The sequence below is a fragment of the Dysidea avara genome, chromosome 11, assembly GCF_963678975.1.
Source record: "Dysidea avara chromosome 11, odDysAvar1.4, whole genome shotgun sequence".
In the NCBI taxonomy this organism is placed as follows: Eukaryota; Metazoa; Porifera; class Demospongiae; order Dictyoceratida; family Dysideidae; genus Dysidea; species Dysidea avara.
The window spans coordinates 22,214,035-22,330,117 of record NC_089282.1 but is presented as its reverse complement, the minus strand read 5'-3'; the positions used below and the strand labels follow the sequence as shown (position 1 = coordinate 22,330,117).

The 116,083-nt window shown below is 37.2% G+C and overlaps 4 protein-coding genes across 11 annotated transcripts in view; 2 read left to right on the top strand and 2 right to left on the bottom strand.

Moving 5' to 3' along the window:
• LOC136238261 (uncharacterized) overlaps positions 1 to 50,429 on the bottom strand; it is a 96,299-nt gene extending 45,870 nt beyond the window's left edge. The window contains exons 1-12 of one of the 4 annotated variants that reach the window (XM_066028620.1): positions 50,248 to 50,429; positions 50,090 to 50,192; positions 39,830 to 40,078; positions 32,577 to 32,888; positions 28,698 to 28,820; positions 25,243 to 25,347; positions 24,793 to 25,012; positions 23,884 to 23,957; positions 22,752 to 22,971; positions 20,311 to 20,384; positions 6,258 to 6,296; positions 5,745 to 6,131 (exon numbers count right to left, since the gene is read on the bottom strand). In XM_066028620.1, coding sequence (XP_065884692.1) covers positions 5,830 to 6,131; positions 6,258 to 6,296; positions 20,311 to 20,384; positions 22,752 to 22,971; positions 23,884 to 23,957; positions 24,793 to 25,012; positions 25,243 to 25,347; positions 28,698 to 28,820; positions 32,577 to 32,888; positions 39,830 to 40,078; positions 50,090 to 50,138 — 1,767 coding nt within the window. In that variant the 5' untranslated portion in view covers positions 50,139 to 50,192; positions 50,248 to 50,429 and the 3' untranslated portion in view covers positions 5,745 to 5,829. Of the gene's footprint in view, positions 1 to 5,744; positions 6,132 to 6,257; positions 6,297 to 20,310; positions 20,385 to 22,751; positions 22,972 to 23,883; positions 23,958 to 24,792; positions 25,013 to 25,242; positions 25,348 to 28,697; positions 28,821 to 32,576; positions 32,889 to 39,829; positions 40,079 to 50,089; positions 50,193 to 50,247 lie in introns of those variants that run through there. The other 3 variants (XM_066028617.1, XM_066028621.1, XM_066028619.1) reach the window with 3 other exon arrangements.
• Positions 50,430 to 53,088: 2,659 nt separating this feature from the next.
• On the bottom strand, positions 53,089 to 78,871 carry LOC136237758 (tyrosine-protein phosphatase non-receptor type 11-like). 3 transcript variants are annotated; one of them, XM_066027971.1, is made up of 10 exons: positions 78,772 to 78,871; positions 65,783 to 65,905; positions 65,543 to 65,734; positions 65,376 to 65,498; positions 60,824 to 60,980; positions 58,922 to 58,955; positions 58,756 to 58,817; positions 53,767 to 53,920; positions 53,593 to 53,714; positions 53,089 to 53,529 (listed from the first exon to the last, which is right to left on the bottom strand). In XM_066027971.1, exons 1-10 carry the CDS (start codon positions 78,792 to 78,794, stop codon positions 53,248 to 53,250), a joined length of 1,272 nt encoding a protein of 423 aa, XP_065884043.1. In that variant the 5' UTR covers positions 78,795 to 78,871; the 3' UTR covers positions 53,089 to 53,247. The 3 variants fall into 3 exon arrangements, with proteins under 3 accessions (XP_065884043.1, XP_065884045.1, XP_065884046.1); XM_066027973.1 differs by lacking the exon at positions 78,772 to 78,871 and adding an exon at positions 78,580 to 78,653; XM_066027974.1 differs by lacking the exon at positions 53,593 to 53,714 and having other exon boundaries at positions 53,391 to 53,529.
• LOC136239405 (uncharacterized) lies at positions 66,668 to 76,005 on the top strand. The gene is made up of 9 exons (XM_066030137.1): positions 66,668 to 66,702; positions 66,771 to 66,863; positions 66,920 to 66,991; positions 67,047 to 67,126; positions 69,797 to 69,875; positions 69,930 to 70,025; positions 71,846 to 74,192; positions 74,602 to 75,282; positions 75,925 to 76,005. Exons 3-8 carry the CDS (start codon positions 66,944 to 66,946, stop codon positions 75,201 to 75,203), a joined length of 3,252 nt encoding a protein of 1,083 aa, XP_065886209.1. The 5' UTR covers positions 66,668 to 66,702; positions 66,771 to 66,863; positions 66,920 to 66,943; the 3' UTR covers positions 75,204 to 75,282; positions 75,925 to 76,005.
• A 116-nt stretch (positions 78,872 to 78,987) lies between the features above and the next one.
• Positions 78,988 to 113,639, top strand: LOC136237757 (uncharacterized). 3 transcript variants are annotated; one of them, XM_066027968.1, is made up of 12 exons: positions 78,988 to 79,140; positions 81,013 to 81,273; positions 81,330 to 81,641; positions 81,698 to 82,063; positions 86,596 to 86,946; positions 87,000 to 87,125; positions 87,172 to 87,219; positions 87,273 to 87,473; positions 87,527 to 87,549; positions 87,609 to 87,798; positions 103,266 to 103,550; positions 113,225 to 113,639. In XM_066027968.1, exons 1-12 carry the CDS (start codon positions 79,092 to 79,094, stop codon positions 113,530 to 113,532), a joined length of 2,520 nt encoding a protein of 839 aa, XP_065884040.1. In that variant the 5' UTR covers positions 78,988 to 79,091; the 3' UTR covers positions 113,533 to 113,639. The 3 variants fall into 3 exon arrangements, with proteins under 3 accessions (XP_065884040.1, XP_065884041.1, XP_065884042.1); XM_066027969.1 differs by lacking the exon at positions 103,266 to 103,550; XM_066027970.1 differs by lacking the exons at positions 103,266 to 103,550; positions 113,225 to 113,639 and adding an exon at positions 103,101 to 103,162.
• The last annotated feature ends 2,444 nt before the right edge of the window (positions 113,640 to 116,083 follow it).

The following is a 116,083-nucleotide window of genomic DNA, read 5'->3' as shown; positions in this document are numbered from 1 at the left end:
ATCATGATCATGTGCAGGACCAATGTAATGGGAGCCAATGCAAGCATTAAAATTCATGTAGCTATGTGTATATGGATGTCACTTTTGCCATACTGCAAGTACACTGAAATCATGTGATCATACAGGTAATTTTAAACAGCAGAGCTGTGTGTAGCTACATAAGCCAAGACAACTGTAATATTGTACTATTGTGCATAACTATATATAAGTCTACCAAACAGGTGCAAACTATATTATTAATAGTATTAAGTGGTGTTAGTATAGTACCTATTATGTAGGCCATACATGCAATAGTACATTTTATAGTTGTAACATGGGCACAAGTGATTTGCCTGATATGTATGTCCAAAGCCTGAGGGTTGTGGGCATACATATCAGGTAAATTATGAGTGTCCGTGTTACAGCTATTATGTAACACTTCCATTTCAGGCTGATAGCCTTGATGTCAATACATGCAAGTGTAACCATTGGATTAGTTTTATATGCATGCCTAAAAGATTCGATTATGGTTAGGCAGCAATTAATGTTGTAGTTACGATTGTTATAATAAATGGACAAGTCCTACAGATATCACAGTAAAGTTGAGTAGGGCAAATTTCAGGGAATTCACAAATGTTTTAATGCTTTTGTGTTGTTTAAAGACTAATCACAACATATACTAAAGACCTAAAGGGGTAAGTTTCGTTATAGAGTGGATAGCTTGTGTCAGCCGTAATGTGGGCATGTCCACATTCAAAAACAGGCTGAAACACTTGTGAATGCACTGTAAGACTAGTTCTCACCTTTAAGTAACATTTCCCAACTTGTAGAATGGCAAGGATACTGAAACACCTTCATTTGAGTGCTTCTTGTGGCAACACTTTGATTTTTGGTAATCATTACGTGGGCGTTAATTTATTCCCACAATCGACTTCAGTCTGAGCTTGTATAAAACAAACACAGGGCGGTACCACTACCTCATCTACATCAAGGCCATGCTTGCTTTGTTGAAAGTGGTTTGCTCCTTTAGAAGTGCAACCACTTTCCCTGGATATACATTTCAATTTACATCGGTGTACATTTAGATCAATGTTGAAACCGGGTCACTACTACTGACCCGGATGACCCACTGACCCGGATGTGACCCGGATGTGACCCGGATGTGACCCGGATTAATTAAAGCCGAGACGTGTTTCGGCTAGTCTCGGGCGAGCGAACGAGTCTACATTTTGAGCGTTCGATTCGTGTTGAGTAAATATTGCAACTTCAGCCTAGCTGTAGGTTGAAGACCAAAAAAAAAAAAAAAAAAAAGGTCTTTATCTACTGACAATAGCTACCCCTCACCATAGATACCCTCAGTTTCGTGCTACATACTGCACTTACTAACAAATAGGCGTGGCTGAGCATATGTTGGTAATGCGATAAGTGGGTGTGGCTCACGAAAGAGCTACGCGATAGCGTTTATAAGTTCCACGTCGTCAAACGAACAATTTCGTTTCTCACGTGATCCAATCCGGGTCAGACCCGGATAAATTGTAAACCGGGTCAGACCTGGATGACCCGGAGAAAATGTGACCCGGATGACCCGACCCGGTTTCAACGCTGATTTAGATGTCTCCCTGTGAGGCCATCATTATTACATTGCTTGTTTCCCGTCACCCAATGGAACAAAAAATGATGCGGGTGGGAGATGATTATTGATTATTAATTATACACTTATTTCAGTCTCTGACTGCTCTATTAGAGTACGAAGGCTGCCAGGACTATACACTCATGCATGATAGAAGGAGGCACAGTGTGACCAAGTTGTAAGATAAATTTATTAGCTGTGCATATAAACATAGCAGAAGGGTGGAAATTTGGTGAAATAGTGCATTCACATGATCTATAATGAAATAATTAAAATATGGTGCGGCCACCTAAAAATTGATGCGGGCAGTGACGGGAAACAAGGAATTTAATAATGATGGCCTAAAGAGGTATACATGGCAAATGTGTTCTCTGGGATTCCTTTGATCTGAGGTGTGAAAGCGTTACATATCAGATTCTACATGACATTACTGACAACAAAAAGAAAATTTGTACTACGTAATGTAGGATGTAGCACCATGTAGTACCCAGTGTTGGGAGTAACGCGCTACTTATGTAACGCGTTACGTAATATTATTACTTTTGTGGTAACAAAGTAATATAACGAAATACGCTATGAAAACAGGTAATATAACGCAAGATACTTTACTTACAAACGTAACGCGTTACCTAAGTAATATAATTACTGTAACGAGTCTAATATGACGTAATATTATTATTAAAAGTAACGAAGTTACTAATCTCGTTAGTAATCCTCTGAGTAACGCCTAACCACAACGAAGTAACGAGGCCTACTGAATGAAGCTTATTCACTAGCTTCTTACTTATAACCAAGATTTGCACATTGTCCAACAACGCAATCATGTCACGTGATAAGGTGGTAGTTTCACACATGACAGCTTAAGGCTGTGAACACAAAGTAATATAATATGTAATATTATTACAGTTACTTTATTTTATGGGTAATATGTAACTGTAACTAAATAGTTCAGTTGCAAGTAATATGTAATATGTAACTAGTTACTTTTACAAAGTAACTTGCCCAACACTGGTAGTACCTGCCTACAGTGCAGGCTGAGTTTTGTATGTTACCAATGCTACACTCTCTCCTGTTCCCTACAACCTATACCTATTGTCATCACCCCCATACTGTAACAGTAGAGTAAGCTTCTATATATCACCTTCGTACAGTAAAGTTAGCTACTACAGCTATTATCAAGAGTTAAGAATGTGGTAGAACAGAAGCACTTAAATAAGAAAAAAACCAAGTACCAAGTGAGAGAATAAAGGTATGGCATGAAAAAAATTATACAGGTAGTGAGAAAAAAATAGCATGAAAAGAATACATAACAAAAAAAGCTATTACCAAAAAGGCTGCCAAAATAAAAAAAAAGTTGTAACAAAAAGGTTGTTGAAGGGAAAGAAAGTTGTAACTAAAAGGTTTGGCTAAAATGAAAACAAAAACAGCTTTAATCCTGCACCCCAACAGTTTCAAGTTTCATGCTGTACCACACGGACTAAATGTATCTTGTGGTTAGACTGTCTTTAAAAGTTGCTTATAAAGGCATGCTTAAGTTGGTGTTTACTTGCAGTATGCATGCCTGGCTACTGAAGGCTGCACCCTTTATTCACAGCTTGGAAGTTTTGTCTGGATTTATTTTCGTTTTACACTGTATAGGGCCCCAAAGTTGACATTTATTTTTACCTACATTTCTTCTTACCTACAGACACAATGAAGACAGAAGTTTTGTTTACAAAACTTTTTGGTAATATAATGGAGCACACATCTGAGGAATTCTATCAGAACACATGTAGAATGTTCTAGTACAGTCATTGGTAGATCTATAAACTTTTACTATTAAGTAGATTTTAGCTAGAATTTTCATTTATAAAGAAATTGATTAAAGTGATCAGGCGTGATAGCAGTGGCTCAATGGTTAAGGATTTGAGTTTGAATTTGGTCCCCGGTTCAAACTCTAGTAAGGTTTTTTCTGACATTCTGTTTATCCCTCAGTGACTGTTCTATTAGAGTACCTCAATCCTGCAATTTACAGTTGTTTACTTTTTGCTTTGTAACTTTTTAGCTGTTACTTCTTCTTTTTTCTAATGAACAAAAGGCACTGCTATGATAGTTAGCCTATATACACACCAAATTTTAAGTTATTCCCATAAGCGGTTTACCCTGCAGTCATGACAGAAGTTCAATCTTTTTCATATCCTCATCTATTCTTAAATCCACTGGCATGCAAAATCACAGCACAAGCTATGAGGCTAAGTGCTATCTGCACATATATTACTGGCACCATGTAGATAGTTTGCTCCTGTGTAATTGCATCTCACATCATTTATCATACAGTACTGTATATAATGGATCATAAAAAAAACTGGGCTGTTCTGCCAAATGCCATCACCCCAAAAATCAGCCTCAATTTCTGTTCACAAACAGCTTGGCAGCATTGGCTAGACACAGCCAAGCCCAAAATTCTCTTCAAACCAACCCCAAACCCTTCCAAAAAGTTTCTATAGAATTTTAAAAAAAATATTTAACAGAATTTTACACTGACTGACAAACTGATGCCTCCAGCCAAGCATAACTCAACAATGGATAAGGCTACTGGCTTGATTTTTCGTTATTCGACATTGCTTCATCCCAAGATGTGCCTTTTCATCAACCAAAGTACATACAATACATGCATCATGGATTTGCCTTTATCCTCCATGTTCCTGTTATTTTTGCTGACAATGCAAGGTGTCGATTCATGATAGTGCAATAAGACTTCCCTGTGGCTGTGTTAGCTATTATGCTTACCACTTGTATATTCTGGATTGATTGCAGAGATGCTTCTCATACTTTTCTTCGTTTGTAATGCTTATTAATGGGTGGAGCATGGCTGAAAACATAGCGTAATGGCCACTGCCATATAATTGATTGTTGGGGTGCACATTCTGATACAAACTTACTTTTATGGCATTCCTGGTGCCATTCTTTCTTTTAAAGTGGTATACGCATGTCATAATCATGTTATTAAAAAAGTAAACAACAAGTAGAAGGAAAAATTAGAAATTTTAAGGGATCAAAGAAAAAACTAGTGAAACAAGGCAATAGCTATAAAGTGGTAAAACAAGGAAAGTTATCTATACCTGCAGATATTTGTACTAGTGGACATTAAATCCCTAAACTTCAGTCATGGGTAGACTGAAGTTTAGGGATTTAATGTCCACTAGTATATCTGTAGGTATAGGCAACTTTCCTAGTTTCACCACTTTTTAGCTATTCCCTTGTTTCACTATTGTTTCTTTCTTTGATCCCTAATCCAACTTGAATTTCTGATTTTTCGTTCTACTTGTATACTTAGTATAAGTTGGTTGCTACATCACCAAATAGTATTGGACATGTAAATGGTTTTAATTTTTTGCTTTTCAATGTTGTATAGGAATTGTGTATATTCAATTTTAAACTTAGGGTCAAGTGTATTACACAATATGCAAATCCAGCATCATAGGGCAGGTACCAGTGCTACAGTATGTACAAATCATTTCTTTTTGTTGTCAGTCATGTTACACATATAGACTACATAATAGGACAGTACTACTGGCATATGCAGATGTGAGTGATGTGTGTAATTGTTTCACCATGCATATTAACTGTTTCAGTAACCAATGGCAGATCCAGGATGGGGCATTTGGGGCAAATGCCCCCACCCCCCTCCTTCACCTTGTAGATAGAGCCAGCTGAGTAAAATACTAAACTTTGTCAGGGAAAGATCAGTTCATAGAACTCATAGAAATTTGCACCATTTATTATAAATTCACTTGAAACCAGAGTGAACCAAACCCAAAACTAATTGCAAAATTGTCATCCAGCACCTTCTTTGTACTAAGTGCCTCTAAAAATAATTATCGTGCTGTTGTTCAAGACATTCAGAGTTTTTTAAACAGCTTTCAAGACTTCACAACCATCTGCAAAGACCAAAATGGCAAATAAACAGTGAGACACTGCTATAAGAGGTGATTATTTGCTGCTTCAAAAATGCAGCAGCTAACAAGAAAATTTGGCTCCCCAACAACTTAGCCTGTTTGTGCCCCTCCCCTTGCCAGCTCCTGGATCTGCCCCTGGTAACCCTCCTATCACTTTACTTAAAAGATGGTATGAGGTTGGGTTACATTACCTTGGCAGGAACTCTCCCAGTGATAATCATTCAGAAACTTTTTTATACAGTCATTTACATGTATATCACATCTGGTGGATGAGATACAATGCTAGTATGAAAACTGACCATTTTGATGCTTTATTCTCAAGGTCTGGCTAAGTTGTGGGTTAAGTCGTGTTCGCTCTACAGCTGCTATCAATTCCTTCCAAGTTGGGTTTAGTGATTGGTCTTTCCACAACTCGAATACCTTTTTCATATTCTCTTCAGGATCATCCTTATAATCTGCTGATATTTCATTCAGTTCATATGACTTCAAGTCAAGTTGCAGTCCAATCTTTTTCCATTCGTGAACAGCACCGTGACTCAAATCACTATACACTGAATCAAAATCTTTTATTTGAACCAGTGGTCCTATGGATGAATCAGCTGTTAATTCTATAGCTAATGTCAGTTAATATATTTACATATAATTATTATGCAGTACGTGGACATGTACATGTACACAGGCATATAACTAGCTGTACAAAATTTCCATACTTTGTCTAGCTTTTTCGCCAATGCTGATATTTTGTAGCTCTAGTATAAAAATAAAAAAGGATGGAACACACAATACAAATGTAAGGGAAACCTAGGAAATTTACAAGCTAGTATAAAAACCCTGGTTTAAGTACTTTTTTATCATACAGTATGATAGTACTGTACATTAGGATCATGAAGGTTTGGACTTTCTGGTACCCCTAAAACTAGCTTCACAGTACCTACATGGTGTCTTGGCAGTAATAGTTAGGTATAATCCAGCCCGAAAGTGCCTTCGTAGGACCTGCTAAATTTTTAAAATAATATTTAGTGGAATTTTTTATTACATCAAGCAGTCACAGTCTAATACACACAGTCAGTCATCTTGACTGATTGCCTTCAGACAAGTGTCACTCAATAATGGCTAAGGCTACAGACTTGGTTTTTTTTACTCACTTCTGGCCTTTTTGCATATCGCAGTGTGTACAATGCATGCTTCGTGGACTTTTCTGTGTCCTCCTTTGTGTCCCATTTATCCCCATTGCTGACAGTGCATGGTGTCAGTTTGTTGTAGTATTGCATAATGACTTCCCTACATTTGATGGAAATTGTCTAAGTTTTCCATTGATTGCAGATTTAGGTCATGTTTCTTCATTTTTAACACTATGTAATTGGCTGAACATATCTGAAAGCGAAGCGTAATGGCCACTTCACTGTTTTAGTATTGATAATTGTGGTACGCATTCAGACAAAAACAATAAGCCTGCCACCATTCTTTCTATTCTAATGCAGTAGCGTGGGTTCATCAGTCATAATAATGTTACAAAAAAGTAATCAAACAAGTATAAGGAAAATCAAGAATTTTAAGTTTGATTAGGATCATAGAAATAAAAAGTACTGAAATAAGGGAGGTCGCCTACACTTGAAGATATACTGGTGGATATTTAATCCCTAATTCAGTTATGAGTATACTGAATTAGGGATTCAATGTCTACTAGTGTATGTAGGCAACCTCCATTGTTTTGATACTTTTTATTTCTATGATCCCAGCCTAATCAATTTTTTAAATACTTGTTATAATGATCCCTAGTAGGTTGTAAATTTTGTTACACATAATTCATCAGTAGTGAACTTCTATAACACCACAGCAAAGGAAAGAATGGTACCAGATGGGTGAGGATATAATTTTATGACAAAAATAAGCAATGAAGTTGTTTCACTTTTAATTTTCAGTTAGTTTCTGCCAGTTACTTAGCACTACCTACATACATTGAGAACCTAGCCTAGGATCAGTCCTTTTGCTTTAACAGTTGGAAACATATGCATGGTATAATTTTATTGTAGTGTGCTGTGTGTGTGTGTTTGTTTACTCTGTGTGTGTGCATGCTGCGACATAAACTGTAACAGTAATCCCCCACCCACCCAAAACACATTTGCTGTAAAAAAATGTGCGTCCAAGAAACTACAAGTATCTGTAACCCCATGTAAAAACAGATAAGCTGTAGAAAAAAACTACATGAAATTAATGGGTAACTGAAAGAACTGATATCTAGAGTGGCCAAGAATCAATAATGTTACTACAACTGACTATGATTACCAAAGAATATCTTGGCTGTAAAACAGGCAAATAAAAGTAACTGGCAACCAAAACAGCTGATATCTGAAGCGGCCAAGAATAAAAGTTAAGTTGATATAACTTGCTACAATTATTAACTTACAACATTGAATCGTAATCATTCAACTGTGTCCTATACATTCACCCTTGCTACTGTACATCCTAAATTAATTCTTTGTAACTCTAATTGGCTGGTAATTTGGCCACCTTTTTCAATAGTCAGAATAAAGAAAAAAAAGGCAGCCAAATTACCAGCCAATTAGAGTTACAAAGAATTAATTTAGGATGTAGCAAGGGTGAATGTATAGGACACAGTTGAATGATTAGGATTCAATGTTGCAAGTTTATAATTGTAGCAAGTTGTATCAACTTAACTTTTATTCTTGGCCGCTTCAGATATCAGCTGTTTTGGTTGCCAGTTAGTTTTATTTGCTTGTTTTACAGCCAAGATATTCTTTGGTAATCATAGTCAGTTGTAGTAACATTATTGATTCTTGGCCGCTCTAGATATCAGCTCTTTCAGTTACCCATTAATTTCATGGAGTATTTTTCTATAGCTTATCTGTTTTTACATGGGGTTACAGATACTTGTAGTTTCTTGGACACGCCTATTTTACAGCAAAGGTGTTTTTTTTTGGGGGGGGATATCACTAATTTTTGTCAGTTACACAATTTACAGACGCAATGTTCAAGCTATGGGGGGTGTATGATGAATTCTTCCTTGTATAGGTGTTGCGACCAAACACAAATCTGCTAATAGGTGGTGAACATAGTAGTGGTTAATTTTTATTAGTAGAAGGACCAGTGGAAATTACTGCAATTTACTGGTCAGGCCAGTAATGGCTACAGTCAGGCAAAGATGTGTGCAAAGTACTTATTTGCAAAGCATGCTTTTCTAGGTGATCTTGGGGAATGCCACCATCTTGAAATAGCAACTCAGAGATTGTATCTGGGATCTGGGAGTGTTTTCAGACAGAGATGTAAATATTCAGCTATATTATTCAATGACTGTTCTATTAGAGTATTTTATTGTATTTTATTTGGATTATCTCCTGTTTTTTTCTTCAATTTAGGATTATTCTTTTCGCAAACTTAAAAAAAAACAATTATAAAATGTAAATACGTACCTTGATTTTCATGAGCTTTGGTACACTTTAAGAGCATAATATTATTGCGGCGCAATCACATACTAATTTTTATACAAATCTGTTTAATAGCCATAGAATTAGTGATGATTAGCTGCAATAAAAAGGTCAACTTTTTGTCACACCTACAAGATAAACTGCTTATGAAAATAACTTAAAAATTGGTATTTGTATAGATTAACCATCATATGTGACCAGATTTTACAAAACTGTTCTAAATCACACATCAGGAAAAATCAAACTAACACTACCAGTGGATAGCTACACTATCATACTACTAGTTTTGACCCTCGGTACTATTCAAACTACTTGAGGCTGGTGTAACAGACACCTTTTCTGGGTAGTGTGGAGAACTTGAATGGTACTTTTAGGCCTTGTGAAGGGCCTGGCTTGACAAGAATCAGTGGTTTACTGGTGGATGGCCTGATAATGTTGTCTGTTGATTTTGTTTCATATCAGCCACTAAGAAACTAGCACAGCCCTGTAATCTCTTGTCTGGACTTCAATTGTCCATTTTGAAGTCTATCTCTTATCCACACTGCCTCAACCCCCTTTGTGAGCACTCATGATACTACTTTGCTCATCCAACTGCTCAGATTTTCCATCTTATTAGGTAGGAAATTCTAAAAGCAGCTACAAGTATTGGAAGTCATCTGAAAGGTAGTAGATTGATACTCATTTTGTGTATTTTCATATGCATGCTTGCCATCCTTCGCGAGTCATGCTGACTTGAATTCTTTAAAACTGTTTATCTCAAAACTTCAAACGTGTAATTTCGAAGTTTCGAAAATTCAGTCACATACGTATCTCAAACCTTTTGTGGTTTAAATGAATTGCATCAACAGCTATAGGCAAACACTAAATAACTGTAAATCACGGGGTCGAAACTCTCTGATAGAAAAGTCACTGCGGAGTAAAAAGGTGCATAAAAAATGAAAAAAGTACTTATCAGTGTTTGAGCCAGGGACCTTCATACTGAACACCCAACCCTTAACTACTGCTATCACGGCTGTTCGTCTCACTTAATTTCATGAACATTCTAACTAACATCTATACTACAGTAAAAGTTCATAATTTCATAGATTTACAATGGAAAAACTAGATTGTTCTAGTACATTCTATGTGTGTTCTATTAGAAATCCTTGGAAAATGTGCATTTCATTAGAGTATTACAAAAGTAATCAAATAAACTCTGCAATACAATACTGCCGTAACTCTTCTTTAGTATTCCATCGAATCAAAGCCAATATGTGACCCACTGAGCTAAAACTAGCTATTTTTGCAAAATTCTATTTAGCAATAAAAACGTATTGAAATAAACTGGGTAAAATACATGTGCTACAGAAAATTTATCCATGTTTTAATCACTTTGGTTAGTTCAGTGTGTACTGAAAAAGCTAAAATCAACTACACCTGTTCATAGGGAGTAAGAAATTTTTTTTGTTTCGTTTTCATACAGCAATCAGTACATGAGTTATGGGCATTTATATATGATGCAGTAGAAATAAGTTTACCGTTGTCATTTCATTGTTGAAATGGCCTTCTTCTTTGTCCACACAGTGACATACAGGGATAAAACAATATCTTAATCAATGTGCTAGTTCATGGTGAACAGATTGACCCATTTTTGTAGCTTGTTTCAGTCATGAGTTATGATCAATTAAACAAGTGACTATTATTTTTGTGCCATAATAGTGTTGCTGTACAATTTCCTGGCCTAACAGTCTAGCACTATAACTCGAAGATTCGAGGAATTTGCAAAAATGGCCAGTTTTTACTCAGTGGGTCACATATTATAGATATATTTAACGAAGTGGTGTGTTCATAAAAATGTGTCACATACAAATCACAAGCCATTTTTGTAGGGTAAAAGAAATTTGATGTCAGCTGCAACTAACCTATCAAACCACGATGAAAATGAATAGTTTGAGGACTAAAACCACTAATAAACTCAGGCATGGAATGATCAGTTGGCTATTTTCAGATGCTAAAAGTAAGTTTTGGCAAAGTGATTTAAATTTCGCATTCATAAACATTTTACTGGTCCCTAGTGGGATAGCATTTAATACACTACCTGTACAGAAGTCACCCTATGATGATAAGGCCATAATTTGACAATTACATGTACAATATAATTACAAGGGGTCAGGAGTCTAGTCTTGGGGTTATCAAGTTACTTTAAAAGTAATAATAACTGGAGCCCTAGCAAGACAAGTTGAAGAAGCTAAGCTATATAATTATATCAACAGTTCAACAGATCGACTACATCCCATGATACTGATACTCGTGAGGTAAATATCCTAGGAGATGGCAATACGAGCTGCCTGTTGAAGTATGCAATGTTTTGAACTCTTTGGTGGATGGCATACTTTGCTAAATTTTGTAATGGTCACTGGCATGAAATGGCCTAGACAGCCAACTTCAACTGTCACAAGATCAGCCAAAAATCCAGCATGTTGATGGTCCAGCAGTAATGAACCATAGCGATCTTCATTACAGTTCCTTGCAGCGTTCTAATAATATGTTGGAATCTCTGGAAACTAGCACGAGATCAGGTTTACTTAGATATGAAGTGGAATAGTACTTGGGGCTTGGTAGCCAGGAAGATCAGCATAAAGATCATTATAAAAGGTGGTAAATCCTTTTTGAAGTTGTGAACAAAAACTTGCAAAACAGAGTCATGATGCCAAATATATCTCCTTGATCAAGTGCAATGGAACAACCAGGTAAAACATGTTGGTTGTAGGTTGTGTAGAGTGACAAAGGGCACATACTGGACTAATGATTATATTCCAGTGAGCCAGATTCAAAAGTGTTGGTAAGGTGTCATAACCGGTTCACAATGATACCTTAGCAGCAGAAAGTACATCAAAAACAACATCCGGTCATCCTGAAAGTCAGTGGACAAAAGAGACTGGCGCAATTCAACCATCATTCAGTCAACAAAGCATTCAATAGCCAAGATATTAGACAACTTAACAGACTCCTTTAATGAGACAAAAAAGGAAGATCTGAAACATAAGGATGAAAAACAATTCCTGGAGTGAAGTTACGAGGCAAATTTAACCGCTGTTTTACAAGTTTCAGCACAGATAATTGGGTAGATTGAATGGATGTCACTGTAAACCTCACCACAGCAATATGAAAGTGAGGTCACAAAGTTTTTTAAGGATCCACACTTTGCATTCCCTTCTAATAGAACAGCTATCAATACATTGGAGATACGTGCAATATTAGCTGTTAGGATATTGTCAGAGGCCAGCTTTCAAGTAGCAGTGGGAGAAATACCAATAGCCTCGCCTAGAAATTTCATACAGTTAATACTACAGATGTTGATATTATTACCATTAACTGTGTAGTGGGCACAACTCAATGACCATCAAAATGAAGGGATACACATTTAGGAGGCTGAAATGTCACCAGTCTTCAGCATGAAGGAAGTAAGAGCTTGTTGATGTGAACCAACTTCACTAGAAATGACATGGCAAAACCTTTTGCCTTGTAGACTTTAGAGGAACAAGCCTTTGGTTCAGCAGAAGCCGCACTAACAGAGGCTGAAGGTTGGGTGTTACTAGGTTTATCAACTCAAAAGTTGTTCTGGTAATGATCAGCAAAACATCATTCAACAGTATGTAAATCCACTGAAAGCTCTATATCACCATTGTCATAATGTAAACTACAGGAACCATCCCAAAGATAGAAGATAACATTAGCTCTGTACCAAGCAGCAGGAGAGTCTGTAGAAGAATCAGATCAAAAACATAAATAGGAACACTGGATGGAGGTAAATCAGTTGAAAGAGGAGCTATTTACTGAGCAGAGTACCCACAATGTTCTGACTTTAAAAGGAAAACAAACAGTGGATTTATAGCTAGGTTGAACAAAAGGGAAATAACATTTCCAACAATATAAAGTTTCTTCTCACATTAATAAATCTGTTGATACATAGATATTTATATGAATGCTCTGTTAGAGTATATACTATTAGAGTCTCTTGAATTTCAAGGGGCTCATGTCCCATCTGTAGGCCCTTCCCTGAGAGATGAAAGCTTCCCTGAGAGATGAAAGTAAGCTTGTTCTGTACTGCATACTGTTACTCACTCTAGTTTGTTAGGTTCTGCTGAAACCTTAGGAACCTAAGTTTTAAAGGGGTTTCTTGAAACCCTTGGCCCCCTCCCCTCATGCCCCTAAGCACTTCACCTAATTTCTTAACACATACAGTAATTTTTGTTGTAGTTTTAATAGCTAACTACAGACCAAAATCTGTTAAATGTTTAAATCTTTAAGCAATCAGAGTATGTCAGCATTTTCATGAGAGCTGCAGGCTTAGTTTCCGTCTAGCTACTGCCATTGTATTCAAGTGCACGTAGGTGTGCACTGTGCGGAGCTATTGTACAGGCTGTATAAAATAGCTCTGCTGGAGCATAGCCATAACCTGGGCCCAGACTAGAGCATCAACAATTGCACACTATATAAACATCAAGATTGAGATACTCTAGTTGGACAAGCACCCAAATATAGCTACGGCAGTCAGGCAAAGGTTCAGTAATTATAGTAGCTATTTTAACAGATTGGCCTCACATTGAATCTTTCAGAGGGTCTAGTGTTTAAAAATCTCCTGGGTAGTATATAATTAGTAGAACTGTAGAAGGGTCACTATAAATATCAAGAGATCAAAATACCCTAATAGAGTAGTCACCCTAATACAACTGTCAATTAAATAATTGTTAATTATAAACTGCTGCAATTGCTTTCAGAGTTAATTATAGGGGGTCTAATTTTCTTTGGAGGCATGCAATTAGACCCCTAGATTGGCATACTAGTGTGCATTTCATACTGAGGTCTGTACACCTACCCTAGCAAAAGTGTTATGTAACTAGGACATGGCATCACCAAAAGTCTTGACTGGCTACACTCCTGTAGATCATGATCATTGTGAAGTTAACAGATTTTTGAAAATAGGGCATGCTCACAATTTGACCTCTCTTTCTAAAAATCTGTCCCTGCCCTATCAAAATCTGCTACTAACATACCGTAGATTCCCTAAAAATTCGGTGGGGACTATTCTACGGAACAGAACGGAATGATGGACTAAACTACGGAACGGAACGCTTTCTCAAATTGAAGCTTGCAACTTACCATTGCTGAAACTGCCCTTACGAGTTATCAGTGGCACCTCCAGTGGGTGATTAAACATAAGATAAAAAGAATTAAAGGATCGATTGTGGGTTCTTGTTGGTTGTCATTAGTAACGAAGTATTAATTGTGGGATGAGCTGTATCAGTGATGTTCATCCTTGGTTCATCTACGGATATACCAAGAAGGGCACTTTATGTGAGCTGGTTTGCTCATTTTGACTTTAGAAAACAGTCTGGGCCAGCTTTTCAAGTCATATGTCAGTGTACAAATAAAGCAAGCAGGAAGACACTGGTAACAGGAAAGAGCCAGCTGAATTAAAACTTGAAGAATTTTGTGCAGTGTGAGAGGAGCAAATATTTTGGCAGATCGCAAAGAGGCTATATTCTGCAAACATCACTGAATTGTATGCATGGAGTTATTAACAGCCGGTGCAGTGGACTAATGCTGTATTCAATTGTGAAAATAATGATTTTTTCTGTTGCACAAATTCAAGGATGCGTCTGACTGCTAGCCTTGAATCAAGCCAAATGCCAAAACTCCAAGATCAACCAAATCTCAATTATAAGCCTAGCTATGCATGTGAAACCATGCCCATAGCCACCAGGCAAATGTGATTTGGACCAAGATGTGTGTGTAATTTCAATGTATCTAGTCAGACCGGAAATGGAACACTCACATTAATTACATACCACCTAAGAATCCTAGGATTTCTTAAGTGTAACATTTCACATGCTTCACTTCAAACAAAACAGGTTGAATTTGTTCATCTATTTTCGAGTGATTCCCAGTCCAGCTGCATGGTCCATGAAATTACAGTGGGATCTTACAGTGTGGGCTGCTCTGTGTTGGATCTACTCTAGAGTTGAGATTTCAAGGTAGACTGCCAATGTACCGACACTGTTGTAGCATATTTAAGTGGAGGACAAATGAATACAGTAATGCTAGATTATTTAAGTATACAAATTTTTCATAATGAAATTGATATCCCATTTTGAATTGTACCTCCACTTTGTAACAAATTCAAGAACAAGAAGTTACCACCCCTTTAATCTCCAACCGCTGTCATTAAATAACCAAGATCTCACCAGTCCTTGTATTTTCCATCTACAATTTTGCTTTGGAACAATAATTATCTAAAGGCTCTAATTCATATTTAGTATTTAAATCTGTAATTCACCTTGTTGTGGTTTTACTAATTTTATTCTTCATTTCCTTTGAAGTTGTACAGTATAGGTAAACAAAGATAAATTTTCTCTCCCATCTTATTCTAGGACTGAGAAAAATTTAATTATTTGTATACAGACTCAAAATTGAGAAAATATAAAGCAAGTGAATTAATATTATACAGTCAGTTTGCTTTTTGTGAATCAGAGACCTTACAATTACTTTAATTATGATGTAATGTAATTATGATGTAATTTTGGACTATAAAAACAGACTTTTGATTGTAATTGTGCTGCTGTTTGCTGCTGTGAATAAAGATTGTTCTCTGCCTGTGTGTTAAAAACTGCGCTTTAGAGACTATCCTACCAGGGGAACCTTTTACATTTTGGATATTTAATGTCTCCAACTGTAACAAAAATTCAATGAATCCATGCATGCATCTCATCGCTGATTGTCTGAACATTCTGCAAGTGATACCTCACTCAATCAACCATATATTCTGTTTATTAGACTGAATAAAGTCATGATCACCTAGACTTTTCCTGTCACCAGTAACTTTCTAGTTAATTTCTCTGTGGATATTACGCTCTGAAACTGAAGAAATTGAGTGGTCTTCTAAACTATTTATCTTGTCAAGATCATCAGAAGCAACTGACATCCAATCAGCTACTATAATTTGCAATCCATTTACTGCTTACTTTCTGGATTTCTTTCTACAGGACTAATAGGAACGCCTTGAGGCGGAGCTGCATGACGATACTACAACACTCACTTGGTCGCAGCGCTATTATTATTATTATATTTGTTACTGTGCAGAAATCAAAAAGTTTGTTGTGCACAGGTGTGATCATAATGAATGTTCAGGTTAGTACAAAACTCATCTAATAGGGGTAGGGGAGTGAATTACAAAGGGGGGGGGGGGGGGGGGGCGGGTGTTCCAGAGTCTGATTGTAGAAGGGAAAGAGGAAAATTTATAAGAATCAATCATAGTGTCAAGCTGTTTATAATAACCTTCCCTTGATGGACGATGATTAGGTATTAGATCATTTGTGGGTATACTTAGATTGCCATTAATTATCTTATACATTGTAGTTATCTTAGACTTGTTTCTTCTTTCTTCGAGAGCTATATACTATGACTGCCTACATTATCCAGAAGGGATGGTCAATGTCATTACTACATCACTTTTGAATACAATCACCCAGACGTACTATTAAGGATTTCAACAAGTAATAAAAAATAGAAACCACAATCAATAATATTATTGAACTATCTCGTGATAAATCTCGCTAGCAGATGCTGCATGAAGTGTTCCATGGCTAACAAAGCGTTATCTGAGGGTGTATCATGTTAGAAGGAGATGTGGGGCCAGGAGAGATTTTATTCTGTGAACAGAAATGAAGATCGTTTTGCGGAAGTCGTGATGTCATACGATGATATCGTTGGGTACGTTCCCAGAACAATTTCACACTTGGTGCTCCAGCGTCGATTGTGTGAGGTCACTGGGAATCCTCAGTGCTCAAGAGACCTTCGTCAACTAGTGCTCCAAGTGCCGAAAAAATAGCACGCTTATAATTAGAAACTTTCCTGCGCTTGCCGAAATTTAGAGCATATTGCGTTCAAAGCACGGGGAGTGCCGAATATTTAGAGATGCCGAAATTTTAGGGAATCTACGGTAAACCAGGGGCGTAGCCAGAACCCGGGTATCAATAATTCGAGATACTCTAATAGAGCAGTCAGATCGAGATACTCTAATAAATCAGTCACAGTGTTCAGAGCAGTGTAGCAAGCTACATATGTAGTTATAAATAAGGTGTAGTTAATGTAGGGGAGATTGGGGGTGTAGCCATTTGTGGGGAGGGGGGCTCGGATTATGGTTCGGATGACACCCCCTCTTCAGAGGCAGAATTCTTTAAAACTAAAAATCATATCAAATCTTACAGCCCTGGAGCTCTCCGGTTGTTACTTTGCACACTAGCACTTCTCTGTACTACTCTTGACAGTCGCATTGCATTAATGCTGAACTATTACAAATCATCAAGATCTACTGCATCACGTGATCAGTAGCGCACGTGATTCATGGTGGAAATGGCGAAGACAGTTAACTGATTGAGGCAGACATACTACAAGGCAGCAGCTACGATAAACTTGAGTGGTCGTGTTATACATGTGTCAGGTGAGCACAAACTGTGAACAGCTGATGTATATTTATCTGATGAATGGTTTGTTTGTCACATGTTGTGGGCATGTGATGTCTTGAATATATTGGAGTACAAGCCAAATCTACTGACCATCAATAGGAGGACCGACCGAGAATCGTGTATACCTGGAAGAAAGTATTGCCAACTAAGGGACTCGAGTGTGGAGGGTTCCCGTGTTAGAAAAACTGAAGTTGGCTGTCCGGAAGTGGAGATTAAGTTAGCTACAATAGGTATAGTTTCTATAAGCTGCATAAACAGCAGTGTAGCTAGCTAGATACACAAACAGCACCCTTACTGTTGCTGCCTAAGGGCACATTTTATGTATGCATCAGATGCGGTCTAGGGGGAAGCACCTAGGTCTTCCATCCAAACATTCCACTTGAAATCTGACACCTCCAAGAATGTCGTGGATACACCCAGAGATTGTCAGTAGGTAGTAATTGTTTGGTCTTGGGAGTGTATAAACAGTGGAATGGAATACTGGAATGATGGAATACTGGATGGTGGAATGGAATTTTTAAAAGTTTAATATTAGTTTTTACATCCAAATAAGTACAACTCCTCCCATTAAGTAAGCAAACAATAGGATTCCCATTGAAGTCAGCTCATTTAACATACTTTTCCTCACCACAGCACTTGTATGACTTATAACTCAATACTTTAATACTTGTCTGAAACTAACTGTCTCAATGAAGGTTCAGTTCAGTGTGCACTGTGGCACTGCCACAACGAATTTGGCTTAAATTTTGTTTTCTGACATAATTGTAGAAAAGGCTCATTGTAAGCGCTTACAAGATAGTCCAATTTCACTTTCCCCAAAGATTTTTGCTTAGGCTCCTAGGGTAGTGGTAAACACCTCGTACAGGCTCTGCCTTCTGTGTTCACCCTCCAGTGCCTAACTGGTAAAGTTGATAATAAATAAATGAATACTTCATTATACAGTGAATGTACTTTTACAATGCATACATGTAATCAGCTAGCTAGCTAACTTCTTTATCATTTGGGAACAAGTGTTAAGTCAGGAGTTCCAATAAACTGCTATTGTGCATGTTCATAACTGACTTGCAGTACATTACATTGGTAAACTTTGTCTATGGTGAGGTGAATTATGCTAAAAGAGCTGACTTTAAGTGGAGTCCTATTTATTTGCTTACTTAATGGGAGGGGTTATACTTATTTGGATGTAAAAACTGATATTGACCTTTAAAAAATTCCATTCCAGTATTCCACCATTCCAGTAGTCCATTCCACTGTTTATACACTCCCTTTGGTCTTGAGGTTACAGCTAGGCCCTGGCATCACCAAAAGTCTGGTTACGCCCCTGACATAAACACGTGTATACGCTTTCCCAAGTACATGCTTTGTGTAGTGTGGAGCTGGGGAATAGCATTTGGCCCCAAATACCACATGCTGTATACATGCATAACACTACACTCTTCTCAATAAAAGAAAGCATTTCATTGTTAACACTGAAATTGTTTTCATAAAAGTGTGTGTGTATATCTACCTATGTTTGTCCGCACGCACCCACGTGAGCAAAATCGTTAAATGGAAAAGCAGCTTTTACGTAAAGAGTAAAAGGTAAATGAAGTCTGTATTAAACTTCCGCACTGGTAAACTTTGCTCTGGGGTGTAGAGAGAGAACCATCATTATTATAAATGAGAAAACACTAAGTAGAGTTAGCTTACAGTATGTGTGACCTCGGTCTCGTGCGACCACAATCAGATCGTAGTAAAAGATCTGTATGGGCACGGCAAGGTAAATACAAGAACAAAATTGACAAACATACCTACAGAAAACAAAAAAAAGTGAGGGTTGGGTTTCTTTTCGGCGGTATGAAATACAGGTGTGGTGACTACTCAGACTTTGTGAATTACCTTCCCTTTGGGTTTTACAGGTGTTTAATAACTGAAAAACAACTGTGCGGGCCTCGCAGACTACCAGGAATAGCCTATCCCTTCGCAATGGAAACGGGGCATATCCCCTACGTACGCGAATGAAAATGAAGAGCAGCTTTGAGGCTTTGTCGAGAGAATTTGTGGAAAAAAACGATAGTCAAATTATAAAACAGTTTAGAAGATACTTCTGTGCGTAATGTGTTGATAAAAGCGGTTTGTTTAACAAGCGCTTCCTCAGCAGCGCATAGCAACGTAATTGAGGAATTACAAAAAAATTGTGAAATGCGAGAATTACAATAAATTAATTATGTATTATTGCACAACCAAAAACCTATATAATACATACAGTTTTAAGTTCAGATGAGTTAGCTAACTGCATGGTGCCTGGCTTTTAGAAGTAGCACAACATCAACTTGTTATCCACTACTATTTTGCCTTTAATTTCATCTATTTTCATTATCTTGTGGTAATAATATTACTGTACATTTAGATACATTGTGAGATACAAGTACAGAATATGCTCATAAAATTGCTTTTCAGCAGTGTTCAAAACCATCTAAGGTATTATTCTTTTGAGAAATGCCCACTATTCCCAAAATTATGCCCATGCATCTTTGGACTAGCTAGCTATAATGACCCATTTACATAGATGCTTCAGTTTCAAATAGTCTTCTATTCTTTTAGTTGGTTGCTTGGTATATTTGAGTACTTCACTTGAGTTTCCATAGTGCACTTGACTTTCATAGTGGTTATGTTGCTTTCTAACTTTGTAACTTGATAGGAATCAGTTGTACCTTGAATTGTATCAAAACACTTGCAGTAATTAGAACTAAGCTGGGTATTTGTATCTGTTGTGAAATTTGGTGTCAGTATACAGCCCTGGTTTCTGAACTGTACTGCTTTCTACTTACCTGATGCTAGGGTTCTCACAGTAGCTTCAGCAAAGTCACTCCATCCTGCACGGTTGACAGCAGCAAGTTGAATTCTAAATGATGCAAACCAACAACACATTAGATACCAACAGTATACATATCAAAACATTCTATTGGGAATTGTAAACTGAAGCGGTCTAAACAAAATTTTGCATAACACATATCAGGAAGTTTGGCTCAAAAACGGAAGTTTGAGGCCAGCTGCAGGTGATAAGTCTAATTATAATCAAAGCAATTTAGCAGCTGCAATTATTTTTACTTGTTATATTTCATTGAGTAAAGACTTTACTGTTGCTATTTTTCCACTTTTGTAGGTTTTGAGAGATTTCTACTTAAAGGAGTCATCACAGACTGTCTATGTTGCGTATAGTGTATTCATGACAGGTGTACTGGAACATTAGAACTTTAGTACGCATACAGAACTTCTTTAATAAAATCGTTTCAAAGCTCTGTATTAATTCTAAGGAGTTATTTATAGTTAAAGACTTGCTGTGCGTTACTACTCAGACCTAGCCAGACGGAGTCCATGCCAAATCGAAGCAATAATCTTGCTCAGAATCACGCACATATTTAACCTCCATCTTTGCCATTGTTTTGACGAGTGATAGTTTACGCTATATGTGCTCACTATGGCTTGTTGGAATCGCTCAAGAATAAGCTAAAAGAATCTAGCAGCGAATCCGGGATAATCCAAGCATATCACAAGATATGAATGAATTTATTAGAATAATCAAAATGCCCATTGGAAATGTATTGCAGATGATTGTGTTCTTTTATTGTGAAAATGACGAGCAGAGTTTTTGTGTACTGAGCTTAACTTGGTACCATCCTGTTCGTCAAGAGTTGCTCTTTCTCATGGTACTTGCAAATCTGAAATTTGTCTTTTGAGTGAAAAGATATGTGAGTACAAAGTGTCAGTACAATAGAAACTGTGCAACTTATAGTGAACAAATGGTGCAGCTGGACCAAATCTCCGCAAACTTCTTGATATGTTAAGTTTTACTATTACATCTTATGAATTATGTAATAAAATAACTTAAAATCAACTCCACGTTATTTTGGTATTCATAGCTTATTCAAACCTGTTGGTTGAAAAACCTTGTCGGCAGCCATTATTTCTTCCCCCATGCAAAATACATGGATTTTATACTAAATACAAAAAATGCAAAAAAGCAATCATTAACACTCATAATCTCTACAGGACATTATACAACAAAATAAAGCCCTTGAATTGCTCTACACGATTCCGCCCGAAGTAACCTTCTATCATTACCATAGTAACAGTTATTTACTGTTGATTACAACACCGCCCCCATACAATTTCCTATGGAGAACTTAATTACTCAGGTGGGAAAACCCCAAAAAAGCAACGTGTTACCCTCAACCAATTTCACTAAACTTGGTATCATTCTACGTATCAATACTTGCTGATTAAGAATCCGCCCAAAGTAAGTGCCTAACTAATTGTTGTACGGAGTTACATTGCAAAACATACGAAAAAACTAGTTTTTCCGCTAAATTATTACGTATCTAAACACATAATCTAGCAATACAAGGCTCTATCCTGCCTTTTCTCTTAGTTACTTCACAGACTCCTATATATCACTCTAATCGCCATTGATTAAGGATTCTGATGAGCCATAGTAGATCTCCATAAATGAACGTATGCGGAAGTTATGACGCCGTATTTAGCAGTTGGTGTAATTTTTACGTATTTTTTACATTACGGATTTTTATAATGTATGGTGAAAGTTGACAAATGTTTTGATATGACAAACATTCTTGATATGGCTTAATAGTCAGTGTTGAAATAAGTACAGTACTCAGGGGTGGATCCAGGAGCTGCCTAGGGGAGGGGCACAGACAGGGTAAGTTGTAGGTGGTTGCATGCATGGGGAGAACCATATTCTCTATAGTTCAGTGCTGCTTTTTTAAAGCAGCAAATAATCACCTCTTAGTGGTGTCTCACTGTTGATATTTGCCATTTTGGCCTTTTCAGATGGTTGTGAAGTCTTAAAAGGCTCTGAATGTCTTAAATAACAGCAACACGATAATTATTTTTAGAGGCGCTTAGTACGCACGGAGATGCTGGGTGACTATTTTAGTTAGTTTGACTTCGGTTCGCTTTGGTCTCAGGTGAATTTATAATAAATGCTAGCAAAATGTACATATTTTCTCGGTTGGCCTGACATAAAATTTACTAGCTGTTTTAATCAGAAGCATGGCTGGCTCCTCCACAAGGTGGAGAGGGGGGGGGGGGCATTTGCCCCAAATGCCCCATCCTGGATCCGCCATTGGTACTACATGCATATATGTATACTGCAAACAAGAAATAAATCAGAACAATGACTAAAATGTCTATATAAACAGCAAACTATGCTTAATTCACTAACCAATAAGTTCATCACCTATAGACTCACTTATATTCAATGTTATTCTTAAGACCATTTGGTGTAGCTTCCATCTGATCTCCTCGAAACTGTCTATCATCAAAAGCCCGTGTACTTGTGTCCATTTCGATTACTTTCAGTACAAAGTTGTTCACATCAGCGCCACCATTATCAGTAACTGGTTCCCATGTGATTTTAATCTGATCATGTGACAGTGCCTCTGCAGTCAGGTTGGTTGGTGCTGATGGAACTGTAAAATAAGAGGTCACATTGATGACATGATCTTGTGTATAAGTATGTATCATATATACAGTGCTATACTCAATACCATAAGCATTTCACATCCACAGTTTGATTTTATATTACAAAATGAAAAAAAAGACTTTGATTACCAGATATTATTATTGTAATACTCTAATAGAGTGCACATTTTGAGGGCTTCTAATATATAGAATGTTCTAGAATAATCTAGAATTTCCATTAGCACATCTATGAAATTATAAATGTTTAGCATTTACAAAGTAGAAATAAGTGAGGTGAACAGAAAGAAAATGAAGAAAAAATCAACAACTATATCTTGCAAATGTAGCTGGTGCAAATTTAATCAAAATTACTGTACGGCTTACTACACCTGGCTAGTCCCCAGCCACCCATGTGTTGAAGGCCGTCTGGTGAATTTGATCCACTTTCTTGGTCCTAGTGAAACATAGATGCAGAAATGTATCTTGTGTTCATTCATGCTTACATTCAAATGAATAAACTTTCCAGCCACTTAAAGCTGATTGTCATGTTATAAACCTTGCTGGCATAACTAATAAATGTCAATTAATACTTTATGTATAGAAACCGTCTTAAAATTTAGCTTGGAACAATAATCAAGAGCAAAGAAGCCCTTTAGACAACTACTAAGCTAGCTTCAGGTATATACTTTATTAATGTGCACTTACTGTACTAAGAAGTTACACTAATGTCATCAGGCGGCCTTTGCATGATCAAGAGCATGGGAAGCTGGGGATGAGACTACTGGCAGATAACTATAATACAAAAATGGTGTGCTTTCAAGATGGGGCCATGGAGCTATAGATGCATGCGTGAAAATTGTGTTTGGTGCACAGGCTTTCTTGGCCACACTACACACTACCGTGTGTCTTGATATACTTACCAGATGCTAGGGTTCTCACAGTAGCTTCAGCAAAGTTACTACATCCTTTACAGTTGACAGCAGCAAGTTGAATTCTAAATGATGCAAACCAACAACACATCAGATAAGGCTACTCCAAATTATAATTATCAGTTTCCTGTCTGCCGCTCAGAGATATTTGCATGTAGGTGGGCAGTCCATTTCCATTATTCCATTATAAGATTGACAGCTTTTTAAGCCATATTTTTCTGGGCACAAACTACCTAAAAGCAGTTTCAGCTTGTAAATTTATCTTTTAAGTTGAAGGAATAATGCCAACAAGAATTTGTGCAGACTTGATAGCACACTGAGCAGACATGTCAGCTGACAGTTTACAATATCAATTTTACTGGGCCTGTACAGTATGCAAGAATAACGGGTTAATAATGGAAGAATACAGAATAATGGAACAATTTAGTGCTGACAGTAAACAGATGCAAGTGGTGGATGGGAAGCAAGAAAAGAAAAGTTATTTGGAGTGACCAAAGAGCAGTACAGATATGTGACCAAATTTTGGAAAATCACCCATATGGGCACATTTGACACCTAAAATATTTAATGAGCAAGCAACAAACTTTATAGTGCAAATCTACTTGTTAATGGTTGTAAGCCATTCTCAATACATTAAATTACAAGAATATTATTGAAATATTTTAAAACTGTGTCCTGCATTAATTAGTAACCCACTAAACATGAAAATTCTAATTATTCCACGCGCGCCCATATGGGTGATTTTCCAAAATTCAGTCACATAGCTATATAGTTTCAGTATGAAATTCAAGAAAACAAGAATATACCATACATATACCTGCTCAGAAATTGTGACAATCATATCTGAACAGCAAAAGCTACTCTTCCTTAATCACTAACTTCACAACCTACCAGACTTACCGATATTCGGTGCTATTCTTAAGGCCATTACATGTAGTAACCCTCTGGTCTCCTCGAAGCTGTATATCACCACATTCCTGTGTTCCAGTGTCCTTATTCGTAACTTTCAGTACAAACCTGTACTCATTAGCACCACAATTATCAGTAACTGGTCCCCAAGTGATCTTAATCTGATCATGTGACAATGCATCTGCAGTCAGGTTGGTCGGTACTGATGGAACTGTACCACAAGAATGATATGATTATGTACATGTATACCATCAACTGGACTGACATAGTGCACTAGTATAGCTGCAGGTTAATTCCTTGCTTTACTCCTATGATCTTTTTTTTCGAAATTCTTAGCACTTGTAATATACAGCATAACCAAGAAATAAATTTTCGTCACTGGCAAGTAGTAGGAGGTATTTCTAGTTGCACACTAATCAGTTAACAATTTATAATAATTACCTTGAATGCTTTCATCCTGAATTTCATCACCAGGCGTTATTAAGCGATAACTAGCATCATCAATTTGCTCCCTGCTACCACCCTTACTACACCAATTTTTTAAACCTGCACATAATGTAAACAATCCAATAGTATATTCAGAATGTGTGACCGGATTTGCAAAAAGAGGTCTTCCACACACATAAATCTGAGACCATAACTTAGTGTTCAAGTAACATATAAACCTGAATTTTTCTCCATTCATTCATCTATGTGGGTGCTTACTTTTGACCAAATTTTAAGTCAATAGCTTGTTCCAATCTGAAGTTATGAATTGTCACAAGTTGGCAAATTGGTGTAGAAGACCCCTTTTCACAAATCTGGTCACATATATGTCTGCCATTAGTCTGTAACACTGCTGTACATAATTTGCAACATGTTCATGTATACCAAAGTAAAAAGGGGCAAGGCACCTACAAAGGCCATTTAAGATGAATAAAGTTGTGAAATGAAAGATTTCGGCAGGAAATGATATAATGCCAATCATTTAATGGCAAATATGATCACCAAAATGACTGGCATTAAAATTATGATAGTTGTATTTGCACAGTCATGTGTGAATATAACTTGGTGGTATTTGCAAAGTTATGCATGAATAGAACAGGATAGAATAACTATTTATACAAAAACCATACATATTTGCATGCCACATATACTGTGCAATGAAGCTATCAATACAGTGACCGGACCAGGTAAATTACAATTACCTGCAAGACAATTTAAGGCAGCTAGCTTTTGTTGTGATGAATCCATGCTATAAATATAACTTGGAGTGTGATTACAAGTTATTATACTATTAAATAGACAGTGCAATTATAACAACCTCAGTGAGGATGGGTCACTATGCAAGGTGCAAATACATGTATATAGCTATATGCCTTATTGTATACGGATGCAGTAGCAGCTACAAATGGACAATAAAGCACATGTATTTTTCCCCTTTGAACTCAGATGATTAACAACTAATGTGGTAAGCTAAGATGAGTGTAATGGAAACATGGTTCAGTTGTTCTTGTTACACACCAGGTACTAGTGTATTTGCACAATCGCTTACATTCATTATCAATATGCACAGATACTTGCTTAATTAAAATCGTTGTCTGATAGATCATCAAGATGAAGCACAACATCAGTTGTGCAAAGGTATGCATCACAATTTACTGAGGCAAGATCTCTGTAAAGCCATTTTGGGAATAGCAAGAGATTTTTCAAAGGAACCTTCCAACAGCAGTAGTGAGTTACTGGGACACCTACCCCCCTGAGAGGTTTTGAACTTTTACTGTTATAAAATTCAAAGAGATCGAGTATTATACAATGTATTTCATCTATTAAGAGTTCATCATCTAGTGTGGCAGTATCATACAATATGGTAGTATTGTATAGTAGGGATCATTGAGGTTTGGGCTTTCTTGCCCATAAATGTCACCCACAAGTAAGCCTCACTTCTCCATCATAACAACTTGGTATTATCGGTTAGGCGTAACCAAGCCCCCATAAAATATCTTCAGAGTTATCCTAAAACCTTTCAAAAAGTTTCTGTGAATTTTATAATTCTTTAATCAACAGAATTTTCTGCTAAGTAACTGATTAAATAAGTTATGGCTAAGGCTACGGGTTTGATTTCTTCACTGTTCGACATCACTTCGGCCTGAGATGTAACTTTTCGTCAACTGCAGCAGCTACAATACATGCATTGTTTACTTACTTGCCCTCCTTTGTGTCTTACTTCTTTCTCCACTACATAATTGTTGAGTTGTGGTAACGCATCGTAGCTTCAGTACTTTAATTTCTGTGGATTGATTGCAGAGACGCTTCTTGTACTGTTATTCATTTGTAATGCTGTACAACAGGTGAAACATAGCTGGAGCTGAGGCAGATATGCATTCAGTTGAAATTTCTGTAGTAAATGGATTGGTTGCAGAGGCACTTCTACAACTGTTCTTCATTTAAAATGCTGTATAACAGGTGGAATATAGCTTGTGCAATTTTGCATTATCATCACAACATAAAAGTGGTGGTGATAGTGTGGGGACTTTGTATAGTGAGATAGGTGCTTCAATATATATATTTCAGCAGGGTTGAAGGTGAGGCATACATATACTTACTACAAATGCAGGCAATTTTATATCCATATCAGAAGTTAGGTTTGGTTTCAGATAGGCCTATTCGCATCACCACAACACACTTACTAGTCTTTTACCTATGGTTCCATGTTGTGAAAGCTGCAAACAAGAGTTCATTTTTTACTGTATAATGAAGTCCCCACACTATCATGGCCATTTTGTCAATTACGACATCACATTTCATCAATGTGGCTAAGGTCCATTAATTTTATACTGTGTCTAGCACCATCCTTTACTTTAATGCAGTGCACAATGAATGGTTACAAAAAAGTAAACAAACAAGTGTAAGGAAAAATTAGAAATTTATATTTGAGTAGAGATCATAGAAATAAATAGCAGCTATACTAGTTAAAATTTTAATTCCTACTTCAGTCATGGCTATATACCAGGCTGTATATAATTGGAATAGTAAAATTTCCACTAGTATAGCTGCAGGTCGTTTCACCATTTTTTATTTCTATGATCACTACTCAACTGCAAAATTTTAAATTTTTCCATACATGAACTATATGTGCATCCTCTATTATCTGTAAACACTTGGATATTATATGAATGAGTGCCAGTTACACAATGAAGTAAAATCTGTTGTATGACTTCCTTTTAACTATATATAAAAAGAGTTAGAGGACAGTGTAACATGGAGGTATCTCTAAGGGAATGCATATAAATACAGTGGAGCCTGTGGTAATGGTCACCTGAATTAAGTGGTCACCTTTGTATAATGGCCAATGTCATGAGGTCCCAATTATATTGGTGTATATGAATTGTTCAAACAATCAACTTTTTTATAAGTTTCCCTCTGTAAATCCTTTCCATAAGGATAAATGTATAGGCTTATGTTCTTTAGTTAGCTTGCCAATGCATAAAAATCATTAGAACTACAGTGAGCATGCCATGAGTGGTGAGGAGCACAATGGCAACGAAATATATGAAAGTATTGCATGTAATCTGTGCACATTGGTATGATGAAAATATTATAAGTATATTAAAGTAGTGTAATCTACCAATAACACGAGCAGATATGGAGCACTGCACAATCAATGCCACTAAATTAAATTGTCAATAAGTAAGGAGATACTACCCTGTGCTTCTGTGCAGATGTTAATTGCGGCAACCCCAAGGCAGTGATTTACATTACATTCAGTTGCCTTGAACTTTGATAGAACTTTGATGGTATTACACCTACATGTAACACAATAATATTAGCAGTGTATTGTTTTAACAGTTTGGTCTACTCATCCTTTGATTTCTCACATACTGCATGTATAACTCGACTTTAAAACTAGTTCTTACGTCCACGTCCACAATAAAGAATCACGATCACTGCCACTACAGCCAGTATGCCAACAACAATACCAATAATTATGTAGATGTATAATTTGTTTGTTGTACCATGGTTGCCACCAGTTTTAGTCCCTACAGTAAAAAAAAAAACAGCATCAGCATTATTCATTCTGAAGGAACTATATCAAAACAGTACAGTACTTTATAAAATTTGCAATGCAGTACAGTGTACTAGCTAGCAATTGGAAAAGGCCAATAGCTTGATGTTTGATCAGTCATAAGTTACAACATTGTCTAATGGATGGAGAAAAGTTTCACTTTGCATGTGTCTTTTCAAATTGATATACTGTAGGCATACTGGAGGGTGATATGGCCACTGTTTAATGATGTTATAGTTAACTCCACCACAAGTAGGATATTATTGTTATCAACCCAAGGCCAAGGCGAAGCTGAGGTTGAGGTGTTGATAAAAGATATCCTACGAGTGCAGGTGTGGTTTAACTGGCTTATGTACCACTCTGCGTGGGCAGTTCAAAGGCTCCGCCAGTGCCATAATTTGTATATTGCACTGCTGCAGACCGCAGCGAGTGCATTATAACTTATAACACACTGGTTGCGGTTTTGTAGACCACAACGAGTGCATTATAAGTTATAATGCACCGACCGCAGTGCAATATACAGATATTGCACTGGCTGCGGTTTTGTGCAGCATAGCACAAGTGCCGGTGGCGAAGACCACTATGACACCTCACCTAATAGGTGGAAAGACACTTCACAGATCACTCGAATTCTTTTATAGCCTGACATGTAAAGGTCGATTGTGGGCCATAACGTCACCAATACGTACAATGTTTACAAGCAGCCAATGGCGATCGAAAAAGCCAACACGGGTGGCCACAACTCTAGTCTACATATATATAAACGTACTTATACACCTTACTAGTCTGATGCCATCTTAGCCCAGATTAAACTGTAGTCCACTTCGACAATGACTCAATAAAACAATAATACTAACCTTTACGTTCGATTGTGGTAACCAGTTTTGTCATGCCACCAGATTTGAGTTTAGCCAGTGTGAATAGTAAGAATTAGACTAGTACCGTTTAGTAGTTAGGTATTGTTTACTTAAACCGTCTATTTAGCTGCTTTTTTTTGCTCGAGAGAATCACTATGGCGATTAGTCTGGTGCTTAGTCTGTATGGCATGCTGAGCACTACACGATGAGAGTCGAACAGCGAATGCAGGTTAGTGATATAACCCATAGCGCACTAGCTTTCAATATCTCAGGTGGCTGCAGTACTGCAGGGGGAACGTCATTGCAACGTCCGGCTTGGTTACCCACAATCAATGTTAGAAACCTGGCCTTTATAAGTGTTACAGCTGTCTTGTGAGACTCTCCCACCTATTAGGTGAGTGGTACATAACAGTTATACAACGTGCACTCGTGCTCTGCCTGTATAAACGCACTTGCCTTCGGGCCTGACGGCCCTCATGCTCGTGCGTTTATATCAGGCAGAGCACTCGTGGCCATTGTATAACTATATACTATCCCACACTTTGAAGCACTTGACTTTATATAAACAATGTGACAATTGCTAAAACAGTTGAGGTGTTGATAACATGCTATGACATGCCTTCTATCCTACACCTTCAAGCATTTAATTTCATAAAGAACTACAATGAGGCTAGTAAAGTTGTGTATGGTTTCAATTTTGCTGTGTTTGCAGTTTTATGTCTTCATTTTTGATCCAACTGAATGAAGGATTCTGACCTACTAGGGTTTTAACCTCCATTCCCAGGGTTTAACTACCATATCCTCCTAGGGTTTCAGTGGGATAGAATTTCTGTTTTTCATCAGTGCCCGCATGCATTTTCACTGCCGCACATATATATTATTTGATCTGATTGATGAAATATATATTGAGGATGTGCAGTTCATTCAAGATTGCTGCACTCATATACAGTAGCTATTTCGTGCATTGTATCTAACAATATTATGTTGTTGCATCTCAACTGGAATATTATAGAAACTCATTTCAAATACCTAAGACTTCAGATGGTGTACAAAATTATTTACAACCACATGGATGTCTCATTACCTAGTAATATAACATATAGAACAAGGCATACCGGGGGGCAGTGATCTTAAATTTACACAACTATAGACAAGTACAAGTACAGTTTCTTTCCTGCTACAATTTGACTATGGAAAAAGATTATAAGCTGTAATAATTTAGATACTTTTAAGGACTATTTAAATCAGATTACATCGTAAATTTTATAGTTTAAATTTCTCCCTATTGTAACGTACTCACTGATGTGAGTTTTACAATTATAACTTATAATACTTGTAGCCAAGATAAGTGAAAGACTTGTGCAGTGAACACTCTGACATTAGTGTTTGCGTTTTACAAGTAAGAAGTTGTCACGAAGGACAACTATACATAGGTACACCTGAAGTGAACCAGAATCTTATGGTTGGTAGGATACCACATTATCTGTAGAGTTATCCAAGTTAGCTAACTGCCATTATACAAAAGAGAGTTGAGGTACAGAAATAAGCCTAGTTAGCCATATTGTGACAACTATAGATAATGGATAATGGTAATGACCCATCTGCCCACATTCTATATACATTTGAAATTTTCTGATGAAAAACAAAAAATCATCAAACAGTGGCCTATAGTATATAAAAGACCTCTCTTTGCAAATTTGGTCACATTCATCTTGTCAGACAAACTATCTGGTTCTTTTACATGTTATGAATAATATACATAACTCAAGCATATTGTCAAAATACATGAACACTTGGTTTGAATGGATGATAATAAGGGTGTACAAATGCCACATTTTATATCCCATCCGATAATACGTATTCAATATTTTTATGTCTGATACCTATATTGCAGAAACATGTATATTCTTTAAGTGTAACTTGATCACTATGGCTGCCTAAAACTACTTATAGCTATGTACCTATGACTTCTTGCAAAGTGTGTTTAATAGCACATGTCTAATATTCCAATGATACTCTAGATGCCAGCAGATAGTGTATATCGGATCGGTTATCGGTATCAGTTAATTCTGTTGCTTAATATTGGTTATCAAAATAATTGGCTAATTTGTAGTGTTGTTTTAGTTTACTTAAACTAAAACTTATTTTAGTAAGCATAAATTACTTCTAGTGCACTAGCTGTACTAAACTAAAACTAAAAGCTTTAATCTGAATTTTACTAAAACTAAACTAAAACTCGAGATTTCCTTTCTTACACTAAACTAAGTTACATTTACATTAGTATTGTTGTAGTTTTTACTATATATACAGCAGAACCTCACTTACCCAAACCCCTTGGGACCAGGGGTGGTCCATAAGTCTGAAAAGTTCATATCTCTGAAGCTATGTAGAAATAACTTTAAAATAGAATTTAACACATTTTTAAAAATATCAATATTATCAACTATCCTAATAGAACAGTCACTACTCTAATCTAATAGAGCAGTTATTTCTGTATTCGGTTAACCAAGAATCCGGATAAGTGGGGTCCGGATAACTAAGGTTCCACTGTACTAAAACTAAAACCTATTTTAGTAAACATAAATTACTTTTTGTATACTATACTAAACCAAAACTAAAAGTTTTTATCATAAGTTTACTAAAACTAAAATGTTTTTCCTACTGGTACTAAAACTGAACTAAAACTAAAATGAAAACCTGTATATACTAAAACAATACTACTAATTTGGTTATCAGTGCAACACCAGTATTTGACGTATTAAATATAAGGATGAACCATCACAAATGAAGCTTCCTGCTATTTACAATGCAGTCATGCAAAGAAACTAGGAGAGCCTTTCCATAGATAAGAACTTTATTATTAAGTCTCCTACCTTCCATCACATCAATGTAAATATACACAAATGAGCTCCCACACTGATTCTTTACAGTGTTGGTATAGTTGCCAGTGTCATCTTCAAATGACAAATCATATAGTGATAGTCTACTGTATCGTACTCCACCAGTAGTGTAGTTATCCACCACAGCAGTTGAGGGTAAAGGCAGTCTAAAATCTTTAATCCATTGTGGGTAACCGCTGGACAATGGGATGTTACTAGATATATTTGTTGTCAAGTTTAAGTTGTTCCCTTTGTGTTTTGGAATGTAATAACTGAAGTCAAACCTATCAACGTGAGGTGGAGCTCCTGTAACAAAGAGTTTATTTCATACATGTTTGTAGTTTCTATATATACTAATTTAGTGGTGTGTGAAGATATCATACTCTGTAATAATTAATCTCGTTCCAGAAATGGAAAAGTTTGGATCAGACTAACTCTTATTGGAGTAAAATAGAAGTGCAAATGTTAGTAGAAGCACAATTAGTGGCCATGCTTTGGGTTGGTGTTTACTGATAAAAAAACATAATTGCATGTGCTTGAATAGGTTTTAATTTGGCAAACCTATTCTGTAGTTTACACTTGAGCTCAGAATGTCAACTAGCTTTTTACTGGAATAATAACTTGCACAATCTTTTAACAGCAGTAAACTACATGCTAAATGTCATGGATCCAGGATTTACAAGTCAAATAGTTGTCCCAGGGCATGGAGCAGGAGTCAACCACCCAAAGTATTGTATTCTAGCTTTTCTGTACGAATAGTTAAATCACGATACAGCACGGTAGCAGTACGGTAGTACTGTATATTAGGGATCATGCAGTTTTGGGCTTTCTTGCCCAAAAATATCACCCCAAAACCAGCCTCAAATTTCCTCCATAACAGCTTGGCAGTATTCGTTAGGCATAGCTAAGCCCAAAAATGCTTCAGAGTGACCCCAAACTCTTCCAACAAGTTTCTATGGAATTTTTACAAATTCCTATTTAACTGAATTTTCTACTGACTAACTAACTGACTGATGCCTTCAGCCAAGCATAATGCAACAATGGATAAGGCTATGGGCTTGATTTTTTTCACTGTTTGATGTCACTTCATGCCAAGATGTACCTTTTTGACAACCGCAGTACATACAATGCACGTATCATGGACTTATCTTTGTCCTCCTCTGTGTTTCAGTTCTTTTCACTGATAACACAAGGTGTCAATTTGCGATAGTGTGATACGGTTTCCCTGAGGGCTGTGTCATGCTTTTTGCCCTCGTTTTCTGTAGCAACTGGATTTATTGCAAAGAAGTTTCTTGTACTGTTTTTCGTTTGTAATGCCGTGTAACGAGCGGAGTATAGCTACAAATGAAGCGAAATGGCCACCTCACTTTTCAGTGCATAATTGATTATTGGGGCGCACATTCAGACGCAAAATTATTTTATGGAATGCCTGGTGCCATTCTTTCTTTTAATGTGGTGCACGTGGATTCAGTAGTCATAATTGTGTTATTAAAAACAAACATGTAGAAGGAAAAATTAGGAATTTTAAGCTGGATTAGGGATCAAAGAACAAAACAGCAGGGAAACAAGGCAACAGCTAAAAGTTGTGAAACAAGGGAGGTTACCTATACCTGCAGATATACTAGTGGACATGTAATCCCTAAATGGTTATAGACTGAAGAGTAGGGATTAGATGTCCACTAGTATATCTGCAGGTATAGGCAACCTACCTTTTTTCACAACTTTTTAGCTGTTGCCTTGTTTCCCTGCTGTTTTGTTCTTTGATCCCTAATCCAGCTTAAAATTCCTTCTACTTGTAATAATTAAACATGAATATGATCCATTTCTAATCTCAAGTCCATACGCATGGGGCACTCATCCTACATCCACAGCTTCTCAATGGGCCTGCATCAAATATGCCAACTTAATAGGCTAGAGTACTATGCTACATATTAAGTGGATATTTCAAACTATGGATTCCCTGAAAATAGGTTGATACCCTACAATAGAGCAATCAGTGAAAATGCAAATGCAATACAGCACTCAAATGTATAGTACATAGCACCTAAGATTGATACTCTCTAATAGAGCAGCCACTTTGTGTGAAATACTCTAATAGAGCATTCACCAATTAAGTAAGAAAAGTTGTTAACCTAGGAGAATTATGTACGCATAAAATGGGAACACAGAAGAACATAATAGGTGAAACTTTTGGGAAATTCCTGAAAGCATTTTTGAGCATATTTGACTCAGGCCTAGTGTTGGTACAATACATGCACTTCATCATTGGTACTTCATTAACTCTTGCAGAATGATTGTCATGATTCGTCATGCTATCTCATGCTCTCATGCCAATGGTAGTGAATCTCACTCATACAAATAATGATGTATAAATAATGCCATATAAAGTCTTTAAATTTTAAAATACCTTGTTCAGCGTATGGTCATCCCAGCTCTATATCTCAGGACTCTGTCCTAGCCTAATGATTCTAAAATTGATTATATCTTTGATATAATCAATTTTAGAATCAGTTAATCTTCTATTTCGTATTAATGCTCTAGCTAAGGCCACTACAAATAAATTCTCTGTTTCCCGTCCACCGCCCGCATCTAGTTACTGTCAGCTATAAATATTCCATTATTCCGTATTCTTCCATTATTTTCCGGTTATTCTTGCATACTGACAGACTCAGTAAAGGCCATCTCGAAACAGGGTCAGCTCACGTGTCAGCAGTGCTATCAAGTCGGCACAAACTTCACGTTTGTGTTATTTTTGCAGCTTAAAAGGGAAGGAATAAGCTTAAGCATGCCTTTATGCAGCTTTTTATAGTTGTGCCAGGAAAATAATAGTTTGAAAAGCTGCCAATCTTATAATGAAATAATGGAAATGGACCGCCCACCCGCATGCAAATATGCTTGAATCCAGGACGGGAAACAGAGAATTTATTTGGAGTGGCCTAACAGAAGGCATAAAAGCAGAATAATTTATGCAACTATATACACTGATGATGAACTATTATATCAAGACACACGGTAGTGTGTCGTGCGGCCCAAGAAGCCGGCGCGCCACACCGTGAGTATATTTACAGGAAGAAAACGTGATTTTCACACCTTTGTAGCTCAGTGATCCCTTATCCAATTGAAACCGAATTTGCTACAGACGTGCCGCCTAGGTAGGGGAGTCCACATTCAAAATTTTAAGAAAATCGCTCCAGCCATTTCCGAGATACGAGCAGCCAAAGTTTGGGTTATTTTTCTTCGTTTTTTTCTTCTTCTTTTCGCACACTTCGCAAAATCCGCTATAAAACACGAATGCGTGCTCCAATCGGGCTGCAATTTGGTACACTAAACGGGCTCATTATGGCGAATCTCAGTACCACCTTTGGTAGGAATCCGATAAACATTCACGGAGTTATGACCGATTATTTGCGTGAAATAAGGTCGAAGGTCTGTCACGCCCACAGGGTAAACCCCTTGAAGGAATGAGCTGAAAGTTGCTATGTAGATGGAGTAAGTATCGTAGGAGTGCCTTTTTGTGAGTTGAAAAGAATCGAGATAAAGACCATGGAGATATGACACACAATCCAACCTGTGCCACAAATACGAGATTGATTTTTATGAATAACAAAACTATTAGTTTTCACGCCTACCATACAAACCACTTAAGAGCAATGAGCTGAAGATCGGTATGTAGCTGGAATAATTATCATAAAAAGTCCTTGCAGTAGTACAGAAGAATAGGATTACAAACCACTGACTTATGATTCAAAAGCCACTATGTGTAGCAAATGCGAGATCGAGATACTCTAATAGAACAGTCACCCTAATAGAGCATTCAGCTACGTTTATAACTTACTCCATTTTAGAATTATATTGCATTGCAAGTTATTCTATAGGGAGTTCAGCTACGAACAGTTAATCTTATAGACAATTCAGCTACAAGCAAGTCACCCTGTAGAGAGTTTAACTACAAATATGTTGCTGTAGATATTCAGAACATTATAAGTCACACCGAAGAGAGTTCAGCTATCAACAAGTCACCATGTAGAGACAACAAGTCACTCTGTAGAGAATTCAGCTACAAACAAGTCACTGTGTAGAGAGTTCAACTACAAAAAAAAAACTACCCAGTAGAGAGTTCATCTATATAAACAAGTTAGCTACCCTAAAACTCTGCTACAAACATGTTACTTTATACAATCTTCAGCTACAAGTAAGTCACTCGGTAGAGAGTTCAGCTACAAACAAGTCACTCTGTAGTACAAACAAGTCACGACGTAGAGAGTTCAGCAACCAATCAAAAAACCACCCTGTAAAGAGTTCAACTACACAAACAAGTTATAACTCTATAGAGAGATCAGCTAGAAACAAGAGAGAGCTCAGCTACAAACTTAACAGATCACACTGTAGAGAGTTCAGCTAGAAACAAGTCACCCTGTAGAGAGATCAGCTAGAAACAAGTCATCTAGTAGAGAGATCAGCTAGAAGACATCACCTTGTAGAGAGTTCAGGTACAAACAAATCACCATGTAGATAGTTCAGTTACAAACAAATCACCCTGTAGAGAGATTAGCTAGAAGAAGTTACCTTGTAGAGAGTTCAGCTACAAAGAAACCACCATGTAGAGAGTTCGGCTATGAATAGATCACCCTGTAGAGAGTTCAGCTAGAAACAAGTCATCCTGTAGAGAAATCAGCTAGAAGAAGTTAATTTGTAGAGAGTTCAGCTGCAAACAAATCACCCTGTAGAAAATTCAGCTACAAAACGATCACCCTGTAGAATTCAGCTGGAAAAAAGTCTGCAGACAGATCAACTAGAAACAAGTCACCTTGTAGAGAGATCAGCTAGAAGAAGTTCCCTTGGAGAGAGTTCAGCTACAAAGAAACCATCATGTAGAGAGTTCAGCTGCAAACAAACTACCCTGTAGAAAGTTCAGCTACGAATAGATCACCCTGTAGACAGATGAGCTAGAAGGATCACCTTGTAAAGAGTTCAGCTGCAAACAAATCACCCTGCAGATAGTTCAGCTACAAACAAGTCACCCTGTAGAGAGATCAGCTAGAAGAAGTTACCTTGTAGAGAGTTTAGCTACAAAGAAACCACCATGTAGATAGTTCAGCTGCAAACAAATCACCCTGTAGAGAGTTCAGCTATGAACAGACTACCCTGTAGAGTTCAGCTACGAAAAATCACTCTATAGAGATATCAGCTAGAAGGAGTCACCTTTTAGAAAGTTCAGTTACAAAGAAACCATCATGTAGAGAGTTTAGCTGCAAATAAATCATCTGTAGAGAGTTCAGCCAGAAACAAGTTCACCCTGTAGAGGGATCAGCTAGAAACAAGTCACCTGAAGAGAGATCAGCTACAAAGAGCCATCCTGTAGAGAGTTCAATTACAAACAGATAACCCTATAGAGAGTTCAGCTAGAAACAAGTCACCCTGTAGAGAGATCAGCTAGAAACAATTCATCCAGAGTTCAGCTAGAAACAAGTCATCCTGTAGAGAGATCAGCTAGAAACAAGTCATCCAGAGACTAGCTAGAAACACATCACCCTGTAGAGAGATCAGCTAGAAGAAGTTACCTTGTAGAGAGTTCAGCTACAAAGAAACCATCATGTAGCGAGTTCAGCTGCAAACAGATCACCCTGTAGAAAGTTCAGCTACAAACAGATCACCCTGTATAGAGATCAGCTAGAAGAATCACCTTGTAGAGAGTCAGCTACATACAAATCACCCTGCAGATAGCTCAGCTACATTTCAAGTCACCCAGTAGAGAGATCAGCTGTAAAAAAGTTATCTTGTAGGGATTAATCGACATGTAATAAATATGTATTATACGTATATATTATTTATACATTTACCAGGATTAAAGTATTTATAAAATCTGCTTCATCTTTTTCTTCTTAATTGTGGTAAAGAAAAAAATAATGGTTAATAAGCCCCAAAGCCACCCACAGGCCGGCTTTGGGTATGCTAATACAAAAAGAAGTGAAATCTAATCCAAAACAGCCAAGCTGTAAAAAGAGTGCGGCCCCCAAAACGGCTATTGTGAAAAAAGATGTCAAATCCAAGGTGGCGGCCAAGAAATGGCTGTGATGGTAGGTCAATGGCAAAAATTTTAATTACGACAATTCAGGTGAATTTGGTGCCAAATCCTAGTGGAGGAGGCAACACAAATTCACCTGAATTGTCGTTATTAAAATTTTTGCCATTGACCTACCATCACAGCCATTTCTTGGCCGCCACCTTGGATTTCACATCTTTTTTCACAATAGCCTTTTTGGGGGTCGCACTCTTTTTCACAGCTTGGCTGTTTTGGATTAGATATATATGTATATCTGTACTCCGCCATAGGAGCAATGCCACTGCCTTTGCGTCTCTTGACAGTAATCACAAAATCCCTTTCTATGCTCTATACTGGGAAGATTCCTTACGGGAAGTGGGAGCGGTGACCATCATTTTTACTGACACTCGATCACTACCTGTACAATTCACGCACTTTAATCACACTTCACGGAGGAGAAAAATTTGTAAGTGGGTAAGCAATGCCACATTCTATTCTTACTGTCTATGGTTCCAATCAGAGGACGAATCACAGTGCTTATTTACTCATAGTTATGGTCACAGACCTTATTCTTCAACCCAACTTACGTCACAGCAATTCTTACGGATCACGTTGTTACGTCACGAGTTCTGTGGTTACAACTTCGGAAGTGACGTTTTGCAACTTTGTGGCTTATTATCTTGCTGAATAACAACAATGTTAATATTAAAAACGTTTTTTTTGTGCATTGTACGGTTATACAAACATATCAAAACAATAAAACTGATAGGTAAAATTTCCACTGGAGATGACCTTTAATATAATATTTACCTAGTAGATGTACACTCAATTTTATGGAATCTATCAAGAACAAGATTACAAAATAATGGAATAGAAAAATAATGGAATAAGCACACACTATATTATATATTCCTGACCAGGCCATAATACATATTTGAAAAGTCATTGCAGACACAACCAACCAAACTCAAACATCATTGTTTTCATTGTAAATAGAAATTTCATCAGCAAAATGCAGTGAATCAAGCCAAACATGGAGTGTTTTTTTGTATCAACCTACCAATTCAACTAAAAACCAAGCAACAACTTTTCAAATGGGTAAGACCACATCTGCATCTTGGCCTGATTGTGCGCTACTCTAAGCTACTCCTGGATTCAATACTTGTATTTAATAAAAACTATACATTGATAATTTTCCACTCACCATTAGCTTTTACAATAATGGTGGCATTTCTTGAATCATTGTTGGAAACTATACAAGTATACATCACTTCTGTCATCCTAGCTACTACAGTGATTGTGTCTCCATGTTGTGATTGGTTGGACCAGCACCAGGTGATCGTGTTACCTGTGGTCTGGTTGGTATGACACATCAGAGTCACATTTTGGTTATCACACACTGTTTCCACTCCCAACTGTGGGCATGATGTGATGGTGACACTTGCTGACAATACTAGATTGAAATATATAAAATTTTAACACACAGTGCATTTAGTGGAGGGAACTAACATGCTGAAGTACACCCCTCTCAAAAATTCATGATCAGTTTATGAAGGTTTACTTATAAACACTTAGCTATTTTCCATGCAGAAATGCTTGGCTGTAAAAATGGTACACTCATAAAGAAAAAGTAACTGAGAATGAACAACTATTTACAATTAATTTGCATTGGACTTCTGCAGTTCTACATTTAGCCCTTCTGCATTCCTTTAAAGTAGCTTTATAAACGTTCGATAAAATAGGTGCCACCAACAATAAACAACCCAACTTTTGCATCACACGTGCAAGTTTGTGCCAACTATGCTGACATAATTATTTGAGCACAATAGGCTAGCAAAAGCATCAAGCATTACACCAGCATAATAGCAAGACTTTTAATTAAGTGCACAATCTGTGCACAAAAATTATACCAAAACATGAACAGACTACACCTTTAATATGCAATATTATCATTTTTATTGTTTCTTGGCTGATTATTGACACTTAGTGAAAATAAGGTTGAGATACTCTAATAGAGCAGTCACTTACTAGCAGTCAGAAAAGACTGCTGTACATTCAAAATGAATATGTGTAGACCAAATTAATATAACCAAGGCCACTAACCAGGCAATATCACTTACACTGTTTATTCTGCTCTAGATCTGTCAAACGTGATAACTGGTAGCTACGCATGTACAGCTATATATGTGACCTAATTTTAGGCCACTCCAAATAAATTCTCTGTTTCCCGTCCTGGACTCAAGCATATTTGCATGCGGGCGGGCGGTCCATTTCCATTATTTCATTATGATGCTGGCAGCTTTTCAAGCCATTATTTTCCTGGAAAAGCTGCATAAAAGCATGCTTAAGTTTGTACTTTCCTTTTCAAGTTGCAAAAATAGCACAAACGTGCAGTCTGTGCCAACTTGACAGCACTGCTGACATGTGAGCTGACACTATTTCAAGATGGCTTTTACTGAGCCTTTCAGTATGCAAGAATAACCAGAAAATAATGGAAGAATACGGAATAATGGAATATTTAAAGCTGACAGTAACTAGATGCGGGCGGTGGACGGGAAACAGAAAATTTATTTGGAGTGGCCTTAGAAAACTGTCGATATCCGCACAATTTTCAAAATGCATTTTATTAGTTCTTTGTTTTCTACAGGGACAGAGGAATGGCCTAGCCAAGTTTCAGCTTCCTAAGTTTAGTAGCGTTGGAAATACAGCACTAGACAGCCGGACGAGCAAGTAATTTGATATGTACAGAAGCTATTGAGAAAAGAATCTACAGGCGCTTACATAAACCATCATAACTTACTGATACAACGATGTACGGAATTGAATCTTGGCTCAGTGTGTTCGCCATGACTTTGTGCATCCACCAAGGTATAGTTTTGTCCCCAGGCATGCTTTTTTGTTCGAGAAGGAAGGCAAATTCACTGAAAAACAATCGTCGGTAAATTCTTTCGTCACCGCAACGTAAACAAACATCTGTAACTTTGGAATCTTTTCGTGTATGGAGATGAAGCAAAGATTTTTGTACTCCCTATGGACAGGCGAACACGATGATGCCCAGGATTTATCCATTGGTGGCTTAAATCGCCCACCAGCAAGGCGATACAAACTTGCATAATTTTTTTTCTGGAGCTTGTGTTTTTTACCCATAGTCTTTAAATGCATTTTATTACAAAAGTACTGTTGTCCGTATATCGACGGTTTTCCAAAATTCGATCACATATGATGCTTCTGTGTGTGCTGCTATATGCTACGTTTGTCACTATATAATCAGATCTTTATATTACTTTAATCCCCTTCAACATATATAGCATAAATTATTAATCCCACACATGTGTAGGATTAACAAAATCTATGAACATAAAGTATGTTCGTTATATGATTAACAACTTGTCAATCAGTGCAAGCAACCAAATTGCAATGGCTACTTAAACAAGGCTTGCCCCTGCAATGCTGTGCATTCACCTACGTACCTATGTAGCTGGTACAACTTAAGTAACAGTTACGGCTATTAACTACAAATACAGTTAGGAGTCTAGCCATTTATAAACCAAAGAGCTATAAAAAATTAGCCTGGGTGGAAGTACCAACAGTCCCACAACACATATTATATGTATGCATGCAGGGAGACTTTTACTGTAGCTTAGGTTACTTTTCATTTGGAATAACTGTAACTTATTGTATTCCTCAAAAGTCGAAGCAAGCCTCCTGAGCAAGCCCTTTTCATGTTATTGTGTTATCATTCATGCACAAATAATTACGATAAAATACATGTTCATTCACGCACAGACAATTATGATAAAACTCTGGTAACTAACCAGGGCTGTGATTTCACACAATGAAATCACAGTGACGCTCGAAATATAATATGCTTAGTGTTTTCAATGAAATTACACTGCTGTCAGCATGAATCATAAATAAAGATTACAATGCAGAAGAGAACTATACACACAGCAGAAGGACCAAGAAACGGCAGAAGAACCAGAAGAGAGACTACAGCATAGAGAATTATGGCAGACACTAGAAAGTTGAATGCCCCAATGCGAATTTCAAGAAGACAGACAACTAAGACACAGGGAACAATGCAGACAAAGACATGATAGAGAAGCCATAAACGGCAACCACCAAGAATAGTCAGACAGAGAGAATACCTAACACGGATAAGAGCTATATGACACCTAACCACACACTACATTGTTACTATAAAGCAGGAAAATAATAATAGGAAAAACTGTAAGAAACCTTCAGAAGGTATCACCAAAAAATTACTGATGGGGTCTCTACAGCTTTAAGTCTACAACCACTGAGACAGTCTCCACTAGCAACTCCATCTTTCAACGTGACTCCATCTCTAACAGGAACTTCATCTTTCAAAACAACTCTATCTCCACCAACAACTCTATCTCCACCAACAACTCCATTTCTTTAGATGCAATATTCAGTGTGGTAAAGGCTTGCTTGTTCACTGATAACACACAAAACTTATCCAGTTTGCTTCCATTTTGCAATTTCATTAAATTTATCACCATGATTTGCCATGCACATCAAATCAGCGCATAATAGCAAAGTACACATGAGTAATTCTAAACTCTAAGGATTTAACTTTGCGGTATAACCCTACGTATATACAGGTCTGTATAAACCTTGAAACTTTCACCGTGTGTCCATGCAACTACCTAACCATTTGCAGTGTTTATTCGGGGCCTCCAATACTCTCAGACCTCCTCTTGACAACTTTAGGTTAAGCTTTAGTTTTTAAAAAGCACTAAAACTGTCAAAATGTCCTCAGATTCAATGTCAGAATACACACAATAGCACTCACAACTATCAAAATTGTCCATGCACTAATTCTAATTCAGAAAGTGTAATTTTTAAAAATTTCTGAGCCAGTTTACTTTCAAAATCGAAATACCCTCAGATTTAATTATCCTTCTCATCACAACCAAAAGCTCCCTTATCAAGTTTTTCTCCTTGGAAGACACCACGATTATTCAATAGATTCAACATATGTGACCGGGCCTGCGAAAATAGGGCATGTGGACACATAATTCTTGCCTATTTTTTCAAACTTCCATCACCCATAACGTTTTGTACCATTATGCTATAGTAATGTAATTTTCAGCTCTTAGTTAGTATTTAATTGACTTTATGATACAAGTTACAAAATTCAACTATTCTGTTTCAGCACTGCAATATGACCTGTAGAATGACGGGGTGTGGTTTGTGCCCACATGCCCTATTTTCGCAGGCCCGTCACATATATAGTAAAATGGTTATGCAATCACATCATTAATGTACACGTATGTCATCACAAAATTACTATACTAACCATGACAGGATCTGGTAACACTTTGACTAACCAGTCTACTACTTAACTGTAGCTATGTACATGTTTAGTTATGAGATTATAAATTTGGAAAGGATGTACGCTAGTTATCATATAGATTTTTGCCCAGTCACCCTCTAAATTTCCTATTTGCTCAGAAATCAATGACCACTTGCTGATGGAGTGTCTTTATTGTGGGAAGCTGTAGTCACAGATCATATCAAAAAATTTTGAAACAATGCAATATTTAAACTTTTTAATTGCCACACCCCTAAAAGTTTGTTCGGTAGCGTAAATACGCAAAAAAACACATGAAATTCAGTAAACTATGCCTGAAATTTTCACTCAAGGTGGAAATGTTTACTTTTATGGACGTAATAAGAATCTACATCAACTAAGTTATACGACTGTTGCACATTATAAACCACTCACGTTATAAACGATCTGCTTTCTTGGCACAAACTCGCTTAATTGCATGGCTCCTTTCAATGAATAATGTATTGTGGGTTTCATGCACTGTTACAAAATCACCAACTATAATTTAGTTAGTGACGTTATGTCTACTATTACGGTCGAATTTAACTAATATGGGCATTGTACTACATGGCTATTTATAGCAGGCTTAATCTTTTGGGCGTGTTGTCTTGCTTTTAGCCATGAAAGCAGCTGTATCAAAACTGTTGATATTATGCACAATATTATGCGTGTTCTCATGTGCTAGAGACCCAGTGCCAAGTTTATTATAAACAAGGAGAGTATCAACGGACTAGCATCGCCTCAGTACAGTGTTCAGGAGCTACTGAGCCAGAAGGCGTGATGAAGAGGTAGATAGAAATAAAAAGTTAGTGAAACCTCAAGTGAAACTGAATGCACACTGTGAATTTCTCATAGTTGCCGTATAATGTACATGCACATCTGTTGAACATTACTGGCCCCGTTTATAAAGCCCAGGTGGGATGGCACAATATAGTAAGTGTGGTAGGTGAGTCAGACATGTCTGTGTGTTATGACTGCTGTACATAGAAAGAAGGTGTGGGATAATATGTAATCATTGTATTTTTCCTTGTTACAGTGACTTCCTGTATGCTATCAGTCATCCTGATAAAGAGGGTTATCCCCAAAATGATTTGTTGGAAGATCCAGACCTTTTATTGGACACAAACATTATACAGTCTTTTACACCAAGACAATTAGCTCTGGAGAGAGTTATTGTCAAAACATTTGTAGAATACCATATTAATGGTGTAATAACAAATCGTTTACAAGCTCTCTTTTCTTCCAAGTTGTGGAGAATGGGTAAAAAGATTCTTCTTTTAGGTGGTAAATCAAGGGAGAACCTGTTAACAAAATGGAAATCCACTCGGTGGAAGATTGAATTTAGGGAAGATGAAATGGCTAATAAGCACATTATATCAACAGCTACTAATAAAAGGTGTACTGCACTACAAGAAAAGTTGGATCATTGTGGAAAGAAGCTGAAGGAGACTACAAACCAGTAAAAACATTGGAACAGTCTGTTGTTCACTTATCAGAGATCAGAGACACCAAGTAGGAGACCCAAGCACAAAGCATGGGTAAACTGTACGTACTTCTCAATACCAAGAAAGAAAATTAAGCTGGATGTGCAAACTGCCCTAAGTTTTACAGAAACTGAAAATTTCCAACCTGTGGGAGTTGAAATGATGAATAAAGATACTAAGGATACAATTCATATTGACTGTAGAATAGCAGATAGCACTGTGGGTAAAGCTGATAAATCTGTGGTGGAAAAAACTCTGTACGTAAAGGAACGTGTTTGAAATACAACCTACACCTGGGGATACTTTAGGAGTACAACAGTCTATTGTGGATAGGCTTAGAGTAAGGCTTTGTCATGTACTAAAGAGTAATCCATCGTTTGCTTCCAGAGAATCTATTCGCGTTAAAATTACAGGTGATGGCACTGTTGTAAGCAGAAGTTTACGTCTTGTGGTGATAGCTTTTAGTCTGCTTGTCGAAGAGGAAAATCCCAATTCACCAAATGGAAATCATACTATAGCATTAATAAAAAGTACCGAGGACTATGACAATATGGCCGAGGCACTGAAGAAAGTTGCTGATGATGTTAAAACAATGAGCACGATTAGTGTCAATGGGGTTACATTCTCTGTGGAGTTCTTCCTAGGTGCAGACTGGAAATTTCTGGCACTAACCATAGGGATTAAATCTGCTTCAGCCAAGCATTTCTGCATTTGGTGCAAGTGTACTGATAAAGAATAGCAGATTATTGGTGATTGGTCAATGGAAGACCCGACCAAAGGTGCACGTACGATAGATGAAATTGAAGAGCTTGCAAAATCTAAAAAGAGAGGGGTTGAGAAATATGGATGTGTGAACCAGCCTTTGTTTCCGACTATACCAATTGACCATGTTGTTCCAGATATCCTTCATCTATTCCTAAGAATTACTGATGTTTTGATTAATCTGCTTATAACTGACCTCAGATGACTTGATGGCATAGAAAAAGCAAGGATAGAAAAGTTAGATCGAACTAAGGTGGTAAGTATGAGAAATTTATAAGTCAAACGTGCAAAGTTGCTTTCCAATTTTTTGTTGATAAAGACGCTAAAAAGTTAAAGTGGCGAGACTTGACAGGACCCGAAAAGTTAAAGGTATTTAATTCAGTCAACATTCCTGAACTCTTTCCAAATGTCCCCAGCTGCCATGTGGTGCAAACCTTGTGGAAAGATTTTATGGAAATATATAAAATTTTGCGATCTCACACTGCACTAAAAGAGGAGGAGGTGGATGATCTTAGCATCAAAATTGATGATTGGTTGATAAATTTCCTTGATGTTTATCAAAGAAAAAATGTGACCCCGTACATACACCTCCTTTCTTGTCATATCATTGAGTTTGTTAGAAAGTATGGGACCCTTGCACCATTTTCTCAACAAGGTCTTGAACGATTAAATGATATCATTACTAAAGACTATTTTAGAAGCACTAATCACCAAGATGTGTTGATGCAGATTATTTGAATTGTTTGGAAAAGTTAAGTGATAAAGACTGTACTTGTGAAAAGCGACAACTTAAATGTAAAAATTGCCAACAAATAGGCCACAATGTTAGAACTAGGGATGCCATGATAGTCGTGACATACGACATGTCGTGACATAAAGCTTCATGATATGATATGACATAGGCTTCTTTATGTCATGACATAAATATCTCCTAATAATGCACACTTTTCTATTCATATTGATCAAATTTGATACAATAAATATGAGAAAAATTAACAAATAAGTATGAGCAATGTTGGTTGTCGATGTCATAATTAATATTACTGATGTTTAAGTTGATATGTTTGCATGTTTAAATCAAAATAACTGTACAGTTTCATAAATAACAGTTTCAGTTGCAAAACGTTAATTATGTCGTGACATATGACATGTCGTGACATAAACCTCTATGACATGTGACATAAAAATTTCTATGTCGTGGCATCCCTAGTTAGAACTTGTAACAAACACTTGGACCTTCAGTAACATGTACGTATCAACAGACCATCTATATGGTTCAATATGATAGGCTATGTATATGTAGCTACAAGAACTTTTTAATTGTGAAGACTTACATCTGTATGATACAATTATGTACAAAACCTTTTATATACAATGGTAAACATAATGGTATCAATGTCCTCCTTTTACAATTTTACTCCATTGGGAGGCAACTCCATCTCCTCTCACAAACGATAACACTAGTTGTTGTTGTGCTCCAAAATAAGTCTTGACCATTGTTCTGTCGTCTAGCCACTGGTAGTCTGGTCTTCCTTTAACTTGCTTTAAGTATAACTTTATGGTGTCATGCACTATGTAGCTAAAGTCACCTGCTGGATTCAGCCCTCTGTACCACCTTCACCCAACAGATCGTTTAACTTCAACATATCTGGTACTCTATAAACTTGCCATTTAGCTGCTCTGTTGACCTGTGTGCAACGTAGTGACAGGGCATCAGATGATACTTGGTCAAAAGGCATCACGATTCGACAAGTGGGATTTCCTTTTCTGTTTGAAGTAAGCAAAGCTTTAACTTTATAAGCTAGCTCCTCGAAAACTGACATTGGGCGTGGAACTGGGCGTCTAAATCCAGCGTAGTCTCCTTCATCACTATCACTCTCTTCTTCACTTAAATTGACCACCTCTTCTTCCAGTCTCCACTCATCAAACTCCCTTCCGTAACCAACGTACCTCACTTTCACCAGTCCTTCTTGGGGGTTTCTCTGCACAATGCTTAAACAGTATAGTCTATCGCCTTCAGATTCTTCGACGGCAGTTTTTAAGTCTTCAGCCTTACGTTTTCTCACTGCTGGTATTTTAATATCCACTAGTTCAGCATAATTTACCCTAGGAACAAAACGTTTAGGCCTCTGGTCCATTTTCCGTTGCTACGCATTCGCCCACTCAATTATGAGTAAAGTGCAGAAATATCCTAGCATTCGTAAGTTTAATTTTGCGTTAGCTATTTTTGATATGGGCAGATTCATGAAGGATATGAACCAGGCCCAGGAACCACCCACACTGGTATATTCCAAATCTTTAAAGTTTATAGCCATAAGACAAGAGGACTAGAGAGTGATGTCTTAGCACAAAGTCACACTTGCTGGCTATCTTTTGTAGGCAAAAATGCTGGTTCTTAAATAACAGATCCAAGTTACACAGTGCAGATTAGCCTCATATAAGTGAGTGACTTACAAGAAATAGATATTCGCCTTTTATTTTCTTGGTTGTGCAACTCACTACCATGAGTCTTGGGTAATAATGAAGTGTTGTCCAAATTTGCCAGCAAAATCCGCTTGGCAAAAAAATCCGTTGTAATCCTATTGTACATGGAACAGAAAATACTATGGAAGTCTCAGTCCTTCACACATTTAGCTATAACGAGGAGACTTGGTAGGTCTCAAGGTATCCTTATAATTAATACACAGGTTTCACATAAGGCCAGGCAAACTTGATCACACGCATGCTTCTTCATCCACAAAAATTCGAATTTCCATGTGGGCGTGGGAAAGCAATTTTTCATTACCAAATTAAGCTGTCTGTTACTATAAAGGTTAGTTAGTTTAGCCTTTTAAGAACGTTTACCACCGTTTCTGGGTGCAAGTGACACTTTTCCTGTGCTCATATCAAAACTTGTGTAAGATATTCCGGATTTCCGAATGGGTTACGCCCGTTTCGTATAAAATAACACCGTCCTCTAAACAAGGCGCCATAACTTCCGCGTACTTTGGTTGACGGACACGAAGTTTGGTTTATCAAATTCCTTGATGAAAGGCGATTCGATTCATGTGTAAGTTCTTTGTGTAGCAACGAAGGGGAAGCTAGAAAGGAGCCTTGTACCGCAAAATTTACGTGTTCAGAATGCCCATAAAAACACGTGTTTTTAAACATATTTCTATGACCTAACCTGTTTAACAATTTGTACGGTCGGAGTCTTATTAAGCATCCTTCGCTGCGTAGAATGATACCAAATTTAGCGAATTTGGTTGATGATAACAACTTGTAAATTGGGATTTTCCCGGCGAGATAATTAAATTTTCCAATAGGTTAATGTATGGAGCGTGTATTATGTTATCATCAGCAGTAAATAACTGTCGCTATGGCAACATTTTCCCATTTGTACAGTCGGAATTGGATAGAGAAATTCAAGGGCTTTCTTTTATTGTATGGTGTGCTGTAGAAATTTTGTGAGTTAAAGGTTGTAAATTAGTGTTTTTGCGTGTAGTGTAAAATACATGTATTTTGTATTGGACAAAAAATGACAAATGATGAGATTTTATGATCAGCCTGTTTTACCAAGTTGAGGTTTCAAAAAGGATATTAAACAGATTTTAGATTTATTTAATGCATAATTCTTAATTTTTAAAGGTTTAACCCAGTGTTTGAAAACTTTTAATGTTGACCACATGAAAATGCTTGATTTGACAAATGTTTTGATATGTGTAAAAAGCCTTCTTTTATAGCAACAAAATACGTTTGCAAGTGGTTGATAGTTAACAGCGATAATGAACTGATTAGAGGTGGTACTGTGAGGATGCGAACCGGGAATCAAGTTTGCCAAGCCTATATAAGTACAAGCATTATCTATGGTACAAAATACCTGAACAGCTGACCATGGCTACTACAATCACTGTCCGTAGCCCCTCCATCGGTGCGAACGTACGAAACTTTCTGAGTCACTGATTTAATAGGTCACCTATCACCTTATAAGGAGAAATACTTTACATGTAAACGATCTTTTCGCCCTGAGTTTCATACTTGAATCATAATCATAATCATCATGTGTACGCGACGTTGGTACGCGAGGGCCGGTCAATCCGGCAGTCACTCATCCGGGGGGAACCACTATATCACTATGGCGAAGCGTAATGGATAGTCTAATTCACTTTTCAGACCGATAATTGGTAGCACATAGTGATGACTGACTAAAGACAGGAACGATTCCGTAACACGGAATTAGTGCGCAATAGTATACGGAGATGTTGCAAAACCACTATGTATACTGAAAATGAGTGGCTGAGTTCCACTCTGGATCAAATTGCAACTTCAGTCTAGCTTTAAATCAAAGCCAAAAAAGGTAATCAAAGGCAGAAGTATGAAGTTTGACCAGTAGAAAAAGTCCTAATATAATACACTATGCATAACTGTTGGTGATGTTATATCACCCACACGATTGCGAATTGTCACCCACACAAATCGTAAATAAATTTGGGGTGCGTGCTATTTTCAGAGGGCTGAAACCATTACAACCCCCTGTAGCTATATCCGTTGCAGTGATTGTGCGTGACTGTGTACTGATCGACTGTAGTTACATTTCTCCTGTTGGCTGAAATCTTTAATGCACACTTAATGGAACTCCAATTGACACAGTTACATCCCACAATGATCTCGGGATTCTCTTTGATAACAAGCTTAAGTTTCATGATCATACCACTAAAATTACAACGGCAAATCTAATCGAATACTTGGCATGATCAAGAAATCTTTTGAATATCTTGACTCTGATATGTTGTCTAAGTTGTTTACCACACTAGTTCGACCCATCTTGGAATACAGAAATGCCATTTGGGGACCACTATTTACCCTTGATCAGAGAAAGGTTGAAAAGGTACAACGTCGAGCTACCCGTCTACTCCCATCATTACATGACAAATCCTATACTGAGAGGCTGTCAATACTATATCCCTACCATCACTGTTGTATAGACGCCGGAGACAGGCCTGCCAACTCTCACGGGTTTACCGTAAGTCTCACGGTTTCACTACCCTGCTCAAGGGCAGCAGATCGAATCTCACGGTTTTTGAGGCCTGCTAACTCTCACGGTTTCACTAACCTTCGTTGGATAGAATCTCACGGTTTGTAGTGCGAATGTCACGGATTTCAAGTTTAAAAAGTCGAGACCTTTTTTTTTTTTTTTTTTTTTTTTTTTGGTCTCAGCATAGCATCTACCAGTTTTTTTTTTACTACACACTGCAATACTACAATAAAGGTACAGAAATCTCAAGATTTTTTTACTTTCCAGGTTGGCAGGCCTGTAACAACTACTTCAGCTCTGACTTTACTAATCTATACACCTACTCCACTACTACTACCAGGGGGAACCAGTTTAAATTGTTCAAGCAACATTCAAGATTGTTATGCAGATGTAATTACTTTATGAACAGAGTGATTAATGAGTAAGACGTCATGATTTCTGCAGAGCGCACCTTGGGATAACAAATTAAGTCCCCATAAAGTCACGTGAGTCGGCTCACGTGCCTGTGCAAAGTCTGTACATAACGAGATTCTTCAACTTTAGGGGATGCGTCTAGTAGTTTGCCTCCAGCATTCAACTTTAGGGGACGCGAAAAGTAGTTCCTTAGCATTAGTAGGCTAGGGTTCAGCTTTGGTTTCTTCTTCACTCTTGTTATATCATGTAGGAGTCACTTCAGTTGGATGTTTATGAGGTAGAAACTAAGAGAACTGAGTAGCTGCAGCACCGGTGGTATAATGGTTACGAGCATTGCTTATAATTGAGTGCGGATGCCAGGGTTTGAGCTTCTGCTGAGACATTTTTTTTTGCTTTCTTAGGTTTTTGTCTAAGTTTTTTTTTAATGCACGTGACTGCCGGCACTATATCTATAACTTGCCAAAAGGCAAATTATGATACTTAAACAATTTGATTTATAGCATCTTTGTTGCAGCCCAATATTAATTGTTTATGAAATCTGCTTTTTGGTGTTTTTTTTTTAATTGATGCGGGCATTCAAGTTTCCCCATGTATTTCTGAAATTTCAAAAAAGATGTGGGCAGTGGACCAGAAACATAATTACCAATTGGAGTGGCGGCCCATACACTCTACTCATAATGACATCAAATTTGGAGGGTAATACCCCCAGCATAACCTCTATACTACTTTGTAAGTATGCATAAATGCATTACTACAGTAGCTACAGTAAAACATGTAGCTATATACTGCACAATTGCAAAATTAATAGAAAATCAAGCAAACTCAGGATATATTTGATTATAACTTCTGTATAGCTATTATGATAATTTTAGGACCAAAAGATGTGTCTTCGTGAGAGCTTTTTAATGGTAATAAAGTTTTGATATAAGTATATCCTAGCTGAGATATGACAATATATTAAACACCATAAAAAGTCAAACCACTAAGGAGCAAATCAAAATATTGGATTTTTATTTCAGTGATTTTCACACTGTTCCCCCAAGAGGATTCCTTAAGTCTTTTTTTTGTCATTTAGGACATAATAAGGAAACAAGATCTGTTGAGTTTGCTTTTGTTGCAATTAGTGTGAGTTGACCCAATATTCTTAGTAAAATTCCTGCATTTCAAATAAATCTTACTGCATGGTTATTGTATCCTTTTATCACGTAACTCTGGCCTATTTTAATGACTTGATCCATATTCATTAGCCTTTAGTTGACTAACAGGTAATCTTTTTGCTGCAATGATATATAGCATAATTTGTTTATTTTTCATTGTAAAATAATTTTTGTATGCAAATCTTATACAAAAATTTCTTACACGAAAACTTTTACATAACATTGAACTACTCTAATAGAGCAGTCATTCACGTATATCATATGAAATAATTTTTACATGAAAATTTTTATCACAAAATTGTTTTGCACGAAAATAAAGCAAATTATGGTAGCATATTTATGTACTTGAGTTTATTGTTCTTATTTGACAAGTAGCAGTAGTATAATATAAAATATATTGCTGGTAATTACAAATTACAATACATACATGCACTAGGGTGAATGAATTTCTCTTTTTGTTATTGCAGCATTTTGTTTTGCATATGTTAGACTTGAATACAAAAAAGCTACAATTGTATATGAGTTTTCCTTGCCATATCTATCCGGTTTAACTTTCTCGGTTTCAAGACTATTAAACACGAGGTATTTAGGACTTGAACGTTGGTGAATTTCATCCCATGCTTGTAAAAGGTTCTTTTTGTGGTCTTCAGGATCTTGGATTAACACCCAACGTATCCTCAGGGCTACATCTCTTTCATGATCATCGTTAATTTTCTGAAATAAATGTACACAACAGCTGAAAATATAAGCTTGTAACCATAATACATGTGGACTTACCAACAGCCTAATTTGTTCACCCACATTACCCCAATGCCAATATAAGTCCTGATAAGCACAGCTTTGTATGCAAAAAATATTGCGAGATGGATGGTTCCTCAGTAACCAAAATTGGAACTGACCTGTAGATAATGCTGTTAGCATACAGTTATATGCATACTTATATTCACTAACATTCCAATTCATTAGGGTTTCCCCTAGTATCAATGGTACCATCTGGCTCGGCTTTGATCATCCCTCCTTTGACGCGTACTTGTGGATGAATTAATGGCACAGTTGCACCATCAATAGTTAACAAATACCGTTTGTATTTTTTCCATACATTTTCCTAAAATATACAATTGATCATATTCCTACAGCTATACTTACATTAATATCATCAGATTTGCATTATACTAAGATGTGAAAGTATACATGAAGAAGTTTGATTATACACATGCAACAAGTGTGCTCAGATCAAGACATATGGTAGTGTATCATGCAGCCCAAGAAGCAAGTGCATATAATTTATAATCATGCATGTCTGAAAATATCAGTTAGCATCAGTTTATGAGAAACAGTATAGCAAAAATTAATTCTAGTCAATGGTGTAATTATCTTTGTTTAGTGCAGTACTAAAATTGCTTGCATGCATAACAACAACAGATTTCTTTCTACCACTTTAGAAAGATATTTTCTTTGTGCTTGTTTTTACAACATAGTCTTGGCTTCGTGAACCCCATCAAAAGAAAGAAGGCCACGTACTGCAAGTACATATCATCAGAAAACTAATTGGTGTGTCTCAATGTGTACTCTGACCATCAGTTACTAGCAAGCAACATGGCCATTTACTTAAGATTTGTTTTCAGCTAGGGGCACAGCCTGATGAGTGGGCATACATATATGATGCCCTTTTCACATGAAACATGCTCCCATTTATGAGAGGCATAATTTGAAGTATATGCACATAAGGTCTACAGCTAACTCTGCTATAGTGTTAAGCAAATGATGCTGCATGTGTGCAAATAACAAACAATTTTCGTTATACACTTGCAGGTATCCATCAATGATCATGGTAGCTGAAAATTACGCGATTTCAACCTTCACTACTAACACCTCACTCTGTTGTGAACTGGCACTATAAATGGCAATCGCTAGTCACAATACTGTATACTTATAGCATGTACACATGCACCCAAATAATAATGGTGTGATCCCAGGGGCACTAAATGTATACTTACAGCCTACCGATTGCTGAAAGTAAAATACTATTCTGAACAACAATAAAGAGGTAATACTTTTCTACTGCACCTCAGGGGAATTACAAGAACTGTGTGATAACAGACATCTCAGTACAGTAAACAGTACTACAGCTTATGTTAATCAGACAGACTATACTCAACAGCAGGTGATTGTAGAGTTTATTTGCCCACTTCACTGTTCCAATCCAGGCTTCATTGCTGCTTGGAATATTCTGCACTTTCCTAACGCTTTCCAGAAAACATGCCTAACTTGGCAAGCCATCTACCAGCACCATCCTACTATCTCACTGGGCACCATCCACATAAATTATGTTTCTTACGAAAGTATATTATTACCTGGACTAGACTCTGGACTGGAATCCTATATGTGCTATACTCTCTCACATTAGTGAAACACTTTAATTGAACAATCAGAATTTTGACCGGATGGCATATCATTGATTCCTTTATGGTGGGGCTTACCCTTGTTCTGGGACTTTACCTGTACAAACACCCTTGCTCCATCTAATTCGTCTACTTCCACAAGTGGCACCAGCCGGCTGGCAAACTCTGCATAGTCAGCTAAGATTAGGAAGTATTCCATCTTTTTACTTCAAGACCCTGGATGCTTGGGGATCATGTGCATGTTCATTGGTGCAGCGGATAGGGTCCCGGGTCATGGAGCTGTCTGGAGATAATAGGGCAACCCCTTTTTTTTTTGATTCGGAAGATTGTTATTATGATGGTCAACGTGGTAATGTTACATCGGTAATGGCATATCACAGGGTTGGGCAGAGTTTGCCTCTATGCCCACAGTTTGAGCAAGCTAGGCAAAGACTTTCTTTTTTTCTTTATAATTGAAATGCTGTGTTTATAAAAAAAAACCATTATTTAATTAGTTCTGTATGAAAAAAGAATTTTGATGGTACATACTGAGTAGAGAGAACAATAGACTACAGTCATGAGTACTATCTTTGACTTTTTTATTTATTTATATAAGGCTATACGCACAAGTGCTGAATGTCTATAGGACACCTGGTCCTACAGCCTGTTTAAAGTTGTTCTATAAAGTATGTTTGTAAAGTGCAGACTTATAGCTGTATGTTACCGTAGTGAAACATTGTAAGGCATGCAGTGTGGGTGGTTTCTACAAGTACAGTATTCTCCTCCACTATGTGATTGTTTTATTAGAGTTCATTTTATTCATTTATTTATTAAGGCTTTACAGCACAAGTGCTGAAGGTCTGTAAGACACCTGGTCCTACAGCCTGTTTAAAGATGTTTGAAAAGTTGGAGAAAGAGAAGAAAATCCATGACTAAGTAGTTTATTGCTTGCAGCATTGGTGGAGGGGTCTAGGTGGAGTAACAGATCTTTTTCTTATTGGGTTGCAAGCACAAGCAATGACAAAAGGAAGAAGAGATCTGGCTGTGCGAGACTTAAGTCACCCACATAGCTGCAAGCAATAAACTATTTTAATAAAACAACCACAACTTTCAAAGAGTGTAAAGCTCCAGTACTCAAAGAAATAACCCACACCAATGTTCCAACATAGCAACACGCTTATGCAAGTCATGTCATGGTGGCTCTCTACTCAGGATGTACCATAATAATTCTGATCGTTCAGTTAGAGTGGTTCACTAGCGCGGTATGGTGAATGTGGGAGAATGCAATACATATTGAAAAGCCCAGTCCAGAGTCCAGATAATAGTGCTTCCCGTTTCTTACTTGTTTCAGTCACAGACACACCACACATGCCAACTTTTTGCTCCATTTTACATGCATGAAGTCACATACATCTAATAGAAGTCATGGGAATTTCCTAGGGATTTTCCACTTATGATGATTAATCAACCACATGATATAGCCAATGAACTTGTTACACGGAACCTTGTTGTGTGTGTTAAACACTGTGGTATGCATACTAAATGGGTTGTCAGTGTATGATAAATCTAGCATAGAAATAGGCTGGCTTTTTAGGAATGACTATTGGTGACAGTTGGGCAACTAGCAAATTTGATGGTAGCCACCCATGTCTAACTATGAGTATGGTTTTGCCCATTACACATCATTACAGATAAAGAACAGTAAAAGACTTTGAATTATCTCTGCGATTTATCTACTCAATCCAAGGGGCATGCTGCCATATATGGTACAAGAATGATGAACATAGTTTCTGTTTCATTCTACATAAACATGATAGCCAACAAGAAAGTCATTAATGTACTACCCATGATTAGGAACTATTTGAAAAAGAAATGGGACACAAAGAACAGAGTAAGTCGATCATGCGTGTAGTTGTTGTGGTCAAAAAGGAATGTCTTTAGCCTTAGCAATGTCGAATGGTGAAGAAATCAAGCCCGTAGCATTAACCATAGTGAAGTCACCAGTCAGTTTGTAGCAAACCCAGTTAATTATTTGTAACCATACGTAGATACTTTCAGGCCACTCTAAATGCACATTTTGGCTCAGATTGACTATACCTAATCAATGCCACCAAACTGCCACGAAGAAGTCTACTGGCTAACAATTAATATTTTGGCAGGAAAGTGCAATTTGTCATGATCCGTACTACTGTATGCAGAGTACTACAGAACTGTATGATTATAATAGCAATTCTGGTCACACCTTAAGTCAACTTTTTAACCCTGGCTTGTTGAAAGCTACACCTGTTTAACAGCTGGGCTGTGTCATAACTTAAGTATTAATTTCTGCAACTCTTTGTGTAGGCTGATCAAAGGTAAATTCTAGTGTACAATGTTTGGATCAAATACATTGTTCACCATGCTACAACTTCCAAGTTGAGATACAACTTACCAATTAGAAGCATTCTTACCCATGTTATGCAAATACAATGAATTACACCAGAATTTAACATGTTACTCTTTGATGTCTATCATGTTGAACCTTCACTGTATATAAACATTTCACATTGTATGTGAAACCTATTGCATTGTACCACTTTAGAAACCTATTCAAAACACTGGATAAATGCAAAAAGTGTGACCCAGTCTGGGAAACCGGTCTTATCGCCCATGTCAGCAGATTCGATTTTTCACCCAGGACACAAAGCTACATGAATAAACTATATCTAATTCCATAATCAAAATCAACTAGACTTGAGTGGTCTGGTTTCACTGGCTGCTTTTCCCAAGCCCAGTGACGATCCGTACGTGCAGTGTGGGGCCTTAATGGAGCTCTGGTTAGACTGGGGATGGTTGTATGTGGCTGTATAGCTCTGTGGTGTTGAATATGTACCTCTGCTGTGAATTTACTTTCATTTTAGCCAATTTTGATACCTGAGTGGCCCAAAACTTGGCCTCATTCATCCTACAGCTTCCTTTTCAATTTTTGAACACCATCTTGCCCACCTTCCAGGCCCCCTGCCTCCCACCCCTTTTGGAGCTCGCCTGATACACTCGGTTAAAAAAAACTATTTAAAATGGCAGGAATCTTAGTTGTTGGCTACTTGCACAGTGGATGCTATGGAAGGTAAGGAATTGGTGTAAAACATGTGAAAATTTTGGTACACATAGCTTCAACTATTGGTGAGCTATAACACACTAAATGGCGAGCTATTGGCGAGCTATAACTGGCATTTCTCAATACTTTTAAATAGGCAATAAGACCGGTTTTTCCAGACTGGATCACAAAACAAGATGACAGAATAGCCTAATTAATGGTTCTTGGCACTACTATAATACTCGGTGAAAAATACTGTCCAAGGAATTACATTGATGATGAGAACACAGTTTTTTTCATTCATAATTCATGCTTATTTGCTACATCATGAACCCATGTAGTGCTTATGCACTCCTGGTTTCATCTCAAATTCAGTTCCCTTAATGGTTGCTTTGTAATAATCAAAGTATTTAAAACTTGCCAACTGCTTTAACAACATCACATCACAATGATATACAATGCAGATACGGAGACAGATGATACCTGGGAGAATACTGGTATGAGGTATCTTGGGAAAGTCTTATTGCGACTAAGGCAGGCACCACCTGTTATGTAAGAAATACACAAAGTATCCATATAGCGAGTCCCAGGAAAGTAATTCAGTGGATGTTTGGTAACACACAACAACAACACATGACGGAATTCATACCAACTGGATCAAAATTTGGTTCACACTCCATCTCCTACAAACGCATAGAATTCCAATGTAACAGCTGAAGTTAACTTACAAGCAACAGTAATCACATTATGTCATATAAACACTTGAACAAAACATGTAGTATTTCAGTGGTGCAGTGACGCACAAATGTTTTTGATGTGGTTGAAAGAATCTGTATTATTAGCAGAAAGTTGGAACCAAACTAGATGTTTCATTGTTACACTTTATTTTTTGGGGAAATCCCCAATACACAGAGAAAGAAGTAGAACAGGGAAATGCAAAGCGGAAATGGGAACAATGCCTCTCATAAAGCCAATGTGTGGTTGGATATTATACCAAAACAGCACAGCTAGCTATTAGATTAATAGAGAAGTTACTCTGCACTAAAATACAGTCAAGGTTTTTTATAATAGTCTAACAAAACAACCATTTTTTCTGCAAGAAGGCTACTGAAATAGCTTGTGAATTTTATGGATTAGCCAAGTAGGTAAGTATATAGACTAGCAAACGTGCCCATACTGAAAACTACTCAGCTACCTTGAAAGTAAAACCATAAGCATTAAAGACGTTCTAAACCATTAAAGATGAAGAGGTTTATAAAGTGTTCTGGTTAACTGACAGTACTGCATATAAGTTTAGGACCTGTGCCTTAGGATAAGAAGTCACATGACAGGATATACAGCAGTTGCAGTATGTTAGTCAGGCTGTACTGGCTCCATGTAAGGAAATTGTTGACAAGTTAGCTAGTCTATATACCTAATCTATGCCTGGTTAGTCCTCAAATTCACATACTTTCAAAAGTCTCTTTGTAGATTTCTAGTGGAAGTTTACTACTACAAATCACTGACAGTACTATTAGAATGCTTCGATCTTTTTTATGTAAGGATCCAGCAATGTTGCAAAGAAGTATTGGGATGTAAAATCCAACCTGCATAGTGTATTGACATGATGAGGCAGTTTCCATTAGTCATTCAAATTCCCAATTCCTAGAATTCTACTTATCCCCAGCAGTACAGTAGAACTGTTAGGAGGGTTCCCTAAAATAACAGGTGCTGCTCAAGTTAAAAACTAACATAGAAACATCATACATAACAAAAATTACTTTTACAGAATAGTATTACCCAGCATTAAAATCAAGAAAAAACCCACAGTATTGATTTTTTCTTTAAATTGCCAAAACCTGAACTTTGGTCTGCCAGCTTGCCCGATCACAGTCACAGCCAAATGAAGCAGCACTATTTCGTGCCACAGTAACAAACTCACTGGTTGCATGTGTCTTTTATGGTTCCGACAAGTGTCTGCCTTCTGCATTTTCCCTATCCTTTATCTTTAATTACATGGTCATCTTAAACCATACCAAGGTGTTTTTTCACACCTTTAGAGGAGCATGTTTAGAAACCATAAAACTATTTAAAGAGCTTTTATAAATTAACAACTGTAAGTGAAGTAGATACGTGTAGTTTCACTATAAAAGAATTGCATGGACCAACTACACCCCATAAACAATCAGAACATGCCACCTTGTTATTAGTGATTAGAGCATGCCATGACCATGCCCTATAATGATCTAGCTGCAATATTGTGATTTTGCTACAGATATTATACATGCCAAACCACGTCCCTCAACATATTGCATAACTCAGTTAAGACAATCAGAGAGATCAAGATATCAGTAAAGCAGTCACAGCCACACGTGTATAACATAGCTATGCTATAGCACAAAAAGTTAACCAGCTAGTACAATTAAAAATTATTGATGTTAAAAATGAACCATCTTCATATTATCTTGTTTCACTACTTTTAATCCCAGGAACCCTACTTCATTTTTAAATTAATAATTTTTAATTGTACCAGTTTTAAAACTCCATTTACTACAATACCTGGGACAACTACCTGATAAAGCACAACTTGTGTTCCTCCACTGACACTAAATGGATACTTCCTGTAATACTCAATGAGGTCTTCAACACTGTCAAACTGTTTTCCAGCTCCAAGGTCAAACTTCTTTCCTTTACCATGTATCTTCACATTGATTATTTCATCTTTCACTCTGAATTTATCAAAGAAAAAAAGCAATATATGCAACAGACTATAGAGATACAAAGTACATTGTGATTGTTGCAGGCACTATTATATGAAACTCTAATCCTTTTGTACAAGGGTTTGCATGAGGTTGTAGCAGTCTCACATATCAAACAGTATGGTAGTACTGTTTATTAGGGTTCCCCCTAATGTGATGTGTGTTACTAAAAATGCTGTGTCTAAAAACCATTAAAATATCATGCGGGGCGAAAATCATCTGAACGGAATAATTCAACAAGAAAACACTTAGAGATGGCCAGATACAGATATAAAAAAATCTATATTTTGGTCTGCCTGTTCACTGACCACAAGGCTAGAGACCAAATGAAGCACCGTTTTCTGCCAGAACAACAAATTCACTAGTGGGATGTACCTTTTGTGGTTTCGACGAATGTCTGCCTTAAATGGTCATCTTCTTCATGCCAGGAAACCATATCAAGGCATTAATTTTCCATATTGACATTTTCCTTAACAGAATGTATTTAGATGCCATGAAGCTATTTGAGGCACTGAACGGGCTATAGTATCCCTGGTAGTATCGGGTATACAGCTAAGCTGGGCTTATAAATAATTGCAATGGGTCATGCCTCCTTAAACAATCATAACACACTACCATACCTCTAAAAATCAGTGCTGAGGCCACACCCCTAACTCTTTAGAAAACAAGGTATTGTACCATGCCCACTAGCTTAAGTTACTGTAGTACTGTAGCAAGACCAACTACAGCAGTCACAACCACACATGCTATGCTCTAGCAAAAAAGAAAATTATTAATTTAAAAATGAAGTAGGGTCCAGTGATAAAAAGTAGTGAAACAAGATATGTGACTGGATTTTAGAAAAACGATCCAAATCGCACATTAGAAGTTTCGAGATAAACGGTGTTAAAGAATTCAAGCCAGCATAACTCTCCAAGGATAGCAAGCACACATATGAAATTTACACAAAAGATGCATCAATCTATTACCTTTCAGGCCACTTTCAGTACTTGTAGCTGCTTGTAGAGTTTCCCGCCAAATAAGATAGAAAATCTGAGCAGTTGAACGAGTGAAGTAGTATCACGAGTGCTCACAAAGGGGTGGAGGGTGGGGGGCGGCGAGGTGGGTAAGGGCTAGACCTCAAAATGGAGGCAGACCATGATTGGAGTCCAGAGATGAGATTACAGGGCTGTGCTGGCTCCTTTGTGGCTGATATATAGCAAAGTCCACAGAAAAAACGTCAGGCCAACATTATCAGGCTGTCCACTAGTAAACCACTGGTTCTTGCCAAGCCAGGTCCTTCACAATCTTAAAACTGCCACTCGAGTTCTACACACCATCCAGAAAAGATGTCTGTTAAAACCAGCCTCGAGTAGTTTGAGTGATACTGAGTAGGGCTGAGCGATACTACCGTTTTAGCGATATATCGCGATATTTTTAAAATATCGATATCGCAATATTTTGTTATTAACTATCGTGATACCATGCCTGTACATTACAGTCATTAAAAATCCATTTGTAATGCAGTACTTGGCTAAGAATCCTTGTAAATGATAAAGTCCACCCATCTGGTTTCCCCTGCAGAGAAGTGTGAACACCATAACAACCTCAAAGCATGTGTTACAATAACTGTTACTGTAAACAAGGATGATAGTGGCTAGTTTGCTATCACATATAAGGACTTCCTGCAGGAATGCTGAGCAATACACTATGTGGCACCAACTATGATTGACTTATTTATAAGTACCATGAACTATTCAGTATCGTGAATAGTGGTTTTAGTATCGATCATGATACTAAAATGGCAGTATCGCTCAGCCCTAGTACTGAGTGTCAAAACTACTAGTACAATAGTGTAGCTATCCACTGGAGGTGTTAATTTGATTTTGCCTGATGTGCGATTAGGATCGGTTTTGTAAAATCTGGTCACATATGATGGTAACTATGAGGGAAAATCCCTACTTGGAATTGCAGCAATGTGGGAAAGTCCCTTTGGTATTAAAAAGATAGTGCCGATTTTCCCACATTGCCACAATGCCAAGAAGGCATTTTCCCTCATAGCTATCATCATCATCTCTTGTCTTCACTACATTATTATATAGCCATCAGTAGCCTAGCCAGCCTAGCTGATTATAATTATAAAAGTTAAGGCCAAAATCAATTACATTACATATGTAAATGATTACAGTATTATTCATGACTTTGATTTTTGCCATAGGCAGAACTGTTTCATTATCCTTGCTATCCTACAAGTTGGGGATAAGGCAAGAATAAGTGCTATAGCTTATTCACAAGTGTTAATCACAGTACATTTTAAAGTACAGATCATACCCGCATTTCAGATAACACAAAATAAATAACCACTCTATAATATCATTCTAGGCCTTAAGTAAGCTCTGCAACAATCCTTAAACAACTCAACAACCTTATTAATCTGCTCAACTGAAATTTTCCATGATATCTTCAGGACGTTTCCATTCATATTGACAAACATAGCCAGAACACACTAGCTTCTAACAGATTTTTTGTATGATTGATCGCCTTGTGTGAGCAATTATCCCGCTTTGGAAGTGATACACATTAGCTGTAGACACAGAACTCAGGTATATGCCCTCACCTCTTGGGTCTGCAACCATCAGGCTTGGGCATCCATATCAGGCAAAGCCCTCGTGCCTGTATTACAACTATTACATGCATACCATGTCCTAACTCCTAAGGCATAACGTTACAAGTATAAGGAAAAATTAGGAATTTTACAAAAGTTAGAATATAGGGACCATGTAAGTAAATAGCTGATATCGTTTCAGTATTATAGTTATGATCTTTTAAATTAGCAATAAAATTACCCGCACCCAGGTAATTCATACCCCAAGGGAAGGTATATAAATTCAAAGAAGTTTGTGGCTAATAAAAAAAATGATTATTATGTGGGAACTAGCTAGAGAACTTTTAAAAGACCAAATTAGTGCACAAGGGAGATGCATGATCACCTAAAGTGTAATTTAATCCCTACCTTAGCCATGTAATTCAGTTATTATTATTATTGGCTAAAGTATTTGTAATAATCTTCTTTGTTTAAGCACTTTCTATTTTAATCATCCCTACAACTTATAGCTAACATTTTGTTGTAAAATATTCATCATTAATGACTACTATAACACTGCACTTATTTGCTATATACAATACTGGATGTATATAACACTCCAAGTACTCTGGAGCAATGGAGGAGAACATATAGCAACACCCATATACATAATTACACACTACAAGAAAAGCAAACTTTCCATAGGACTCAGAAAAGGAATTCAACCCTAACAGAGACAAATATAACAGCGAGTCGACATAACTGATGAGTTCATTAGTATTTATAGTACTGCTGGACCTGCTAAAAACACTTCATTTATCAAGACTTTTGTTGTATGGGGAAGTCACAAATGTATAGTCTGTCATAGCTCAAACTTGTAATAGAGCCAAACTGCACACATATATCTGCATCAATACTGTCATCACAAATCATCTGCTTGCTAAAGTGCTAATTCTCTTTTTAAAATACACTGTTCCTTTTAGCTGTTCTCTCAGGACTCAGCTTAATGATAACATACACAGTGCTCCACAGGATTTAGTCATTAGCAAGTATAGCTATAGTTACTTAGGCAATTGAAATTTGTAAACTTAAGGTACTGGATTGCCATTTCAGATGATATGGTTACCATGCCATATATTGTGGTAGTTCTCTAATAGATGACACACTGAGTGAAAACCCAATTAGTTGGCATAATTCGTTTTTTTGAACTAAATTGCACTGAATAAATTGGGTAAAAGTACATGCTGCAAATTGTTACATGTGTTTCTATTGCTTTAGTAAACAGTAAAAGAAGACTTGAATAGAAACAGCTACTATATACACCATCTCTTCATGGAGAGTTTGTTTAATTTCTGTATCATGAAGTAAGCATGTGTTTGTTTAAATTATGACTTCATCATTGCTGTTTCTAAGCTTGAACAGCCTTTTTGCTTAAAAGCATGGGTGGATACAATCACAAAATCACACCTTGGTGAATCCCTCAGTTCATGGTGAACACAATGAGACAAGTACCAACTCCATAGCCTGTTGCACTTGTGACTAATGATTGATAAAATGAACCCCTACAAATTTTTGTTTGTACAGTCAAATCAATAGCTTTGCTCTTCCTGCTGTCTGTCGCTATAAATCCAAAAATATTCACCATATAAGGCTGAAATTTTATCATGCAGCCCAATAGATTTTACCTCTGGACAACAAAGAACAACAAAGAACCTATAAAAAGAAGTTTGAAAACAATGTAAACTAATCGGGTTTTCACTCAGTGCCGGTCACATACGTATCTTTAATCAGAGTTCACTAACCTCACACACAGTGCATAGTCACCAGGAGATTTATAAGATGCTCTAACTAGAAAACTTCCATCTTGTCCTTTATCATTTAACAACATTTCAACCACATCAGGAAGAATATCACCATGGTACCATCTGTATTCTAATATATTCAGTCAATAACATAATAGATACTTTACCTGGATTTAATGGTGTTCTCATGAACAAGAGGTGTTATCAGATGAACAGTTCCACCTCCATTGTCCTTAAAAATATCACCATTCAGGTAGTGTTGGATTACGTCAAATGGTGATTCAAATTGGTCTGTATCATGTAGGCTGAAATAAGGTGCAGTATATTTCATCCTCAAGTGTACAACTTCACCAAAATTTCTGCAATGATAGAAACTGTGATAAACTACTCAGTGCTGGTTTACGTACAATACAGATAGAGTGTAACTGGTAGTGTCTCCTTCACTACGTCGGCACAAAAAGCTGCCATGGTTTCCAGATGCTTTGAGCTGTAGCTCTGCCTCCTCACCAGTAACATGAGGATGAAAGCACCTGTAGAATGATAATGTTTAATTAGCAGGGTCCGCTTGAGGCATAGGGGTACTAATATGTACATAAATAGCTACCTGTTCTTGGAAAAAATGAATAATTATGATTGTATAATCAGTAGTGTAGGGATTTTTGATAGTAAGTTGTTGTCATGCATACCAACACCCCTCCTTCCCCCCTTCCCAGAATCCCAGCAGAAGACGATCCAGGCTAGTCTCGTGCCCAGACCGTTTTTTTCTTTTTGTGTGGGGGCAGAGAAAAAACAACCTTTTTTTCTCCGCCACCACACAAAAAGAAAAAAAGTGGTCTGGGCACGAGACTAGATCCAGGCCGGAGCGCGCGAATTTTTTTTTGGGCACACTTTCGACTTAGAAAATTTTGAGATGTAATAATTTCCGTAAAACATAGTATCATTGTCCGGGTATTTTGCAAATACCCACGTGTGCATGGCGCAAATTTTGTATGCCACCTGGCGATTATGGCTCAAGAAATATCAAGCGATCTTGATTCTGTTAATGATTTGGCAGATTTGGCAGAGGATGAGTCAATGCTGAACCAGTCTTTGAGCATTAAACCTGATATGCGCTCAGGCCAATTGAATGACTCAGTAGGTTAAGTTCACACCTTTTAATAGACCTACGTGACCTCTAGTGGCTCGTTTGTGCATGCAGTTGCAACACTGGTAATATTTGTATGGTAATATTAATACTGGCATATTATCTATATTGTATTTTTTATCCATTGCATTAGATCATAATTTATCGAGATATCTCCTTCTATTGAAGGAAACAGTTAATGAGGTCTGTCTAGCTACATAGGTAGCTATACCATTTGTTAATAGCTAGCCATGACCAAATCAATTTTTCAGGGTGGTCTGAAGTGCTGTGAGATCCTGTCATCTTTTATTTTTGAGAAACTGAGCAGGGATGGCTACCAGTCTTTGGATCGATGGTTTAGAAAGGTGTGTCACTGCATGCATACATGCAGTGTTTGCATGTGTCATAATTTCACTGACAGGTGCATAACTTGTTGGAATCTGATATGATACTGATTCCTATTAATGTTCAAGGTTGTCACTGGGCGTTGATGGTTAGGGAGCAAAATTTGAAGATAAATGTTATAGTGACTATGCCATTGTGGTTAGGTTATAACTCCAGAAACACAGAAGATGACTTACTATGACTCCATTCATTACAATGCTGGAGATTGTTTCAACCAATGCAGGTAGTGTAGTGATGCTATGATTACATGATTAGTAAAACTGATTGCCTACAGCTAGCTATGCATGTATATATGCTAATAGTGTGATATGCTCCAGTCTTAGTCATCACCTATAAAATATTTGCAGTGCATGAATATGCACTATAGCCAAGAATCAATATAGCCATGGGTGAAACGTTTAATAAACTCTACGTAGATCATGTCTGTAAAATTAGTTTAGTCTTTAGTACGTGACTACCACGTACAGTTTTGCTTCTTTGTTTTCCTTAACACAATTGGCGTAAACTCCCAATTATCAGCAGTACTCAATTATCGGCATTAGATTATGTATGGTATTTTAATAATTTACAGTACCCATGGTAACCACGAAACTAATGTGAAAACAGCCCTGCCAATCATGGAAATGTATGTAAACAAGTTTCATTTAGTAGGCTAAAACTGCTATATAGCAATGTCGTGGGTAGTTTAGCGTGTCCTGAATGGAAATGAATGTATAAATCAATCAACTCAGCAAATTTACCATCAAGCAGAAACTCTTGAAAAACCATGGGCAAATAAAAGATATGTGTTCCACTAGTGATGCCATTAACAACAGAAAAAGATTTGAATACTGGATATGTGGAACAATTCGAGGTTCAGTGCGAGACATTGCCAGTCAGATGTGAAATAAAAGCCAAGACGTACATAGTATCACCTGAATGGTCAAACCCATGCTGAAGAGGTTATGCAGAAATTGAAATGAAGATGTTGTATATATGAAACGCTAGTGAAAGCAATGCTGGTTCAGTGTGACTGCTTAGCCTGCTGTGTACATGCCACAACCACAGTGTACCATGCACCGTATGTAGTGTAATTGTCAGTGTATGGCTGTAAAAAGGGTGGCAAACATCTGATGGAGGGTCATTTGAGAGATATTGTGTCACTCTACTCATTCAGCAGCTATACGACATGTGCCATAAAATGCTGCCACAAGACAATACCACTTTGGAAAGTGATTGTACAAGTGTGTTGTATGTGTTATGAACAAGTCAACCAGACTTAAATACAAAGAGTCTAGCTGAGAGTCACTTCTTCCTGTCTTGAAGGTAGACAGATACAGTACATGCATTGTAAGGTACTATCCTAAAGCAGTCCTGGACAAGCTTGGAAGAGAGCTGGCATCTCCGTACTTAGCAATATAAAACACATGACGTAATGTAAAAATGCAGTTTCTGTTATTGATGTGTGAAAGCATGTTTAAAAATTTCATATCTCCATTTTTGCTTAGATTTTATTGCTGGTTAGTGGGTGTGGTGGAATGGGTGGATAAAATATGGGGTAATTTTTGAAAATTTTGTATGGCTTGCAAGGTAGTATAATAGGTTCTTCATTGTTTAAAATTAATGCTGAAAATTGAAGCATTAATGTTAACGAAGTGCTGATAATAAAGTACACATGTCGATTATTGAGAATGCAGAGTTTGAACTCACGCGACTAACTACACATTGCAATGACCCATGTATAACTAATGTTTAGCTTCTATACAAATACAATATACTATCTAAACTATAGGAATGCCATGAACACTGCTGTAGTTATTGCTTTCTGGTACCAAATGCTGAGCTTTTATAACAGCAGTGATAATATTTAGCTGAACTCTCCCACTTTTCTTTGATATTTGTGCAGACAAAAATAATTTCACTCTACAGTTGGATGTACTACAGTATAGGTACAGCAGAGGTAATGTTGCAATCACTATTGCTTTAGTGATAATAGTAGCAAAAAATTAAGTTACATTATAAATGATCTTAGGTTTCGCCGAGTATGCTGATGATTTGAGTCCAGAATTGTGTTTAAATTCAAGAAGCTGAATTACAGTGATAATCTCATTGAAGCTTGTGTCTGTATAAACTTTAATTTTGAACCTCCTGTAGCTGGATGCTACTAAGTTGGCATATTTAGAAACAGGGTTACACTGTATGCCTGTACAAATGATAAAATTGGTTTATTCAATTTCTCTGTGTTATATACTGTACATTTACCGTAAATCAGGAAAATTTTGCCAGCAAAAATATTTTTGACAAGAGCTAAATTGAGTACCGATGAATTATACGTATGAAAAGCAGAGATACAGCAACCCGATAATTGTATGGTGCACTTTGTACTGACAACAAACTTTATTATCAGATATTTTCGTACCGTGAATATCTTGTTACGAAAATCTTTAATCAAATCGACAGCTTAGCAATGGGCGGGGCTGTTAAGCTGGATATGATCGCTACATTAAATTAGATCCAGCAGAGCTGCACCTGCTAACTAGTTATCTAAATAGCTATTATAGATACAAATGTATCAGCTTGTGTTTCAGATATTGCTTCAGCATACAGAGTGTCATTTCACTTCAGTTAGCTTATTTAGTGTTTTAAATGTTTGCCGTAATAAATTTTTGTCGTTTGATGGAGCAACAAAATTAATATAGTTAGTGTCAAATTTTTAAACGTCTAAAATTTCCTGATTTACGGTAAGCATATTTATATAGTGCTCATTTCATAATGGCATATGGTGTACTGATAACAGCAAGGTGAATTCTAGCTAGTACAGTAGTCAGTTATATAATGCACTGCAATAATTATATTATATGTGTGTGGCTATGATATAACTGCATGTTAATAAAGTTATTCTTGATTCATTTAGGATAATTCTGGATGCGTTTCAGATTTTTGCCAGCAAAGACAAACTGAACTGGGATAACTGGACTTTTATTAATGCTAAGGTATACAGTCCTCAGTTGAAGTGCTTGTATTAATAAGCTGCTGACCTACTGTAGGATATTCCGAAGCAGACTTCAGGAGATGATTGCGGAGTATTTGTTCTTAGCTATGCGAGATGCGTAATGCTTGATAAAAGATTAGGTTTTTCACAGGTACATTTATGCATGTTTGTAATTGCATGCCAATTACATTAGATTTTGGTATGTAAAACTACTTAGCTCGCATGAGGCATGATGCTACAAGGGTAACTTTAGGTATATAAGGCATGCAATAATACCTTTGTTTCAACAATATTCAGTGACATAGATAATTTTAAATCTGGTTTGTGTACATAAACTAGATACTAGACAGTTTCAATCAAACAGACTCATCCCCACCTGCCCGCTTCAACAAGTCACTTTATAATTTTACTTCATTTTATTACTGGTTGAAAGATGTACAACTACTTACCACATTTATTTGATTTGTACTGCACTGACGACTAGTAATGCTGCAGTGTGGCACTATTCGAAGGATTTAAAAAAATAAATTAGTTATGCTGCACCCTCCAATAGTACTGCACTATGGTTTGTAAATGCTAATTTCTACTGGTACTATTCATCTCCATGTCGATGAAAGTGAGAAATCGTCCTGGTGAACATAGAACAGCTATCACACAATCAAAATATTAGTTAGTAAATTGGTCGTGTAACTCAAGGTGTGACATGGTGGTGCTATGAGTTTCTGCAACTACAATCTACCCTATAGTCATAACAAGTTGCTACTTACACAAGACCATTGTTTTATCCGATGGCTTAAAAGTATAGTAGGGCACCCTCGAATAATACTTTTTGAAGGGTTTTATTCTTGTTTATTTGGCAAATATAATACTACCACTGAATGGGGCACAAATCAAGTAAATATGGTACATCCAATACAACAAACTTGAAGTTTATGCATTTCTAATAATACAGTGTTACATGCAAAGCAGATATTTTTACAATGGAAGCAAGGAGGGAAAATTGAAATTTATTGCAGATCAGCAGCCCTGTTACAAATGTCTGAACCCCAATGCACTTGTTGAAGTAAAATGGCGCCTATTATTGAATTAAGGTTTTCAATTCCAACAATTGGGTACTATGCATAATCGTGAAATACCAAATATGTACATATTTTAAAATGAACTTGATTAAGTCATAAAATAGAGGTTATCCGTTTACTGTACGTCATAATGTGTAATCATAAGATAGCAACGGTTACTAGTTGCCATGTTTTTGAGGCAAAAATCTCTCATGCGAGAAAACGTGAACTTTACACAATTGAAGAAAGGTTGAACAAAATCGCTATGCTGAGTGATTTGCTCACATTAGTAGTCAAATAAAGAGCGGCATTACAAGGAACCAGGTTTACTCGGGGGTGAAAACCAGCGAGCAGCTGGAGTTTAATGGCCCTGTTTCTTCCAGCTGCAAAGCGATATAATTAATGCAAATAATAACACAATAATTAAACCACAGCTTCTTTATTTTTGCCAGCATTCTTCGGCTTGTTACTCACTCTCGCTTCGTGCATATGCAAAGATAACCTGTGGTTATACAGAAAGTATTTTGTGTGACATCAAATGGATATCCTCTATAGAATTTCTGGACTTTTGAATTTGCCAAAGTATTCTTGTATCTTCCTTCATAATAGCAGGTTTACACTTATGCATTTTATAACACAAATTTTAAAGCTCTTAAAATGATATGCTGTGAGAAACTTGTCCATCAATTTTCTGATTGCATATGGACATACTGTAGGCATATACAACACTTAGGTTTTATCAATCCCATAAAAATGCCATACCAGATATTGAATTTTTTACAGCATACCTTTATAAATACTGCAAGAGTGTATGAATTAATACTATAGATTCGTGCTATAAACAACTTAAGCGTATACAACTTTAGGTTATAGTGTTATTCATAGACTGCATGTATACCCATTATTTTTATAGAGTGACATGGGCAAGATTCGTGAAATCATGGCTTGTGAGCTGGAGACAGGTTCACTGAACCAAGATGAGTCTATTTTTGATTCTAATGGAAGAGTAACACCTAACAAATACTTGACACCAGGAGAGTCTCCTGTTGAGTTAGACCTTTCACTTGACGACACATCATGTGATTCTGTAGCAGTACATCTGTCTGATGCTGATAAAAGTGACATTGAAGGTACTGCAGCTTCACTTTTAGGCAAAGTGTGTTCCTGGGATTCTCTTCCAAGTAGCCTCCAAACTGTCTTCCCGGATGACACAAAATACACCTACGTAATTGAAAACTACAAAGAAAAAAAACTTGAAACATTTTTAGGAGCACCTCAAAATGCTTTTGAAGTGCAGGCACGAGTTAATGTTTCAAGTGAAAATGCAGCCAAGGAATGGTTGTCCAAGTTATTTGTGCACTCAAACTGTACATATAGGTATACAAGAGGTGCAAATAAGGCTAAAGGTAAAAGAGTGGTGTACAAAGCATTCATGCATTGCCAGCATCAAAGAAAGGCCCTTACTGTAAAACAAACTGAACAGCCAAGAAAAACCTCACTAAAGCGACCCTTGTTGAAAGACTCAAGAAAGAAGAAGACATTATGCCCTAGTATCCTGAAGCTTGTTGTGACCAATCCAACAAAAAAAGCTATGAGAATTGCTACAATTAAGCCAGAGCTGGTATCTCATGCCACCACATTTACTCTGCTGTACAACCACAATCACCCAGTAAATTCCTCCCATGCTTTGACTTTTCGTCCTATCAATTCAGAAACTGAAGAAGTCTATTTTCAGTTGTTTTCAAATGGCCATTCAGCTGCATCAGCATGGCATGCATATGAGACAAAACTAATGATAGAGGGTGATGACATAGTACACCAACTTGCTGATCGTGCAATCAACCCAAGTCCCCAAGATGTGTCACGCTTGTATGACAAATGGAGAGAGATGCATCTTGGTCCAGAAAATGGAGAAGATATGTTTAAAGCCTTAAACGAATTTGTTGCAGACTATAACATTCGGCATAAAGAAGATGGAGGTCACATCCTGGTGCAGCCATACTGTGCAAAAACAGGCGATGACCAAGAGCCTTCCAGTGAGAATGAAGCTGACCCACCTAAAAGGAAAAAAGCTAAGCTTCAAAAAGATATTCCTTTGTCAGTGGCAATTTGTACACCTCTTATGGCCAGAGTGCATGAAGCAATTCCGCAAGATGGTGAAATGATGTTTGTAGATTCCTCTTCCAGTATGGATAGGTATAATCTTTCTACATTTATCCTATCGACTAGCCATTGTGGCGGCAGTTTACCACTAGGAGTTATGATTACTTCCAATGAAGCAGCACCAACCATACAGGGATGCCTTTCACAGCTTCAAGCCATCTTACCAAACAAAGCTTTCTACAATAATTCAACAACTGGTCCTAAGGTTATCATGACAGATGACAGTGAATCACAAAGACAAGCCCTAGCAGCAGTGTGGCCTGACGCTCAACAACTTCTGTGTATTTTTCATGTTCTTCAGGGATTTTGGACTTGGTTGCATGAAGGAAAAAACAGAATAGCAAAAGAGCATCGTCAGGTCCTTATGTTTAAGGTTAAAGAGCTAGTGTATGCTGAATACGAAGAAATGCTCAACAGCAAGTACCGGGTACTTACATCTGACCCAACAGCCACCTTATATCCCAAATTTCTACAGCATGTCAAGAACTATTGGTCACGACGAGAGAAATGGGCTATTTGCTTTCGTAAAAGTTTACTGATTCGTGGAAATCACACTAACAATTATGCAGAGGCTGGGATTAAAATATTGAAAGAGTTGGTTTTTGCAAGGATTAAAGCTTTTAACTTGATAGAGATGATCTCTTTTGTGGTGGATGTGATGGAAATGTACTACCAGCGCAGGCTTATCCATTTGGCCAACAATCGGATGGATAGATTTATTGGACTTCGATTTTGTGGCATGAAGTCACCTAGTGTGCCTAAAGAAAGCATTAAGCAAGGTGAAGACAACCTATTTTATGTCAACAGTAGGCAGGAACGTGGATTGGTTTACATTGTGGATATGCACCTGGGGACATGCACTTGCAAAGGCGGCATAGGTGGGGCTCCATGCTCTCATCAGGCTGCTGTGTCTGTGCATTTTCATATCAACTCAATTAACAGCATCCCAAGCTTATTTCCTGATAAACGACAACAGTTAGCCATCATAGCTGTAGGAAACCAGACTGCTCCAAAGGATATGGCATATTATTCCTCACTTCATCAGAAGGCAGAAGAAGAAGAGCTTGCTAATACCATGGAGATAAGTACAGCTGATGGTATGTAAATTTAACACCATATATATTATGACCATGCACCTAGGAAAAGCTATATACATTGATCAACTTCACTTTTTTGTCTTTACTAAAGGAGTTAGAAAAGTCTACTAGCTACATAGCCTTGAAGCGATTAAAAACCATATACAGCAATGCTCAATTTTAGTGCATACATGAATGTACTATAGCTAGCTAACCTTCAAATCATCCTGGCTTTGAATGTTTTGTCCAAAACATTCAAAAGGTTTTCTTCTTTCTACTTCATAATTATTTAATTATGGGTGGGAGTATAGAGATTTGTCAAGGTTACTTGCAAACCTTCGAAGCTGAAATTCAGCATTCATTTATGCACTTTAATTCATTGAATCTGATTTGTACAGCAGTAATATAATATGTATATGCAATTTTTCAGATCTACCACAAGACGATAGTGTTGAATTCTCAAGCAATGCTTGGAAGATGGTTAGAGAAGGAGCACGTGATGATAGTGAAAGAGTTGAAGCATGTGAAGACACAGAAGAGGCCACACAAGACTCAACTGCCCTAGAAAAAAGAATGCTAGATGAAGAAATCACTTCGGTAATGATGGATCTGAAGCAACGCTTAGAGAGAGACACAAGTGACCAGTTAAAGCTTGGAGTAAGAAAATTTTGTGAACAATACAAGATGATGACAAAACAAAACTTTAGTGACAACAGGATTGCTTCTGCCCTGAACAGATTTGGTTGGGTGTTTGGGGGTACTGTAACTAGTATTCAGGGTGGGCTATTAAGGAGAGGAAGAAGAATTGCTGTCCAGGCAACTGCAGCTGGGAGAAGACGAAAGACTCTCAGCCGTGGCAAATCTAAGGCTCCACCTGGACGACCAGTAAAAAAAGAAGTCCAGACAATACGAACAAGTGGAGATGATTTATCCCGCTACCACATTCCTCCTAGAAACTTGAAGCCACCAAAGAGATTACATTCCTTGTCAAAGAACATAACACTATGTCAACAGAATGAGGGGAAATGGTAGAATGCAGCACTTACTTTACATTAGACCCTTAAACTGAATCAATGCTATCATTGTTATTGTAAAACAGCTAACTACATATGTGACCGGATTTCACATAACAAGGCTTCCACACACACAAAATCAAACTTACGATTTTACCAGAAATGGATTGCTGGTCTAATACACTATCATATTTCACACTGTACTTCCTTCAGCACTGACAAGTCTGGTTTCTGTAGCAGCTTTCTTCCGACCCTGTCAAAGCCACGAGTGTGAGATTGGCACCATTAAATGGCCATGGCTCTGTGATAATGGTGTGTAGTGAGCTGGGACTTCACAGAGAGCTCGCCAATAGTGTTCTCAGTCAATTTGGAGTAATCTGAGTGCCATGGAGGGCCATGGAGAGCCCAAACTTGGCCTCTGGATTCCAATCGTCTTCTTACTTCATTTTATACCCGTATATTAAGACCACCGTCCACCCCCACCCTCCCAACCTATTAGTACCGCCTGTGATATTATTACCCGCTCGAAAAAAGCTGCTCAAAACAGGGCAAATTTTGGGTATCAGAAATGTATACACCCACTCAGTGATAGCTAGTGAACAGATGAACAATTGGTGCAAATTTTGTTTGCACAGCTGTAGGCACTGGGAAGTTATTACACAATGATTCCTTAAAATCGCCATATCTCCTAACAAAGCTTTGTGCGTCGAAGCCTTGTTTTGTCAAATTCAGTCACATATACTATATAGACATACAGACATTTCCAATGCGCTCTTGTTTTATTTCACTAATGAATTATATATAGGAAGATATGTGTGACCATCTCAGCATAAACCCGCATTGTTCACACAAGCATGCATAATTAGAAAAAAGAAATTTAAAAAACTATATGCATTCTACAGGAAAATTTGCATGTTTTAAAAAGGGAAAAATAAGTCTCAAAACAACAGTATGTACCACCTTACTCGCCTGTTCATGGGGAGTTTGTAAATCTTTTGTTTTGTTTCTGTAGCCAAATAGTACGGGTATAACATGTGATTGTTTGCGATGCGGTATAGACATGACAAAATTGCTCCCATTTCTTCAGTTAAAGTGGTTTCATATGGGAGTGAACTACGGGTCTAAATCTGTACCTTACCTGATCGGCAATTCTCTGGTGAATATTTTAAGCCAAATTCCAACACTGCAGGATTATGCAAACAAAAGTTACAGCGGAAAAAGTAAGCGCCTGTAATTTATTTTCAATACAATAGTTGCTGTATTCAATTTTCTTACTTCATATACATCCAGAACTGTATTTCGAAAACCACTCACCAGAATTAGCTAAAAGTTTGAAAACCACTTTCGTTAGGAACTGTAGATAATGCTAAGACAATAAAAAGAACTTTGAAAATTGTGTGAACAATACAGGTTATTGCTGAGATGGTCACATATAAGAATAATATTTTTGCAAAAGAAAATTTAAGTTAGCATCCATGAATATGTGACAACATAATGTTTCCTAGCCTCATGAGATATTGCATTACAAACCTAGAGTGGTACAAACATAATTTTTGCTGCCCACCATTATAATGTATGTGTACAATGTGTATATTCCTTGCAGACACATAATTATACTGATTTTCTCCGGCCAACTAATTAACCACATGTAATGCAATATTAATGGCTTTAAAATTTTTATACATTTTAAAATTTATCCCATACCTACATAGTCTGACAATAGATAATAGACACCCATACTGGATTGGAAACTACTAAGCGCCTCCTAATTCATCCGCGTTTCGCACCCTATTGTACTGTACACAATGTCGGGGCCAAAATTTGTTTACACATGTTCTCATTAGTAGTGAGTAGTAGACATATCGCTATGGAATATAAGGTTTGGTGTGTTTATTTGGTAGCAGTTTGACAAGCGCGAAGGGTTTTAATCAGAGGCGGAAATTTTGTACTTTGCTAAACTAGAGCGATTTTACCATGAAATATGTATGAGAACACGTAGTGTTGGTAACTAATAAACATCAGCCTTAAACTGAGCTTGTTCGACCAGCCATTTCGGCAAACACGTGTAAACCAGTTTTATACGGATATCGCCAGAACAAGTATAAGATGACTCGCTACACAAAAAACAATTATCTAAAGTCAGTAACTAAAAAATTATTAAAGTTATATTCAGGTAGTAATCTAGAACGTTAGAACAGAAAAGCTTGTTACAAATCTAGAGGCGCAAAACACGGATGCACATAAAGTTTTGTATTGGCGCTATACGGTGCTTCCAATTCAGTATGAGAGTCTATTATCTATGGTCTGACACTACCCACCCCACACTAAAAAAGGGTCCAGTGAAATTAGAGAGAGCAATTCACTTCTGAACTACATACATGCCATTTGTTAAGTAAAATGATTGCACCTGCTTCTCGTTGCTTAATTAGTGACACGTATTCATGAGTGTTATCACAGCAATTTAGTTTCTTAAGGCCATCATGTAAACCTGACCATTAATGCAAAAACTGAAAAGTTTACAGAGTCAATGGTGAACATGAGATTGTCATTGTTAGCAATAGGGCTGGAACTAAACTAAATTTTACCTCAAAAGCTTCTTTCAAGAGCCCCACCAAAACTTCAAAGCTTTGTTAAATACGTTATGTTAGTAATTAAAGGTCAACTAATCTAATAATTGTACACCACTATGGTCAGACACTTTGTTGTTGCTACAGTATAGACTATCTCTATAGTGCACTACAAATCTGTCCGCAACATTATAGCTGTTTGACTAAATAAGTATCCATAGTAAATAAGCTTTGGTGGGTAAAATCACCTTCAAAGGTTATGCCAAACCTTTGTTCCAGCCCTGCTTGTAAATGTTTAGTTTGGCACTGCCAACCCTTTAACATCAATGAGTAGCTATGATGGAACTTGCTATAATAGATCTTAGTGGTCACAACCATATGTACATGCTGTCACTGTAGTGGCAAGCCCATTCGTTTGCAAGTTTGATGGGTAACAAATGCCATCACAGACACATCAAGTGTATAGCCCCCATGGCAAGAGAACACCTCAAAATTACATCTTAGTACAAAGTGAAATAGAGTGCAGTATTACCCCTACCTAGTCTACAGACCTCCAGCCTTTCACTGCAAAGCCCTTAAATAATAAATTAAAATTGCTAGAAGGCATGTTGCATGGATTACAAATTATCTCTGGAGTTGCTTTTTGACAGAATGCTATAGGTTTTAAACTGAGATATTATACAATATGGTGTTGCTACGAATACTGTTGCATCTCAGTCTGGTATTGCTTGCGAAAAAAAAACCCTTTGATATTGTGTAATAATTAAACTGCCTGGCCGTTCAACACACAAACGCCTTGCCAACTCAAATTATACAACCAACACTCACTCCGCTGTCAGTAGCTCATTCTGCAGCACCACACGCTCTCAGGTAATTGCGCGAATTTGTTGGAACTCTAGTACACGTGATCATCCCAAAAATTTCTAAGTCGAAAGTGTACCCAAAAAAAAATTCGCCCGGAGCGCACACGACAATCTCCAATCATAAATCTATACTCCAATCCAGTGTACAATAAATCACCTGTGATCCACAGTCGACTGCATCAAGGAACCACCGCTTTGAATCGTCAACTAAACACTCCAGAGTAAACAATAATGAGTGAGTATAAAATCTATTGTGGGTTTCTGTTTCTGTGCATATGGGCGGGGCTCACATCCTTGGAGATAGACTACTATTATAATGCCTACAAAATTAAATGCATGACTATTTTTTTTCCTTTCTGGCATACGGCGTAAAGCTAACAAAGGTGAAATTACATACAATACGTATAATGACGTAGTGAATATTTTGGCGGGAAGCCTTAAAAGAGAATCTCTCCCTGAGTCGGCGTGGATGATAAGATGTCATATAAACTGCGGTACTGTGTTTTCATACTCGCTACTTTTACAGGTCAATACTATAATGTATTATATGCATACACCAATTATATCTAAGTGCATGCATATAGTATAGTGTGCTTTAATTGAGGTTATCCGTTTGATGTCACCAAAATTAATATTTCCTTCGTGAAAGAGTAAGTTACGATGGAAAAAATGTTATGTAGTTGTTATGTTATTACCGCTTCACAGCTGAAAAAACAGTGGCCTCAGCTGTTCCTTGGTTTAGGTCACTCCAACAAAATTCCTTGTTTCCTATTTCATTGACCTCAAAAATACATGCGGATGGGCGCGGTTCATTATCCAGTATTCATTAGATATTTCCACTAATTTTCGAAATTCATAACAGTAACTTGCAGGTAAGAATACAGTAGAAATATTTAAACTAAGAACCCAAACAGTGAAAAGCTAGCTAAATGGGCTTTCTGAATGCTAAACTAGTTTCTGCTATGCAATCACAGGATAAATAATGAATAAAATGTTCAGTTTACAGCAATACTGAATGACCATGCGGGAAGAGAATCTGCATGCAGACGGAAAATGGGAAACAATGAATTTTCTAGGAGTGGCCTTATGTAGCTAAGTGGACCCAGTACCCTAACTCTCACTCTTGCATTACTATAAGTAACTCATTCAGCATAGCAATTTTTTGATGTCTTTATTCAGTTGTGCACAATGGAAAAAAAAAAAAGTTGATGTTGTGCTACTTCTAAAAACCAGGCGCCATGCAACTAGCTAACTCATCTGGAATTAACCATAGATAGTATGTGCTACTATGATATTACTATTTTAACCGATAGGATAGTTTTGGGTTGTGCAATAATATTACTAGCTAATTCTAGTATTTTGTAATTCGTTCAATTATGTTGTTATGTGCTGCTAAGGAAGCGTTTGTTATAAACAAACCGCTTTTACCGACGTATTACACACAGAAGTATCTTCTAAACTGTTTTATAGTTTGACTATTGTGTTTTTTCCCACAAATTCTCTCGACAATGCCTCAAAGCTGCTCTTCATTTTTCGTTTGCGTACGTAAGAGATACGCCCCCTTTCAACTTGAAGCAATAGGCTATTCCTGGCAGTGTACAAGGCCTGCATCATTGTTCTTCAGTTGCTAAATGTCTGAAAACCTCAAAGGGAAGGTAATTTACAAAGTCTAAGGAAAGTCTCCACACCCATATTTCACTCCGCCAAAAAGAAACCACCTCAGAGCAAAGTTTACCTGTGCAGAAGTTTAATACAGACTTCATTTCACTTTTACTTCTTACGTAAAAGCTGCTTTTACCATCATTTAATGATTTTGCTCATGTGGGTGCGTATGGACAAACATAGGTAGATAGATAGGTACACACACACTTTTACGAAAATAATTTCAGTAAACCAGGTGCGAGCCCACAGCTGGCTGTGGGCGTGCACCTGGTTTTTTTTTTTAAATGCATGGGTGCCATTGATTTTTGCCTCAAAAGCAAAAACTGCCTTACATGACGTAAACAGTCACCCTCTATTATATAGCAGTGTGTTACATATTTCAATAATTAGGTAGTCAGGGGATATGCTGTACTTCATAGACTTCTCCTGTAATGCTGCCGCTGCTTTAAGCTTCACCCGATGCACTACTGTTTTAATTTATTCCCGGGGTGTACTACTGGCTAGTATCATGTGGCCAGACCACCTTTGTCATTGGGAAGGGAGAAAAAAAGGATCTAGCATCCAGAAAAATTGATGAAGTAGTTTTCAAATAGAAGTTGCTTGCATCTATTAATAACAAATGCACATTTACATTTAAGACTTTTTCACACAGGGAATGTGAATTGACACCTACTTGTATCAAGAGTTCATTATGAACCCTTGCTTGTATGTAATGCACTTTGGTCGATTTCAACAGGGCATGTAGTTTCTAAGATCACCATCACATCATCCCCGCAATTGGGAGTGGACACAGTGTGTGATAACCAAGATGTGACTCTGATGTGTCATACTGACCAGATCACAGATAACATGATCACCTGGTACTGGTTTGACCAATCACAACATGGAGACGCCATCACTGTGGTGGCCAGAATGACTGGACTAGCATACACTTGTGTGGTGTCTGATAAAGATGGGCAACAGTTAGAGAATAGTAGTATTATTGTAGTGGCTAATGGTGAGTAAGTATATATACGCTCTTTCTACAATGATTATTCTGTGTGTGGATTACAGGAGCTCCACCTCTTGTTGATGGTTATAACTTCAATCCTTACATTTTAATATATGAAGGAAGCAATTTAACCTTAGTTACTGAAATATCCAGTGATCTGCCATTGTCCAGTGGTTACCCGAAATGGATCATAGATGGTAACTTGCCTTTACCCTCAACTGCTGTGGTAGATAACTACACTACTGATGGAGTACTATACAGTAGACTATCACTATATGAGTTGTCATTTGAAGATGACAGTGGCAACTATACCAACATTGTTAGTAATCAGTGTGGAACCTCCTCTGTATCTGTGTACATTGATGTGAGGAAAGGTAAGGGATTTGATTTGTTATAAAGTTGTTGAGGTATTGTTGTGTTTATCCTCCAGCTCCTATTGTGTGTAACAACTCAGGCAGTGTGGTTGTACCACAAAAGAATATTATGACAGTTAAAGGAGAGTCCGTTGTGCTTCACTGTCTCTTCAAAGGAAACTTGAAGATTTTGTGGCCTTCAATGTCAAGTTATTGGATGATCGGGCCTCATGACCAACACACAGAGGCCACATACATCATGGACAATTCTACTGACCCATATCGTATTGCTGTTTACCAAACTTGTTTAAGTGAAGATGGATCTTGTTGTAATTTCACTAATCAATTAAATATAGTAAAGGTCTCTTTAGGACTACACAACACAGTGTTGACATGTGGGGAGGTACTAGATGAAGTTGTAAATACTCATGCTGCTTCAATGAGTAAGTATTAGTACATGCATCTGAATGTGTCAACATGTTTCTTACCCGTAAAAATGAGTTGAAGTTTGTTTGGCTCTGTGAGCAATGGGTTTAGCAATACTGAATAAGTGCATCAAGATATGTGACCAGATCTGCAAAAACAGGACATACTCGCATATCTTTCGATTTCTTGTTTATTAAATATTTATAATCAACTTAGCCAAGTGTACCCACTGGCAAAGTTTCAGCTTCACATGCCAATAACTTTGGGAGTTACAGCCCTACAAAGTAACAACAACAGAAAAATCGATATGTACAGCAAGTATTGGGAAAATAAATTACAGGCACTTACTAAAACAGTTGTAACTTATGAATGGATTGAGGTACAGAGCTAAAAGTTTCACCATTGTGTTTGCCATGAACGGAGGAATCAATTACTGGGTAAGTTTTTCCTTTACTCTCCCTTCCTCACTGCATACAAAGACAAAATTTGTGAAGAAAAATCGATCGTGTACGATCACTCCGACATGACGTAAACAAATGCTCACAACTTATGTATCATTGGGTCTACTGCAACAAAACAAAGATTTTCCAACTTCTCTTGAATAGGCAGATAAGATGATATCCAGGGTTTTATTTGTTAGTCCCTTCCTTCACTAAGAAAAAGGGGTTAAAAAAATTTATGGAATTTTCAATAATACGCAAGTATTTCACCCAATGCGTTCAATGCTTTATACTGTAAATTTAGGCTTGTGCGATTATGTCCCTTTTTCGTAGATCCGGTCACATATGCATCATGGAAGTTTTATCACGACATATTTTCACTGATGATATTCCGCTCAGTGAAACCTTGTTAATAGAAATGAGTGGCCTTATTGTTGTCTATTAATGTGGCCATAAAGTGAGGTGGCTTTACTGTTGAAGTTCAATCCAACAGCTCGGGGGGGGGGGGGGGGTACAACATGCGTCACGTGTACTAGTATAAGAATTCGCTACATCAGAAAACATTTCATGTGCGCCCGATTGGTCCTGTGCAGTGTACTGATGGTGGAGGATCACCAAGAATTAAGTGATATTCAGGTTCTATTTTATCTGTACTTTACAATGATGTGGATTTTGCGACTATAAATGGTTCCGTTAAGGAGAAACTAGACTTAAAGTAATGACGACAAACGGCAGCACTTCTGGTACGGGTTCATAGTGATATATCAGGCATGAATTGGTTGTATATGGTCATTAAAAGATTACTGTAATCCTTCGTGGGAAGTTTGTGGCTGCATTTCTATAAAACACTTTTTGCTAGCACTCTGGTACTTTATGTAAGTTAATTAGCATTTGCATGTTCTAGTCATACCTCCCCCCCAACCCCTGCCAACAACTGACAGTTACTGTATCATTCATGTTGGAAATCACATTTTTGTAATCATTGATCAGACTCATGGACTCCTTAATGGTGTCTCCAGTATTATGTAATGCCTCAATGATTGTTAACGCACTGTTTCCAGCTTAGTCCACAAGTCCAGTCTTGTGATTTGAATCCACAAAGTACTAATTGTACAATGACTAATAGAATTTTAAGGATATAACCAGGAAGCATAATGGGTTGATAAAAGCATTAAGCATACTACCAGAATAATAAGTAGTACATCTTTTGGTAGCTAAATTGGGTACTGATAAGCAGCAGTAACAAAGCAGCCCTGCAGATCACATGATACATCACAATACTCTAATAGAACAGTCACACATGTAAAAAAATATCATGACAAGTAGATGTAGCTAAGTCTGTATGATAATAAATACTGTAAAACAGCAAAACTTTGTGGTAGACTAAATTTGGTGAATTGGAAAATTTGTTATCAAACCACTAAATTTAAAACTTGTCAATACTGTATTCATACCTTGTATCCAAGCTTTTGATAGCAGTTGTTGAGGGAGATTTCAACAAACCAAGTGTGGCTTCATAGATACTACTTAAACTAGGCCTGGGACAAATATTGAAATTTACCTTTGAATATTCGCTAATAAAATGTTTGAACATTCGAAGCTTCGGTGTTAGCTTTCAAGTTACAGGTTTTCTTGTATTTATGCCCATCTTTCTTAAGTTTTACCTTTCTAAACCTATTTAATAAGTTTGTAAGCATTTTGGAAAGTACATAGCAGCAGTACTGAGTGACGCGATCGATTAATTGCAAATGGGCGTGTCCGCTATACTGCAATCATGCATAGGTAAACACCAAGTAATGGCTAAAAGTACACTTTCCATGCATTATCTATCACTTTATAAGGTGTTTTAAGGCTGCAACTATGGTAGCAAGCTGAACTACGATGGTTTAATTAAAAGTGGGCTTGGCACATGAAGATCGATCACGAAGAGACAAACATTGATCACGCAAGAGAAATAAACAGCTGCAATAAAGATACTGACATTTATTTGTAATTCTTTTGTAGACTATCAGTGCATTACGAAGCTTCGAAGGATACTTTTTTAATTCGAAGTTTACTTAACCTTCGAACCCACTAAGCATTTGAAGCTTTGTCCCAGCCCTAACTTAAACACACTTTACTGGTAAATTAGCGTGGTCCATGTATGCAATGGGTGTGGCTTATGACAGAAACTGAGACTAGAACTCGTACTCGATTAGTGGGGTTGGCTCCACATAAGCTTGAAGACAGCAACAGACATGGATTTGTGCACAGCCTTTGATAAATGGGTGAGGCTCTACGTTGCCTACAGACAGATCCAATATATAGGCATGGCCCACAAAGGTAACTGGGCTCAGCAGGACCCAGATATTCTTCAAAGTGAGTCAGGCCCGAATGACCCGACCCGGTTTCATTCATGAAAGCAACCCGGCCAGATTGATGCATGTAGAGTCTAAATCCACAAGACAAACATTTCAGCACAAAAAGGATTGTACACTACATGCATGCTTTGGCCTTCTGTCAGTTTACATTGTGTACAACCTCACGTCCAACGGTGCACCTCCAGTTTTTTGGGAGCGAATTTTGCCAAATTACATTTCCGCCAACTGCAATTTTATAGCGAATTACCAAATAGTAGTTTTGCCAATATTTGTTGTAATACAGTGAAATAAACTTTTTGCTATGTTCAACTGAATGGTTGCATTACTGAGTATCGAAACTCATTGGGCAGTCACATGACTATATGTAGCTGTACATTTATATGTTCTGATGAATAAACTTAATAGCTGGGCAGACAAGCACATATTTTACCATAATATAATAATATGGTTTCTGTTATTTCTCTTAGTGTTTGTGTTTCTAATGTAATTACCAGGTGGATAGAGTTCACCTGTATGTTTGGCTTCTGTTATTGTTCTTATGGCATTAAGATACAGACAGTTACTAGAAGATACAAAGGCCTCTGAGGCTTGACAAAATGTTCCCTTTGTTCCCTTCTCTTGGCACTCCTTTTTGGTTAGTGGAATGGAAATTGCTGAAAAAATCTAATATTTATCATGGTTTCCAACTACATTACCTATTATAGAGTAAACATGCCCTTCAAGACTATCTTCAATACATTTATGCACCATTTTATTTTATGGTGGTGGAAGTATCATGCAGGCACAGAAGAAGACTGGTGGGGTAAGTAGTAGTACACTAAAATAGAACAAGTTATATATAGTGCTTCGCCAAGCTCAATAGTGGGCTGTTATGACCTTCAGAACATTCAGCAAGCACATGCTAATAGTCTGGTGAGTTGCAGAGAGAAATATAAGGTAGTATATATATAGTTACATAGTCGGTGGCTTAAGCCATCAGAATGACATTGTATCTTTTCCGCATCACAGCACAGTCTAGATTAGTAGCTCCCAAAGCATTTCAACTCTAAAGCCAGGAGTATAAAGAAAGAACAGGATGGTTAATTATGTGTGGCAGAAGAATTCCCAAGGCCTAGAACTGTGAAAGTGATGACTCAGCCATAGTTTTGATTACTCTATTAGAGTATCTCGATCGTTGTTAGTGCAGTGGGAGGTACAGTGTTGCTGAGGGTTTGATAGCTATAAATGTGACCGGATCTGCAAAAAGTGGTCTTAAAGCCCTTTCCAAATTTCCAGGTTTGACGAGTCATGACTCCTATTGTCTTAAATTACATCCAGGAATCAGCAGTAGTGCTATGTTAAGAGTGTAAAGTGTTCAGGTTGGTACCTTACTCACAAGTCAAGTTATGGATTGCCAAGTACATGCAATTGGAAAAGCTATAAGACCCAGATCCTGTCACAAATGTTGTTACTGTAGTTAAGCGCAATTACATGATACTACTGAAATAGTGTTGTTGTTTTTTTTAGTGTGATAAATTATTGTCAATATGGTAATAGCAACACTAGTAAGTAAGACTGCTATATTCATAAGGGGGTTTCTGTTGAACCACAGAAACTCACCTGAACCTGCCACTACCTTTGCCTATAGTTAACTACAGCTTGAGGTCCGTGACAAGATTGGTGCTTTTTATCATAAATCATATACAAAGAAACTGCATGTCCATATATCGGCTGATATAAATGCACTGTCTTTTCTTTCTCCACTAATAGTGGTGTTTGATTTTCCTACTGTTGTCAAAACTAGTGATCGTAACATCAAAGCTCATATCAATGATAGTAAAACACTACAATGTCAATTTAGTGCTTCCACAGTGAAGGATGTCACAATTGTTGTATGGACAAAAGATGAAGTGGCTATTAGCAGTTCAGATCACTACGAGATAAGAGCATTCACTAAACCAGCAATAGAAGACCTGATTATATCGGAATTAACTGTCAATAACATTAATGCTACAGATAAAGGAAGGTACACTTGTTATTGCTATTACAATGGAGAACTGGTCGTGTCAAGCAAACCTGTAGTTTCCGAGCAAAGATCTTTTAGGCTCTATTTCAAAACACGTGGGTATTTATACCACTATGTTCTGTCACTTTTATCTTTTACTGTTTTTCAGGAAATAAGTTTCCATTTGCATATGTAGCAGTAGGCATAGCAACAGTGTTGCTGTTTATATTGGGCCTTGCTAGTGTGCTAGTCGTGTATATAAAATATCATCACCGCTGGCATAAGGGAACATCAGGTAAGGTTGTATGTTTTGATGATGATGATTATTTGTCATGATGCAGCTGAAAAGGTGCATTTAATGGAGGAGGAGCAAGACACTGGTGGAAATGGTAAATGATGTTACTCTTTGACTAATAGATGCAAAGATTGTATGTTACATTAGGAAATTATGGGATAAACGGAGTGAAGAATGGTGTGTATGTGAAGGAAGAACTGAATGATCCCAACAGAGGGGCTGCATCAGCTAATAGATCAACCAAAGATGGTCAAATGAGGCCAGTTCTGGACCATGTCTCCTTAAACTTCAACAGTAGTCATGCAACTGGTCCTTCTTGTCCAGTAAGCCAAGAATCTGATTCAGAAGGTATGCAAGTTGTCCATACTTAACTATGTATATGCTTAATTTTTTCCCAATAGATGATGTTGATAGGCAGTTACTAGTGAGTTGTATGAATGAGGAGATGATGGCGGGATGTTTATCATTGTTTATACATTATAGGAATTAAAGCAGTCTTTGCTACTAAGCAACCCAACAGCATGTACCAGTTCAGCATCAATCCACCCAAACCACACTGAGGGTTGCCAAGTTTCTTCTATAGTGTGTGTCACTGTCCATTCCATTCTACCGCATCCTATGACTGTATCTCATGCACCAGATAAACTAGATACTCAAGAAAATGATTCAGATGGTATGCATTAGTTTTCAGGAGAACCTCATGTATTTTGGTCTCCTTAAGACCATTTGAAATGTTTACATATTATCATACAGTACAATAGTAACTGTATAGTAGGGACCACAAAGGAGTAGGCGTGGCCCACAAAATAATATCACTCAAAAACTAGCCTCGATTTTCCCTGACAATGATGAGGCAGTATTGGTTTGGTAAAACTAAGCCCAAAAAAGCTTTCAGATTGACCCGAAATGCTTTCAACAAGTTGCTACGGAATTTTAAAAAAAATTTATTCAATGAAATTTTCTACTGGCTGAGTAAGTAGCTGATTGATGCCTTCAGACAAGCATAACTCGATAACGACTAAGACTATGGGCTTGATTTTTTCACTGTTCGATGTCGCTTTGACCCGACAGGTGCCTTTTGGCATACCTCAGTATGTACAATGCATTCTTCATGGACTTACCTATGTCCTCCTTTGTGTCCCATTCATCTCTGCTGACAGCGAAAGGTGTTGATTTAGCGGTAGCACGTGATGGCTTCCCTTCGTAACAGAAATCGTCCGTATCTTTCCGTATCTTTCGTCCGTCCGTATTTTGATTGCAGAGGTGCTTTTCAAACAATTCTTGATTCGTACTGCTGTGTAACGGGTTGAACATAGCCTACAGCGAAGCGTAATGGGTACTTCACTTTTCAGACGATAATTAATATAATTGGGGTGCACGGCACGATTTCTTTCTTTTGGTATGCGTGGATTGTAGAGGTGTTTTTCGAACAGTTCTTGATTCGTGTAATGGGTTGAACATAGCTGACAACAAAGCATAATGGATACTTCACTTTTCAGACGATAACTGAATAGCTGGGGCACGCAGTGCCATTTCAGATGTGCATGCATGGGTTCACCGGTTATCGTAATAAAATTATTTACAAAAAAAGTTAACAAACAAGTACACGAAAAATTAGGAATTTTCAACTAGAGTAGGGACCATAGTACATCGATTAAAAGTACTGAAACAAGTTGGAGTAGTCCATGATATTAAATCACTATAAAACAAGAAGAAGTGTTATATCCCTACTGTACATTTCCGATATGTATCTTGAGCACAGTAGGAACATAACACTTCTTATTGTTTTACTGTGATTTAATACCACGGACTACTCCAACTTGTTTCAGTACTTTTTATCAATGTGCTATGGTCCCTACTCTAGTTGAAAATTCCTAATTTTTCGTGTACTTGTGTTAATTAGTATTTTTGTGGGAATGAGAGTAGTGTACTAGGGAACGTGGAACTATAGGTAGGATGAAGCTAAAAATTTTCACTATTGTGTTTAATGATATTTATCGCTCTGTAATAATGCTGTCTGTTCTCAGCATATTAAATTAATTTAAGTATGTAGTAGTGCAGATTCAGCTTCCTCTCTTCAGGTGTGAAATCAGGTTTGATTCGTACTGTAGCTTGGAATGAGGCAATTTTGGTTAAAGCCATAGTAGCTACTGTGGATCGTAGGAACTTGATGAGAATTGGTCTGGGGCATGAAGCATCAGATTTGTGTTTACCCAATCAGAAGCAGTGAACTGGCCTGGATTGATAGATCAACTTTAGCAAATTCATTGGTTATTGATTGTATGTCATTTCCAGATGGTCAGATTTGGATATTTTTGGTGGGCATTCTTTAATACTGTACATGACAAAATTGTACTTCTTGTCCTCATAGCTAGCAGAAGAAGGTGGTTTATTGTTAGGGATGATGTTTGCAAGTTTAGGTTGAATGTTTACAGAGGTTGATCCATCAAGTATTGATACAGTCTCAGAATAAGGCTCCAATGACTTGACCGAGTTCAGTGATAGATTTTGTGAGTGAAGCCATTATGGCTTTCAGATCCGAGATAGCTATGGCGTGTTCCTTTAGTTGACAATGTGGACAGTAAAATGGTTAATGGTGTTATAACAAGTATGCTTGAAGATGTGTCCGTTTCATTTTTTTTTTTTTTTTTTTTTTTACTGTAATAAATACAGTGCACATAACATAATTATGATGGCTGAGTACAAAAAAATAAATTCCCTTGGATTTCATGATAAATTCCAGATTCTGGAAACCAATTTCTCAATGTTTCAAGTAGTACGTAAAATCCAGGGGTTTCCTGAACCATTTGGAAATCCCCCCAGGATAGATATGCTAGGAATAATGGAAGTAGATAACTGGCAGCAGTGACTCGATGTCCATTGGTACAGTAAGTATGACATGCAATGTCTGGCCAGTAAGTATGACAGTCTGCCACTGTACATAACTCACCATACACTGGTGTTAAGCTCACTACTTTACTGTGAGCCGGTTATAATGTTATTGAGTAGCTACATTCTTTGTACCAGTGTATTTCCTTCGAATGAACAAGTGTCTCAAGGAAATGGCTGCCTTGCAAGTATGATGATTCATTGCATGTGTATACAGAGTAAATTGACTGAATACTACAACTAGCACTATACAATTTGCTGGTGTTGCTGTTGTGATCACAGCTTATCACAATTCAGAAGATAATCTATTAGCCACTATGACCATTATGCTCAATAATGCTGGCCCTTCAATTATAGCTTCACTTTGTGCTATAAGTTGCTGCTTTGATCTCATAACTGAGTACACTTTTTATAACACTGAATTCCAGCACATGAATAAGTTCCTCTATTCCAACTGAGCCTGTGCAGACAACAGAAACTGTGAACGAATAATCACTAAGCAAATAATGTGTCCTAATACTGACTATGAGCGGTTACATAGGCTCCAAAATGTATTTTTGATTACCACAATAAATTGCATAAAACTATACTGAACATTCCCCTTACTGAAAAGAAGAGTAGTGCGACATACCGTATATAGCTATAGTGTAACAACAATGTTAAGCTGAACTGGCTAACTTTGATTGTAAGTCTGATGCAATTTATCTGATAGCATAGAAGCCAGCCATTTGTAAAAAGTTGTGGCGATTGGTCCCATGCCACCAGCAACAGAAAAAAAACAAGAGGTGTGAAAGTACCATGCTCAACATTTCATCGTATGCTCTCTTCTTCTCATTCTCATTCTTACAGTAACAACTAGACAAAGACTGATTGAAGTGACTTAGCCAGGAGATTGAATACCCTCACATCAACAAATGCCCACTCATGAGAAGTATTCCAAAACCCTTTGGCAGTTATATCCAATCTGGCATGATCATCGGCATTGGAAGTACAATGGGACAAAGTGGTTGGAGCTGTGGCTCAACCTGTACATTTGAACAAACTTGAGATAGAAGGTCAGCAGTTACATCACGAAGTTTGTTATGTCGTATAGTGGGGAAACCACCAAAGGAGCAGCTTAAAGAGTGTTCAATGGTGAAAGGTTTCCCACAGACAAAATTAGTAGGAAGATTAGCTGGTTTCCACCCATAGCGGAGGCAAACTGCATCAATAAATGCTCGTTTGTGTAGGGCATAACCATGTTTCTAAATAGGGAGAGCAGAGAGCCAGAAAGAGGCACCTTTTTCACAAACTTTTACCTACACATTTCTTCAAGGAGATAGTCAATTGTGGGATCCAGAGTTTTACATTAAGCCTATATATACTAACTTCACTATTGGGACAGTAAGTTAATGCATTATGTGAAGTAGCTAGTTAAGACTATAAGTTACTCACCTATTTAAATTTAGTTGTTCTCTTTGTGTTGTTCCATGGTTTGCTCAGTGGCTGAAATATGCATGGTGGGTAGAAATATGTACTGTCCAAATGATTATGTTACTGATCATATGTACTGTCAACTAGTTGAAACTTAGCAACTACACTCAGTGAGCCTAGCCTAACCTGTAAACCCAAACCCACAATTCAACACTCTGTGTTGCTCAATATAACAAGTCTAAGTGTATTGTATCTTTGTAATGGTTGGGCATCAAAGCCATGAGCAAACTGTGTTCCTATAATATTACCTGGGCAGTATGCGAGTTAAACTCCAAGCAGCACCTTTGAACACCCACACTAAAGTGGTATTTATAATAATAAAATTATTATAGCATCTGGAGGTACACCCCCAGACCCCAGAAAATATTTTTTCTGTGGAGAGCATAACCCAAGTTAGAGCATGCTTTGCATACCGAGTGTGCTTCTCACACTTGTTGACTGACCGAATCCTAGAATTATCCTTGTTGTATAAACCTGAAACCAGGGGTGTAGCCAACGGTGGGCATGGGCAGGCATTTGCCCAACCATCACAAGTAGCTTAAGATTCACGCAAGGATTCACAGCAGCACACAAGACAACCATACTTTAATACTGTAAAGCATAAATGAGTACCTCATTTGTTGAAATATGACTTCAAGAGATAGATGGTGTATCACGTGATCCATTACGTGGAAAATCCCAGACGCACGTGCCACTCTCCATGGTGTGGTTAAAAGTTGAAATTTAAAATGGAGTCGAAGCGTGGTACACTATCAAGTCCACTGTAGTCGTGGTACTGTATCTCTAAGTCACAGTGAGTGATAAGCATCAGTAGGACTCGGTGTGGATGGTGCTGGCAGCAAAAGATTTCGTTTCAGTGGACTTGTTAAGCGTATTTGATAAGGAAAGTACCGTATAGCCTAACTTACTGCTGATGAAAGAAAACGGGAAAACGTACTCTCTAGATAACAATAATGGCATACAAATGGAGCTGGAAATGGAGAAAAGGTCAAGTCATTATAAAGTGTCACATGCACAATTTGTACTGATTAACTGAGTCGTGGTTTACACCAGGTTCATGCAAAATGTACATTGGCTGCTATAAGTCTGGGACGAAGCTTTCTTGGCATGCTGATATTTGTGATGAGACTCATAGTTCATAAATTAGCACCCCCGGCCTTCAATTGGGGCCATGTGGTGTTTACTTGAAAAAGCATTGCATATCATGGTAGTTGGTCTGTAAGCTATACTGCCAGTTGATTGTAGTAAATATGTGATGAACTATTTACATTGTAGGTTGAGCAATTTGATGTCACGTGATGCTCAGCTGCCTTCATAGGACCTATGAAATTTAAAGAAAAAATATCAAGTGGAATTTTTTATTACATCAAGCAGTCACAGTCTATTACACACAGCCAGTCATCCTGACTGATTGCCTGCCTGATGCCTTCAGATAAGGGTCACTCAATAACGGCTAAGGTTACAGACAGGCTTTTTTTTTTACTCACTTCTGCCCGATGCATGCTTCATGGACCTACCTGTGTCCTCCTTTGTGTCCCATTTATCTTTGCTGACATACAGTTCAAGGTATCAATTTGTTGTAGCACTGCATAATGATTTCCCTACATTTGATGGGAATTGTCTACGTTTTCCACTGTGACTAAATGATTGCAGAGGTCAGTTATCTATTAGCAAAGTGTTATAGGCTGGCTAAAAATAACACCACTTCACCCAAGCAGAAAAATATGGAATATCTACAGACATAGGAGTAAAAGGGATCTTTTTCACTAGTGTTGTTCTAGTATACTTTTACTAATACTTACTTTGGGAAAAATATAGCCCTTTTTCTGTTAGTATTACTTACTAATACTATACCACATGTTGGATGATTTACTAAAGGGATACTCAATACTTTAGTAAAGGGATGGTTAGATACTAAATACTTACTCTATGCTTATAATTGCTTCATCAAGATTTAGTTAGTATTTCATAAGTGGTTGATTTGTTTATTCAGTATTTCAGCTGAGTTCTTACATTATTTACAGCATATAAACTTTTGAAGATTTCTTTTCAAAGCCACCACAAGTAGGTAAGCCTTAAAAGTGTTTCTTGTACTTAGGCTCAAATAATCACTTTGCTCATGTTGTTTGGTCTATCATTAGTATAGAGTATATTAATTGCTTAGTTCACTTTGGTATCTGGAATTGTTGGAGTTCATTGTAACTGTTTGGAATTTGGGAGTTATTAAATAATCACATGCCAGTATAACCAAGAGTACACTCTTGGTATAACCATTGAAGAGCATAGAATGGATCCATTAGATTACTGGGTTGGGAAATTGAGGCATTTTCCAGTATTAGCTCCTTAATGGCCTGATATTTTAGCAGTACCAGCCTCAACTGCCCCTATAGAACACATTTTTTCAACTGGTGGGGATGCTACTAGTGGAAAGAGAAACAGAAAAATTTAAACAGAAATATTTATTCGAAGAAATCCGTAGATTGCACCGGCAGATTCAGACTACTGAATTGTTACTAACTGGTTAGATATAATTATGTTGTGTACTAACTACTTACTAAAACTTTTGGTAACCTATACTTTACCAAATCAAGTTTTGGTAGTAAATACTTTAAAATACTTACTTTTAAAACTTACATACCAAAAGTAATACTAGTATTTTACTATCATTGAAAGTCAAGGTTAAATACTAATAGCAATACTATACTAACAGATTTCTTAATACTGGAACAACACTATTTTTCACCCTGGCTTTTTTGGAGGCCGCACCCTTTTTTTTACAGCTTGTCTGTTTTTGATTAGATATCATTTCTTTTTGTAATTTCATACCTAAAGCCAGCCTATACGTGCGTATCGTATCGGTTTTTAGCAGCAATGTAGAAATGTCTATCTAAACCAAACCGCCAAGCTGTAAAAAAGAGTGCAGCCCCCAAAAAGGTCAGGATGAAAAAGATGTGAAATCCAAGGTGGCAGCCAAGAAATGGCTGTGATGGTAGGTTAATGGTAAAAAATTTAACAACAATAATTCAGGTGAATTTTGTGCCTCTTCGTCCATCTTTTTTCATCCTGTCCTTTTTTGGGGCCACACTCTTTTTTACAGCTTGGCTGTTTTGGTTTAGATATCACTTCTTTTTGTATTGTAAGCCACAAAGCCGGCCATAAACTGGCTTTGGTGCTTCCTTTTAACTTGTTTTTTTCTTTTCTGCAGGAATTGTGGAACAAAGGAAGAAATTTTGTGTACAGCTTTTTGTCTGATTAAAAATATTTGTATATTTAACAATGAATGATAATCACATACTGTAGGTAATAAGGTGACTTCTTATGCATAACTGAACTATAGCTGAAACTCTCATTGTTTGTAGCTGAACTCTCTACATGATCGTTTCTTTGTAGCTGAAATCTCTACAAGGTAACTTCTTCTAGCTGATCTTTCTACAGGGCGATTTGTTTGTAGCTGAATTCTCTACACGTGATTTGTTTGCAGCTGAATTCTTTACATGGTGGTTTCTTTGTAGCTGAACTCTCTACAAGGTGATTTCTTCTAGCTGATCTCTCTACAGGGTGACTTCTTCTAGTTGATCTCTCTACAGGGTGGTCCGTTCATAGCTGAACTCCCTACAGGGTGATTTGTTTGTAGCTGAACTCTCTACATGATGGTTTCTTTGTAGCTGAACTCTCTACAAGGTAACTTCTTCTAGCTGATCTCTCTCCAGGGTGACTTATTTCTAGCTGAACTCTCTATAGGGTTATCTGTTTGTAATTGAACTCTCTACAGGGTGATTTGTTTGTAGCTGAATTCTCTACAAGATGATTTGTTTTTAGCTGATCTCTACAGGGTGACTTGTTTCTAGCTGATCTCTCTACACAGGGTGACTTGTTTCTAGCTGAACTCTCTACAGGTAATTGTTTGCAGCTGAACTCTCTAGATGGTGGTTTCTTTGTAGCTGAACTCTCTACAAGGTGACTTCTTCAAGCTGATCTCTCTACAGAGTGATTTGTTTGCAGCTGAATTCTCTCTACTGGATGGTTTTTTATAGCTGAACTCTACATGCATAAAAAGTGACTTCTAGCTGGTCTCTCTACAGAATGACTTGTTTATAGCTGAACTCTCTTCAGTGTGACTATGTTCTGAAACTGTACAGCAATATATTCGTAGCTGAATTGTCTATAAAATTAACTGTTGGTAGCTAAACTCCCTACAGAATAACCTGCAATGTAATTCAATTCTATAATGGAGTAAATTATAAACGTAGCTGAATGCCCTATTAGGGTGACTGTTCTATTAGAGTATCTTGATCTCGAATTTGCTACACGTAGTTGGCTTTGGAATCATAACTCAGTGGTTTGTAATCTGATTCTTCTGTACTACTGCAAGGACTTTCTATGATGATTATTCCAGCTACACACCAATTTTCAGCTCATGGCTCTAAGTGGTTTGCCTGGTAGGCATGAAAACTAATAGTTTTTTTATTCACAAAAATCGATCACGTAATTGTGACACAGGTTGGGTTTTGTGTCATATCTCGATGACCTTTATCTAGATTCCTTTCAAACCACAAAAAGGCACTCCTACGATGGTTACTCCATCTACATAGGGGTCATTCCATGTCAAATCAACAAAGAATTTAGGGTCACCTCTCGGATTTTGACAAAACTTGGTGTGTTTGTAGTACCTGTGGTGCTTATCACTCATGCAAATTTTTAGCTCTGCATTCCATAGTTTCTGATTTATGACCACAAATATTTTGAATATTTCATGAAAATTTGGTCCATCTCTAGTTACAAAATCAACTGCAACTTTGTACTGTGTAAATATTTTTAAACTCAATTTTCACTGATGGAAGACTGTTGACCGACCTTTCCAGTGATCCCTAAATTATGGGATATCTACTAAATTATGGTTCAAAAGTACTTCATTGAAAACTTTAATCGTTTATATCTTGAAAAATGCTGCTTGAAAAATTTCAAATTCTTTTCTGAATAATGATTGGGTCATAGTCTATATTTGATAAAATTTTTGTGGTGGGACCACAATGGGTTCAAGAGATATAATGAATTATGTTGTGGTATGCGGTGGAATTTGCAGTGTACTCTTAGACTATAAGGTGAACAGTTTTTACGCCGTGAGTGTTAGTATTAACAGGAAAAAAGAAAACACAGTTTCACACCTTTGTAGCTCCTAGATCCTTTATCCTATTGACACCAAATTTGCTACAGAAGTGCTGGCTAGGTAGAGGAGTCCACATTCCAAATGTGAAGGAAATTACTCCAGCCATTTCCGAGATATGAGCAGCCAAAGTTAGGGGTTTTTTTCCTTTGTTTTTTTTTCCATACTTCTTTTCGCACACTTTACAACATATGCCATAAAATGCGAATGCGTACTCTGATCAAGCTGAAATGTGGTATACTTATAGGGCTCATTAAGGCAAATCTCAGTACCAACTTTGGTAGGAATCCGAGGAACATTCACGGAGTTACAAGCGATTATTTGCGTAAAATAAGGTTGAAGGTCTGTCACGTCCACAGGGTAAACCCCTGGAAGGAATAGGCTGAAAATTGCTATGGGTCATTCCATGTCTAATCAATAAAGAATTTAGGGTCACCTCTCGGATTTTGACGAAACTTGGTGTGTTTGTAGTACCTGTGGTGCTTATCACTCATGCAAATTTTTAACTTCATGCATTCCATAGTTTCTGATTTATGACCACAAATATTTTGAATATTTCATGAAAAATTGGTCCATCTCTAGTTATAAAATTGACTGCAACTTTGCACTGCGTAAATACTTTTAAACACAATTTTCACTGATGGAAGACTGTTGATTGACCTTTCCAGTGATCCCTAAATTATGGGATATCTACTTAATTATGGCTCAAAAGTGCTTCATTGAAACTTTAATCCTTTATATTTTGAAAAATGCTGCTTAAAATTTTTCAAATTCTTTTGTGAATAATGATTAGGTCATAGTCTATGTTTGATAAAAATTTTGCGGTGGGACCACAATGAGCTCAAGAGATATAATGAATTATGTTGTGGTATGCGGTGGAATTTGCAGGCTATTATTGCTGTATTGGAGTGTATACCTCCAATAACCACTCACAACAAGGCTTTGCCAGGTTTGTCTCAGAGTGAAGGTGTCTAGGTACATTGCAACCTGTATTAGTGACCACCTGTATCGAAAGGCCATCTATGTGCTGCAGTTAAGTTGTACTTCTTTAATGCATAGCACCAAAGTATCAACCCTTTCTAGCAAATCCAAAAATGGTCCTTATTAGACGGGTTGACTATAAATTATAGATTTGACCACCATGTGTCCATAAACATCATGTAAATGTTGTACCATCTCTTCACAAGTACCTTCTTTATTAAGTTGAATCCCACTGTAGTGGACTTAGCCATATTTAAGTCCCGTATGTGGCTGCATAGGTACATACAACAGAACTCCTCAGAAGGGATACCTGGATACCTTTATAACGAGGACACCTTTTTCTGTACTCCCACTCTAGCGGTGCACATACATTTAGACCAAGACACTTCTGTGGCTTCTGTAATATGAACACTTTATTATGGTCCTAGGAATGGAGGGGTTTTACCATATACATGTATTAATTGTACCTCAATGTGTGAAATTAATTACTACATTACTTTACATTCACAACCACTTTGAAGATCAAGTCATAAATTCATACACATATTCACGTAGGAAGTAAACATGTTGACCACATATTTAACATTTACCTGTACTGATCTTCAAAACTTGAACACAAAATACTTTGAAAAACCATTAATTTTAGTAATTACAATACTATAAATCACGCATTGAGGTGTAAGCAAGTGTTAATAATATAAAAACTCTTGGTACAAGTAATGCATCTACTGTATAGTGTATAGTGTAACTCTTCTATTCCCTGGACCATTGATGAAGTGTTCATTTTTGAGAAACCATAGACTTGTCTTGGGTCCAAAATGTATGTACAATTATAAAGTAAGATCATGAGGCTATCAAGGTACCCAGATATCCTTTTTGAGGAGGTCTGTTGTACCTATACAGCCATGTACGTAACTTGAATAGTGTAGAGTGGGAATATGTATGTAAGTGCACTACTGTCAGATTTTACTTAATAAATAAGGTATAACTGAAGAGATGGTACAACATTAATGTGTTTATGATTGCATGATAATCTCATTTATAGTCAACCTGTCTAATAAAGACCATTTTTGGTTTTGCTAGAAAAGATTGATACTTTGATGCTATACATTAAGATCCAATTAAAGCATAAATTAACTGCAGCTTATAGATGGTCTTTCAGTACAGGTGGTCACTAATACCGGTTGCAATGTACCTAATCACCTTCACTCTGTAAGACAAACTTGGCATGGCCTTGTTGCGAGTGGTTATTGGAGGTGTACACTCCAATACAGCAATAATAGACTATGATTCTCCCTGTAAACATTCAGCTACATACACATTTCCCTGTAGAGTATTCACTGATTATTAAACACAATTGTAAACAATAGTTATTGTTAAATGTGCATGTATAGCTAAACAATAAAACAGTTAAAATAATTTACTCCTATAATAATCGTCATTCCTATAGTAAAGAAAAAGACAAGTTAAAAGAAATACCCAAAGCTGGCCATATATAAAACTGAACTATTTTGAGGACACTGTCCAATGATCAAGCCACATTATAAACCCTATTATTTAGCTAACAAGGGTGAGAAACAGTAGTTATTTCCTTGTCTTAAAGCAGTACGCTATGCGAAGCCATCTAAGTGCATGGGTAATCACTGTTTTGTTGTAACAAAGCTTACCAATCATACAACAAACACTCATACTGGTGAGCCTGGGGAAACAGCATTAAGATGAACCAAGAGCACAGCATAAAACAACCAGCCATCTCTACAAGCTAGTAAAATGCGAGTAATCTGGACTAATCTTGGCAGGGGCATGTATTAAAATATTTGTGGGTGCCTTATAGTCTGAGCTGTCAAGTGTAGTTGGAAAAGGAGGATACGGTCGGACACGGACATTTTCAAAAAGCACTTTTACATTTATATAACAGTTATTTTTTTCATACTTAACGCTGTTTTTACAGCAGTCTTCGCTTCCAGACCCAGGCGTCGTTCTTGTCATAGCGCTTATCCATTTATAAGCACACATATGAAGGACTAGACCAGCACTCCACAGCATGCCAAAGACCATAATAGTGTTGTACACATGCTCTAAAGTCTAATACATAGTTATATAGTTGTAGAGATTAGCTTGTGTGCCACATGCAACTTAGCTTAGCAGGCCAAATCCACAATTTTACACCTTTTAGTATAAGGCGCAGGCGCTTATACTGAGTGTTAAGGGTTTCACGGACCTGGCCTACGAGATTAGGTTGGAACACGCTAGATTAATCTCTGTGACTCTGAATTAGATTTCTAGAGCACGTATACAACACTATATGGTCTTTAGAGTGCTAGTCTAGCGCTTATATATAGATAAGCGCTATGACAAGATCGACACCTGGGTCTGGAAACGAAGACTACTGTAAAAACAGCGTTAGGTATGAAGAATAACTGTTATATAAATGTAAAAGTGCTCTTTGAAGATGTCCGTGTCCGCCTCCATGTCTGTGTCCGACTATATCCGCCTTTTCTGACTACCCAGCTGTCAATAGAGGCCACACCACCATGAGTAACCATGCATAGCCAATATTCTTAAGACTGTCTGCAGTAGTTTCTTCAGTAGTTAAAATAAAGTTGAAATATGACATGTGGTTCCTCAAATATAAATAGCTACACTTAGTTATATCGGTATATCGGATCGGTATTGTATCAGTTTCAAAATGATTAATCCATATCGGATCGGTATCGGATCGGTTTAGTTTTCTTATATCGGTACACCTCTACTCTCTACAGGGTAACATGTTTCTAGCTGATCTCTCTACAGGGTGATTTGTTTCTTGCTCTTTCTACAGGGTAACTGATCTCTCTACAGAATGACTTGTTTCTATCTGATCCCTCTACGGGGGGGATATGTTTCAAGCTGACCTTTCTACAGGGTGATTTGAAATGTAGCTGATTTTTCTACACGGTGACTTGTTTTTGGCTAATCTTTCTAGACAGTAACTGCTCTCTATAGCGTGATTTGTTTCAAGCTGAGTTTTCTACAGCGTGATTTGAAATGTAGCTGAACTCTCTACAGGGTGACTTCTTTCTATCTGATCTCTCTACAGGATGATTTGTTTCTAACTGATCCTTCTACAGTGTGATATGTTTCAAGCTGATTTTTCTACAGGGTGATTTGAATGTATCTGATTTTTCTACACAGTGACTTGTTTCTAGCTGATCTCTCTACAGGGTAACTGATCTCTCTACAGGGTGACATGTTTCTAACTGATTGCTGTACAGGGTGATTTATTCCAAGCTGATTTTTCTACAGGGTGATTTGTTCCAAGCTGAATTTTCTACAGGATGATTTGAAATGTACCTGATCTCTCTACAGAATGACTTCTTTTCTAGCTAAACTCTCTACAAGGTGACTAGTTTCTACCTGATCTCTATATACAGAGTGATTTGTTTCAAGCTGATCTCTACAGGATTTCTTGTTTCTAGCCAATCTCTCTACAGGGGTGATTTGTTTCTAACTGAATACTGTACAGGGTGATTTGTTTCTAACTGAACTGTCTACCGAGAGATTTGTTTGTAGCTGAACTCTCCACAGGGTGACTTGTAATGCAGTTGGACTCACTACAGGGTGACTTGATCAAGCTGATCTCTCTACAGAATGATTTTTTTTATATAGCTGATTTATTTACAGCATGATTTGATCTTTCTACAGAGTGACTTGTTTCTAGCCGATTTCTTTACAGGGTGGATTTTCTGTAGCTGATCTTTCTACAAGGTAACTTGTTTCTACTAAAGTCTCTACAGGGTGACTTGAAGTGTAGCTGAATTCTCTGCAGGGTTACTTCTTTCTAGCTTATCTTTCTAAAAGGTGATTTGTTCTAGCTGATCTCTGTTACTAGCTGATCTTTCCACAGGGTGACTTGTTTACAAGGTGATCTATTTTCAGCTGATCGATGATTATGTAGCTGATCTTTCTACAGGGTGACTCGTTCCTAGCTGATCTCTCTACAAGGTAGCTTGTTTTCCAGCTGAACTCTCAACAGGGTGACTTGAAATATAATATATAGTTGAATTGACTGGTTTCTAGCTGATGACTTGTGTCAAGTTGATTTCTCTACAGGGTGACTTATTTCTAGCTGAATACTCTACAGGATGATTTGAAATGTTATTATTATTATTATTTGTTAATTGGTATAAGGAAGACAAAGTCTTATAAAAACCAATCTCAAATACATCTAAATAAAATCAAACCGGCGGTCATATAAAAATACATCTAATTTAGTCTTAAAGATCAGTACATCAGGTGCAGATACAATTTCGTGGGGTAAGGTGTTCCAATCATTGACGATTCTCTGTGAAAAACTATGACCTCTAATAGCAGTGTTAAAGCGATTTTTGTAAAGCTTGAGTCCATTTGATCGGGTGGGGTTGGTATTAACAGTAAAAAAATTGTCTTTGTCCACAGATACTAAATTGTTCAGGATTTTGTAAGTCATAATCAGATCCATTCTGGTTCGAAAGTGGTTTAACACTTTGCAGAGTCTAAAACACATAGATGAATGCTTTACTAGAGTAATTTACTTATCATAGTTGACTGCTCTATTAGAGTATCTCGATGTTGCACTTGCTATACCAAGTTGGATTTCTTGTTATAACTCTGTGACTTCAAGTCTGATTCTTCTACACCATTGAAGAGCCTTTCTAAGATGATTACTCCATCTATATGGTGATTTTCAAAGCATTACTCCAAGCGGTTTTTCTGGTTAGCGTGGCAAGTAATTGTTTTTTATTAGCTAATTTCGATTTCATAATTGCTACACACTGTTGGTCTTTTTGTTGTATCTTCATGGTCTGTAGCTTGATTTCTTTCAAACTACAAAAGGTTTGAGGATCAGTAGTTACCTTATTCACCCACCAATTTTCAGCTTCTTCCCATAAGCGGTTTATCCTGTAGCCGTGACAACATATTGGTGTTATTTTTTGTGAATATTCGATAATAACTCCTTGTCTGTTTATCGCATTCAAGCCAAACTTGGTACCAAGATGCACCTTTATACCCCCTGTGTGTCAAATTTCATGGCAATTGGATATGGAGTTTGTGTTTTATGGCAGTTTTTGTAAGTGTGTGAAAAGAAGAAAAAATAAGAAAGAAAGAAATGAAGAAACTAAGTCAATTTTTGAAGTCTCATATCTCAGGAATGCTTGAAGCAATTTTGCTGAAATTTCGTATGTGGAGTACTGACGTTGGTGGGCATGTCCACAGCAAAAATCATCTTGTTTCGTAAAGGCAGCACAGAACTACTTCTTTTTTCTTGTCAATATACTCACGGTGTTGCGCGCCGGATTCTTGGCCACACGACACACTACCGTGTTACCGTATGATTTAAAAGTGCTTAAACAAGGGTTTTTATACTAGCTTGTAAATTTCCTGGTTTTTCCTTACATTTGTATTGTTTGTTCCATCCTTTTTTATTATTCTGCATATCACTATAATAGAGCTACAAAATATCAGCATTGACGAAAAAGCTAGACAAAGTATGTAAAATTTGTACAGCTAGTTGTATGCCTGTGTACATGTACATGTCCACATACTGCATAATAATTATATGTAAATATATTAACTGACATTAGCTATAGAATTAACAGCTGATTCATTCATAGGACCACTGGTTCAAATAAAAGATTTTGATTCAGTGTATGATGATTTGAGTCACGGTGCTGTTCACAAATGGAAAGAGATTGGACTGCAACTTGGCTTGAAGTCATATGAACTGAATGAAATATCAGCAGATTATAAGGATGATCCTGAAGAGAATATGAAAAAGGTATTCGAGTTGTGGAAAGACCAATCACTAAGCCCAACTTGGAAGGAATTGATAACAGCTGTAGAGCGAACACGACTTAACCCACAACTTAGCCAGACCTTGAGAATAGTGCATCAAAATGGTCAGTTTTCATACTAGCATTGTATCTCTTCCACCAGATGTGATATAAATGGCTGTATAAATAAGTTTCTGTATGATTATCACTGGGAGAGTTCTTGCCAAGGTAATGTAACCCAACCTTATACCACCTTTTAAGTAAAGTGAGATGAGGGTTACTGAAACAGTTAATATGCATGGTGAAACAATTGCACACATTGCTCACATCTGCATATGTGACCGGATTTGCAAAAAGGGGTCTTCCACACACATCCATTTGTATGAACTTGGAAGACCATACCTTTGCAAGATACAAGCCTAAAATTTTTACCATCCATTAACCTATGTTGGTGCTTACTATTGACTAAATTTCAAGGCAATGACTTTTCCTGATCTGAAGTCATGAATTGCCTAAGTTAGGGTTTCCAATGTAAAATTTTGACTTCTTCAAAATCATTTGCTAACTGCTGTTACATGTTGGACTAACTCTCACTTGAATACAGCTGCAGTGGTAATAAATTCCATTACCTTCTTGGGGTAGAAATCGATCGAAATATCTGCAAAATCCGACATTACAAGCTTTGACTCTCAGACGCCTTGATCCTTTATCGCAATACTGGAGTTCAACCTTCCTCTGTGAGTAAACCTTCACCTAAAAGCATTGGTAGTTTGATTGGTGAGGTAGGTTTCCTGTCGCTGCATCATTTGAGCACGATTTGGGCTCCAAAAATGGATTTTCATCTATGGACACCAAACAATTGATAGCCCAAACTTCCTCACACCACAGTAGTAATCATCTATAGACAAAAAAGTCACATACGAAGTTTGGTTAAATTTTTACATCTCTAACAATCTGGGTGAGCATGATATAGGGCAAAATTTACCGCTAATCACACCTTCACTACATAACTTGTCCGCTCAACTGTTTAAAAATAGATATGTCAGTGTAAAACAACTGTATGATCCATAAAGTACAACTAATGGTGAAGTTATCATCGCTGCAATTCAGCTACACGCACTTAGCCTAGTTCAATCAGGCTCATGTGACTAGGCTTGGGTGTGGTCAGTAATGATACACTGCCTACATTTATTCGCCGGTTTATTATTACTGGGTAGGCAATATTTGTATTGAGATTACAGTTGTCGTAGCACTGCATAAGACATCAAGCATTTACATGGCAGAAATCATGCGAGCTTAATTGTAATTTTCTTATAGTAGGGTCAAAAATTGTGGTTTCGTGACCAACCTCTGGCTAACAAAGTTTGATGGTTTAATATTGTACTTTAGGGTATTTTAAACAAAATGGGCTCCCACGCCGCTTTTTAAAGTCCGGGGAAAGTTCGGTAGAACCAAAAGTCCAAAATGGCTACTAACTGACATGCGCAAAAATAAAAATAATGATAAAAATTCAAATAAAGGTTCTTTTAAAACTAATTTGGGGTCAAGCAATCCATTTCTGATGTTATTTTTGTGATTGGATGTTCTGTTAATGTAAAATTTTAAGAATTTTGCTCAATAATATGTAATATAAACAGTGTGTTAAGTCTAATTCAAGGTTCATCCAATGACTCCAACTCATTTGATGATTCAGGTTCAGTATCAAAATCAGATTCAGATTCAGATGCAGCTTCAGATTCAGCTCTGAATTGGCAAAGTCATAGCCATCCTGTCACACTGATGGGACTGGAAGTGAAATTGGAAGGGCAGGTTTGTGTGGCGCACTGGCCATTCACCAATTCCCAAACATGACCTATAGGAGAGGGATGTCTTCTCAAGTCAGGGTGGCACTGAACATAGGCTAAAAAGTTGGCACATTTGATATGCTGCTCAAGATTGTCATCATCAGGAAGCAAACGCACCGAAGATTTTTTCTTTAGGCTTTTCCATTTGGTTGCACAGGCTAGATTCAGAGAGGAATTTTGTGTGTCTCCATAGATGTAGCAGATAACAAAGGACTTAAGGTCATTCAAGACATCATCACTCAGCAGAAGGCCTTCTCTACACTTTGAGATGAGGCTACCGGCCTCAGTACTTTTTGACAATTTCTCATAGAGGGATATCTTGCTGTGCCCAGAAAAATAGCTGTTGGCATCACAGCCAGACAAGACACAAAAAGGTATAAGAGATTTGGCAAAATATTCAGTACACATGCCTCTGCAGAAAAAAAATTGCTTCTTAGAGGTATTATAATACCTGGAATGTCATGTGAAATGGCTGCAGCCTGAATGTACACATCTGTGTCTTCTGCATCGATTACTATGAGATTGCTATAACCAGGTGATATCAATCTTAGAGCTGCATAAACAGATAGCATAATTGTGTCAGTCCCACCCTGGCTAAAACTCAGGCTTTCTTTGGTGTCACCAGTTGACAGACTCACTCAGGCCTCACCCACTGAGTAGACTAGTTCCTGACTGATAGACTTAGACAGTTCTGAGAGCTGATGAGTTTTGATTAGAGCCTGGAGGCATTTCTTGTTGCCAGCAGTGTAGAGAATTGTCTTGAATTGCAGACCATGGGAAATAGATCAGCTGGCTTCATATATACATTGGGTATGGGACCTTGACCCTGAATGCGCAATTCACGCTTATCTTTGATCAGTGGACTCAGCATAGTCATGGGGATCATTGATGCAGATGATGGTGGTAATTCTGACATGCTGTGCCAGGATCACAGACCCTATTTTGTTGGTGTAGTCACCCCAAGTGTGTGGAGGCCCATCACTCTTGACACATCTTGTCCACTAATGCTGTGTAAGAGTTGACATCAAGAGGCAGTAATGCTAACTTCTGCAGAAGTTTGCTCTTTTGAGTCTTTCTGAAAGTACCATTGGAATTGGACAGTGTTAGGTATTCTTCAGATATACTATGTTTCATGAGCTCAGGTAGAAACAGTAGACCATTGACATCAACACGGATGCTAGTATCCTGCTATCCATTTCTCCTTGTTTTATTTTTAGTGTGTTTTCAGAGACTTTTCTTGATGGAATCCCTGCAAAGGTGGGATGTGAATTACGTTTTATGCTATCATGGATGGATTTTTCTTTAGAATAGATGCGCTCATCCATGAAAATTGAAGTCTGAAATGAGCTCAGGTGTAGCTGGAATAGCTAATTGTGAGGTTCTTAGAGCAGGCAATGCTGGATCAAATGGAAAGCAATATTAAAGCATGATGTTAGATCTTGTACAGCTTGCCCATCTCTGTGCATACGTGCTGGAGTATATTCCTCATGCTTTTGAGAGAGTTACTTTCTATTCACCTGAGCAGCTTGAATTCAACCAATGTTGTTGACAATTTTTTGGCATCAGCCATTAATTGCTTCTCATTGCAAAGAATTGACAGTCAGCTAGTTTTAGTCAGCTAACTCTGTCAAGGGGGCCGTGTACTGTCAAGAGGGATACTATTGACTGTGGAGCTGAAAGAACAAGGTTTAATCACTGTAAACAGCTAGCTAATTGTTTGTTCCGGTAGCTACCAAACTTAAATTTCTAGGTTATAGGAACATCCAATCACAAAAATAACATCAGAAATGGATTCCTTGACCCCAAATTAGTCTAAAAGGAACCTTTATTTGAATTTTTATCATTATTTTATTTTTGCGCATGTCAGCTAGTAGCCATTTTAGACTTTTGGCTCTACTGAACTTTCCCCGGACTTTAAAAAACGGCGTGGGAGCTCATTTTGTTTAAAATACCCTAAAGTACAATATTAAACCATCAAACTTTGTTAGCCAGAGGTTGGTCACGAAACCACAGTTTTTGACCCTACTATTAGCACCATTAAATTTTATTTTACGATTCCTGATGATGATAACCTCACTTCTAGCCGTACTTTACGGCTAATTTTGTCCTATATCATGCTCACCCAGATGGTTGGAGATGTCACAGCTAAACCAAACTTCGTATGTGACTTCTTTGTCGATGGATGATTACTACTCTGGTATGAGGAAGTTTGGGCTATCAATCGTTTGGTGTCCGTAGACGAAAACCCATTTTTAGAGCCCAAAATCATACTCAAATGATGCAGCGACAGGAAACCTACCTCACCAATCAAACTACCAATGCTTTTAGGTGAAGGTTTACTCACAGAGGAAGGTTGAACTCCAGTATTGTGATAAAGGATCAAGACTTCTGAGAGTTACAGTTCGTAATGTTGGATTTTGCAGATATTTCGATCGATTTCTACCCCAAGAATGCAATGCCACTGCAGCTGTATTCAAGTGAGAGTTAGTCCGACATGTAACACCAGTTAGCAAATTATTTTGAAGAAGTCGAATTTTTGCATTGGAAACCCTACCAAAGTTGGTAAATTTAATGTGTGTGGAAGACCCCTTTTCGCAAATTTGGTCACATATGCCAGTAGTACTTGTCCTATTATGCAGACTATATTATGTAACATTATTTGACTTACTGACAACAAAAAGAAATCAATAATTATTTGTACATACTGTAGCACTGGTACCTGCCCTATAATGCTGGATTTGCATATTGTGTAATACACTTGACCCTAAGTTTAAAATTGAAATTACACAATTCCTATACAACATTGAAAGCAAAAAATTAAAACCATTTACATGTCCAATACTATTTGGTGATGTAGCAACCAACTTATACTAAGGATACGAGTAGAACGAAAAATCAGAAATTCAAATTGGATTAGGGATCAAAGAAAGAAACAGTAGTAAAACAAGGGAATAGCTAAAAAGTGGTGAAACTAGGAAAGTTGCCTATACCTGCAGATATACTAGTGGACATTCAATCCCTAAACTTCAATCTACCCATGAGTGAAGTTTAGGTATTGAATGTCCACTAGTATGAATATCTGCAGGTATAGACAACTTTCCTTGTTTCACCACTTTATAGTTATTGCCTTGTTTCACTAGTTTTTTCTTTGATCCCTTAAAATTTCTAATTTTTCCTTCTACTTGTTTGTTTACTTTTTTAATGATATGATTATGACAAATAAACCTGCGTATACCACATTAAAAGAAAGAATGGCACCAGGGATGCCATAAAAATAATTTTGCATCAGAATGTGCATCCCGACAATCAATTATATTGTGGTGGGCATTACGCTTTGTTTTCAGCTATGCTCCGCCTGTTACACAGTATTACAAACAAAGAAAAGTACGAGGAGTGTCTCTACAATCAATCCGGAATATACAAGTGGTAAGCATAATAGCTAACACAGCCACAGGGAAGTCTTATTGCACTATCGTAAATCGACACCTTGTGTTGTCGAAAATAACAGGAACATGGAGGATAAAGGTAAGTCCATGATGTGTGTATTGTATGTACTGTGGTTGGCGAAAAGGCACATCTTGGGATGAAGCAATGTCAAACAATGAAAGAATCAAGCCAGTAGCCTTATCCATTGTCGAGTTATGCTTGGCTGGAGGCATCAGTTCGTCAGTCAGTGTAAAGTTCTGTTAAATGTATTTTTTAAATCATATAGAAACTTTTTTGGAAGGGTTTGAGGCTGGTCTGAAAACATTTTTGGGCTTAGCTTTGCCTAGCCAATGCTGTGAAGCTGTCATGAACAGAAATTGAGGCTAATATTGGGGTGATGACATTTGGCTGGAAATGCCCAGTTCTTCATGATCCGTAATATACAGTACTACAATACTGTATGATGAAGGATGTGAGATGCAGGAGCAAGCTATCTACATGGTGCCAGTAATATATGTGCTATTGTGCAGATAGTACTTAGCCTCATTGTTTGTGCTGTAATTTTTACAGTTTTGTATGCCAGTGGATTTAAGAATAGATGAGGATATTAAAAAAGATTGAACTTCTGTCATGACTACAGGGTAAACCGCTTATGGGAATAACTTAAAATTTGGTGTGTACATAGGCTAACTATCATAGCAGTGTCTTTTGATAGTTAGAAAACAGAAGTAACAGCTATAAAGTTACAAAGCAAGAACTAAACAACTGTAAATTGCAGGGTTGAGGTACTCTAATAAAACAGTCACTGAGGGATAAATAAGTGCATGAAAACTGTCAGAAAAACCTTACCAGAGTTCGAACCAGGGACCAAAATCAAACTCAAATCCTTAACCACTGAGCCACTATATCATGCCTGATCACTGCAATTAATTTCTTTATGAATGAAAATTCTAGCTAAAATCTATTCAATAGTAAAAGTTTATAGATCTACCAATGACTGTTTTAGAACATCCTACGTGTGTTCTGTTTGAATTTCTCAAAAGATGTGTGCTCTATTAAAGTACAAGTATGACAATAATATTACAGTCAAATAAACAATACTTTCTGTCTCCATTGTGTCTGTAAGTAAGAAGAAATGTGGGTAAAAATAAATGTCAACTTTGGGGCCCTACAGAATACAAAAAGAAAATAAATCCAGACAAAGACTTCCAAGCTGTGAAAAAGGTGTGGCCTTCAGTAGTCTGGCATGCAAACCGCAAGTAAACACAAACTTTAGCATGCTTTTATAAGCAAGTTTTAAAAACACTTTAACCACAAGTTACATTTAGTCCATGTGGTACAGCATGAAACTTGAAACTGTTGGGGTGCGGGAATGAATTCCAGTTATTGCTGTGTTTTTTTCTTTTTAGCCAAACCTTTTGGATGCAATTTTTTCCCCTTCAACAACCTTTTTGTTACAACTTTTTATCATTTTGGCAGCCTTTTTGGTAATAGCTTTTTCTGTTAGGTGTTCTTTTCATGCAATTTTTTCTCACTACCTGTATAATTTTTCATGCCATACCTTTATTCTCTCACTTGGTACCTGGTTTTTTCTTATTTACAGGTTTTTGCAATTGAATTCGTCGCCTTTGCAATTGAATTCGTCCCGTTTGCAATTGAATTCGTCAGTATTACAATTGAATTCGTCCCGTTTGCAATTGGATTCGTCGGTTTTGCAGTTGAATTAGTCGGTTTTGCAATAGAGTTCGTCGCGTTTGCATTACAATTCGTCATAAACAAAACGGCTCCAAGAAACCAACCCGTTCATTAAGAGATGAACTATTTATGCCTTGGAGAGTTACACTTGAGACACTAGAAGGTAATTGAAGCTGGTAGTACGCGAAGTTGATAGCTGTCTGACAAGTTAATTAGCTTGCTCGCGAGTGACCACACCCATCGCGAATGGCATAGTAGAGTTTGGAATGTTGCTGGAGAGGCTGTAGAGGAAGAATTATTGCCTTATAAAGAGTTGTTTACTACTGTTGTACTTGAACAAGTTCTTGTAGCAGCTGCTACATCATGTTTTCGTGTTTGCTCCAGCTGCCATTCTTGTTACGGACGAATTTAACTGCAAAAGCGACGAATTCAATTGCAAACGGGACGAATTCAATTGCAAAAGCGACGAACTCAATTGCAAACGGGACGAATTCAATTGCAAAGTCGCCGAATTCAATTGCAAAAACCTGTAATGAGTGCTTTTGTTCTACCACATTATTACATAACTCTTGATAATAGCTGTAGTAGCTAACTTTACCGTACAAAGGTGATGACCGTAGATGATAATAGTCAATAGAAGCTTGCTCTACTGTTACAATATGAAGGCAATGATAATAGGTATAGGTTGTAGGGAACAAGAGGGAGTGTAGCATTGGTAACACACAAAACTCAGCCTGCACTGTGGGCAGGTACTGCATGATGCTACATCCTACATTATGTAGTACAAATTCATTTCCTTTTGTTGCCAGTAAGTTAAATGTCATGTAGAATCTGATATGTACTATTACATGTATGGCCTACGTGACAGGTACTATACTATCACCACCTAATATAGTTTGCACCTGTTTGGTAGACTTATTGTTATGCACAATAGTACAATATTATTACAGTTGTCTAGCTACACACAGCTTTGCTGTTTAAAATTACCTGTGATCACATCATTTCTGTGTGTACTTGCAGTATGGCATAAGGCAGCCTTAAGTTGTGACATCCATATACACATAGCTACATGAATTTCAATGCTTGCATTGGCTTGGTCCTGCACATGCAGGGATGTAGCCAGGATTTTCTGGAAGGGGGTTCGTATAAATGTCCTTTGGGGTACTTCCCCTAAACCACGTTTGAACAAAAGTAATGCATACACAAATGTTCCCTTGGGCAATAATATTAAAAGGTGCTGTTTGTGCATCTAACTAACTAAAACCTACACACTGCTGTTTGTGCAGCTTATAGAAACTATAAACTATTGTAGTACGAACTAATCTTCACTTCCTGATAACATACTGACAGCCAACTTCACTGAACTTCTTAGCACACGGGAGCCCTCCACATTTAAGTCCTTTAGTTGGCAATACTTTCTTCCGGGTATACATTATTCTCTATGGGTCCAGTGTTGATAGTCTTCAGACTTGGCTTTTATTCCAATATATTTGAGACATATCACGTGCCCGCAACATGTGACAAAATAATAAAGAAAACATTCATCATGTAAATATACATCGGTTTATTGTGCTAACCTGACACACGTATAACAGAACTACTCAAGTTTATCACAGATGCTGCCTTGTGTATTTCAACCAATTGAACCAACAGTCTTTGCCATTTGCACCATGCATCGTGTACAGAATTGATCACGTAATTCAATACCTAATTCATTGATGATTCAGCATGATCCTCAAAAGTAGTACAGAGCCGCGCCAGTGTGCAAGTAGCTACCAGAGACCTCCAGAGCTGTAAGATTTGGTGCAATTTTTTAATTTAAAAAAAATTCTAGGTTTAAAAGGGAGATTCGTCTGAATCTTCTGAACCCTCCCCCCCCCCCCCCCCTTGCCTACGCCCTTGACATGGTGCTTAGTGCATAAAATATAAACACAATATACGTAGCAAGTTTAGCATTGTAGAGCAGGTACCAATGTTACGGTATTAAAGTGCAAATTAATGTGTTTTGATGATAGACTGCATAATAATAGGACAGGTACTACTAGGACTATGCACATTGTTTACACCTGTGTGGTAAACATAATAAGCATACACATTACCACTTGTTTTAGTTTAGCTACTGTAGTTCTGCAGGTTCAGGAGTACCTGCATGCTCACTTCCCATCATTTCGGTATACCTTGCGGGATGGTGGTATAATGCTCATGTACTTTAAAAGTGATATCACTATGTATGCTACAGAACATGAATAGCATGCACTGATGCTTAATGCTTTGTTGTATAATGTGGTCCCTGCATGTAGGGAAGGTATCGATGCTAGTCATATAAAGTATATTTATAAATTTCACCCCACCAACACAATTAATAGTTATCAAAATTTTAGTAGTTAGCAAAATTGTGATGTTTTGTTGGTTATTGTATTGAAATTGCACCAGTGTAAAAGGGAAGTTTGGGCAGTCAACTATATCCTGTAAAGATATTCCCATGTATAAGTTGCTAGTTAAACATTTTGGCTACTCAATGAAATGATCCTACAACGAATTCCTATGGATATAATTACATGAAAATAACAAGGAGAAAATATTGAGATGATTTGGGGATCGTGCCTTCACCACCTAATAGCCTCACCAGGGGGCTGTCACGTTGGTGTATGTACTTGGTTGTATGTGACGCGGTCCTAGTAATAATAATAATAATAATGACGACTTTTCAGAGTTGAATTTTTCCTGAGGGGCGTTCCTCTTGACTCCCAAAAATGACATCCATGCATGTCTGTAACTATAAATACTTATTGGTTGCTGTGATTTATGTAGCCATTTATACTTCTTATGCTATAGAAATTGATGATGAAATTCAAAGCAAACATTTTTCTAATGATGTGCTGGCGTCAATGGCAAAGCACTGGTTTGATTTTGGATTAAAATTAGGCATAGATGAAATATATCTGAACAACATCATGCCAACTACTACCAAAAAATTCTTCACTAACATGCTACAGAAATGGTGGCATCGAACTGACGCTGTTGCCCGGACATGGAATAAAGTAGTGTCAGCTCTTGATGCTGTGAAGTTAAGTGGATTGGCTAAAAGAGTATATGACAGAAGGATAAAACAAGCTGACAATTTTGTGGATGATGATATGTAGATGACCATTTATTTTTGTTGCATAAAGGTGTTGATTTTTATGCTGGTTAAGAAGGTTCATTCTTATAATTGCTTGCTTTTGTCATTACAAATGTTTCAGTATATTTATGGGGTGCCGTTTGTATCAAAATTATAACAAATATAATAGGTATAAGAATACATTATTTAAAATAAATAATTTACATTATTTAACATATAATGTTCATATGAAAAGATAATGACAAGTATCTTCTCTACTATGTGCCATTTGTTGTCCTGTTACACATTTTGGCACAAAACCTGAACTTTGAGATGCCATTTGTATCAAAATTTAGTTTTTTAATTATATTGCCAAAAAAAGTAATGGAAATAATTTTCCTTGATATTGTTTACCCAAAAATGTGCAAGATTTGTATAGTTACTTTTCATTATTTATTAAATCATGAACATTATTTGTTAAATCATTAAATTCTTTATTTAATGTACATTACTATACCATTAATGAACAGTATACTTATAACAAACCTGGCAATCAACATCTACAACAGGCTATACAGGGTTACATGAGGCTACACAGAATTACATTGGGTTACATTAAAGCTACAAAGAATTACATGATGCTACATATGGTTATACACAGCTACACTGGGTTACATGATCCTGCACAAGGTTGCATGAGGCTACATTGGGTTACATGAGGCTTTACAGGGTTACATGAGGCTACACTGTGTGACATGAGGCTACACAAACTTACAAGTTACATGAGGATACATACATTGGGTTACATGAAGTTACACAAATTTACACTGGGATAATTATATGAGGCTACATTGTATTATTATGCATAGGCGACAGAAAGGAGGGGGGCTTAGTTTCCCCCCTCCTCCTCAGAATGATATCACGCCAAAATTATAATTCTTGGAGTGGGGCTGAAAACCGTGGTAAAGATCAATATACTCTAATAGAACGCTAATTACCCCAATAGAGCAGTCAAGGCCTTCATAAAAACATGTTCCTAAAAGCAGCTTTAAAAAAAATGACGAAAAAAGTTGCCTACAGCATAAATTGAACCAGATACATACCTCTTACTTTAAGAGTTGGTGTCTTACCACTGTATCAAGTGTTTCCAGGCGGCTATAGGCTGTTTTGTACTGCTTATAAATGCTATATGTTCATTAACCCTGTAGTCAACAGCTAAAAGCTTTGCCAAAAAAAGTTTTTAACTGGCAAATAGATAGTTTTGACTAAAAGTTGGTGTTTTAGTTAAAATGCTTTAAATTGTACCTATATAAAATTGCTATAAAATCATTTTGGTGGACTTTGAGACATTGTGATAAGTTTCAGTTGGATAGTTCATCTTTATTTACGCTTCGATCATCTTCTATAACAAGAGGTCATAATTTAAAGATCTACAAACCACATGCTACCTGCTTGCCACACCATCACTTTTATTCAGTAATATAAGAATTATAAATGATTGGAATGGACTCCCACATGATTCAGTTAATGCAACTTGTTTAAGACACACCTAGACAGATTTTATTATGATTACCAGTATGATATTGTATAGTTATTTTTGTAGTAGTTTGATTGTTTAGATCAGGTTTTTACAGGCCTTGCCTTCTTACCTGTACCCCCAATAATAATAATAATTGCTCAATTTTTACAAAGCAAATCCTGGTATGTAATACATGTTGTAACATCAGGACATACAGCTGGATTATATGCATGTGCAAATTTTACTGCTGTGCTCATTTATAGTTACCTACGTAGTTCAATTAATTAAAAGTGTTTGTAAAAGTTGAGGATGAGTTGCATCCCTCATACTAAAATTGTAGTCACATTCCCTGATTTTACCATTATACAAACACATGCACTTACAAAAAGCACAGCATACCGTAATTTGCTCTCTTCGTTGTAAAATAATTTTTGTATGCAAAATTTGTACAAAAATTTCTTGCACGAAAATTTTTAACAAGATTGAACTACTCTAATAGAACAATCATTGACGTAAATCATACGAAAATATTTTTACACAAAAATTTTTATCATGAAAGATTTTTGCACAAAAATAAAGTGAATTACAGTAACAGCTAAACTTAACTGTAGAGCATAGTTATTTTTAAAATTCCTAGCTGGAAATTGAAAAATGGTCACCAATTTTTTGGAGCCAACTATGGATTAAACGCTGCAGGAAGTGTAGACCATCACTCCCATTTTATAGCTTCACTATTAAACTGCCTATATATATATAATATACGTAAATTAAAAAATTCTGTGGATAGAATGTGGAATTCATAATATCCCTTTGCTATTATTCTTTACTATTGCCATGTACCAAAAACTATATATGTTTTCTTTTTTGGTGATAGATACATTATTTAAGATAGCTTAATTAATCAGTACAGGACTACTAGTTACTGGTAAACCCTCACAATTGTATATAAATTTTTCTAATCATAAAATGTATTTACTCACAATTTATAAAGCATTAAAATTGAAATTGCTCCAAGTGGGTAAAATTAAATGTATTTTCAGAGGCTGAAATAGTAATAACCTCATTTCACGTATAA

What these genes read in the sequence shown, in the direction of transcription:
- LOC136237757 (XM_066027968.1), top strand. Translation starts at nt 79,092, where the DNA reads ATGTCATATAAACTGCGGTACTGTGTTTTCATACTCGCTACTTTTACA. An exon ending in CATACTCGCTACTTTTACAG is followed by an intron (nt 79,141 to 81,012) that starts GTCAATACTATA and finishes CGATTTCAACAG; the next exon opens with GGCATGTAGTTTCTAAGATC. An exon ending in TACTCATGCTGCTTCAATGA is followed by an intron (nt 82,064 to 86,595) that starts GTAAGTATTAGT and finishes CTCCACTAATAG; the next exon opens with TGGTGTTTGATTTTCCTACT.
- LOC136239405 (XM_066030137.1), top strand. Translation starts at nt 66,944, where the DNA reads ATGATACTGATTCCTATTAATGTTCAAGGTTGTCACTGGGCGTTGATG. An exon ending in GATTGTTTCAACCAATGCAG is followed by an intron (nt 67,127 to 69,796) that starts GTAGTGTAGTGA and finishes TGATTCATTTAG; the next exon opens with GATAATTCTGGATGCGTTTC. An exon ending in GGAGATAAGTACAGCTGATG is followed by an intron (nt 74,193 to 74,601) that starts GTATGTAAATTT and finishes GCAATTTTTCAG; the next exon opens with ATCTACCACAAGACGATAGT.
- LOC136237758 (XM_066027971.1), bottom strand. Translation starts at nt 78,794, where the DNA reads ATGCAGTCGACTGTGGATCACAG. An exon ending in AGTTACACTCTATCTGTATT is followed by an intron (nt 65,735 to 65,782) that starts GTACGTAAACCA and finishes CTATCATTGCAG; the next exon opens with AAATTTTGGTGAAGTTGTAC. An exon ending in AAACCCTAATGAATTGGAAT is followed by an intron (nt 53,715 to 53,766) that starts GTTAGTGAATAT and finishes CATTATCTACAG; the next exon opens with GTCAGTTCCAATTTTGGTTA.